The following is a 144,179-nucleotide window of genomic DNA, read 5'->3' on the forward strand; positions in this document are numbered from 1 at the left end:
TAGAAAGAATGCTTTGAGAGAGAGTTATGTCTCTTTCTTTTTAATTGTCTCCTTGTATTGAGACTAATAGTAGTGAGAAAGCCATGTGGGGAGCCCTGAAAAAAGGAGTGATCCATGGATTTTGTTGGATTTCTCTCCAAGGGATAGACCCCTAAAAGGAGAGATCCTTGGATTTTGTGGGATCTCCCTCCCTCCCTCTGGTGGTCGGTGTCTGACATGTGACAGACCAGCCTCCAAATGCCTTTTGTGATGGACGCTAGCAATTCCCTTTTAGGTTTTGTTGTTGTGAACGTAACGTGTTCCCTAAAGTTATGTTGTTTTTGACAGTCCATTTTCTACGGAAAAAAGTGCATTTTATTGGATGTTAGGATGGGAAAATTTTTTTTTATTGTTTTTGACATGCAACAGCTGTTTCGTGAAATGCCTTCTGCAATGGTCCCTAGCAAATCCCAACAAAATATAAAAGGTAACTTTGTATACAGGCGCCCTCAGTTCGGATGTAGGACACCCTCGATGTGGCTATACATATGTCTAGGTCACAATCCTAATAGTTCCTTACTCGTCGTTACCGACAACAGCTTACCGAATACCGGCCAAATGAGAAGATAAGGATGGGAAGTTGAAAATCCATGTTATATGTCCCACACAAGTTTTCACGTATTTACGAAACTTTACATAGAGATATCTAACGGGTAGCGTTTGTCCCCAGCTTTACTTTAATAACGGAATTAGATATCTTAAACTTGCTTGTGTCCAAAATACCCACTCCTCTTGGCCTTCTCTTCTCACTAAGTGGGCAACTCGGGTCGGGTCGAGGCCAACCCTAACCCTACCCGGGATTGCATTCTCTCAACCTTAACCCAACCCAACCCAAGCCTCAGGTTGAGGATGGTCAACCCTAACCCAACCCGCCTCCAAATCTGGTCGGGTTGGGTTCAGGTTGAGTCGGGTTCATCTTGGGCAAAATAGTAAAATACAAGAGAAAAAAGCATAATCGTTGAAAAACATGAGAAAACTAGAGGACAAAGGTCGGGTTGCGAAGGCCTCAACCCTAACCCAACACGAAATTAAATTGGATTGGCTTTGGTTATTTTGTAACGTAAGGTTACTTTGGTAATTCTCTAAGACAAGGATATTTTGGTCATTTTATGAGACAATGTATTGTGGTTATTTTCCTTGAGATGAGAGCATTTGATCATTTTCTCTGAGATATGAGTATTTTGGTCATTTTTCATATGCTAGGGTTTCTTCGGTTGCATTGGGTGACGTGGATGTCAGTACCTTTGTTATCGGGCAGTGATAAATCGACCCCCTCTCTCTCTCTCTCTCTCTCTCTCTCTCTCTCTCTCTCTCTCTCTCTCTCTCTCTCTCTCTCTCTCTCTCAGCACTGCCCTATATGGGGGTCGATTTATCACTGCCGGCCCATAACTTATCATTTGATAATACAGCTAGCATAAATAGCATGGAACGAACAACAAACATAAAGGATTGAAGATAGAAAACATAGTCGACGAGTGAATTAAAAGATAAAACTGATTCAAGATACGCTATCCATATGGCAACATGGTATCCGAGATATGATATTATTGAAGGGCTAGGTCAGATTATCCTACAATCAAACAACCCCGAAACTCCTTTAGAATCTATTAATCTCAACTACTAAAGTGCATAACACAATTGAGTCGTCTTTAACTTGCATAACATGGCCGAGTGATCAACTGAGTCAGAGCCATCAAGGGCGATTAGCTAAGTGATCGAGAAGAACAATGTTGGCGGTGAAGAAGATTTGATTATTCTCAAAGTCATTGTTGTCAGTTTTGGAGGAGGCATATTTATCACACATACAATACCCAATTCGAGTGTTTTTCTCACAATAGTGGAAGCTATCCAATTGAAAATTAATTTAGTGGATTTGCTAGCGTTCATTGCAGAAGGCATTTCGTAGATGGTCTGTTGCATCTGATAGCAACCACCTCGTGAATTCGTGAATGAAGACAAAATCTGCTGAAAAGTGAGCCCCTGTGGCTGCTGTCAGATGCAACAGACCATCTGCGAAATGCCTAGATGGACTAGCATATCCCTTAATTTAATACGAAAGAGATGTTTTTATGTCATTTCCTTGTCATTGGTAAATTAAAAACTTATAAATATATTCTAGAGATTCAAAAATGTAATCCCCCCCGTTGCACCTCAAAAGCGCAATAAAAAGGATAAATTGGGTTTTTGAAATGTTTCAACCCAAAAATATAGACATCATGCAATCAGACGTGTGCTTAGGGTGCTTTGCAAACCTTCAACCTCATAACAATTTTTCTCCTTAAATTTATTAGTAGTTTAAACAAAGTCTTTGGATGCTCCCCAACAACGAGACACCACACTCTTGTTTCTTTCATTTTTAAGTAAAAGCACTTTTTGAGTTTTGTTTTTTCAAATACAGTGGGACCCACATTATTCAATGATACAAGCAAGGGAAATGATATATTCATCCTCCCTCCTTTTCTTTTGTACTTTGGACAGCCCCGTCTAGTGTGAAAGAGCAGTCATAAATACAGTACAGCGGCTGTCCCAAGTAAAAAAGGGGATGAATTATATCACTTCCCAACTAACAAGTCATTGGTTGGGCCCAACTTAAATAGGCCGTGTAGATGGCACCTATTAAGTTGGAGTCGGACAAATGAATGATTTTGATCATGAAATACTGACGTAAAAGGGCTCTCCTATTGGCTACACATTACCATCATGCTTTAATAACGTTGAAAAGTCAAACATGACGTGTGGGCCACCACAGTTAAAAATCCTCATCATGTTATAGAATACTGACAAGTTATATGATGTGTGGCCGTGCAAATTAATTCATGATTTTTAAAAAGTAGGGTACGCCCCACTCCACATGTTGTTCCAAACTGTTCATTTGTTGGGCCATAATGTAAATAGATTGTGCCCCAAAAATCATTTTCATAGGATGATCCTAATCCTCCAGCCTATAGAGGTATTACCCCAAAAATCATTTACAGAATATTCTATAGATCGGAGGGTTAGGATCATAACCTATTTACATCGTGGCCCAACAAATGGACGGTCTGTATCATCGTACGGAGTGGGGTTAATAATCACGTGTTTGCACGGCCACCCATCATATAATTTCTCTAGAATACTGATATGAATGCTAAACTCAAGGCGCCCATTAAAAAAAGAGCCAATGGGGTTGCTCCCATCGAGTCCACATCTTCGAAGTCTTTGACTTTGCATCCATTATAAAATGCACTTTGGTTACCTCGCAGCCAATGGAGCGCCCTTTCAGCTGTTTTTTGCAAGGGCGCCCCTGAGTTTAGCATTCCTCTACTAAAATTTAGCACTTATATCTTTTGTTGTTGAATGTGAATCGTTGCTGAGATATTAAAAAAGTACGTGTTAGTGGATCTTGGGTCCACCCATAAAAATAAACGGTTCAAATCATTTCAACGGTGGGGCCCGCTATGCTGGGTACGGTCATAATTACCAAAGACAGTGTACCTAATTTCATGGGTGGGCAAAAAAGAGATTTCCTCTGTTCCACCAGTCTCCCCCTTACACGTCGCTCCACAAATATTTGACTACCCAATCAAGAAGATATTTGGTAGTTAGAAAAATCCAAGTTGTGGGTCCCACACAAAAGTTTCGACGTGTATTCGAAATTTGAAATTGGGATCTCTAACGGGTAGCGCTCGTCCGCATTCCTATTTTTAATAACCAAAATAGCCCTCGCTCGCCACGCGCCGATATACAAATATTAGGTCTCAAATGGCAAAGAAAACGTACAATAAAAGCGTAACGTTGATTACCTACCGTTTCCTTTTTTCTCTGTTCTCTTCTCGCCTTCCTCGTATACACTCAAATCAGTATATATGCACGCAAAAGTGGATTCTTGTGCAACAATACATACAAACAAACTTTCTCTTTACCCATAGCGGCGAGCATGTTATCTCTTTGATTAGGGTTTGAGGGAAGGAATTTCGTTCGTTATCTGTCTCTTTGATCTGCTTTATCTCTCTGATCTTCAATCATTTCTATTCTACACAGTCGGTTTCAGCAGCGGTATGATTTCTCTCTCTCTTTCTTTGATCTTTGTTTGTTTCTCTAATTTTCTTATTCTTTGATGCGAGTTTGTATGATAAATGAGAAATTTGCTCATTTATACGCACATAATACAAAAAATGGCCACAGTAGAATCTTTCAATCACCCACAAATCATAGGGACTTGGGTGTTCTTGTTATTTAGTTAGATGAGGAAAGGTAGAATGAGGGGAGCCCTTGCAAAAATGAGATGAAGGGGCTATCCCATTGGCTGCACATCACCAAACTCACTTCACTTTTACATTTTGGAGTGACGTGCAGCCAATGGGGGAGCCCTTTCATCTCATTTATGCTAGGGCTCCCTTCATTCTGGCATCCCTCAAGTAAGTTAGGTTACTTCGGTAATTTTCTGTGGTAGGGATAATTTGGTCCTTTAATGATATAATGTATTTTGATTATTTTTACATGACTTAAGAGCATTTTGACCATTTTCTTTATGATATGGGCATTTTGGTCACTAGTTAAGGAAGCATTAAAAGCTCTTTTTCACATTTTTTTTAGCTTTAAGCTTCTTAGCTGGCATTAACTACTATTAATTAGGGAATTCAATCTTTACCCCCTTGAAAATAGGCACCCAATTTATAATTGCTTTATTGTTTTTGGAAAATTGCATAACTTCAGCCGCTGGAAAATAAAGGGGTTCGGCGGTGCTAGTTTATTATAAAAAGACTCAAATAGTCAATGCCGGAAAATCGTCACTACTGGATGATGGTAGTCATTTCAGATAAGAAGTTTAGGATTATATGATGTAGATGATTTTTAGGTTGAATGAATGGGTTGGATGAAAATATAAAAAAATTCGTCACATAGACACCATATAATAACCCCCCTTACAATACATATTGCCCGAAATAGCAAATTCCTTACAATAGGTAGCTTTCCATGGGCAAGGGTGGGGCATGGAGTCTCACCGTTAAAGGATCTGAATCTTCCTTTTTACATGTACTTTGGATTTCTATGATTAGCAAACCTTGCCAGTTATACGATCCTAATTTTAGTAATTGTATATTTTATTTTTTAATCAAAACCGTTGCGTTCAGTAAAAAAAAATGTACACGTTATTAGATTTTATCATAGGATAATAATATTTTGGCCATATAGGATCCGAGATTCTGGCAACGTTTGTTTCAGATTATGACAACTGATTGTCAGCCCTAAACATATGATTTACCTCAAATTTAAATGCAATTTTTAGTCCAAAATTAGGTTTTGGGCTTACAATCGGTTCCCCTAATCTGAAATGAACGGAGCCTTTATATGGTGTAAGCCTGTATAGTCGAGTATTTTCAAAATGTATCTTATGGCTTACACCGTACGATGATCCAAACTGTACATTTGATGGGCCACAACGTGAATAGGTTGTGCTCACAATATATGCAGTTCCTCTATAGCTCGGAGGGCTAGGATCATCCTATAAAATTGATTTTTTGGGCACAACCTATTTACGTTGTGGGCCATCAAATGGACAGTTTGGATCATCCTGTGGTGCAAGCCATTACCGTACTTTTTGAAAAATACTGGATTCTACAGGCTTAAACTATATAAAATTCCATACAATCCAAAGCAAGATCTATCCAATGAACGGTTCAGATCATTCTACTGTCGCAGCAATCCAACGGTCATATTCGAATACGAAAAATAACCAAAGAGGGTATGCCTAATTTTAAGGGTAGGCAAAAAGTATCCCGTAATTAATTAAAATATCCCCCCCTCACGTGTCACGATCTCATTTACTCCAACTAAACCCACCGGTCTCCTTACTTGTCGTTACCAAAATGTTTGATTCCGAGAAGTTATAATTGGGAAGTAGAAAATCCAAGTCGTGGGTCCCACACCAAGTAGCGACGTGTATTTGAAATTTGAAATGGGGATCTCTAAGGTTGCGGTTGTCAGGCATTTTCTATTTTAATAACCCAAAAAAGCCCTCGCGTTGCCACGCGCCGACATCAATATTCGATCTTAAATGGCAAAGAAAACGTAAAGTAAGAAGAGCGTAACGTGGATTACTTACCGTTTCCTTTTTCTCTGTACACGGTTCACACTCGTTTACTTCTCTTCTCGCCTTCCTCTTATACACTCAAATCAGTATATATACACCCAAAGTGGATTCTTTTGCAATAATACACACATACAAACTCTCTTTTTACCAGTTGGGCCGAGCATGTTATCTTATCTCTTTGATTAGGGTTTGAGGGAAGGATTTTCATTCGTTATCTGTTCATCTTTCTTCAGATCTGCTTTATCTTTTTTGTATTCGAAGTTGAAGATCATCTCATCTTCAATCATTTCTTTTCTTAGGGTTTCTGGTTTGTTACTACTTACTATGCAATCGGTTTCAGTAGCGGTATCTCAGAGTATGATTTCTGTCTCTCTCTTTCTTTGATCTTTCTCTGTTTCTCTTATTTTCTTCTTCTTTGTTGCCAATTTTGTATGATAAATGAGAATTAGATCTTAAGTTTCTTCTTGAACGTTGAAATATTATCTATTTTTCATCCGATCCTGCAAAATATGAATTTCTCTTTAAGGAAATTATACAGAGAGTTTCAGTTGGTGAATTTAGTTCTGTTGTGCGTTAGGTTGATTTTTTTGTTTATAGTTTTTCTTGTGCGAAGATGTTTTCTCGAAGAAACAATGTTGGAGAAGTAAGGAAAAAGCGAATTTTGCAAGAAGTGGTACTGGATGATCTCTGTCTAGTTCATTTTTTTTTATATAAACGTTATTTATGATGGATGCTTCATATAAATTTTTTCATTTCTCGAAGATTTTTTCTCCTTTTCTTATGGCGTGAATACTCTATATAAAAGGTCAATTTCAAAAAAAAAAAAAAAAAATCTATATGAAAGGTAATTAGCTTCATGTCCAAATTTGTAATCAAAATTTTACTCTCACCAAAGCAGTGAATTTTCTGTTAGCTCTTTGAGTTAACTGCAAATTAGCATTCTAACTAATTGTCAGTGAGAAGCCAGGCTTCTAAAATCGATAGAAACCTGTACTTCTAAGAAAATGAAGTGTAGTAAAGAATCTAGACAACTTGGCAAACTTGTGTCTATGAAGGAAGATTGTGTCTATGAAGGAAGAGTTGGAGCGGGGAGCCGGGGACAAAGGAAATCAAAGGACATCATCTCTTGTTTGAGTCCCTTTGAATTAAAGGTTCGCATTAAGATAATCTTATGAGTTGTTTTAAAAAAAAAACAAAACAACAAAGATCATCTCATGAGTTGTTAGCAGGGGAATCGTTTTAAAATTTCCGATATCAATCCCTTTTAAAATTTTCTATAAAAGATTCATTAAACTTAATTTGATATTTCATTTTTGCTTCTGAGAAAGCAGGTTTTCAATTATAAATCTTAGTCTCAGATTCATTATGATTTATGAACAAGATATATTACCTCATAGAGGTCTACATAAGACTTCCGGCTAGAGAGAGTTTAACAAAAGAAAACCCATAAAACTCCATGGAGGATGGATTATGAGAAGTTTCATAATAAAGATCTCCTTTTCCAGTAAGATATAATCTTTTTAAAATTTGTTCTAAATAATCTCTTGGGAGACATTTTGGGAGAAGAATCACATGAATGCTTGCAACAGTCCATGAAAGACTCTTTCCTAAGTTTTCAGCAAATAGTCTTTCTTTACATGGACCCCTTCAACGATTCCTCAATAAAGAGATTTGGTATCGAATCAGTACTGCAATGTACTGCGATGTTGTATCGAATCGTCTCCATAAGGTGTTCCTAAAGTAGCTCAAAAACTTCATATAGCGATTTGAGGTAATTGTCTTTGGGTACACCATGCAATCGCACGACCTCCTCCTCGAAGAAGTGGCTACATAGGTTGCATCCAGTCTTCTTACATGGAACAAAGTGTGCCATTTTAAAGAACATGTGAACAATCACAAACACAACTATCCATACCTTGTCGAGTACCGGAAGACCCAACACAAAGTCCATAGACAAGTCCTCCAAAGGTGCCTCTAGTACCGATACCTAGGTATAAAGCATAGGTTTAGAACTCCCCTGCATCCGCGTCAACTCCCCCGACTTGACCCCCTTTTTATCTTGGCCACGTTCCCCGTTGCACCGCATCTGCGTTCCGCATTTTGCCCTACATAATCAATAAAAACTCTCCTGAGTTATGAATGTGACAACTGAGTACTCAGCCACATCAACCGTGTTCTTGGCCGCGTCCGTGCCGAATCGACAGGGATTTTTCTTGGCCTCATTCCGCGTCGCATCCACGTTTTTAAACACTGGTATATAGACAAATGTTTTATGATTGGCCATTGACTGCTTGGAAGATATGGCAGTTTTGTACTACCTTCTCAACATCTCTCTTCAACTGAGGCCAATAATACCTCTGTTCCGCAATTGTAATATTTTTGTCACAACCGAGATGCCCAGCTAAGCCTCCTCCATACAGCTCCTGAATTTTCGGTTCACGAACTGAATACTTGGCAATGCATAACTAATTTCCCTTAAAAGAAAACCATTATGTATATGCATTTCCCCTGTCGGAGAAATCAGACACCTAGTCCACATATCTATAAAATCATCATCTTCCGATAAAATTCATCATCTTCAGCGTATAGTTCCTTGAGATGTTTGTACGACGCAACCTCATTGTTCCTGGTGACTTCTAAGGAAGCCCTCCTGCTGAGCGCATCAGCCACCTTATTATGCAGATCATTGTGCTTTAACACAAACTTGAATTCCTGTAGAAACGGTATATGCATCGAGCATGCATACAATTCTTACTATTTTGGCTATTAAATATTAATATGCTTAAAAGCCTGGTGACTTGTATGAAGAATGAAATATCGCTGTATACGAACATGCTTCCAATGTTGTAAATGTCGCAGAGCTTGGATTACTACATGTAGCTCTAATTCATGATGCAAGACCAATGAAGGACTAATACTTCGCTCCGATACCAATTGATGCAAAATGATCTATAGAAGGGAGTATGTTTTATTGATTAGGCTCATGATTTAGTCGACTAGGGTGAGGAATAAGGTATGGGCAATGGGAGTAGGCTATGCAAGCTTTTGGGATCTGAATTTACTGGAAAGAGTACCTTCAAAAAAAAAATTACTTGAAAGAGTATACTGTTGTAGTAGGGATATGAGTGAAAATGATGGGTGACAGTTAGAGTTTTTTGATCTGAAAATATGTGATCAAATTAGAAAAATATTTCTCGTTGTTTAGGGTTAGTTTCGAGATGGGCTCGAGACTCTTTCCTGCAGGTTCCATAACAAAATGTATGAACTAAAGAGATCCTTCAAAAAGGAGTTTTTATATAACTATTCTTCTTAAAAAGTGGGTCATGAAAACCCTGTTGAAGGATATCTTTTTGAATCAAGCCTGTTCGCTCAGTGACGGGACGGCACTGAACAGACCACTATGGATTTAAAATTCCCTTCGGTAACCAGGCAATGATACCAAATTTCGTACGTTTGGAACTGGGACTGATGGAACTCTTTCCCTTGCCTTAAACTGACTAATAGGGGTGTTAATAGGGTGTGATAAAGGGCATGAGAGGGGGCTTCTTTTGAAGCTCCTGACCGAACCGTGAGTAGAAGTAGAGGAATGGGTATATTTAGAGAATGACCATAAGCAGAAAATGTTGGATGGTCCATTAAAGACCAGGGCTGCTCCCGACCCTAAGGCCAGGTTGAGAGAATCCAGAGGAGATAGATTCCTTTCAGAGGGGAATGGCGAATCCAAAGGTATCCCATCTGATGGCGTGGGATTCGGTATGTGAGCCGAAGTCGGAAGGAGAGCTGGGCCTATTAGATTAGTAAGTAGGGCTGGGCTGGAACTTTATAGAAAGTCGTAGTTTTCTCTCTTGAAATTGCTAATTTTTAGGGAACTTGTTGATGAATAATGAGAGGTGCTCCTTTTCTTTTAAAGGATTCAGTGGGAAGTACAAAGTCTCCACCAATTAATGAAGCCTTTCATTCAAAGAGGGAACTTTGATCTCTGTGTGTGTGTGTGTGTGTGTGTGTGTCTGTGGTTCTTTCTCACATAGATGCATTGTGAGCAATGGGCTCCTTTGAACGTTTCTCCCTATTTCCAGTCCGATTGATATTAAAGGGCACCTGCTTTGGCTGGGTGAAACTTTTAGGGTGACCTTAGGACCAGCTACTTAGTGTCCTCATGGGTCCTCGGTGATTTTTTTCAATAAAATTATTTCTTTCATTTGATAGGAGGGATGTAGATAGAATCAATCATTGGAACATAGATAATGTGTAAAATCTATCGATGGATATCTGAAGTAAGCTTACTCCGGGCAACATGATTCAAAACAGATTAAATAAGTTTAATATAATCCTGTCATGTGACAGATCACCCAAAATAGTCTTTTTATTTAAATTTATGTTATTCAGTCAATTTTCTGTATTGCTATTTCTAATTTATTAGTATATCATGATATCTTGTTTCAATGTTTAATTTTTTGAGATGCTAGTAGTATTTGTATGCTGCTTTCGGTTGTAAACATTATGTTTCTTCTTCTAAGATCTTATTACACATTTGTAGGTAAATAGGCATCTTATTTCCTCGAAAGGCATAGATGGCTACACTTGGGGACATAGGGCTAGCAGCAGCTATCAATATTCTCAGTGCATTTGCATTCTTTGTGGCATTTGCTATACTACGACTCCAACCATTCAATGATAGGGTATACTTTCCAAAATGGTATCTTAATGGTCTAAGAAGTAGTCCGTCGCATTCTGGAGCATTTGTGCGCAAGTTTGTCAATTTGGATTTCCGATCATATGTGCGGTTTCTAAACTGGATGCCAGAGGCATTGAAAATGCCAGAACCTGAGCTTATTGACCATGCAGGACTTGATTCTGCTGTTTATTTGCGGATCTACTTGCTTGGGTATGCAATAAATGACTCTCTTGTTATTTATTCATGTAATAACTAATAACCTATTCTATATGCATTTGTGAGATCTTTGTTTGTTACTTGTTATCTATGAAAGCTGCTTGTTTTGTCCTCAAGTATTTGTCATTATATCTTTTTAGGATGATTGTTGCTTTTCTTGTATGTAATATATGCATGAATGAACAGAGAAAGGTGCAAGAAATAAAGTTGAAAAAATCCAATAATTTTGCTTAGAACATGAAAAACTAAGAGAAAGTTGGGATATGATTGTAGTGGAAGAGAACTAAATGTAGAATTTTCTTCCCTTGACAATAATTTCCATAAGTCCATTAACTCCAAAATCTTTGTCAGTAAGCTTCCAAATTGGCATGGATAAATCTTCTTTGTTTGAGGCTATAAATTATGCAAATCATTGTTTTTGTCCCATACTGCACAAGGGAGGTGTATATGATACTTCATGGGGGGTTTTATCCTTGCTATATTCAGTTCCTTCATTCATAGATTACTGCAAGGCACTACAAAATGCCACGACCTTCCCATGGTAGACCTTTTGGGAAAAGCACAGCCAGGGGATACCTTTTGCTAAAATTGCCATGGTCAGCTTGCATACACTACAATTGGTTTATCCAGTTTCCTCTCACTCTCTCTCACACGTGTATGTGCCCAAAATTTGAGGAAGAGTCTAGTCTTATACTTCACAACTTTCCCTTCCATGATTAACTTGTACTATTGCTTGTGGTCCACATTAATTTTAGGAGGAATCACTAATAGAAACTAAGCAAAGCGATGCAATGCTATAACAATTGATATGTTTATAAAGTGTTTTGAACGATGTGCTAACATCCATAGTGGGCCCCACAAACCTTTGATCGCCCTGAAAATTGGCCATCATAGTTATAGTAATTTATGTAGATTTTTAATAATTTCTGTTGGGATATGTAATATGCGCCTAAGGGCATAATAGACTTTGTACTCTTTATTTCTTTAATATAAATATATGAATGAGCGGGAGATCTCCTCAACTCATTCATTCTTCTCAAACTCTTTCTCTCAACATGGTATCAGAGCCCTAGGGTTAGCGTGCCCTAAGGACCTCCATTGATGACCTCGCACCTTCTCCTCCACACCACCACCCACACATGCCCTAACCTCTCTCCAAGCCCCGAAACCCCCCCCCCCCCCCCTCTCTCTCTCTCGGCCCTCCCTCTCTCTCGCATCTCTCTTCTCCCTCTCCCTCTCCCTCTTACCCTCGCATATTTTTTTTTCTTTTTTGTCTCGTAGAAAATCCTAACCCTAGCCCTAACCCTAAACATCTCTAGTGCCCTAACACACTAGATTCTCACTTTGTTACTATTTTATCTTCTTCGCCGCTCCATATTTGTTACTCATGGATGCCCTCTGGTTCTGTGATTTAGTTATATGTCTTCCTTGGCAGCATTTAGAGTTTTTCGTCCTGCTTTAGTTTGCCCCGCCTCTCATCTATCTTTGTTTTCTGAGCCCAGTAGTAGTTAGGGTTGTCCTTTTCATTTGTGTTTGTCCTTATGGATCCAGTTATTGATAATCCATCTACAGGCATGACCCTTGAGATCCGTGCGAGACCATTCTTCTTCTACCTCCGGATGGTTCATTCCCACAGATGGCTATTGTCAGTAGACATGGCAAACGGGTGGGCCGGGCCGGGTTTCACCAGACCCGTACGGGTCCGGGTCAAACAGGCCGGGTAAAAAATGACCCGGAAATTTACGGGTCACTAATTGGTTGACCTGGAGCCCCCATCCGTACGGGCAGGGTGGACCCGCGGGTCACCCGTTTTTTTAATGATTTTTTGTTCTGTTTTTTAAGATTTTTGTTGTTTTTATAGGGATTTGCTAGCGACCTCCTTCGCCAAAGGCTACTTCGCGCCCATCCTTTGCAATTTCATGTGATCATGTGATGATAGCCATTTATGTTGACTTCTTGGCAGGTGCAAACTGCAAAGGATGGGCGGAAGTACTTTTCTGCAAAGGTGGTTACGGAAAAACTACAAAAAAATGCATCAAAATATGAAAACTACGGGAAAAGGCCAAAAACCGTTGTTTCACTTCTTCTCTACGGGCACCGCGGGTCCCCCCTGACCGCCTAGCTTTTTCGGGTCAGGTGGACCCGCGGGTCGTTTTCAAACGGGTCACAAATGAGTGACCCAGACCCGGAAAATACAGGCGGGCCGGGTCGACCTGCAGGTCCGGGTCACTTCATGCCATGTCTAATTGTCAGGTTGCATGGAATAGAAGTGGAAAGATATAAATCATAGCTTGCTAACCTCCTTCTATGAAAACTCAGAAAAGAACTCCTTTTGGAAAAAAAGGAAAATTCCCTCCAAAATCACCTAGATCTGAGATCTACATCTAAAAACTCTTTCAATTCAATTCCAAAAAAAAAACTACAAAGTGAGAGGGAAAGAGGCTATTTATAGAGCCTCATTAGAATGAAAATGTCCTAACTACCCCTAGTAAGAGCAACTGACTTAAAAGGACATAACTAGCTACAAAATTACAAGACTAGACCATACGTGAACAAAAGGGTAAAAGAAACATAAAGCTACACTTTGGAGCAATAAGAAGGGCTGATGTATCTTTGCTTGGGAATGGTCCTGCATCAAACTCCCCTTCTTGAAAGAACTCGTCCTCGAGTTTCCCATCAATCACATGTAGAAAACGTCCCCACCGGGATCAAAGACAAATATGACCCATGCTCTCTTCATGATACTCAACCCATAGTAGTCACACATCAATAAATCTCTCTGCATGTTAACAGTATGGCTGTAATAATAGTGGTAGAAGGCAGCATCACGGTGAATAATATGCATATAGATCAGCCCATGTAATGGGGTCGCCTGATACACTTCATAGAATTCATCTTGAAATGTTTCATCTACGTTGGACAACATCTCAAAGGCTTCAACTATATCTGCTTTAACCCCTCTTTCATCATGGCTGAACTCATTCAGTGTCATCCGCATGCTTAACCTCAATGCCATTTGTTTGGATAGAGTCGAACATAGAAGAGTTAACCTCATCCTCGTCTACATCAAAGAGAAACATAGCGATATCAGCCTCATATTCTTCATTTGTATCCCCGTCTTCATAATCAAAAGTATAACTGTCGATGTCAACATTAATCTCTTCATCAAAGTTATCATGAGTGTTATCCCCTTCATCAATGTCAACGAGGGAAACAACTTGGACATCCTTCTTTTGTTCCATGTGCACTTGATGCCCTATGCTGTCCTCTCTATCATTTTCTTCCACTTCTAGAATGACACCATCTTCATTATTGCACTCTTCTTGCATAGGTATGGTTTGCTTGTGTGAAGGATAGTCCATAGTGTCTTGGCTGTAATCATTACATCCATGATATGAAATGAAGGAACTAGAAGAAATCGAAGGACTAATTGGCTGCGATGATGGAAAAACAATTCGAGCACTTCTTGGTTTTGTATTCAATTTGTAGTGATAGTCAAAAGGTAAAAAATGCATTGCAATTTCCCTTTTCAATTCAATCCATGATTGAATAGGTGCTTCATCAAGTTCGTCTTCGTATCAAATATAGTCACCAATCCTTGGCCCGGTCCCTAAATTTTGCAACAACTATAGAGACTTGCTTCTTGGGAGCTACTTTTTTGGAATCAAACAAGTCATCAGTAATATATGTCCAATCAAGAATTTCCATGGCGTCCATACCCCAATTGAATTCTGGAATATCCACCATAGTGTATGAATCATGATGTCAGTCGATGTATGGATGAACAATAGGCCTTGGAGCTGCTCTCCTTGGTACATTCTTCTCATTACCAATACACTCCCCTTCTTGAAAAGTACGCTTATGCATGGAAAGGGACTGATTGTACCTCGCATCGAGCCAATCTCGCCTTTGACGCGTGATTTGTAGTTCAACATCTAACTTTCTTTGACCTTCCACAAGTTGTGGAAATAATTGCTCGTAATATGAATTCCTTGCTGCCATTTAGAAATCAACCTTCTAACATAGATTAGGCATCACAATCAATAATGCTGTTTGTATACACTTTGGGTTGCAGAAAGTGATCAATGTGGACAGAATTTTGTACATGCAATTGCTGGCTATCGATTGAGGATTCTCTTTGCTTATATTGATGTAGTATCACTTGTAGGAGATGGTTGCCACCCAAGCTCCAAGTGATATTCAATAATACATGGCTCTCTGGCTTATAGGAGTCCTCGTTAACAGATCGAGTGAGTGGCCTCAAAACAGAATTTAAGGCTTAAGATCAGAACTGTAGAGTTGAAGCAAGCTCAAAAGGTGCACTAAACTTACACTAGAGAGGAATTGGACCATGCAAAACAGAGAGATGTCAAGGCTGAACTAATGAAACTCCACTAATCACGCTTGGATAATCCCTTGGCTTCTTGGAGATAATACCTATGGATCCTAATGGGAAGCTTGTTCAAGAAGAAGGTGATTTGTTGGAAGATCCTGGCAGATATAGAAGGCTGGTTGGTAAGCTCATATATCTTACAGTTACTCGTCCAGACATATCTTATGCTGTAGGAGTAGTTAGTCGGTATATGAGCGCTCCACGTACCTCTGGCTGGGCTGCAGTAGTCCAAATTCTCAAGTACTTGAAAGGTGCTCTAGGAAAGGGTTTGTTGTTTAGAAGGCATGTTCATATGAAAATTAAAGGTTTCTCTGATGCGGATTTGGCTGGATCTCCAACAGATAGGAGATCAACCACTGGGTATGGTACCTTTGTAGGAGGTAACCTAGTGTCATGGAGAAGCAAGAAGCAAGATGTCATAGCTAAGTCTAGTGCAGAAGCAGAGTACAGAGCAATGGCACACACAAGTACTGAACTCATTTGGCTGCACTCACTTTTATCTGAGATTGGTATTGTTCCATCTCCTCCTTCGTAGTTGTACTGTGATAACAAAGCTGCGATACATATCGCTACTAATCCAGTCTTCCATGAGTGCACTAAATACATTAAGGTGGATTGTCATTTTATTCGTCAGAGAATCCATAAGGGAGAACTATGCACTATGTTTACTCGTTCAGTGGATCAGCTGGCTGATATGTTTACAGAGTCATTAAGGAAGGCAAAATTGAGTGATATATGTAACAAGCTAGGAATGTATGGGCATAATGGACTTTGTACTTTTATTTCTTTAATATAAATATACGAGTGAGGGGGAGATCTCCTCAACTCATTCATTCTTCTCAAACTCTTTCTCTCAACAATTTCCATTAAGTTTTGGGTAAAGTTTCAGTAGGTTTTGGTGGGCCATATATATGAAAAGTTTCAATAGTGTTTTACAGAGAAATTATATGGTGAATGTGCATGTAAATTAATATTGGCGGTACTATATAAGTACCATCCTTGATCTACACTTTATTTATTTAGGTTAATCTAAGGGTTGAAATGGATCCCGCATCAACCCTTTTCATCAACATGAGGTTCCTGCATGTAAAGTTCAAGCTTGAGATCACAATGGCTGAGATCTGGGACAAAATTGTGATGAGGATTGTTATGTTCAAGCACAAGAACAAAGTCAATACTTTGGAATAAAAGTAATGTTATCGCATTTATGATAAAATTTGTATAGAAATCACTACACAAGGATCCTGATGCAGGACGATTGAAGGTTGAACTAATATTCGCTAGGATACCAAATTTGATGTAGGACGATCTATAGAAGAGGTATATAACCCTTCCTCCCTAACCTACTACAATCCTACTCTTTCTATGTTCTTCTTATTCACTTCCAACGAGGTATAATTTTTCTTTCTACGTAATTCATGTTGAAAACCCTATTATGTTTCCTACACATTTTCTCTTTATTTTGTTTAGAACTTTTCGCTTCCTTCATCGCTTCTCGCATTTGCTTCCCTGTGTGGCAACTATTATTTTGACCCTTTTTTAAGTTCACTATTTATGAAATTGCTGTAGATTAGTAAATGAAATGTTCCCATACAAGAGAATGTTGTGCCTTCACTTTATTATTCATGTTTGCACAACCATTTCTACTTATGTTTATTCCAGTCTTTTCTTTGATTGAACATGTATTGCTGTTCTAAGGTTTCTTTTGGATTAATATGCTTTATGTTGTGAAGATATTAACTGTATGTTTATTTCTCATTAATGTTCATGATAAGTTTTTTTTAACGCACAGGCTTAAATCTTTCATGATACGTTTTTTATACGCGCAGACTTAAAATCTTTATTCCTATGACATTCTTTGCTTTTGCAATCCTGGTGCCGGTCAATTGGACTAATTCCACCCTGCAGCTCTCAAAAGTAACTTACAGTGACATTGATAAGCTTTCTATTTCAAATGTTCCGGCTAGTTCACAAAGGTGAGATTGCATCCTTCATCTATTAAGCACTTTTTTTTCATGGTATGTCAGTTCTTTGACATAGATAAAATTTCTATTTCAAATGTTCCAACAAGGCAGGAATTGTTGAAAATGCAGTTAGAGCATATATAAAACCACTTTAAATTTCATTGTTTTTGTTTATTACTTTAAACAATGAAATATTTATTCATGACAAATTCCTCAATTGTGCTATCTTGGTATAGTCAACTAAACTAATGGTGCTATAGTATGTCCAAATGTATGACACTCTAGAACGTCCAAATCCAACTTCCAATGACGTAGCTTAGCTTTGTATTTTTGAATGTTCCAATTGGATCACATAGTGAGGCATCATCGACATCCACACCTTTTATCTATTACAAATGGAAGTTTTGTATGCTGTTCTTTGAAATCGACGATCTTATATAGTCTATCTGCATTTTATCAAAACCCTTTCATGTCAATCTACCTAAGATTTGATTTTAAAAAAAATTGCATAAGGAATAAAATCAGCCTTTTTTTTGTTATGATAAGGAGTCCGCTATTATGAGATACATGGTTCTTAACTGAAGGGGTTATGATTTTCTACAGTTTGTGAGCTGATTAATCTTTTAGATGCTACACTTGTCATTTTATGACTTCATTTTTACCCTCTGTGGGAACTCAAAAATGGTACTCTTGTCATTCTCTGACTTCATTTTTACACTGTGGGAACTGGAATATGAGGCTAAGTCTCATACAACAATGAAGTTTGGAAGCCTTCTTTTAACAAATTTCTGGCCATGCCAACGAAACATTTCTACAAAGAATTGTTCGTTCTGGTTGACTTTATCAGAATTTGTCCGTCATTGTGTTCATAATGAAATTGTAGAGAAAGAGAGAAATACAAGGCGACACTTTGTTGTATGCAAATTGTGATGCGTTAAAACAGTCCAAGCTGTTCGAGACAGCCTGTTTGTCATATTATGAAAGTACGACTAAAAAGAGGCTTCTTAAAATGCATACGATTTGAATGTGAGAACAAGTGATTAGAATTACCTATGGAAGAGGGGTGTCAAGCGCTGCAGCTAAAACCCTAGATGTTATGGAAGAGGGGTTTCAAATGCTGCGACCAAACCCTTAGATTTTAACAAAGATGCTTGTTGCTGCCTTGAGAACATCTTAGGAATAGATGCTGGCACAGAAACACAACAAAGCATCCCCATGTCATTAATGTGTGATAATCTGGTGATGTGTGAGTGAGAAGTTGAAAGGGAGATGTTTAGTCAGGGACTCAAATGGTAGCCTGTTGTTCAAAGAAGTAGCACTGTGAAATGCTTTTGTCCATAGGTGTTGTGGGTTCAGAGTGAAAGAACATGGATAGACCAACCTGTGTATTGTTCTGATAGTTCCTCGCAACCACTGCACTTTGAGATGGAGTGTAAGGGCATGCGAACTTCTTCATGATGTGTTGCTTTGTGGTGATGCAAGAACTTCTACATGATGTGTTGCTTTGTGAAGGTCACGACTCAGGTGATGCAACGATTTTAAATTTCGGTTTCGGTCGCCACGGAAATGGAAACATTTCAGTTTTCGGTGGAAATCTTGTAAAATCACGGAAACAAATGGAGACGGAGGCATATGCAAATGATGGCTTTTTTTAATTTTTTAAAAAGCATATGTAAATAATGAATTGTTATTAATCTTTTAAAAAACATATGCAAATGATGAAATTTTAAAATGAAACTTTGGGAAATGCTAGAATAAGCACAAATACATACATAAAACAATCACATAAGAAAGAAAGCCATCCATAATGGCTTAATCACATAGAACACCAAGTGACATGCGTTGTCGTACATGTCTAGAACGGTAAAGTCAGTAAAGAAGTAACAAAGTAATGAAGTATAAGAAAGTACCATATGGAGGCGGAGGAAATGGAAACATTTCAGTTTTCGGTGGAAATCTTGTAAAATCACGGAAACATATGGAGGCGGGGAGGCATATGCAAATGATGGATTTTTTTAATTTTTTAAAAAGCATATGTAAATAATGAATTGTTATTAATCTGCAAATGATGAAATTTTAAAATGAAACTTTGGGAAATGCTAGAATAAGCACAAATACATACTTTAAAACAATCACATAAGAAAGAAAGCCATCCATAATGGCTTAATCACATAGAACACCAAGTGACATGTGTTGTCGTACATGTCTAGAACGGTAAAGTTAGTAAAGAAGTAACAACGTAATGAAGTATAAGAAAGTACCATGACCAGTCTGCCCTCTAAGGACCCCAATTCTATGTCAATACCACATAGAGTTACGAGGTATTATTGGTCTCATGCCAATCTGACATCCCATGCATAAGATACGGTTACTTTGCTATGCAGTTCAATGATGTTACCTACCAGATATCATTCTCTATATGAATGAAATGCAAATAATATCTTTCCATGCTTTTGTCATTCCGATCATTTCGGTCGAATTTTGGGAATTTGGGTCAAAATTTTGGAGAAAGAATGGCGTAAAAGGAAATCATGTAGATTTTGTTTTGATGGGGATGAAAATGAAAATATTTCTATCATTTCGGGGAAATTTAAAACCATGAACAAACCATTAGATTGGAGCTTTCATGTTCACAGATTCTTCACAAGAACATGAAGTCTAAAGCAGTAAAAAATGAAATTAAGAACTAAACTTAGAATTAGATAATAAAGTCTTATTGAAAGACCCAAAACTAACTAAACATTAGTAACATGAAATTTACCGGAGGAAGATTTGGTAAAAGAATTGGCATTGGCGATGGAAACAAAGGATACATCGCCTGTGGAATATAGGCAACTTATATACACTAGTTCAAGGTGTATTTAATTCATATGGGGTGACTTTGTAATCAATTTGTATGTATGTACAATTGTTTAAGTGTATATAACATGATTGAAATTTTCTTCAACGCTTTTCAGCTTATGTGCAATACATAAGGGGCATGTGTGTAATTTGTTTAAGTCATAATTATGAAAGGGAGAAGAGACAAGTTGTGAATGGTTACTTGAATCTTTTGCTCTCCATTTTTCGTTTGCAAGGTGTAGGCCTAATTGTCTCTCTTCTTCTTTCTTTATTTTTCTCTTTGTTTATGCAAATATTTGACATGGTAACCGAGTCAAGAAAATTCAAGCATTTAAGAACTTAAGAAGATCGTCAAAGGATCCAAACATCTGCTCATCTCTTTTTCTCTTATCTTTGTCTCCTCTTTTTTTTTTCTCTTTTTCTTATGCTCTGTCTTCTTCGCTATTCGAGTCGTGCACCAAGGTTTTCACCTTCTCCGCTATTGAAGTTGCGGAGGCCCTCCTCCACTTTCTTCTAAACCCTAGCCCCCCATCATTACCCTCTTCGAAACCTTGACCCCCCTAGATCCTATCCTTTGAAGCACCCATTCCCCATGTCATCTCTTTCAAGACCTTAATCCCTTAGATCCCTTTGTTTAAAACCTTAAACTCTTAGATCTGGTCATTAAAGACCCTAGCCACTTTGATCTACGGTTCGAAACACTATTTTCACACCCACTCAAAACCCTAATCCCATATATTTGCCCTAATCTCCTTTCATGAACTAAACCCTTAGATCCCTATATTCAAAACCTAGTATCTTTGATCTGCCCACTCGATACTCGCATCCCTTGATATCTCATTCAAAACCCTTCTCTGATCGATCTACCCGCTCGATACCCCAATGCTTAGATCCCTACTTTGGAATCCCGAATCTCATAGGTCTGTCCATTCCAACACCCTTAGATCCTCGATCTGAAACCATCTTTCATATGTCTATCTTTCCAAAACCCTAGCCTCCTAGATCTATCTTAATCCCATTGAAACTTTAATCTCCTACACTTGTCCTAACCCATTACATCCTTTCAAAACCCTCTTATCTTTCCATGATTTCTTGCCATTGCATGAATATTCCTTAGATCTACTCTAACCTCCTTAGTTACAGATATTCGTTTCCTATATACAATTTCTACATAATGCATGATTTATGTTGCAAACATAGCCTAAGTCATCGTCATTTAAGGACGTTCTTACTTTTTCGGTTGCAAGAAGTAAATATGTTCATTTTCAGCATTGCAGGTTTTGGGCGCATTTGGTAATGGCCTATCTCTTCTCATTTTGGACATGCTATGTGCTGCACAAAGAGTATGAGATAGTCGAATCAATGAGGTTGCATTTTCTTGCATCGGTGCGGCGCCGTCCAGATCAATTTACAGTAAGTAAGCTCATTGTTAATTTCAATGTTCTTTGTGTGCTTACATAGTTAGATATCCTATGAAATTTTCATAACATTATGATTCTGAACTAGTTTCTATGTTTAAGTTCGAAGAATTGTTGCCCTGAAGTAATTTTTTTAAGAGAAGGAACAAGCTTAACTACAATTTTTCAAAATGGCCAAAGAGCTTTCACAAACTTTCGAAAGTATTATTCACCTAGGTTTCCAAACATTGCTTTAATTGGAGATAGGGTGTAGTTATCAAAAGGATTGGGTGCAATTTAGACCCTTTGATCATAGTCAATAGATAGAAGTGTGAATCAATGTTAAAAACGCGGATATGGGTCAAAATGCAGCCAAGAAAAATCCTTGCCGACATGGCTGAATACTTGGTTGATGCGGTCATAACTCGGGAGAGTCAAAGGAAGACTTATTGACTATGTAGGGCAAACTGCGGAACGCGGCCAAGGGAAAAGGGAGTCCACGATGACGCGGGGAGTTTTAAAACTATGGTGTGATTATCAAAAGTTTGGGGTGTAAATCCAAAACTAAACTAGAAAATATGGAACTCTTAGCTTCAGGGAATTATTATCTTAAGGAAATAACTATTATGGAAATGCTTATTTTAGGAAATTCCTAGAAAGTGTTTCTATAAACTATCTTGATCATAATTTCAGAGGACATTGAATATGGTCGTCGATCCAGTCGCCACTCCGATCTCTAGATGATCTGGGACGATTGACCTTCGATTGAACGAGATGCACATGCATCAACTCCATTATGGGTGTCCTCAACTGGGTCCCATACTCCCATCCATATCTAATTTTTAATTAAATAATATAAATTCTTATCTGTGGGGCCGGGTGTTACAGGAAGACTAATTTTTAAAGATTCTACTGTAATTGTTTGCAGGATTTTCATGAGTTTTGATCCATGATTGTAGATTTGTAGTCAACCTATATTAAATTTATTTTTTCAGTAGATTTTTATCCTTTTGATTCGTTATACATTAAAAGGTTAGTTCTGAATCTTCTGATTTTCTGCAGTAACTTATCTTTTGTAGGATTCTAGATTTGAGGTATACTGTTGAAAATGTAATTAAGATCTAGCCATTGACTCTTGGATTTATTTTTGTTATACGTTACATTATAATTTGGTATCAGACCATCATTCATGGATTTGTCCTACATCACCATAGAACATTTTATGCAACCTTTGGTTCCTTATAGTTTCTATGATGCGTAATGAGGACCCTAATCAATTCTTTAATATGCAGTCCATTTTCCTGCCACATGGTAATCCGCTCTTCCATACATTTTAAGGAACCTTTTGGTCTCTTATACTTTTAGAAAGGACGTTGATACTTATTAAAAGGAATGCATTCCTATTGCCCATAAAAAAAAAGGAATGCATTCCTATTAGGATTTTTTTATATTGGATAATGCTTTATTTGCATTTATTCACCTCTAACTTGAATCTTTTCTTTGAAGCATTTATTCATGGTTTTAAATTTTGCCGAAATATTTTTCCGGCCAGAATATTTCGATCATGGCTGCTACCAAAATGAAATCTACTTGGATTTGGAAAAATACTAGATTTTGTCCAAAATTTTCTCATTATTGAAATGTCGATATTTCGACAGAAACCATGATAAAAATCAACCCCACTTGCAGAAATGAGAAGAAAATGAGTTCCTTTAAGATATTTCTTAAAAATGACACAAATAAATAAAAAATGACAAATGAGTTCCTGGATTTGGGTTGTGATTTCATACTGGAATGTTTCCGTGATTTTATAGGACTTCGGCCGAAATTTCATACTGAAACTGAAATGTTTTGGTTGTGCTGATGACTGATACCGAAACCAAAACAAAAAATTTAAAACCTTGCTTACAGTTTGGAGGATTATCTTTGATAATTATGCTAAACATATTCATTTTAAATAAGAACCATGGAAGTCAAATCTTACAGTTTCTATTTATAAATAGCTTTCTATTCAATGTATGCCAGAATATCTTCATGTCTCCTCTATTCTAAAAATCATTGTTTGATTGTCTCCTTTGCAGGTTCTTGTAAGAAATGTGCCTCCAGACCCTGATGAATCAGTTAGCGAGCTTGTTGAGCATTTTTTTCTAGTCAACCATCCTGATCACTACCTCACTCATCAGGTTGTATGCTACAATTTCTTTTTTAGAAAAGCTATATTTCTATGCCTTGAGTAATGAAGTATTTTCTATCAACGCATTTACATAGTCTTTTCATTCCGTTAGGTGATATTTTTTCCTGGTTTACATCAAATGAAAAGCTATTGCTTCATTCACTTGTCTATTAGAAAAAAATCATGTCGATACAAGTAGTCAATGCATTTTACCTCCTTGTAGTTGCCATATACTTTTCCATACTGTGAGTTATGTAAGTTCTTTATTCATCAGGTAAAGTAAATTTTTGTTTAAAATGAAAATAGGATACATCGATAAACCCTTTGAACATGGGAGGCAGACAAACAAAACTATAATTTCAGTTATAGTTCCAATCATACATGAAAATTGACATGGGAGGCAAACAAACAAAACTATAATTTCAGTTATAGTTCCAATCATACATGAAAATTGACATATGATTGGCTAGGTTCTCTGGCTATTACGTTCTTTGAATATTAGAAATCTTACTATATTTTTACGTGGGGAGGACAGACAAACTCCATTTTTGTTCAACTGTGCAATAAATGTCCAAGGTGAAGACAAATTTTGAAGCCATTGCATTGTTAAAATGTATCTCCTTTATTCTAAACACTGGGGTGTTATTTTCTAGAGGAATTAGAGATTGACTCAAAGTGTCATTAACTTAGCATTGATTGTATGAATTGGGACAGCTAGTCTCATATATGCGGAGATGATTAACCTAGAGTAGTCATATATCAGACTGCTAATTCCAGATTTATGTTCCTCACATCATTCCTCTCAATCAGATTGTTTCTACCATCAGCAAATGCACCCGTGCGCTCATAACTTGATGCAGATTTTAGGCCTAAATAAGAGGCATATTTGCCCTTTAGATTTTCTAAGAATTTATTTTCCATGTTATTTAGTTTTTAGGATTTTATTTTTCATTTTAGGCAGTTTATTCTGTTTAGAGTTCTTATTTTAATAGGCTTCTTTAAGAGTTCATGTTTTAGTAGGATTCTAGTTCTTAGGTTGTTTATTTGCCTATATATAGGCGTCTTTACAGCTTATTTTGTAACTTTAGATGATTGTTGATATTGAATAAAGATTCTTCTCCCTCAAATTCTGATTTCTTCTCTCCTCTCTCTAAATTCGTCTATTCTTCTGGTTATCTTCGTCTCTTCTTCTCCTATTCTTCTAATTCTATCCCCTTTCATCTATTTCTCTCTTCCCTTTCCTCAAATTTTCTTCACGGTGCTGCATCATAACTACAAATGAGGATATTTTAACCCCCCCTCCCTCTATCTTTCCTTGAAACACACACACTCATATATTTGATTCAAATATATATATATATATATATATATATATATATATATATCTTATCCATTTAAAATTAACAGTTTGATACTAATCTCCTTTAATTCCTCTTTTGTAAAAATATATGGAGCTTGATCATGAGTAGATTCTTGTGTTGTTCAAGAGCGCCTGAATGTTATTGAAGACCTTTTGAAAAGAAGTCGTTGGAATGTTCTATATAAATATTTGAAGAAATCATGTCTCCCCAAATTAAAATTGCTACTTCATAAGATAAAAAAAAAGAAACGGACAATTCAAGCCTAGGAGGAAACTAGATCTCAAATCGCCATAAAAGTTAGGCTTTGTTTAGGTTGATCTAAAGGCTAAAATTGATTCTATAACCTAGCAAAACGTGATTTGGCAAAAAAAAGAAGAAGGGGGGACAGGAAAAATTCGAGTTTAATGTAGTATTGGTTCAAAAAAACGCGCTTCGCCATTTACAAAAGATAGTGAGGGTAAAGTTGGAAACTTGGCCAAAGAATGCCATTTAAAACGTCTAAAACGATTTTTAAATGTTTTTTTTTCTTCCCGAAAATGCTATTTAAAACGGAGTTTTGCTAACTATGTTCTACACCGATTTTTAGGGACAATAAATATGAAGTTATGTACTTTTTTGGATTTTTAGGTGTTTTGGATTTTACCCTATGTTGATCATGATTTGATAAATCCTTTGTCAATTTATCTCTCTCAAGCATTGTTTGTGAAGATCTATTGTATTATTTGAGTGATTGTTCAATTCTTTAGCGTGTTCTCCACTTTTGGTGGATTCCTAGTGGTTTACTTGCATCACTATCCAACTAAGTTATGTGAGATTAAATGGGCGAATTAGCTTCTGTGGGCCCAATAAAAGTTTCCTTGGGTGCATGAGGAAATTGAAGTTTCTAAATGCTGATGGACCACCAACATTGGATCATAAGTGCAATGAGTGGCTGCATGAAAACTACCAAGTCATGACTATTGGATGACTAGTAGTGATGCCCCAATTCCAAAATTTTGTGTCAATACATTCAATCCCAGATTGATACACTTGAAAGAAAAAGAAATACATTATCCTCAAAACTTAGCCAAAACCACAATATTTAGATTATTGCAGGAAGTTTCTATTAGGGAACTAAATAATGGAGGAATTCCTAAAATTGATACTGTAGTGGCATCTCCATGCTATGCATATACTCAGTTATATTTATTGGTGCTAAAGCCTTGGTTTTTACTTATTTTTATTTCTGGTAACTATTAGGGATGGAGATATTTTTAGTTTTTTTCTTCATTCGGAGTGTTGTTTGGCATCTCCATGCTGTATATATACTGAGTTATATTTATTTGTATTAAAACCTTGATTTTCACTGGTTTTTAGTACTGGAAACTATTAGGGTTGGAGATATTTTGATCTCTTTTTCCTCATTCGAAGTGTTGTTTGTAGGTTGTGTACAATGCAAACAAACTTGCTAAGCTCGGCCAGGAGAAGAAAAAGATGCATAACTGGCTTGATTATTATCAACTTAAGCATTCTAGAAATCCATCTGAAAGGCCAACTCGGAAGGTACCATGTTGCTAATGGCTTTCACTATACCTTGTTAATCATTCTTTTCCCTTTGAAATTGTAATAAGTATAAACATTCTCTGTTTTCTTCTCTGAAATTCTACCTTCCAGTGCTTAGTTTTTTTCCTATTAAACAGACTGGCTTCCTTGGACTTTGGGGCAATGAAGTGGATTCTATTGAATATTACACTTCCGAGATTGATAGACTTGCAAAAGAAGTATGTACTTCTCTTTGACTCCTTGCTGTTTACACGTTTTTCAATTTTTTTTTGGTGGTAATTTTTGTGAAATTTTGGAAATGAATTCTTATTTTCATGCAATTTCCAAATAAGTCTACAAATTCTTTGGTACTGTTTGTTATAAATCTTTGATTATACAATGGTCTCATATTTCTGTCTTATTAATTAAAGGACAAAATAAGTAAATAACCCATGATTTACAATAAGACTTTGGAGTCTAAGAAATCTCTCTCTCTCTCAAAAAAAAAAAAAAAGTCCTAGAAGTCATAATGCATATTTATCGAGGTGATGGAAAAGCGGAAAAGTGCAAAGTACACTGCAAAATGCTAGGAAGATATGTCCTTCCCCATTCGCTCACAATTAGTGGTGTGCAGTGTGCGGAAACATCCCTACGTGGCTAATTTTTGCACAAAAGTGCCTTGATTCAACTTTTATTTGATATTTTGGATTTTATAATTTGATAAGTTTTATTTGTCCCAAGTCTATTAAACTCTAGGCAGATATGTCCTTCCTAAGTTGCTCACAGTTGGTGGTGTGCAGTGTGCGGAAACACCCTATGTGGCTAATTTTTGCACAAAAGTGCATAGAATCATGTTATATTTGATATTTTGGATTTTATAATGTGATAGGTTGTATTTGTCCCCCAAGTCTGTACCATTACAATTAGTTACCAGAAACATTGTATTTTGTATCTGTCCCAAGTCTGCACATGTTTGAAATTTACCTAGTGGCTCATCATTTCTTTTTCTTTCATAAATGTTTTGAGCATATTTACCGTAAACGATCTGGTAGAGTGGGAAACGCGTTTCCAAAACAGGTACGAAACGTCCACCTTTCTCGTTACAATCAAATGCATGAATCTTTCACTTGTGTTTTTGTCTCGTATTCCAAACGTTTCCCTCTCGTTTCACAAACGTTTCCCTCACATTTCACAAATATTTCCCTCACGTTTCCCTCGTGTTTCACAAACATTTCTCAATGCATTTCCCAAGACGTTTCTCTATCGTTTCCGTTTCTCGTTTCCCCTTTAATTTTTTCACGCATTGCACGTTTTGTTTCCCGTATTCGTTTCCCGACCTGGTAACTATGGTTATGAGGTTTTTCTACTTACACGAAGATGTGTTTTAGATATTTAGAATCCTGAAGATCACATATGATCTATGGAATGAGAATGATTAAGAGAACTTGTTGCTGAAAAGGCTACATTTTCAGTCTATAAGGAAAACCCAAGAGCTTCACAACTATAGAAGCAATTGGCCTGGTAGATGTTCTAATAGGTAGGACCTAGGGATAGATTGTGATGGAAAATACCTGTAAGTGGGAGATGTCCTTAGTTCCTAGGCTCTACCCTACCAAAGCCCGAAGTTACATAAGCATTACATTCTACTTTCAGTTCTCCCTCATGCATCCATATGCTCATTGCTCACACCCTAACCATTCCATGTACAATAATTGCTTTGTCATGAATTATGGTTTTCTTGCATTGGTAAACTAGACAAATGCTTTTGTAATTCTCTATTGTTGAGTTTATGCCATTTTGATGCATGATTCTGAAACTCATCAATTCATTAAATCCCCCATTCTAAAGCTCTTGGCCACCTGCAATTGGATCTAATTATTGGCTGCTCCAAGGGGCACCTGGTTCCATGTTGGGTCCTACTCTGTCTCAATTTGGTAGTTATTTCTATTATTATTGCTGTTTATTATGTCCTTTTGAGATATGATTCTCAAGCTCATCACTTTGTTATCCCCCCCCCAAGCTCTTGGGCAACCACAATTGGATCCAATTAGTGGCCGCTCCAAGGCACATCGGAATCGGTTCCAAGTTTTTTGATGCATGATTCTGAAACTCATCAATTCATTAAATCCCCCATTCTAAAGCTCTTGGCCACCTGCAATTGGATCTAATTATTGGCTGCTCCAAGGGGCACCTGGTTCCATGTTGGGTCCTACTCTGTCTCAATTTGGTAGTTATTTCTATTATTATTGCTGTTTATTATGTCCTTTTGAGACATGATTCTCAAGCTCATCACTTTGTTATCCCCCCCCCCCCCCAAGCTCTTGGGCAACCACAATTGGATCCAATTAGTGGCCGCTCCAAGGCACATCGGAATCGGTTCCAAGTTTTTAAAATTATGTTTCTGACGAGACAGAAACAGAAAAATTTCAGTTTCAGTCGGATATTTTAGTGGAAATCTTGTAAAGTCACAAAACATATGGAAATATGCAAATGATAGAATTATAAGATGTAACTTCAGGAGACGCTATAAGTAAGACAACCATCCATAACGGTTTAACAACCGAACACCTAGTAGTGACATGTGTTGCCGCACATGTCAAGATAATTCAATACATATCATATGGATGGTTTCACAACATCGAACACCTAGTGACATGTGTTGCCGTGAATGTCTAGATAATTCAATATATATCACATTTCTTATGTAATTAATATAAAATTTTAATTATATATATATATATATATATTACACGTACCATATTTTACTTGAAATTCATATAAATATAATTATGTAACAAATATTAATATAATATATCATTAATACACTCACGGTTTTGGTTTCAGTGTATGTTTCTGTTTCGGTATGCGTTTCGGTGGGGATGGAAACAGAAACATTTTGGTCGTTTCCTATCGTTTTCGGTACAAATTTAAAACCATGATCCAGTCCCTTATCTGTTTCTAGTTCGTACCAGGTCTAAAAGTCACCTCTCATCAGCTATAACATGTACTTTCGTATTATCTTTTATGTTTTCTACAGATGAAAGAAACATGATTAATAAATATTTTCTATATCGATAGAACTGGGCTACGCTGACAGTTGATAATGAGTGTCATTCTGGTGTGTGAACTTCTAGTTGTACAATCCATATTCATGGCATACCTTTGCCACTTGTGCGATTCCCATTCCATGGCTGGGTCAGAGTACAGAATTCCTCACAACTTTCCATAATTAGAGCAAGTCCTGTTCTTTACTTTTATAGAGATTTATTCCTCACAATCCATTTCATCTGTTTATTCAAGTACTGTGGAGTACTCGTGCTTATGGTAAGAAATAGCGTTATTTGGGTTCCAAACTTACAGTGATTTCATCTCTATGACAAGAGTGAGTTGGTCTTTTATTTTGCTTTATTGGTATGTGGAGAACCATTAAAAACAAAGAAAAAACATTTAGAGAATACGCGAGGAAGATACATCCAACTTCTCTCAAGTCATGTATCTCTTCAATAATGTGATCCTTGATTTTTTGGACGATACATAACAGTGCACATCTCTATTTATCTCTGTACTAGTTTGGATGGTTGCTTATCACAGGTTTTATGCATGCATATCAATTCCAATGATACTGCCTAATGGGAGTTCTTTTATGTTCAGGAGGCTTTAGAACGTGATTGGATAAAAAGCGACGCCAAGTCCATCATGCCAGTGGCTTTTGTTTCCTTCAAAACTCGGTGGGGGGCTGCTGTTTGTGCACAAACCCAGCAATCGAGAAATCCAACAATGTGGTTGACTGAATGGGCTCCAGAGCCTCGCAACGTATATTGGCAGAACCTGGCAATTCCATTTGTTTCACTCTCAGTTAGGAGGCTCATCATAGCTGTTGCATTCTTCTTTCTTACCTTTTTCTTCATGATCCCAATAGCATTTGTACAATCGCTTGCAAACATTGAGGAAATTGAAAAAAAAGTTCGATTCCTGAGGCCTATAATTCGAGTGTGAGTAATTCTACATCTAAGGCTTGTTGATTGTCATTTGGTGTTCTTTTTTCATTTCTTAATTTGTGAGGATTCTGAAATATATTTTCACATTCTTTGCTAATATGAAGTTATATTATGAATTCATGAAATCTGATTGAATTATTTGCATGCTATATCTGAAATTCTACATCTAAGGCTTCTTTGAATGCTTTATATGCCATTGCTAGCATCTTAGAAATGTAAATGTTGTCTTTCAATAGTACCATTGCTAGCATCTATGAAATAAGTACCATCGAAGTGTCCACCTAAAATCTCTCAATGAGCTAATTAGTTACTTTCCAAAAAAGAGAAATATAATTTGAAAGGGAGGGAAAATCCCAATCAATGAGCTAATTAGTTATTTCTAGTATTTTCCACCAATACCTATCAAGATACATTTTCACTTTAAGGAACCAACTTGCCTCTCATTGGCCCAAAGTTTCCAAGGAATTATCTCTTCCCTTAATCTACACGCCCAATCCCTTTGGGAGATTTGAGCTTACCCAAATAATCTCTCTCCAATCTACTTCAAATTAAGGCTTCTATTTTCTTCCTATAAAAAACGTGTGGGTGGCCCATCATTTTTCCTAAAATCTCTCACAGAAGTCCACCTACTCAAGATTGCTATCTTTCTAAGTTTTTTATCACTTTTCCCACATAACAAATCTGGAATTTTCGTCCAACACTAGTATTCCTAAAAAGTCTTAATAAAATTGAATAAAGAACATTTTAAACTTGTTGGAGAAATTTTACAATTAAGAATTAAACTAAGTAAAATTTTTAGCATCTTTGATGAAGTAAGAACCATCAATTTCCACGCCATCAGGATTTAGATAATTTAGGTGTGATCGACATTCAGATGATATGATCTTGCATTAATTCAAGCTTGATCGATGATCCGAGGAATTTGATGATTCATCTAACGGTCAATAGAGATCAGATTATGAATCTAATTTATATGGTCGTTGATCTAGATCAATTTGATCTCCCAACACAATTGAGGGGATCGGCCACTAGCTTGAGCTAACTGATTGACTTAAGGTTTCTAAAGACATCTGATCATGGTTCTGAGTCAACCCCAATATTGAAGAGATCAAATAAATCTGATTTTTCTTTTTGTGGAATAAATGGCCCTTGATAGACTAAGAAGACTTACCTTACTGACCCAAAGTGGGGTCTAGTATTACAGCTAAACCCGAAAAATTCAGTAAAAAATCTCATATCTTAGTCTCCCAAAAATATTCATCTAGTCAGACTGTCAGACACCGGTCAAGACAGGCATTTCAGCCAATAGAGATTTACTTCTAAGTACATGTTGGGTCCTTACATTATGGGACATATTTTAGCCTTGGATATCAAGTCAATGGAGAAACCTTAAAAAGTACAAATTGCAGGCGTATTAGAGAAGGGAAATTTTATCAGCTCTACTGTATTTTGATGAGGGCACTACTCACTTTATTAAAAGTACGTTATGCCTCACCATAGGATGATCCAAACCGTCCATTAGATGGGCCACAGCCTAAATAGGTTGTGCCCCAAAAATCATTTCCATAGGTTCATCCTAACGCTATGATCTGAATGTTAGAAGGTTGATCCTAACCCTCTATAGATCGGAGGGTTAGGATGAACCTATGGAAATGATTTTTGGGGCACAACCTATTTAGGCTGTGGCCGATCTAATGGACAGTTTGGATCATCCTATGGTGCGGGCCATACCGTACTTTTAATAAAGTGAGGAGTGCCCTCATCAAAATACAGTAGTGCTGATAACATTTCCCAAGAAATACTTTCTTTAGTGAAATATCAACATTATATTACTTGTGAGCTTCCGATGCATCAATGTGGATCTTATCTTACATTTAATGATAGTATGTCTTGTGAATGGTTTCTGAACTGTCCAATATCTTTCACTACTAATGTATGCTCACACTTTTCCGACTCATCATGCAGGAAATTAATCAAAGCATTCATTGCAGGCGTCCTTCCAGGAATTGCTTTGAAGATTTTCCTTATCTTTCTGCCGACCATATTGATGCTAATGTCTAAATTTGAAGGATTTATCTCCTTATCATCTCTAGAGAGAAGATCTGCAGCTAGATATTATCTTTTCCTACTCGTCAACGTATTTCTTGGGAGCATAATCACCGGAACTGCATTTGAACAGCTCAATACTTTTATTCACCAATCAGCAAATACGTATGTTCTCTAACTGATGCAGCTATTGGCTTGTAGATCAAAATAGCTTCACAATTTAAGGGAGCAAGTGTAAAGGTTTAACTGTGCCTCAAATACATGACATTTCCTTTTTATCAAAATGTGCAACATTTCTGAACTATACTTTGGAAATGTATGTAGCTCGTATATAACTATAATAAGCCCCTAAATGGGAGGTCATTTACTTTTCTGATAAAAGAAAGCTATTAATTTGTCTAGCCTAGCAATGCTAGTATTAGTCTAGTAGTTGGTTTGGAATTTATCATGTCAATGCAAACAAGTGTCAATCATTGCTATTCAATACAACATTAAAAAAAAAAATTCAAAACAAATGCAAACAATAAGTATATGCACAGTACTGTTCATGAGGTTAAGTTGGGCTTGGGGTTATATTGTATTTATTTGTTTATTTAAGTGGTGGAGGCCATCATTACACTTTGTAACTTGAATAACTTTAAAGATGGGGACCATCATTACACTTTATCTTTAGTTATAAAGTTGTGGGCCTATTACTTCAGGAAACATTTACTTAAGCCATCATTTTTTAACCTTGGAGGGATGAGATTGGATTAAAATAAAGCCTTTATTTTATTTGGAAGGCTTGGCTTTAACGTTTTGGGATGTAATTAATGTAGGGGTCTGATTGTAGAGGAGAGAGATTTAAGAAGAAAGAAAATTTTTGTGGGTTTTCTCCCTAACCTTCTTGATTAGCAGGAACCACCATTTCTTTGTGAATTTTGCCCGATCTTTTCCTTGTCTTTTGTGCATATTTCTCTTGTTATTTTTATTTACATCATATCTGTCCAGATATGTGTTTCTTGGCTGCATCAAATTGGTCTCAAAGCCTAATCGAGCTGCGGCTGCATGAGGGAGTCGACATGTTAGCTGTGTAAATCAAGACTGGCAAAAGGAAATGTAAGAGTTGCGAAGAACAATAATGAAATGTAAGAGTTGCAGAACTTACAGCGTAGGGATTGAATGTAAGCCTGGTTGGAGATTGCATAAGGAGACCGCAATGATGTAGATCCCATCGATCGTCTGGAAGGCAGCGATGGAGAGGATAGCTATGACTCTAGGGGAAAACCCTTTCATGAGCTTGTGTATCACGAGTATACTGAGTACTGAGGCTTTTAAGAATGGTTGATTAGGGCATTGGAATTGAGTTTCCTATGGTTTTCTGATAGAGATACTAGGTTTTAATGGAAGGATGCATGTAAGCCTGGTTGGAGATTGCATAAGGAGACCGCAATGATGTAGATCCCATCGATCGTCTGGAAGGCAGCGATGGAGAGGATAGCTATGACTCTAGGGGAAAACCCATTCATGAGCTTGTGTATCACGAGTATACTGAGTACTGAGGCTTTTAAGAATGGTTGATTAGGGCATTGGAATTGAGTTTCCTATGGTTTTCTGATAGAGATACTAGGTTTTAATGGAAGGATGCATGTAAAGGAATTTTTGGACTGGGGGGCTAGTCAAGAAAATTATGATGGCGAAAGAGCGGAAAGTGTTTGTGAAGGTTAAATTAAAAGAGGTTTCTCATTGTTGGTTGAAAATAGTGTTGGTTCAAGTAGGAAAACTGAAAATTGGCACGTGAGCACATGAGGTGAAATGCTTCTGTGGTTTTACAAGATTTCGACCGAAATTTCATACCGAAACCTATATGTTTCCGTTCCTCCGATGACCGAAACTGAAATTTAAAACCTTGGTCTAGCATATGTGATGGTTTCTAAGTGTGTAGGTTTCTAAGTGTGTATTTGTACTTATTCTAGCATTTCTTGAAGTTTCAACTTAAGATTCTGTCATCTGCACATGTTTCCATGTGTTTCCGTAATTTTACAAGACTTCCACCGAAATTTCTAACCAAAACTGAAATGTTTCCATTCCTGTGGTGACTGAAAGTGAAATTTAAAACTTTGAGTTTTGTTGAAGAGATATTGGATATGAAGGAGACGTGTTCAAGGCATAGCAACCAGTCAACCAGTACTGATGCTTTCTGATGAATTGGTTGGGCAAACTACCAAGCGAGAATGCTTAGATAAATGAAGATTAATTAATGTGGTTGAACAGTTTTACTTGTGGGCTAGGGTTGATGCAGGACCCGACCTTCACCTCACGAAGGTGGCTTGTATTGTTTAGGTGTTTATTTTTAAAATTCACTTTCACTTACGGGTTGTTTAGTTTTGTTTTTTGTTTTTAATTCTGTTTACAAGGATTATGTTGGGGACCATCATTACACTTTATAACTTAAATAACGTAAGTAAATCTTTAATTAAGTAATCTATATTTTTATTTAATTTGGAGGGCTGGGATTATAATAGAATAAACAATAAAGGGTTGAAATTAGTTTTTGGGTTTTGTGATTTAATCAAAGAAGCTGACTGATTGTAGAGAAGGGAGACTTGTGAAGAAAAGAAAAAAAAAATTTGTTTTGTCCCCCAAATGCCAGAGAAGGAGAAACCACCATTCTGTGCATGTTTTTATTGCTCTCTTGTTACTTTTATTTACTTGAGATCTGTCTAGATTTGTGTTCCTTGGCTGCATCAAACAATGTGTATAGAAATTGCTAATGTGTCAAAATATTAAATCTGGTCTCTGTCTCTAAAATTTGGAGTTTAACAAGATAAACAGCATTAGATGGGCATAAAGAAGGCCTTGAGACAGACTACATCCCGGAAAAAAAAACATATAGTGTTATAGATAATCAATATGAAATTAACTGTGCATGCAAGCTTTATTATTAATAAGTACTTATTGCAATTCTTCCATGTACTGCTATGGATGCAATATGAAATAACAACACTCTGGATAACTTATGAATTTAGATAAGTAACTTATATTTAACTTATATTTTACCATTGTCCTAAATATAGTCTTGCTTGTTTCCGTTTGCTTTCATCAATAATTTATCAAAACTTGTTTAGTTTTAGTTGTCTTCCTGCTTCCATTTTGAGATGACATATAGAAACTTCTTTGGGTAATTGTGCAGCATTCCAAAAACAATTGGCGTGTCTATTCCAATGAAAGCGACTTTCTTCATTACTTATATTATGGTTGATGGCTGGGCTGGAATTGCTGGGGAGATTTTAAGGTTGAAGCCATTGGTATTCTATCACTTGAAGAACTTTTTCTTGGTGAAGACTGAAAAAGATAGGGAAGAGGCAATGGATCCTGGAAGCATTGGTTTCGACTCATCTGAACCTCAAATACAATTGTATTTTTTACTTGGCCTTGTTTATGCTGTGGTGACCCCCATTCTACTGCCTTTCATAGTGATATTTTTTGGGTTGGCATTTGTTGTTTTCCGTCATCAGGTAAAACTCTTTCGAAAATCGTTCTTATATACTGTAGGTTTTGTGTTTCTCACTATGTTTATTGAATACTTCTATATCTTTTGCTCTGGGTTTGTAAATGGAGAGACATTGTGAGTTCTATTATTGTTTTTATGCTGCTGCATTGGATGCTTGGACGGTATATATTAGTTGCATCATGTGAATTCTTACTTCTGCTTTAAGAAGATGGGACCCATTGTTAATGTTAAATGAGTTTTATTTAGTTTTAGAGTGTTATTTAAGTCTTTTTTAAGTCACGGAGGGTAGTAGAGTCTTTTCACATCAAAATCAATTAAGTTATTAAAGTTAGGGTAGTAGAGTCAGTTCACATCAAAATCACTTAAGTTCTTAAAGTTACGAGTGTTATAAATATTACGAAAATTCTATGTGGAGAGCGCGAGAGTCTTCAAGTCATTAGAGGGTATTTTAGTCCAAAAGTATTAGTTTTTTTAAGGTTTAAGAACTTTCTAGTTCCCTTTTTCCTAATATATTGTAAAGCCTCATGGCACTTTTCTTGGGATGAAAATGATTTGTATCAACTGCACAATTTTTTTCCTTACATGTATTGTAGGGCCTTCAAGCCTTGCATTAGAGAAGGCTTGCATTAGCATACAGTATGTTAACGCTCTGCATGGGTTTGTTGCTAAGGAAAAATTGAAGATCCGAGACAATTGGCACATTCTGCTATGATCTGTAGCAGCTGTACATTGAAGTTCTTTTGCCGTGCATCACTTTATATTAAGTTGTAGATTGTGGAGACCTCTTGATTTGTTTCCAAAATTGTGTTCTTTTACCACTTCAATTTCTTCATGTGTTTGAGCTAGTTCCTTATTCAGTTCTTGAAAGCTATGCTGGATAGGAGGGAACCATTTTCATAATTATTTTTCATTTTTTTGTATTTTGGGCCTATAACATTAAGATATCACCCATGTACTTATGTTGTTGTCATTTATGTAAGGAAGCCCTTTCACATTATAGCTTTCCTCCATGCAACTGAAACTGAGATGCTTCCTGTTCTTCTTAATAGAGGTTTTTCTCTTGGTTTTTTTGCTTATGCATTCATTTACCTTAGATCTATTTTAACAATTGACATGGTTAATGAAATTATAATGATATATCACTGGATTCATTTTTGTGTTCTGCTGATAATTTATATCTTTAGTGGGACTGTTTTCGAATTTCTTCACTGTCCTTTCTGGAAATTGTGAAGGTAATTCGTGCCTTAATGTTCCATGTTTTGTTAGGTAAACCTTTATAATTCATTTTCTGATGGAATTTCTTGTATGGTACTCTAGATTATCAATGTTTACAATCAAGAATATGAGAGTGCTGCGGAATTCTGGCCAGATGTCCATGGGCGTATCATTACTGCAATGATTATCTCACAGCTGCTTTTACTAGGACTTTTAAGTACGAAAGAAGCTGCTGAATCAACTCCTTTGCTCATTGCCCTGCCAATATTGACCATATCGTTCCATCGGTTCTGCAAAAGCCGTTTTGAGCCTGCATTTGTTAAATATCCATTACAGGTTCGTTGGAAGTTGCAAGCATGGTTTTAAATTTTGTCCGAAATCCAAAATTTCGGATTTCGACATATATTTTGGTCGAAATTGGGTCCATTTCAGCCTCGGCAGAAATGACCGAAATTTTTTTAAAAAAAAAATCTTGTTCAGTAGGGACCGAAACCATAACTAAAATTTGAATACTTGGTTGCAAGGCCCTGACCATTGCTTTACTAGTTGAATTGATTATTATTTTTATTTTTTTTGGAACTTATGTTGCTTGGGCATTCATAACCAAAATTTCAGTCCTTGGTTGCAAGGCACTGACATTTCCTCTTTCTTTTTTCTTGTATTTTATTACATCTAAAGCCTTAAAAAGTAACGAGTAGGAATATGAAGGAATTTGCCATGCAGAGGTTGAAGAAGTGGCGAAGCAACCACTTGTATCATTCTTTGCTATTAAGGATTGACAAATAGTCATCAAAAGAAGTTATATACCATAGTCATATGAATTATGTTTTCATCTATGTTGATTTTATTCTTCTTTACTATCATTGAGGGAAAATCTGATCTTATTCTTCTTTATTGGTGGTTGTATGCATTCCAGGAAGCAATGATGAAAGATACACTGGAGCGTGCCAAGTATCCAAATCTTAAACTGAAAGAATACCTTCTTAAAGCATATATACACCCTGTGTTCAAGGAAGAAGATGATGATGAAGGTTTTCCAGTTAGCGATGACATTGAGATGGAGAGTTTGCTAGTGCCTACAAAACGACAGTCTCGTAAGAACACCCCATTGCCCAGCAAATACAGTGGTTCAACATCACCCTCCTCCTTGCCCGAGGTAGATCATGACCAACCGTAATTACTTTGCTTTTAGTTCATTGTAAAATTGTAGCCACTGTACATTTAGGTTGTTGAGAACAGTGGATATGTGAAGACATGAAATGGATTAATACTTCTCTCATTTATATAGACTTGAGTTTATGGTACTGGATCTTTGGCATCTACTGTAGAGATCTTCAAATTAGAGGAGATTTGTCTTTAGCTTTGTAAAAAATGGACACTTTTATTGTTTCTCTGGGCTTGTTTGAGGCCTCCCTTACAGCTGTTTGTGGACCTTATTTCCTTTATGGTTTGCATTGTTTTCTTTCTGTGAAGCCATTCTAAGGTTGTAACAGAAAGCACCTTCTAGGGTGATTTGAACTCTAAATTGTTACACTTTATCAGAGATCTTGATTGATGACTCCAAATGATCATTGGTCCACATCCATGTTCTTCTATTAAAGTGGGGATTGACCTTCAGCGATGTCATCGACATGGTGGACCCATTAGATGAAGGGTCCGGATCATGTTGATATTCTCATATTGTGGATTTGGATCCGGTCTAGAGCTTGCTTCTATGAGAAATTGAGTTCAGGGCTTCAGGCTAGAGCCTTTTTGTAAAATATAATTTTGTTGTCGCACGGAAAAAGGAAGCTCGCGATTAGGATTATGCTTGAAATCTAAAAAGTTATTGATTTTTGACATGAGGGTTATGCTTGAAATCTATAAAGTAATGATTTTTGACATGAGGGCATCTTACACATGTCTGTTCTGAATAGGACCAAGGCCATGAGGGCCGTCTCATGGTCAATCCATCTTAATTTTACATAGATCTACCCAGTGCCCCGGGACACCAAAAATTTGTGAAAATGACCAAATCCGCAGTCATTTTCACTTTGATCTTTGAAATTATGTAACGTGTAGGGACTTCACTATAATTTCTAGGTGCAAGAGGATTTTGTGACGATAAAGAAATTTCTAGGTGTAGGGACTTCACTATGTCATGTTGGACCCCCTCCGATATAATGAGTTAACCCTGACCCATGTCATAGGGTTACTGACCAATTTCAACAATACCCCTCTAGTGAAGGTAGATGCATGGATGATGTATCATGATAGTTTAAACCATGATTTTAGGGGTAAATTCACCTCTTTTTCTTCCCTGGGCCACCCCACTAGTGTATTTATGACTACTTTTTACACTAGAAGTGGTGGCGTAGGGAAGCAAAGGAGGTAAATATACCATTTTCCCTTGCATAATTAGAATTGTTCATTTGGTGAGTTGTCTGAGTCGTGGTTGATCAACTCCTTTGCTCATACGAGCCTGTGGAATGGGATTATGACAAGTAGATGGAATTGTAACTCAAGTCTCATAAGGTATGTGCGGGTAATAGGAGGAGTAGCAGGTCACAAGGTGTAAGGGTGTCAATATACCCAGATGATCCAATGAATCCAAAAGGGTCCGAACTTAATTGGACAAGACTTTGGTACTCCAATTGGATTGTTATGCCACGGTTCAAATTCATATCCTAAGGTCTAAAATTTTGCTATATTTGACCCATATAGCCACAAAACCCATTGGAGTGTTCTAGATCTGATTGGATGTTGATATTGTATGAAATACCCTTCATAATGTAAATGAAAGAGTATTTATGAAAGGTATTTTAACGGATACAATTCCTAGTCAAAACTATTTCCCCTAACCAGTCAAGCATTAACATAATCTATAGGCCTAGATGCTTGCATGCAGTTGAGACTTGAGATTACTTCCATTATTTACAAGTATTATTTTACTTATTTAGAATTTAGGGAAAATTCTCAAAAAAATATGATTTTAATCTGAAATTCTCAAAAAAGGTTAAGTTGGCTAATTTCTCAAAAAGGGGTGAAACGCATCCCAATGAGCGTAATTGGACAAAAATGCCCTTGTGTTGGTTTTCCCTCTAAAAAAGTAAGCAGCAAATCACAATGCATTTCACCTAACATTTTGACCTTTTTACCTTCTTCTTCCCCATGCCAAAATCAAACTCCATTGTCTTTGTAAAAAACCCAAACGAAATTTCATTTCAGAGAGGTGAAACTCCCCTCTCCTAAAATGTAGATTTTATTGGATCTTTTATTTTTTCTTTGGTTATCAAACCTAAGCTTCTCAAGTAGGTCCATTGTGATACATTTGCATAGGTTTAACATGTTCCTTACAATGCTATGGTGTATTGTCATCATCTTATTTATTTGTTAGGGATTGCATTAGTTATTGTCATCATCCTCTTTACAATGCTGTGGTGTATTGTTTAGATGGCCTAATGCTTGGATGTATGGTGTATTGTCACTCGGATGTTATGGTGGTTCATAGTTTAGATGGCCTAATACTTGCGAGAATGACTGTATTTATAGGGTTTTAAACACTCAGAAGCACTAATTATACCTATGAACCACTATTTACCATTATGTAGTGGTTCCAAGCTATAAATAGTGGTTTCAAGGTATAAATAGTGGTTCTATAATAGAAATATTGCTTCACACAATCTAATAGTACTTCATTGGGTGTCAATGTTGCAATGAATTTATGAACAATGAGTTAAATAGTTTTCTAAAGACTCGGATGTTATGGTGGTTCATAGTTTAGATGGCCTAATACTTGTGAGAATGACTGTATTTATAGGGTTTTAAACACTAAAAAACACTCATTATACCTAGAAACCACTAATTATACATAGGAACCACTAATTATACCTAATAACCACTATTTACCATTATGTAGTGGTTCCAAGGTATAAATATTGTTTCACACAATCTAATAGTGCTTCATTGGTTGTCAATGTTGCAATGAATTTATGACCAATGGGTTAAATAGTTTTCTAAACACTCGAATATTATTGTGGTTCATAGTTTAGATGGCATAATACTTGTGAGAATGACTTTGTTTATATGGTTTTAAACACTCAAAAGTACTCATTATACCTAGGAACCACTAATTATACTTAGGAACCACTAATTACGTACGAACCACTATTTATCATTATGTAGTGGTTCCAAGCTATAAATAGTGGCTCCAAGGTATAAATAGTGGTTCCAGAGTAGAAATATTGCCTAACACAATCTAATAGTACTTCATTGGGTGTCAATGTTGCAATGAATTTATGAATAATGGGTTAAATAGTTTTCTAAACACTCGGATGTTATGGTGGTTCATAGTTTAGATTGCCCAATACTTGTGAGAATGACTGTATTTATAGGGTTTTAAACACTCAGAAGCACTCATTATACCGAGGAACCACTAATTATACCTAGAAACCACTATTTACCATTATGTAGTGGTTCCAAGCTATAAATAGTGATTCCAAGGTATAAATAGTGGTTCCAGAGTAGAAATATTACTTAACACAATCTAATAGTACTTCATTGGGTGTAAATATTGCAATGAATTTATGAACACCTGTATGACATAATGGTGGAAAGGTCAACCTTTTCACATGTTTTACACCTGTCTGACGGAATGGTGGAAAGGTCGACCTGTAATTGGTCTTCCTACCTGTTTGGTTAAATGCTGAAAAGGTCGACCTGTAGGTCGACCTATAAGGCAAATTCCCACCTGTTTGTATATATGCTATAAAGGTCGACCTATTATGGCAAATTCACACCTGTTTGAGAAGAATGTAAAAAACTCGACCTTCAGGTGTGACCCGTACAATACCATTTGCATTGTATTTCATTAGATCACCTTGTGGAAATGATTTTTTAGGAACAACCTAATTGCATTGTGGCTTATCTAATGGACGGTTTGGATCATCCTATGCTGTGATCCATACAATACTTTTTTGAATATGGGTTTACACCATATAAAAACTCTTTCTCATGAAGAAACAATATAGGTCTTCACTACCACTAAGTCAAAAGCCAAAAGTACTTATGTAGTTGAACACAATTTGTAGAAGGGCAGTGAAAAATACATCTCGTATTGTTCAAAATGGACTATACAGCCCACACCATAGGATAATCCAAACCGCCCAATTGATGGGCCACAACATAAATAGGTTCTGCCCCAAAAATTATTTCCATAGATGATCCCAACCGTCCAATCTATAGAAGTTTCCATAATCTAAGTCCCTCTTTAGATCGGATGGTTAGAATCATCCTATGGAAATGAGTTTTGGGGCACAACCTATTTATGTTGTGGCCCATCAATTAGGCGGTTTGGATAATCCTATGGTACGGGCTGTATAGTCTATTTTGAAAAATATGGGTTGAATTCATCCTAGAAGAGGCAAGATTTTCAACACTTGCATGGGGAAGAAGAATCTAAAAAAAAGGTAAATAGGGTTTGTGAAATGCATTGGGATCCGTTTCTCAAAAAGGTGGAGGGAAAAGCAACTCAAGGGCATTCTTGTCTTTAAGCATGCCTTGGGATGCATTTCACCCCTTTTTGAGAATTTAGTGAACTCAACACTTTTTTGATATTTTCAGTTAAACAATCACATTTTTTTGAGAATTTTCCCTAGAATTTAATCTTAGTCGTATATAAGAGATTGATTGGATTGAATAATCCACGTAAACACACTAGTAATGTTTAGCTTAGGATAGTAACTAATTTCAAAGATTGTAGAAAACAAAAAATATTCAAACCAAAAATCTCTAAATGTAAGTCATCCATCAAGTGCATAAATATAGTAAAAAAATCTAGTTATATGAATGTTCTAAATAATTGAAAATAATTATATCAATGTACTAAAAAATAATAATTTATCATGTTAATCAAGGGATATTTAAATAATTCAAAGCACACCTATAAGAGTGACCCGACCCAACTCATGACACATGACTTGTAAACCCGACCCATGTTATTTTCTGTGGGGTCGATGTGGGTCAAGTAAAGCCCAACCCCAGTTGAAACCTCACCTAGGACCCACCCAATAGATGATCCGATACCAAATACATCGTGAACCAATGATTGAGAGAAGATGTTAAAAAAAAAACACTTCGAAAACTGAAGATAACGCTTGTGACAATCATCTCTGCGTAGCGACCGGATCGGGATGAGATTTATTCTGGATTTGGAGAAGCACTCCAAACAGGAACTCTCTCTCTCTCTCTCTCTCTCTCTCTTTCTATCCTACTTTTGGAGGCACCAGTAAAAACAGGATAAGAGAAGAAGTAGAAAAAAAAGAAGGAAAGATTTAACTGCTGCTCTGGTCTTGGTGTCGGTGAGGGCGATTTGATGTGATGGATAATACTTTTATTGTTATTCCCTCTCTATCCCCACTTTAACACTTCTCTCCCTCTTCCATCCTTTGTCAATTCCTAAAATTCTCTCTGAAACCCTATTCTCAGCTTCTCACAACAATCATCATTCTGCACCTGTTCAAAGACCTTCATTTAGGAGAGAATTAGAGAGAGTATTCGAGAGATGGCTCTTTCAGAGCCTAGTTGTAATCCGGCCTTATTGAAGAGGGTAGTGGGTATGTTAGCCTTGTGTTTGGCTGGATACATAGTGGGACCACCTCTATACTGGCACTTGGCTGAGGGTTTGGCCGCGGTGGGCCGCGCCTCCTCTGCGTGCCCTCCTTGTGTCTGTGACTGCGCTTCTCAATCTCTCCTCTCCATTCCCTCAGGTAATTTAATTCACTAACAATTCATCATTATATTCTTCTTTCTTTTATTTTTTTTCGTCTTATTTGATTATGAATGAGATCTGTTTTTAGCTCTAAATTGGGTTTAAATCTGTGATTTCATTGGATTTTGCATTGATGGATGATCCAAAATTACATTTTGTTGTGATCTTCGATTGGTTTGAATCTAATTGGGATGGAATGATTTCTATTTTGATTTTTAAGTTGGGAATGGGATGTGATAGAAAAAGAAACCTATTTCGCTTGAAACTAATTAATATTTTGTGGTCTTGATGAAAGCCTGAGTCAGAATCTGGCAACCAGATTTGATCTGTACTCTTTTTGTTTGATTCAGGAATAAAAATTGAAAGATCGCAACATCGATCCAAACCAACCCCCACAACTCCATTGTGAATTTGTCACTTTCCAATGATTTTACATGAATCTGAAATGACCTATGGATAAAATTGAAAGATCAAAGTATCCTATTGAAAGTAAGTCAGTTTTCTGAGAAGGATTGGCTGATTTTGTCGCATAACTAGGCCCCTTAAGTCATGTGTTGACCTTGCTGAGTTGACATAACTGAGTTGTTGAGTTGGCGTAGCTTGATGATGATAGCCGTACTTCATGTTTTATTTTTGTTGCTAGATGGGTATGAATAGTATGCATTCCAGGATCGCAACAATTGTTCCATACTTTTAATATATATATATATATATATATATATATATATATATATATATATATATACATATGAGGAAAGTGTTTCTAGTCCGGCCGACTAGAGATCATTCTCTAGTCCGCCGACCAAAAACACATGGGTCCCACATATTTGGGTGATGCAAAGCATTCATTTGATGGGGCCTGACATAGAGACGGTGTCCACAAGAAATTAGCTTCATAGGATCATCCCAACCCTATGATTTGTGGAGCTTAAAATGGACGGCTATAAACCGCCACAAATCTGTCCATTTTTTAACTCCACAAATCGAAGGGTTAAGAAGATCCTATGAAGCTGAATTTTTGTGGACATCCTATCTATGATGAGGCCTATCAAATGAATGCTTTAGATCACCACAAAATCTGGTTGCCAGATCCTATGAAGCTAATTTCTTGTGGACACCGTCTCTATGTCAGGCCCCATCAAATGAATGCTTTGCATCACCCAAATATGTGGGACCCATGTGTTTTTGGTCGGCGGACTAGAGAATGATCTCTAGTCGGCCGGACTAGAAACACTTTCCTCATATATATATATATATATATGAGGAAACTGTTGGTGAGCTAGCTTGCCCAATCACATGGGTCCCACATTTTGGGGAGTGATCCAAACCATTCATTTGCAAGGCCTTATCATAGATAGGGGGTGTACCAAAAATCAGCTCCATAGGATCATCCTAACCCCTCCATTTGTGGAGGACAAAGATGGGAGGGGTTAGGATGATCCTATGGAGCTGATTTTTGGTACACCCCCCATCTATGTAAAGGACTTTCAAATGAATGGTTTGGATCATCCTAACAAAGTAGGCCCCCATGTGATTGGGCAAGCTAGCTCACCATAAGTTTGGTGAGCTTAAGCTCACCAATAGTTTCCTCTATATATATATATATATATATATATATATATATGGAGGCTAGATGTTTTGTATGTCTTAAAATATTGAGAAAAAGATGGATGAAAAAATTTCGGTGTTAGTTCGAGGATGTGGATTTCTTTCAGCGGCAAACAAGAAAAGTTTGATGGAGGAAAAGTTTGGTATGTTGTTAGGGAGGGCAAGCCTTGGCACAACGGTAAGGTTGCTCCATTGTGACCTGGTGGTCACGGGTTCGAGTCACAGAAACAGCCTCTCTGCAAAGCAGGGGTAAGGCTGCGTACATCTAGCCCACCCTAGACCCCACAATGGCGGGAGCCTTGTGCACTGGGCCGCCCTTTTTTTTAGGGTATTCGTATAAGAGCCTCATTATTAATATGGACTGCCGAAATTTTGCATGTTCATGGACTCTATGCATCAAGTCATAGTATCAACTATCAAGTAATGTAACCATTGGAAAAAATAGGTGATAGAAAATGATAAGATGGACTGTTGTCTAGGCAAGGTTGTCTGTCAGATATTCCCCCCTTATTAAAGGACCTGAACTGGCCTTCCCTGACTCTGCATTAGAGAGCCACTTCCATCAAAATACCAAATAATGTGTGTGTTACCAAACAATGAAAGTTGATAGGTATGGAGCATTTACATTTGAGTTCCGTTCAGCTGGATAACTGATGAGGGAAGGTTACTTTTGCCCATCTTTATCAGACTAGTTCTAGGGAAGACTGAGAAACCTTGGGCTTGGGTAATGACTATTTCAAGCTTTCTGGTAATCCAATAGTTTAGGCCCCTAAAAGTTAACAAAAGTTTTAGTTGGAGATCCTTGAATGGATAGTTAATTATGAGAGCACAGCTTGAAACATAAGCATCCAATGCCTGATTTTGCAGTTGGTTAAGGCTTCCGAGGTGAACTGTATCTGTTAAAGTTCTTTTTTGTGAGATTATGGGCTCCAAATAATTAGTACCTGTTGAAAACATATGTGGGACCTCCACCATCTTTTATTTGTTTACATGACTGATTTTGAGGGAAACGATTCTTGTTGGCGATGAACACAATATAAAATTGCAACTATGCCTGTATGCATTTTTTGAGAAAGATGTTAGAATAAACTTTACTCCTATTGTTTTAGTTCCCATGGGGGCAATAGGTTTGGTATTTTTTCTTCCAAGTTATTTAATGATGATAGTGACAGCTACTCTTAATTCTCTACTTGTTTTATAGAACATGCATAACTGTTCAGCTGGAAATGAGTGCTTGGAGAATTCTAATTTCTTGGAATCCCGTTGAAAATTTCAATGGAGAGAAATAGTAGAGTTTTTCCTGTTATACCGAGCTTTAGACTGTGATCGGGGATATAATTTTGGAGGTCTCATAATGAGATATGTTTCCACTGTGGTTCTCAGAGGCGATTATTTACCCTTATATTGGAGCGGTGTCTGCCTGAATTTCAACCTGACAAACAGGGTTAGTGCGGTGTTGCCGTTTTGATACTTCTCATTTGTCATAGTTGGGAAGATTTCTTAGATATATTGGGAAGCTAACATTTTAGAGGGTTGTTGCTCTATTAGAACCTGGCTGGTTATGCCAGAGGTATACATCTTTATTTGGTTCGATTCTTGCTTGAACTTTTTGTTGTTTTGTTAAGAAATTTATTTTTCATCTGTTTAGCGATGAAAGGTTTATGGGTATCACCTGCTATGGATGCGAGTACTTCATTGTATTAGCATTTAGCATTTAGAAAAATATTTACTCTATTTCGTTGATAAGCAAAACTTTATATCACTTAAAGCTCATTTTGGTAGATCTGCTCACTTAAGAACTTCTTTTCTGAGAAGTCACCCTTAATGCACCAAAACCAGACATACCTGCTCAATGGAAAAGTTGTGGGTTAGAAATACTCACACCATATATTAAGGGAATGCATCATTTTGCACAACAATTCTGGAAATTTTAAATGATATTAAATGTTGGCCATGTACAGATAAGCTCGCATACCAAATGTCGTTCAAATTCCAGTACATTATTTCATGTTGATTAATGATGGCATGAAGTCAGTTGTACATGCAACAATATCAAAGTTAACAGTCCATTCGTTTCCTTTTGTTTGTTAACAATGGTCCATACATGCCATAATCTTCTCTTGTACATGAGCCTTGAAATACTGATAAGAAATCCTTCACTATAAAAGTAAAAATTGAAAAAAAGGAAAGGCTTCAATACTATGTGAAGAGTTGTGATAGCTATCGGCAAGTTTGGTTTAGTACCTAAGGTGAACAAGAGCAAAATGATCACAGGAGTTGGAATCAGCTAGAATATCTTTTCTTGGAAGCACTCATGTGGTAGGTCTATTGGCAAGTGAAGAATGCACTAGTTGATGTGGGTGCCACGGGTATCATTGGTGTCTTTAGGAACGACAAAAGGATGCTTCAAAAGTTTTATCCGGCATGTTTGGTATCCAGAATTTAATAAAGCAGGAGTGCCTTGATGTACGATGATAGGGAAACTTACTTACAACGCAACCTTCAAGCAAAATAATTCACAAAATTAATGGATCTCTGATTTCATGCGCTTTCTAAAAATATATCTCAATCCACCCTTCTCAAAGGTCTTGTAGTTTTCTCTTTTCACCTTCAGTTTTATCTAATAATTTACCAAACTGTATTTTATTGGTGCAATTGAGTATCAGAACTACGTCGAGTTTGTTGATCAAGCAAATCCCATTTAGATGAAAAATGGCTCCAAAATTTGCTGAGATGCGTCCCAAAAGTCCTAAAGCTGAGAAGGAATTAATTGATCACAGGAGTCACAATCAGGTAGAATCTCCTTTCGGAAGCACTCATGTGATAGGTCTATTCACTGATCATTAAACAGTTAAGTCTACTGAAAACCAGGGCTTTGACCCATGGTTTCTGTTAGGCTAGGGTTTCTGTTAGGCTAGATGTGACAACAGATTACAGCTTCACATTCTATCTAAGCTCCATTTACACGATTAAATATCTTAAACTTAATTGAGTTACCTTAATTGATCTATTTAGGCTTTTGTACATTACAACAACTAATTTGTTTGTCACAACTTTGGTTTACTGCTAGCAAGAATATTGATCTCACAGTTTGTAAATAAGGTGATCCCATATATAATAATAATAGGCTCCAAAATTTGCTTCTATATAAGTTGCAAAGAAATTATTCACATATTTGTAGATTTTTGCACAACAGCATACTTGCCAAACTAAATAATATTCTGGAGTTGCTAGCTCTTAATTCAAACAAATTTTTTTTATATATTTTTAAATTTCTCGTCTCCTGTCCACATTTGCACTTGTCATTACTTGGAGATTCATCAATGAATATGCAGAATGGCATATGTTGATCAAATAACAATTCTTTTATTCTTACTTTTCTTTCTTTTTCTTTTCCGTTGTTGAGATCCAATCATATGCTTATTCTGATATCTTTGTCTTCTTTTTTCTGCAGGATTAAGCAATGCTTCGTTTGCGGGTCAGTTTTCCTTTTTCTAATTATATGTAGATGTGGTGTAATGTTTGTTATTTTAACATAAATACCATAGTACTGTCACTATTTTCTTGACATTAAGGTTATCACTTATCGCAATGAAGTTCAGGCACATATATGGGATACGAAATTCAAGCAGAAGTTAGATTTGTTCCCAGTATTGCCTATTGGCTTTATCTTTCAAAAAAGAATAAAAGTATATCATGGTAGTTCTCTTCACAAATTTTATATTCAGGTATTAGACAAGATGGCAAGTTTTCTATATATTATTTATGAAACTAAGTACTCTCAACATTTTCTTAAGATTGAGGTTTTAATTTCTTACCACAATTATCCAGGCACACACTGACACACAAATAGTAGTTGGCTATAATATCAACACCTTCTCATTGTCATGGAAGGACTGGCTAATCAATCTGTGTGTTTCTAACTACATTGCTTTATGCACTATGGACTCTAACCTCTTCTATCCTTCTGCCGTTCAGGATTTGATGTAATTATAACTAGTCAATAAGCCCCTTATCCATCATTAATATTTTAAATGTACTGAGTCTACTGGCGTGCTAGTCAGGAGACAATGCTTAGAACCTCTTGCACTCCTGTGCTTGAGTGGAGGGCCTGTCTTGTTATGCATAGTTACCGTCGGGTGCATGGCATGAAGAAATATCATTTGTCACCCCTTTCAATTTAGCTATCGTACTTTTTTTATTGGTAGTGTTGAATATGTGCTATTGTAATTTTTGTGTATGACTCTTTTAGATGCTTTTTTAAATAAAATTTATTATTAGTTCCATCTTCTAAGCCAGATCTAGTTAAGTTTTATGATATTTTATTTGTGTCTTTTCTCTTATCTCCTGGTATTGAATACCTATATTCATGTGCCATATACTTCTAGAAAATGTCGATTCATATCTTCAGGTGGTGTCTGTATTTGTAGTCGTATCTGGATATTAGAGTATAATATTACATGATTTGTTAAATAGAATTATGTGCAAAATTGGATAGATAGGCCAAGGCATATTGAACTGTATACAGGAAGAAGACTGCTAGGGACTTTCGCACAAATGCAATTTTGCATGGTGATTTTACTCATGGAACACCATGTGCATGGACCAAATCTTTCTGTATCATAATTGATATGGTGATTTCCATATGCAAAACCACTGAGCGAAATTGCAGGGTGCAAAAGTGGATGCAATTATGTAATTATACCAAATCCAAATCATTAGCTAAAAGGTAAATCAGTTTTTTTTATTGCCATGTTGAGATTTTGTCTAGCACCTGTTCATTATGGATACCCAATAAAATCGTATACATACAGAAATACACACACATGTGTGGACTAATATCTAAATTGTAAGAGAGCAAATCTGTTCCATTATGGGTTCCATTGCGTACATTAAAAATGCCAGAAAACCCCACCATGACCATGTCAGTAGAGCCATTCACAATTGTTGGTACCCTATAGCCTTTGGTAATCGGGAACAGATCCACGCTTATGTGTGTATGCTAATGTGTTTGAATGTCTTCATGTGGGACCATAGTTTAAAATTTCCACCTAAACTGACACGAAACGACCGAAATGTTTCTGTTTCCATCCCCACCAAAATTTATATGAATTGCATGCGAAATGTGTTGCATGTATAATGTATAATTTTTTTATATGAATCACATGTGAAATTTAGTATGTATTAAATTATCAGACATGTGCGACAATGCATGTCACTAGGTGTTCGATGATTTTAAACCATCATGGATGGTTGTCTTGCTTATGTGATGTTTGATGTTTCTAAGTGTGTACTTGTGCTTATTCTAGCATTTCCTGAAGTTTCATCTTTAAATTCCATCATTTTACATTTTTCCATATGTTTCTGTGATATTACAAGATTTCCACCCAAATTTCCAACCGAAACCGAAACGTTTCCATTTCCTTGGTGACTGAAACCAAAACCAAGGCCAAACTTTACAACGTTGTGCGGGACATGCATGTGTGTGCGGGTATGCACATATTCCACGTGTTCCGTTGAAAGTTCTATATTTCTATTTCTTTTCCCTTGCCAACACTTGCCAATACTTTCATGCTTCCCATCAAAACAGGATAGTTGATAGAGAATCTGATGTGTTTTTAAAAAGAAAAAGAAAATGAAAACAGGCTATGGCTAGTATTTCTTGCATCATATTCCATGCTGGGACTTCCAAAAGAAACAATTTTTGTGACTGGAAACTTTTAAGTGTTAGGCGATTTTAGTGAGGGATCCACTACGTGGTCTCTTTCCATTTGTCTTTCACTCACACATACATGCGGGCAATCAAACTAGCCACAGTTTCGATGCATTGAAGAATCTGTTCTCAGCTGCGTGCATGACACTGATACATGCAAGTACTATTGTCAAGCTCGGAAAATCCTAAAAATAGGATACATGTGTTCAGAAGTATATTTTTAATTATTTTAGAAATGTAATATCTTTATATAATAATAGGCTTGTAATGGTTATATAATGAGAACTTTAGTAGGGTACGTGAATGTAATGCATTGTTTCTATGGAAAATAGACATGTCTGACACAAGTACACTGATCATCTAGAAGAATCCATGCTACGTAGGTTCTTAGTCGGGTCTTTGTCCTACTGTATTTTTTTGGTTCCTGGGTAACTCATGAGTTAGGGTTATGGGTAGTAGAGTGCACAAATTAAAGAGTTGTAATTCTTTGTTTTTTGGTAGTTTTTGAAACTATATCTTTGTTAGGGTTTTCGGTTTGTTAGTTATGGTTTTAAGCATTTCCTGATTTGTTTTTTTGCAATTGATGTTCATGTTAAGGTATTATTTATTGAAATAGTTCTGATATTGTATGGCATTTCGTGTTTGGCCGTTGCTTTGTTCTGAGGAAGAAGGGTTTGGTCGTTGCTTTGTTAGTTTAGATATTTTGCTAATTTAAATAAACTGGAATTAGATTCAGTTTCTTCCTTAAATTTCTTTTGATTTTATCCTTTCTTATTTTCCATATATTTTATGTTCTCTTATTATCATACGTGTCCTTCTGGGTGGATTTGTGGAGCCCTGTGTCTGACACATGAGGACCCTATGAAGGTACTCTTGTCACATGCAACATAGTAGTGCTCTTACATGTCGGTTAGGGTTTCTTGAGTATGGATGAGTTCGTGTCTATGTGGATGTGCACAAGCATGTGTTTCTGTGTGCATGTGTATACCTAAGTTTGGAAGTTGATTTTTTGCTTAAAACCATGGAATTATGTGAGCAGACTTGTATGTTTGTGCTAGCACAGGTATACACATGTGTTTGAATTCATGTTTCCTGTGCATTTCTGTAACGACCCGATTTCCGTCGAGCCGCTACAAGCAAAAGAAAAACCCGCTGAAAAATACCATAATTTTTTTTTTTTTATAAACTAAATTATTACATTTTTAAACTTGCCACAACCGCAAATCTTATTCAAATTTGAAACCCAAGTAAAAGTCGTAGTCTGAAATTAAACATAAGTCTTGCAAAATAAAATAAAATTTAAAGACAATGACATAGCACGTCATCGGAACCCAAGAACCAAACTCCACTACGCTCTCCTCTCCCCTTTCTCCTTCTAGGTCTCCTCATCAGCAAAGGCAGCATTCCCAATACTTTCGTTTCCTGTGGTTTAAACAACGTAAGCAAGATTTTCCAGTAACTAAGCTCAAGTACATCAAACAATAATGGTGAGAGGTAATGTAGAAGATCCCATGAAGAATATGCTGTTAAATGAAATATGAAACTATAAAGAAATAATATAAACCATAATGAAATAATTAAAGGAACTCACATCTTTAATGTATAAACTCTATAAATGACAATTCTATAAATGACATGCGACGGCTACACCCCGGGCTCATCTGGCATTTTCCCTTCTTTGTTTTATTCTTTCATTTATTTCCGTCCAGGTACCCTGCCTCACGACTTATCCACTACCCCCGTCTAAAGGTAGTGGCGGTTTTGGACTTTTGATTACGGATGACAGACATCATGTCAAGCCGCCTTAGGGATTATTTTCCCTTCGGTAAGATTATCAACACAAGGCTGCGCACTCTGATCGTGTTGACTTTTGACCATTTTGGTCCAAGGACGACACAACGGCCTCCCTTATATCCCCAACTATATGCCCATGACAAAGCAGAATAAAGCATAAAGTAATCCATTTTTTTGATATGCCCATGACAAAGCAGAATAAAGCATAAAGTAATCCATTTTTTTGACTTTTGATAAACATCATGCAAAGCTAACTAGAATCAATCCAACATTAACAAGCCCATATTGAGAGATATACAAGAATAGTATACTGTCACTTGCCTTACACTTTTGCCGGATGAGAGAACCCACGAAGTCCTAAATAAGGATAAAGGATCACTCAACCTGAAAGTGAGACCAACACCCGATCACACTTGATTCACACCATATTACTATATCTAGCTTATAGAGGTTTTGGGGTGTTAAATATTCTTTCATTTTGGGGTTTTAAGTCATTGCTGAAATTTCAGATTCAATGAGTTAAATTTCATATTTAATGAGTTCATAAAAGTGCTGAAATTTTCGTTTTAAAAGGGTTCATAAGTGCTGAATTTTTTTTTTGTTTTAAAAGGGTTCATAAATGTGCTGAAATTTCAGTTTAAGTTGCTGAAATTTCAGTTTTAAAATGGTTTATAAGTTGCTGAAATTTCAGTTTTAAAATGGTTTATAAGTTGCTGAAATTTCAGTTTAAAAGGTAAGTTTAAGTTGCTGAAATTTCAATTTTAAAAGGGTTTATAAGTTGCTGAAATTTCAGTTTTAAAATGGTTTATAAGTTGCTGAAATTTCAGTTTAAAATGCTGAAATTTCAGTTTAAAAGGTAATATCTTCGTTTTAAAAGGATTCATGAAGTTGCTGAAATTTCAGTTTTAAAAGAGTTTATAAGTTGCTGAAATTTCAGTTTTAAAAGATAATATCTTAACGTTTTAAATCTTGATCAAAGGTAATATCCTAACGTTTTAAATCTTGATCAAAGGGTACAACACTATGATCCATTTTTTTAGGTTAAGCAATATAGGGTACTTACTTGGAGTGGATTGAAGTTGGAATGGTTGGATCACCCACCTTCTTCACTTCTCCTCCTCTCCTTCTTCTTCTATTTCTCACTTTTTCTTTGCAAGGGAGAAATGAGCACACATTCTATTTGAAAGGAAAAAGAATGGCCAACTCAATTGGTTTCTTTCTTCCTCTTCTTTTTTTTTTATATTTTTATTTTGATGGTTAGATTCCTCCTCTTAGGTGTCATTTTTATATTTGTTGCAATAATAGGTAGTTGTTGAGTTTTTGTTTAATAGGTAGTTGTTGGTTGTTGAGTTTTGTTTAATATGTAGTTGTTGGTTGTTGAGTTTTGTTTAATATGTAGTTGTTGGTTGTTGAGTTTTGTTTAATATGTAGTTGTTGGTTGTTGAGTTTTGTTTAATAGTTAGTTGTTGGTTGTTGAGTTTTGTTTAATTTTTATATTTGTTGCTAAAACAAGGACCCTTGATTCTTAGATCATTAGATCCAAGATGGATTGATGATCTAGGCCATTGATTTGACAATAAGGATAAAAATTTAGATTTTACAAAAATCATAAGGGAGATTGAAAAAGGTGGTCTTTACATTCTACCCCCCTTGTAAAGGAATTTCGTCCCCGAAATTCAACTCCCACAAGTATAGATTTAAAATCCTAGAGGTAAAACTGGAAAAATCCTTTTATCTACAAGCATAACTTGCAAAAGACAAAGACAAATCAATCTACTCTAAAATTTATTTTATTTTATTACCTTAGAAGAGTTCCGGAAATTTTTTCTGAACTTCCGACTCACGCTCCCAAGTAGCCTCTTCGACGCCGTGGTGACGCCAAAGCACTTTGACTAAGGGAATTGTCTTGTTCCTTAGGACTCTCTCCTTGTGCTCCAAAATGCGCACTGGCCCCTCGGAAAAGGACCAATCTCCCTGCAGCTCTACTTCGTCATCCACAAGAATGTGAGAAGGGTCGGGATGGTATAAGCGAAGCATGGACACATGAAATACATTATGCATCCGATCAAGGTTTGGAGGCAACTCCAGCTCATATGCTCGAGTTCCGACTCGCTTAGAGATACGATAAGGTCCGATGTAACGAGGGCTTAATTTTCCTTTTCTTCCGAATCTCATCACTGCCTTGAAAGGTGAGATCTTTACAAACACTTTATCTCCCACAGCGAACTCGAGCTCTCTACGCCGCTGATCAGCATAGCTTTTCTGCCTACTCTGTGCTACCTTCAATCTGTCTCTGATTAAAGTCACCATCTCTGCAGCCTCTTGTACAATTTTTGGCCCAAGCAAGTGCTTCTCTCCGGCTTCTACCCAACACAACGGGGTTCTGCAAGGACGACCATACAATGCTTCGAAGGGGGCCATCTGAATGCTCTGCTGATAACTATTGTTATAGGTGAACTCAGCCAAGGGCAAGTGCTGCTCCCAGTCTCCTCCAAAATCAAGAATGCAGGCTCTCAATAGATCTTCTATAATCTGATTTACCCTCTCCGTCTGGCCATCAGTTTGAGGGTGATAGGCAGTGCTAAAGTTCAACTTCGAACCCAAGGCCCCATGCAATTTACGCCAAAAGTTGGAGGTAAATCTGGTGTCTCTATCTGATACAATAGATGAAGGCACACCATGCAATCTGATGATTTGCTCAACATAAACCTCTGCCATCTTGTCCAAAGTCCAAGTCTTCTTCATGGGAATGAAGTGTGCGGACTTGGTAAGACGGTCTACTATCACCCAGATGCTATCAAATCCACGCTTAGATCTTGGCAATCCCATGACAAAATCCATGGACAGACTGTCCCACTTCCATTCAGGGATTTCCAAAGGTTCAAGAGTACCCCCAGGTTTCTGGTGCTCGATTTTAACCTTCTGACAAGTCAAGCATTTAGAAACATAATCAGCCACATCTCTTTTCATTCCACTCCACCAGAAGTTCCTCTTCAAGTCTTGATACATCTTAGTGCTACCCGGATGGATGGTGTAGCGAGACTTATGAGCCTCATCTAAGATGCTCTTCCTGAGATCTTCCTTAGCCGGTACACAAATCCGACCTTTAAGATAAAGACAATCATCTGGTCGAATAGATAATTCTGGCCTGGAATCTATAACAGTCCGCAACTGAATAATCTCAGTATCAGCAACTTGAGCTGATCTGATCGACTCTAACAAGTCCGACTGTACTCGTAAGTTGGCTATGAACGAACTTTCACCAATCTCACAAGTCCCCAGTGATAGATCCCTAAATTGTTCCAGAAGTCTCCATTCCTCCATCATCAAGCAAGCCATTGAAGTACGACCCTGCCTGCTAAGGGCATCTGCCACAACATTGGCCTTCCCAGGATGGTAGCTCAAGTTGAAATCATAATCTTTCAGGAACTCGAGCCACCTCCTCTGGCGCATGTTTAATTCCTTCTGATCAAAGAGGTACTTGAGGCTTTTGTGATCTGTGAATATTTCAAATTTTACCCCATACAAATAATGCCGCCAGATTTTGAGCGCAAATACCACCGCTGCTAGCTCCAAATCATGAGTGGGATAGTTTACTTCATGCCTCTTCAATTGACGTGACCCATAGGCGATCACCCTACCTGTCTGCATGAGTACACAACCCAATCCCTTGATGGAAGCATCACTGTACACAACATACTCCCCTCCTTCAGAAGGAAGAATGAGAACTGGCGCAGAAGTTAACTTCTTCAACTCCTGAAAACTTTGCTCACATTCATCATTCCAGACAAACTTTGCATTTTTTCTAGTCAACTTTGTCAAGGGACCCGCCAATGTAGAGAAACCTTCCACAAACCTTCTGTAATACCCTGCCAAGCCCAAGAAGCTCCTGATCTCAGTCGCATTGGTGGGTTGCTTCCACAATGTAACTGCCTCAATTTTTGCTGGGTCGACTGAGATACCATCTTTAGAGACCACGTGACCTAAAAATGTCACGCTCTCTAACCAAAATTCGCACTTGGAGAACTTGGCAAACAATTGATTATGTCTTAAAGTCTCAAGTACTTGCCTCAAATGATTTACATGATCATCCCTGGACTTCGAATAGATGAGGATATCATCAATAAATACTACTACGAACAGATCTAAGAAGGGCTTGAAGATTCTGTTCATCACATCCATGAATATTGCCGGGGCATTTGTCAACCCAAACGACATCACTACAAATTCAAAATGGCCATAACGGGTCCTGAATGCAGTCTTAGGAATGTCATCATCCCTGACTCGCAGTTGATGATACCCTGATCTGAGGTCAATCTTGGAAAAGTAGCAGGCTCCTTGCAGCTGGTCAAAGAGATCGTCAATCCTCGGTAAGGGATATCGATTCTTAATGGTGACTTTGTTCAGCTGTCGATAATCAATACATAGACGGAGGCTACCATCCTTCTTCTTAACAAATAAAACAGGAGCACCCCACGGCGAAGAACTTGGCCTGATGAATCCCTTCTCAAGTAATTCAGACAATTGCTCCTTCAGTTCCTTTAGCTCAGCAGGGGCCATCCTATATGGTGCCTTGGATATAGGCTTGGTCCCTAACTCGAGGTCGATGGTGAAGTCAACCTCTCTGTGGGGAGGTAGATCAGTGAGGTCCTCGGGAAAGACATCGAGAAACTCCCTCACTACAGGAATATGTGCCGCTGAAAGTTCAAGTTTATCATCTTCTTTTTTTACATAAGCGAGATAGCATTCGCAACCCTTGCTTATCAATTTCTGAGCCTTGAGCGCTGCAATTATTCTGATCTTCTTAGGGCATTTCACACCCTCAAATACAAACTCCTCCTCTCCAGGAATACTAAATTTGACCAACTTATGGAAGCAATCAACACTGGCGTGATAAGATGCCAGCCAATCCATGCCGAGAATGACCTTGAAGTCATTCATATCCAATAAGACAAGGTCTCCCAGAAGCTCCCTATCCCTTATCTTAATTACACAACCCTTACATACTAAATCTGTAACTACTACATCCCCTATAGGCGTAACAACTCTTAAAGAATTCAGCAAAGGTACAGGGATTAGATTTAATTCTTGAGCAAAGACAGGAGATATGAAGGATAGAGTAGAGCCAGAATCAATCAAAATATGAGCAGGCACATGGTTAATAAAGAGCTGACCTTCGATAACCGCATCTGAAGCCTCTGCATCCTGCTGGCTTAGGGCAAAGACTCGATTCACTGGTGTCTGAGGTGCATTTCTTCCCTGGTTCTGGGTACGGTTCTGGTTTTCCCTCCACAGGATTTGCTGCTGTGCAAGTGGGGGTCGAGGCTGATTCTGCTGCTGCTGCGGATTTCCCATTGTCTTGCCATTCTGATTCACATAGGGCGGCACAAATTTCTGATCCCTCCCTGTTGTTCTAAACTCCTGGCGCTTGATCCTAGGACAATTTCTCTGCTTGTGCGAAGGATCTCCGCAATTAAAACAAACATTCATAGTCCTCCAGCACTGACCACTATGAGCTTTTTCACAAATAGGGCATACTGCTCTAGATGGAGTACCACTATCTGTCCTTTGCTTCTTAGGGGGAGGCATCTGACTTCTATTTGCAGAAAACTGAACTCGCGTCGCCTGCACTAACTTTTCACTGCGCTCTGCAACTTCAGCCATCTCACAGGCTTCTACCAAAGTCTGAGGTCTCAGATTGATGATGTTCGCCATGATAGAAGGGCGAAGACCATCGATAAATTTCCTTACCTTGTCTTCCTCGGTAGCGGCGTACCCGGGTGCATACCTCGACAATTGTCTAAATTTGGCCCCATACTGGGCCACAGTCAATACTCCCTGACTCAACGACGCAAACTTAGATGCCAATGCGTTCTTCACATGAGCTGGGAAATACTGATTATTAAATCGTACCTTGAATTGAGCCCATGACTCATCCTTCGCTGCAGGATAACTTTGCTCAACCGATCCCCACCATACACCAGCGTCAGCTTTCAGCAAGAAGGTGGCAAGACGAATCCTCTGAGCATTGGAGCAATCCATGACGGCGAAGATACGCTCAACTTCTACTATCCAATGGTCCGCCGCCAAGGGATCCCCTGCCCCGGAGAATTCAGGAGGGTGATAATCCCTAAACTGCCGATGAAGTAAGGAGGAGTCTACTACTGCCCTCAGCTCCTGACCTGCTACTGCCCTCATCTCCTGACGTCCTGCAAGTGACGCCGCAATGTTCTGAAGCGCAGCCTGATTGGCTTCCTGAGCCTGTGCTAAGGCAACTTGATTGGCGGCTTGCGTCTGAGCCTGTCCTCTCAAGAGCTCTGCAATCATAACCAACGGGTCCTGACCTTGACCTTCCTCATTCTGGTCATTTGCTGAGCTAGCATTCCCTCTTCTATGGTATGTCTTGTTTGGTTGCATCTGTAAGATGAACAAACCAAATTAATTGTATACATAAACAAGGAGTATTCCTTGTAAGCTTCTTGCTAATAGCATAGTATTTTAGACTCTTATATCTTGTCCTACTACCCCTTTCCTAGACGTACCCAAACTCACAACCCAAGTTTTTCGAAAACCTAGGGCTCTGATACCAAAACTGTAACGACCCGATTTCCGTCGAGCCGCTACAAGCAAAAGAAAAACCCGCTGAAAAATACCATAATTTTTTTTTTTTTATAAACTAAATTATTACATTTTTAAACTTGCCACAACCGCAAATCTTATTCAAATTTGAAACCCAAGTAAAAGTCGTAGTCTGAAATTAAACATAAGTCTTGCAAAATAAAATAAAATTTAAAGACAATGACATAGCACGTCATCGGAACCCAAGAACCAAACTCCACTACGCTCTCCTCTCCCCTTTCTCCTTCTAGGTCTCCTCATCAGCAAAGGCAGCATTCCCAATACTTTCGTTTCCTGTGGTTTAAACAACGTAAGCAAGATTTTCCAGTAACTAAGCTCAAGTACATCAAACAATAATGGTGAGAGGTAATGTAGAAGATCCCATGAAGAATATGCTGTTAAATGAAATATGAAACTATAAAGAAATAATATAAACCATAATGAAATAATTAAAGGAACTCACATCTTTAATGTATAAACTCTATAAATGACAATTCTATAAATGACATGCGACGGCTACACCCCGGGCTCATCTGGCATTTTCCCTTCTTTGTTTTATTCTTTCATTTATTTCCGTCCAGGTACCCTGCCTCACGACTTATCCACTACCCCCGTCTAAAGGTAGTGGCGGTTTTGGACTTTTGATTACGGATGACAGACATCATGTCAAGCCGCCTTAGGGATTATTTTCCCTTCGGTAAGATTATCAACACAAGGCTGCGCACTCTGATCGTGTTGACTTTTGACCATTTTGGTCCAAGGACGACACAACGGCCTCCCTTATATCCCCAACTATATGCCCATGACAAAGCAGAATAAAGCATAAAGTAATCCATTTTTTTGATATGCCCATGACAAAGCAGAATAAAGCATAAAGTAATCCATTTTTTTGACTTTTGATAAACATCATGCAAAGCTAACTAGAATCAATCCAACATTAACAAGCCCATATTGAGAGATATACAAGAATAGTATACTGTCACTTGCCTTACACTTTTGCCGGATGAGAGAACCCACGAAGTCCTAAATAAGGATAAAGGATCACTCAACCTGAAAGTGAGACCAACACCCGATCACACTTGATTCACACCATATTACTATATCTAGCTTATAGAGGTTTTGGGGTGTTAAATATTCTTTCATTTTGGGGTTTTAAGTCATTGCTGAAATTTCAGATTCAATGAGTTAAATTTCATATTTAATGAGTTCATAAAAGTGCTGAAATTTTCGTTTTAAAAGGGTTCATAAGTGCTGAATTTTTTTTTTGTTTTAAAAGGGTTCATAAATGTGCTGAAATTTCAGTTTAAGTTGCTGAAATTTCAGTTTTAAAATGGTTTATAAGTTGCTGAAATTTCAGTTTTAAAATGGTTTATAAGTTGCTGAAATTTCAGTTTAAAAGGTAAGTTTAAGTTGCTGAAATTTCAATTTTAAAAGGGTTTATAAGTTGCTGAAATTTCAGTTTTAAAATGGTTTATAAGTTGCTGAAATTTCAGTTTAAAATGCTGAAATTTCAGTTTAAAAGGTAATATCTTCGTTTTAAAAGGATTCATGAAGTTGCTGAAATTTCAGTTTTAAAAGAGTTTATAAGTTGCTGAAATTTCAGTTTTAAAAGATAATATCTTAACGTTTTAAATCTTGATCAAAGGTAATATCCTAACGTTTTAAATCTTGATCAAAGGGTACAACACTATGATCCATTTTTTTAGGTTAAGCAATATAGGGTACTTACTTGGAGTGGATTGAAGTTGGAATGGTTGGATCACCCACCTTCTTCACTTCTCCTCCTCTCCTTCTTCTTCTATTTCTCACTTTTTCTTTGCAAGGGAGAAATGAGCACACATTCTATTTGAAAGGAAAAAGAATGGCCAACTCAATTGGTTTCTTTCTTCCTCTTCTTTTTTTTTTATATTTTTATTTTGATGGTTAGATTCCTCCTCTTAGGTGTCATTTTTATATTTGTTGCAATAATAGGTAGTTGTTGAGTTTTTGTTTAATAGGTAGTTGTTGGTTGTTGAGTTTTGTTTAATATGTAGTTGTTGGTTGTTGAGTTTTGTTTAATATGTAGTTGTTGGTTGTTGAGTTTTGTTTAATATGTAGTTGTTGGTTGTTGAGTTTTGTTTAATAGTTAGTTGTTGGTTGTTGAGTTTTGTTTAATTTTTATATTTGTTGCTAAAACAAGGACCCTTGATTCTTAGATCATTAGATCCAAGATGGATTGATGATCTAGGCCATTGATTTGACAATAAGGATAAAAATTTAGATTTTACAAAAATCATAAGGGAGATTGAAAAAGGTGGTCTTTACAATTTCTGTGTTTTTTGACTACATTTCTAGGATAAGGATATGAATGTCTGACACATTATGAGGTCCTATATTCCAAAATCTTACCATATGCTTATGGTAAGGATTTTGTGATTATTTGGCCAAAAGAAGAGCGTGGAAATATCATTTCTCTTTACATAACGTACCCACACAAACACCCGCCATGCCTGAAATACTATAGAATCAACCGAAGAGACCAACTGGATCCAATAAAAAAGAATTTTTTTTATCTATATCTATATTGTACACACAATTCCAACCCTGATCCCGAGCTAACCTCCTGCCAAAACTTGTCCCTAATCTGAAAAATCGGTCACCAAGCTTCCAACCTTGCCATCTACCAACCATTCTAGATTCCCACCCTTCCCCATATTTCCAGCAATTCCTGTCCACCGTAATACTAATCTTTATTCTCCAAACCTCCACGGCCACTTGCCTAGGAGTCCTGAAACCTTATTTCGGAGACAAACCTTCCTCCTTTTTCAGTTTCTTACACACTGAACCTTCATGTCATGTCTACGAATTTCTGCCACACTAGGCATCGAGCATGTAATATGAACTTATCAAGGAGGTGTGTTCCAATCTCATAACATGTATTTCAATTTTCAAATGTAGCCACAGTAGGCATAGAAACATTTGGCCTGGTTGTAGCCCATTACTGGGTGGCTGATTGAGTGATATCTTATTTGCATGCATCCTTCCAATTCTTCGCTGGTTGTTATCATCTCAGTTGATCTACTTAAAATATCACTATGGTTGTAATGCAAGAAATAATACTTCAGCAAAACAAAAGAGATAAAGAGAAAGTGTTAAAGATTTGGAATTTCCTAAAATACTTGTATTTGGTACCTGTCATATTTTGAATATTTTGCCTCATACCTGAATTATTTGCATCAAAATAGCTTTGGATCAATTACCAATGGGGGACAAAATTTAGGTGGAGTTATCAACAGGACCCATACTGTTCAAAAATTATCAACGAGGGACAAAAGAGGTCTTGTCATTAAAAGCTGGACGAAAATGCCCTTTTCATAAGCAACACGTTTTGCTTTTCCACTTTTCCCTCTTCTCTCTTCTTTCCCTCTTTTTTTTTTACTTTTTCATTTTCAACTTTGTTTTTTTACCTTACCAATCATCTTCTTCATCATTTAGCCACCATTGGAGGGGGAAACTTGAAAATTTGAAACGTGAGTTCATTCCCATCTATCTCTCAATATCTAGGTTTTGTTTTTCATTTGTTTTAGTGTTTTACATTTCTCCTTCTCCCTTTCAATGGAGGATGACGAAGATGAATCGTAGGGTAGAAAGAAAAAAATGTGAAAATGAACGAGTGAAAAAAAAAAAACAGGAAGTAAAAACGTGTTCGTAAGGGACTTGATAAGCCCATTCGGAATTTGGTAACCCCATTTTGATACTGGATAACCCCAACCCCAGAGACTTGAAAACCCCCTTCCAAACTCCAGTACCCTTGGGCAATTTTAAGGGACTTGATAAGCCCATTCGTAAATTGGTAACCCCATTTTGATACTAGATGACCCCAATCCCAAATACTTGAAAACCCCCTTCCAAAACTCTAGTACCCTCCGCCAATTTTCAGAGACTTGATAAGTCCATTTGGAAATTGGTAACCCCATTTCTATACTTGATAACCCCAATCCCAGAGACTTGAAAACCCCCTTCCAAAACTCCAATACCCTCGGCCAATTTTTAAGAACTTGATAAGCCCATTCAGAAATTGGTAGCCCCATTTTTTATACTAGATAACCTCAATCCCAGAGACTTGAAAACCCCCTTCCAAAACTCTTACCCTTGGCCAATTTTCAGGGACTTGATCACCCCATTTGGAAATTGGTAACCCCAGTCTTAGAGACTTGAAAACCCCCTTCCAAAACTCCAGTACCCTTAGCCAATTTTCAAGCACTTGATAAGCCCATTCGAAAATTGGCAACCCTACTTTTGAGAGTTACTAACCCCTTCCAGAGAGTTGATAAACCCCTTCTGCTACAAAACCCCCTGCCTATAGCAACTCTTCTAATGGCATTACAATTATGCTCACGATAGAAATAACAAAAGAAATGGATGTTTTCATTAAATGTGCTTCATGTATTACATCCCAATTTGTGTATTACAAACAAAAAAAAATTAAGTAAATCAAAAAAATGTGTAGCCATCCATTCATGTATTACATCAACTTTTTCTTATACAACCACTTGTCTTCCAAAAAAGTGAGTAAAGCCATCCATGCATTATCTCCATAACTCACCCTAAAATACAAATTGCTTAACCCTAAACAAGATAAATCAGAAATAGAGGAATGAAAAATAGTGCAAAACCCTTAAAAAAAAGAAAAACAAAACCTAAATACGAAGAGATAGATGGTAAGAACTCAACATTCAAGTTTTTAAGATTTGCCAGCAATAAGGGTGGATGAATAAGGAGGAAGATGACTAGTAGGGTGAAAAATAAAAAATGTGATAATGGAAAAGTAAAAGAAGAGGGAAGAAGGAAAAAACAAGTTGTAAATGCCAAATGGCATTTTCGTCCAGCTTTTACTAACAAGACCTCTTTTGTCCCTCGTTGATAATTTTTGAAAAGAATGGGTCCTGTTGATAATTTTGCCTAATGTTTGTCCCCCATTGGTAATTGTTCCAATAGCTTTCCCCGATGGATGTATGGAACCTATGTATTATTTTCATCAGAATAGCTTTTCCCCAATGGATTTTTGGAACCTCTAGTAAATCTTGTACGGATGTTGAACTCCTCAGTGCATAGAAACTCAGTCCAAGTGTAAGACTAGATATAATCATTGAAAAGCCTCTCGACAGCTCCATGTGAAACAATTTTAGCTTCCTTCCAAAGGATTCTACAATTTTCCAAAGCTCTGTTTATATTGGCATTAAAATTTTTGGAAGGATGTCACTGTGATAGCATGATATGGGTGTATTTAGTATTTACTGCTTTTTACATCCGATATATGGCATTTTCTTGTTGTATTTAGTAATTACATTCCTTGATGAGTCCTAAATTTGCTCAAATGCACAGATGTTATCAAATTCCTTGACCATCATATCTACGATGTTCCTTGCAGATTGCGGGAAACACGACGAACAGGAGAACGAAGAAATGGAGAGTAATTTTACAGATCTCCTATCGGAGGAACTGAAGTTACGGGAGGCCGAAGCTTTGGAAAATCAACGCCGTGCTGACATGGCATTGCTGGAGGCCAAGAAAATGGCGTCTCAGTATCAGAAAGAGGCAGATAAATGCAATTCAGGAATGGAAACTTGCGAAGAGGCGAGAGAAAAGGCTGAAGCCGCATTGCTAGCTCAGAAGAGGCTGTCTACAATGTGGGAGATGAGGGCCCGACAACGTGGATGGAAAGAAAAGTCTCGATCTTGAGAGAGATCTATAGGCACTGTAAGGATCACCCTCCATGCAATACATACAAATGGCATTCTTAGTTCTGTACCGCCCATTCTAAAGTAATTTAACAGAGCATGGTGATGAAAAATATTATTGGGGCCGCGAAGAGGAAGAGGTGGTTGACATGAATGTTTGTGCATATGTGTTGGTAGTTTCGTTTATCCGGTTGTTTAAGACCGTTGGATTTGGACCATCTCCCGGCTGAGCGATCTGATTCATCTGTTTATCTGGAAATTTTAATACATCTTATTGGTAGATAGGAGCTTCAGTTTCACCATTGTCTTCCCTGCTTCAGCTTGTGGAATGTAACAATTCCATGTGATTCAATGAAATGCTTCCATGATAATGTCACTCTCTTTCATTAAATACTTTTTTTCTGTTTGGTTGTTCATTCCTTTTTTATGGGTACAGTAACAACATTTACCAGTTAATTTGGAAATGCAAGTAATAGAGAGGAATGTCATTATTAAAATAAGGGAGTGCCAATATGATTTACCTGTTTTCTTGCAATTTTTTTTTTATGGGTTATTTTTTTTCAATTTTCAACTAGCATGAAGATCTCATGTTGGTGAACAAGGTGCTCACCATTGATCTGATGGGGCCATCTTGGGCAACCTAGTGGGTCTAGGTCTAATGCTCAACGGGGAAATCATTGGCAAGATCGATCTGTGGCGAAATCAATGGCTGAAAAACATCTTTAGAATGTCTTTTCATCATGCTTGATCAAAGGTCTAAAAAGCTGGGTCTCGCATTCCATACCATTATTTTTCCTATTTAATTATGCCCCGTTGTCATTTCCGCCCTAATTTTTTCGTTCAAAAATTTATTTATTTATTTTTGAATAAAATGCTAGAATTGTTAAGGAATAGGAATCGGCAAAATACGGCGATTCCTATTCCAAATCCCATGGAAATGGAATGCAAAAAGAAATTAAAATAAAAAATTTAATTAAAAATCCAAATAAAATTTTCATTCCAGCTGAGGTGGAATCAGAATACCACCTCTTTGGGTGGGAAACAGATTTCATCATTATTTCTGCCCTCCCAATGAGAGGAGGGAATGATGATGTATAATGTTGGCAACCAAACATGGAATCTGCATTCATTGGAACTGAAGTTGATTGGCAAATGAACTTGCAATTAATGCCGACATGTAGCTCTCATGGCCAACCCCTCTATTTAAATCTTTCCCACAAACAAACCCAACTCCATTTCCATATCACTCTCTACCTACAAACCCATTACTCCTGGGGTGAGTGCCAGTGGAACCCTTCAAATTATTTCTCATTTTAATCGTTTTTGGGAACAGATTTGAAAAGTTGAGACTTTTTTATGCGGGAAATAAAATTGGGATTTGCCGGGCAATTTTGTGGAAAGCCATTTCGCGCCTGACCTTTGCATGTGAGAACAGCCACCTTCTCACATCCAAAAGTCAGCCGCAAAATGGCTTTCCGGGAAATTGGCTAGCAAGTCCCAAGGAAATTTGTTGTTCAAATTAGGAGAGTATTACAGGAGAAAGAAGGTCTGGTAATTCTGTATTAAGGAACTTTGTTTAGAGCTCTGCAACCACAACGCCATTCAACCTGTGCTGGTCCTATTTATTAAACGTTTTTTCGGTTCAATTTTGAAAAGTTGAGAAATTTTACATTGGACAAAAAACAAACCCAGTATTGAGAGAAAATTTTGTAGTAAAACTTTTTTATTTATTAAGGAAGATGGGTTTTATTGATTTTATTGGCGTTCATATATGGATTACTATTTACTAACGAACAACCATATAAAGAACAACCCTGAAAAGACCCCTGTTTTGGACATTGGTGCATTGAAGAAAATCAAATAAGGTGAAACAAAAATAGTTCCAGGAATTAAGAGGTCTTTGCCTGGAAGAGTTGAGATTGTTGATGGTTAGAAACTCAAGGTTGATTAGGTGGTTTTGGCTACTGGCTATAGTAGCAATGTGCTGCGTGCCTAGTTGGGCCCACTTAGGTAAAATAAATTAGTTTGTCTTCTTTTTTTGGTATTTTCTCTCTAGTAAAGGATAAGTGTCTTAGAGGTAAGATTGATCTAGATTGGCTCGGGTAGGAGTTTTAGAGGAATTGGTAAGTGGGTTTTTTATTTACAAAAAAATAGAGCAATGATAGAATGAAGGGCGCCCTTGCAAAACTAGTTTCAAAGGCGCCCTCATTGGTCAATTTCACCAGAAGTGCATTTAAGATTGAGCCGTAAAAAGAGCATGGATCCAGAAAATGTGGCAACCATGTTAGACTTTGTGGAAATCAACTAATGGGGGCGCCCTTGAATCTGATTTTTGCAAGAGCGCCCTTCATTTTATCATTCCTATTACATATAACAGAAATTTATCTTAGAAATTGTGTTTTTGCACAAAGAGGACTGACCCTTCCCTTGAAGTAGGTCAAGAGGTTGATCCTCCATCTAAGAAGATCAATTTCGTTACAAATCGAATCAGGCTCATAACACAATGTTCCTTCATATGTGAGCTCAGTTTCTCCTTATTCATTTATTTTAGAATGATGAACAAGAGTATGTATTTTACTTTTATTTTCTCTTGTTTCCTGATTTTGGTTTATATTGGGTTATTCTTTTCTATAGTAGTTCAATTTGCTCTCTGTTGGTTTGATAAATCAGAAAAGTATAGAAATGAAAAAGGAGTTTCCTAATAAAACATGAGAACAGTAGATGTGAGGTGCCTTAGGACTAAAACCATGTGCTCACTTTGACATAAGCTATCAATAAAATTAAAGTTCCTCTTCACTTGTTGAATTCTAAAAAAGCCTCGTTGTCCATTTGATAGACCTTGAATCTCAAGAAATCTCCCTTTTAATGATAGCCAACCATGCACTACGTATCTATTATGATTCGGCCACAAAAAGAAAAGGCTTAAAAGGGTACGTTCGAGAGTAGAATTGCTCTCGAGTCTCCAGTGCTAATGCTGTAAGGCGAGGTCTCATTGTGGTAAAAACAAAGCTTATTTAGGATTTGCATGATTGGCAAGATTTTTGGTCCATAGGAGATCTAGAGTAAGGGATAACTTATCAAATGGACGTTCAGATCAATTAACGGTGGGACCCTAGTGGAGACACCTCATTGTATTGCAATTAGCCGGTGACATACCAAAGCATTCCTCCTCGCAAGTCGCAACATAACAACACTACTTCCAAAATTTGGACGGAGAAAGGAGCATAACATTCAATCAAGACCTCTGATCTTGTATATCATCAAGCGATGATGACCCACGTGGTTTGTTAGAAAAGAGACCCAAAGGGGACCAATGGAACTCACCCGTTCAATAGTGGGACCCATCAGAACATTCCCTTTCCCTCTATCCACAGAGGCCTTTCCATCTACCCATATGAATAAAAATGAACCACTATACATCTACATAATAAAAAAACCTGTTTCTCATCTCAGCCAAAATAAAAAATAAAAAAATCACCAGTAATGAATCCCCTCAGGAATCTACACCAAACTGGAGTAGCATCCTTCCTCAACTATATCATGTAGGCGTCGAGATTTTGAGCACATATATAGCTTGATCAGGTGTGGTCTATCGTGCCAACATTGCAGCTTGATCAGGTGCGGTCTATCGTGCCAACATTGCTGACTTGTCGATGTATGAGCGAGCTTGAGTACTCAATCCCGCTCTCCGAGGATGACACTTGAGATGATGAGGATGACAAGTCCGGTCCCGCTGAAGTTTCTCTTTGTGATTGGCTCCTGAAACTCGAAGTTTCTCTTTGTGATTGGCCCCTGAAACTCTGGGAGCCGAGAGATGGCGGGTCCAGTCTGGAAGGTTCGGGGTTCTGATCCATCTGACCCTCATCAGCAAGTCGCTTTAGAAGGTTCATGGCCGTCTGACCCGCATCAGCAAGTCGCTTTAGTACGTTCATGACCGTGGGACCCGCATCAGCAAGTAGCTTTAGAAGGTTCATGACCGTTGGTATAATCTTTGATAACAATGAAAGGATCCCTGAGAGCTGCATTCAAGACCAGCATAGATGAAACTAATGGGAAGGGTAAGACCAGAAATTTAAGCTACTCCGAGGATCACCGACCTCAAATAATGTCACCATTTAAAACAAAAAACATATAAAAGCTTCAAAAAAGTAAGAAAAGCAATATACCATCCAATATATGTAGGCTACTGATATTGGCACTGCCATGTTTTGCTGATTGAACTAACTCACCTTGTCATTTCTTTGTTAATTGGCTTTTGAGAGCTTTTTGGGAATTGTAATAACCTTTGATAGGTGGTTAAACATTAAAAGACAAGTAATTTAGTTCAATTATTAAAACATGGCAGTGCACAAATCAGTAGCCTATGTGTTTTATCTGTAAAAATAAAAAATGATTTCATTTAAATTACATTTATGCAAGAATATAGCCAACTAATGTGAAGTAACTTAAAAATGAGCTTGCATTGACAGACACCATTCCCAAATAAACCAATTTGAAATGTCCATTTCATTATAGAGAACTGACATTCCACTCCTTTTACCATTTTTTTTCTTTTAGTTCCATTGTGCGCGCACAAACAGATATATATGGCTTTTCTAGATGGTTGGGACTTGGGACCATTGGTTAGTAGTCCTATAATTGCAAGATATGGTTCATAAATATCATGTGCTCCATTATCATGATAACAACTATAATGGTTAGTTTTCTACTTTTGTATTGTGGTATGTAATATAGTATATTTTATATATTTAATACGTTGCCCATTCAACGAGTTTATTTCAAATTACTGATTACAACTTAGAATTTTGTTACTCACAGCACCATGGCGGAACTCCCCTCCAATGTGAAGCTGAATCCATAGGGCTCTGAATAAGACACAAATAATAAAAAGCGCCATGAGGTACAGAGGACTCCTGCATACCAACAGAGGAAACACATGTTAGTCAGAGATAATTAAAAAAAATATAAACATAAAAACACAAAAAAATAAAAAGTGAGCAGACAGAAACAAAACATAAACACTGTAAGCAAACTCAAGGAGCAAACTGAAATGAAATAAAATGCTAGGCAACTTGGTTATTGGTGATTACTTGAGTAGAAGATTCAGTATAAGCATAAACTCATTAAACCCTAGGACAACCATTACAAGAATCACCCATGGAGAAGGTAACCCGTTGTTACCACGCCTGTGTGCTTCCTGAACAAAACAAATAGTATGTGGCATTATCAGATATGAATGTTCTGAAATAATGTAAAAATTACAAAGGGAAACATTCTTTACATAATCAAAATAACAAGAAAAGAGACATACGAACACATCAAGAAATTATGCAAGCATAGAATTCATATGAATAGTGCCAACTATGTCATGAATAGTCTCGTGAACAATGTTAAGAATACTGAATAGGGCATGGGAGTGACGCAGGCCCTCTTTTATTCTAATTCACTCAAGTGGCTTACGTGAAACTTAAAAAAATTACCTAATAACTCTATAACTTAATATCTTATCAAAGACTCATTTAAATAGGATGATGGCGCCACTCCGTGTGTCAGAATTTGTCTTGTGAATAGTCCCAACTCCTCTCATCTTTGGTGCATGCCTTTGGTCCATTTCTGGGTCAGAAACAACCCCTGCTTTGGTTCTCCTTGCATGGGTTTCAACGACCTGTGGATGCTCTGACTTTTTTTGAAAAATATTACATTGATTAAATAAGATATATTACAAATGCACATTGAGAGGCAAAGAATGCTCCCAAAACAATAGGTCTCAAGAAGCACCAAAAGAAAACATTGATTAAATATTAATTAAATAAGAAATATTCTAAATGCAGATCAAGATGCAAAGAATACACCAAAAACAATGAGTCTCTAGAAGCACCCAACATGGCAAGATTACCGGCCAAATCATTAGCACTTCTAGGAATAAGCAAAAATGAGAACCCATTCCAAATATAGAGTTTTAATCTCATCAATGAATTTGGCTAATCTCCACGGTACCCTTTCCAAACATAAAGTTTTAATCTCATCAATGAATTTGGATAATCTCCACAGTCTGTCGCTCGCTAATCCCCTTGGCCCATAACCTAGTATTGAAAGTTGCTTTCCACATCCAAATTCCCCTCCAACTAGTTAATGAAGATGATAGATAACCGATGAAGAGCATGGACCATGGCCTCAGAAGAATCAGTGTGCCCAATCGGACCAGCAAAAGTGTAGATGATGTTACCCAAGAGATCCCTGAATACGCCACCAATACCTGCTATGCTTGGGTTGACAAGGGAGCAACCGTCAACATTGCGTTTGAGTATGTTCCTTGAAGGGGGTTTTCACCTAGCTACCACTTTCTCTTAGGGGACCATACCAGACAGTACCATATCCCAATTTCCGATAATACCATCCGCCGAATAGCCCAATAAGTAACTGTGATGCAAAGCCGAAGATGTCACTGTGAATCTAATTTTCATTTCAGTGTTGCTTTTGTTGCTTTTGTCTTGCTTGTTCGCTTTTGTCTCTTGGTTTGTTTTTGGAGACCTACTCGGTCTCTTCTTTTGCCTTTGGGCTTTTATTTTATAGGTCATTGCTCGAAAAAAGAAAAAAAGTGAGCAAATCAGCTCTGCTCCAAAACAGCTTTCATCCAATAGTTAGACAAATAGCAACTGAAGATTATAATCATTCAAAAAAAAAAAAAAGCAACCGAAGATTATGCAAGCAGTAAAATGAATTCCATGCATCATCAAAAGTTGGAAAAAAAATCTCTAGAACCCAATGTAATTTATTACATGTCATTGTGATAAAGTCATGAAACAAGTAAAATCCATAAAGAATGTGGGAGGAAGATAAGAAGGAGAAACAAAATGTACAGTAGTAGAAGGTACCTGTACAGATATAGCTTGGGTGACCGTATACTCAGTTTCTTTTTGGAGCTGCGTCCACAAAGATTTACATTGTACAGGCGAAATCAATGTATTTTTTGGAGGAACCTGGTCGACAAACAACAACATCAGTGCTGGATGCATCTTCTCACATAATAAAGAAAGAAAGCATCATCTATAATACCTCTTCCCATGTGCTAGAAGCAAGTGCATCTGTAGAATGTCTCGTAAGAGCAACAGCGTTGGTTCCATCTGTAAGGGAAGAAAAGAGTACATTCTCAATTTGATCTGGTTTCTCATCCAAACGTATGGCAGCCATTACAGATAGAAGTTTCAGGGCCTGCAACACAAAGGTAGGAACTTAGCAAAACCCCATGTTTCATACAGAAAAGGAGATTTTCGGGAAACACTGAAAAGGTATGTTCGCAATTTTCAACATACCACAATACGAGCATCCTTTGTGATTGCTCGAATGTCTTCTTTCCCAGTCCAGACCCTTGGCATCGAATCATTGTCATGTCTAAACACTGTTGAAAACCTGAAAATAATTCAAATGTGACAACAAGCTTTCAGTAAAAAGAGAAAAAAAGTAGGGAAACAAACACCACCAGGGGATCATAAGTGCTACCTATCCGTCATACGATTCAGAACCTTCCCGGCTTCTTCTCTTGACTTTTTTTCCACCACATTTCTTGCAAAGTCAACAAGATTTCCCACCATTTTGTCAAAAGTTGTTTGGTCCAATTCAAAACCTGCAAGGGCAGTCGAAAATCCTGATACAGCAACCTCCGTCTCACGTTTAAGAAGTCTTCTTATGGATCCCCACGTATCTTGTCCAGCAGCATCAAATAGGGACTCAACAGGTTCAGCAAGTGCTTCAGTAAGTTGTTTCTGTAGGACAATAAGATAACCTCGAGTTGTTAGTATATACAAAATTGCAATATATTACCAATAAAAGAATCGAGCGTGATGTGTTTTTAACAACTTATTCTTCAATTATTCTTTTCATCCTGACCCAGATGGAAATAGTCAAAGAAAACATAGCAGATTTATGAGACATAAATGTTACAAGCATGGATTTAAATTTCGGTTTCGGCCGAAATCAGGTAATAAAAAAAGTATTATTTTATTAATTCCCAACTTTCGGCCGAAATTTCGGTAATTTCAGCCAAAATTTCGGAATAATGCAATATTTTTTTAAAAATCAATTTTTCCTTGCGAAATTTCGGTCCCAACCGAAATCCAAAATTTCGGACGAAATTTAAAACCATGGTTACATGAAATTAAGGCTAAGTGTAGCACCTCATAATTAGCCACTAATTCAGACAACTTCGCACTACGGACAGATGCTGCATGTGCTTCAATATCACGACGAAGCTTGTCACAGGCTTTTGACGCATCCCAGTCAGCCTGACGTATGGCCACATCTGGAGGTAATAACTCATTAAATGGCGGTGGTCTAATCATTTAATGTTGGCAAGCATACAAAAAAAACACTAATAAATGCAAAGTGTCTAGATTAGAAGGTTAAACAACATTAAAGAATGGACATGACAAGAAAATTGGAGCGAGCATTTTACAATTTTTTTTTTGAATGGTAACTGATTTCATTAAAAAGGGAAAGACCGAGAAAGTCCTCCCCCCCCCCCCCCCCACACACACACCCCACTAAACAAGCATAACACAAAAGAATGAAAAAATACAAAAAAAGGAAATTAAGGAAGCAGAAAGTCAAAAAGCTCCAAAGCCTGCTTCACATCACCATCTTTAGCCAACTTGTCAACTACTTCATTAGCTGATCTTCTTACATTTTGATATGCCATAGAGCACCCAACCGTAATATCCTTTATTTCATCGAAAAAACGAAGAAATCTCTAAGGAGGAACCAACGAACCCTTAAGCCACCTAATGACATTTAACGAGTCTCCTTCCACAATAGTGCTCGCCAACCTCTCACTCCATAGGAGCAACATGCCTTGATATGCTGCTCTAACTTCAGCTTCGTTCGAACCAGCTACACCGATAGGCCCGGAATAAGCCTGCAAAACTTCACCAGAGGAATTCCTCAAAACACCCTCGATCCCAGCTAGACTGGGGTTACCCAAGCTTGACCCATCAAAATTCAACTTGGAAAAGCCAACAGGTGGATTGACCCACTTCTGTAAAAATACAGAATCGGGTACCTGACTGTTGCAAACCACTCTCCACCCCTCCCACAAGTCGTAAGCCGATACAAATTTGAAAATTGGCAGCGCCCTTGCCCATGAAATCGATAATGCAACTACCTTAATATATAGATAGTAAGAAGAATTTGCACGACCTTCGAAAATCCTATTATTTCTTTCCATCCATAGAACCCACATCGTGGCCAATAAAGAAATCGACCACAAAACCTTCTCTTTTTTCCTCCATGGAATAAAAGACCAACCTTCAAAGAGATCCTTAATGTTGGAAGGAAACACCCAAGCAATACCAAATCTCGACAGAACCCCTCCCCAAACCTCTCGAGCTACTTTGCAATGAATAAATAAATGATCCACCGACTCCCCAGCTTCTATACACAAGGTGCAATGATCAACTATAAGCATATTCCTAGCCTTCAAAAAGTCCATTGTTTGTATACGACCTCGAATCGCCGTCCACCCAAAGAAGCAAATACTTGGAGGGACCTTTATCTTCCACAATTTTGCGACAGAATGATCTTTCTGGAACGGATTCAGGCCCTTGTAGAAAGATTTTACCCAAAAGAAACCGGAAGAATCCCAAACCCATAACCTTTTGTCCACCCCTGAAGAGCTAATGTAAGTATCTTCCAAGACCTGAAGTAACGAAACCATCGAGGGCAATTCCCTGTCAAAAAAGCTTTTGCGAAATAGAGGCTTCCAAATGACTTTACTGTCCCTTTTCTCAAAACAATCTTTAACTAAAGCTTGCTTATCAGCGGCCACAACATATAGATCAGGATATAAATCTTTTAAAGGAATGACGGAACACCATAACATATTCCAAAAGGAAATCCTATCCCCCGAATAAACTCTATATCTGAGTCCACGATCAAAACTGGAACTCAAACGCATAATATCCCTCCACAAAGTTACCCCCGGTTTACTGAAACAATTTAGAGATCTTCAATTTCCTAAATCTGCCCCATATTTACCACATAACTTTCGCCCACAATTGTGACTGCTCCTCGCCAAACCTCCACAACCATTTCCCCAAAAGAGAAACATTAACCTGTTTTATCTTTCTAATCCCTAGACCCCCTCCTTTCACAGGTTTACAAACATTTTCCCAAGAGACCAAAGAGAGACTCCTCTTTTCCTTCAATCCTCCCAATAAAAACCTCCTCTAGATCAATTCGATACGCTTCACAACGCTAATAGGGCACATAAATAAAGATAATTGGTAAATAGGAATATTAGACAAAACAACCTTAATCAATGTCAATCTTTCCCCTCTTTTGATACGAAATTCCTTTTCTAGGTATCTAGTCTCCTTTCAATTCTTTCCACAATGGGAGCCCAAGAAACTATTTTAGGTCTCCCACCTCCCAAAGGGAGCCCATGATAAGAAGGAAAACTATCCAAAAGGCAGCCCATAAGATTTGCCAGATTCTTTGCTTCATCCTCTCCCACATCACTGCATATAACCTAGACTTTGAATTTTTTTATCTTTGACCAGTAACGATTTCATAGCATCTCAGCACCGCCTTAAGATTCAAAATGTGCGATACCTGGGGGGAACTAAATAATAGAGTATCGTCCGCGAATTGCAGATGCGACACCTCAACCCCATTCTGGCCACATTTTATCCCCTTAACTAGCCCCATGGACTTGCCTTTCTCCATTAAAAGACTCAAAGCTTCAGCTACAATTAAAAACAGGAAAGGAGATAACGGATCCCTTGCCGCAAACCTCTCGACGATCTGAAAAATCCTTTTGGAGAACCATTAATAAGAATGGAAAACCAAGCCGACGATAAGCAACTTTTTATCCACCCCCGCCACCTGTTCCCGAACCCCATTTTCCCAAGGAAATAATCCAAACAATGCCATTCCATTCTATCATAAGCTTTTTCCATGTCTAGTTTGCAAACAACACCTTCAGTACCCGTCTTTACCATCCGATCCACCGTTTCATTTGCCACCAAAGAACAATCCAAGATCTCCCTGGCTCACAAAAGCACACTGATTTACCAAAATAATAAGAGGAAGAACCACTTTCATCCTGACTGCCAATATCTTTGACAGGACTTTATAAAGGCAACCAACTAGACTTATAGGCCTAAAATCCGAGATCTTCACCGCACCTTTAATTTTTGGCAACAGAGCGATGAACGACGCACCAGTGCCTCTATCCAACACCATTCCTTCAAAGAATTCCTTGAAAAACAATAATTTCTCACAAGCAATTTTCCCTCTGTGTATCCTTTAGTTTCGAGATTTGGGCAAAGCAAAGAGAAATACATGATACATGACTCAACTCAACTCAACTAAGCCTTTGTCCCAAACTAGTTGGAGTCGGCTAATGAATACTTTAGAAAATTTTCATGGAGAAGGTGAAAGAATCTACCCGGCAAATACATGATACATGACTGAATCAGAAAATTAAGTATCCATTACACCCCAAAAATTCCCATTGAAGAACTCAACGCTAATGGAATTAAGCAAGTGTGGATAGAGAAAAAAGTAGACCTATGGGGGTAAAACATAGATGGTTACATGTCAGATGCCACCAGTTATTTCACCCCTAACCAAGAAAGCTGCAGATAAAAATCTCGATCAAATGATAGTCCCAAGTTAAGTCCACAGATTCCATATAACTCGGTTTGCCACATAGTTGCTAGAGTAGGAAGTGAGTGTGAGAAACGAGGGGTTTTACAAAATGGAAAATGCAGGAAGCGAGAGGAAACGTGTGAGAAGCTGCATTGAAAGTCAACATGAAGCATGTAATAAGTCTCACCGGAAGAGAACAAGAAGTGTATAGAAAGAGTAGGGTTAGGGAGGAAGGGCTAACGTAGGCCTGGCGTACGATATGGCTATCGTGCACGGTTAGGGGCGCACAATAGATATAGGTCCTCAAGCGGGATTTTTGAAAATCGGATTTGCCAGCTGGAATGTGGTGGAGAAGTCTGTGCGGCATGGCGGCTTGACTTGGTGGGGCCCTACAATTATGGCACTTTTGTTGGATTCGATAAGTTAGGCTATTGGGTAATGTAATGGGGAATAGAATGGGTAGTATACAACAGATATTTCTACTGTATGTAGAGGGTGGTATTGTTGTAGCCTGTTAGGGGACAGCTTGTCCCTTTTTTGGTACTCTTTGGAATAATAAATGTCAATTTTCAAAAAATGTAGGCAAGGATTACTAGTGAGAAGCCAGGTGCATACGTTGTCTCCTGTATTGAATTTGGAACAATCAACATCAATGAAGAAGTTTTAGTCCCGCCCTAAAAATTGGGTTGGACACCATATTTTCAACATAAACATCAATATTGCCTAAGAAGTAGTATGTAAGGCATTAAGAAAGACAATATCATCAAAATAAAAGGCATCAAGCAAGACAAATCATATAAAGCGTACCTGAACACCCTTTGTCAAACTCAAGCATACATGATAGAGTACAGTCACGAACAGATGCAGCAAAGCCTGTACCTTTCTTCAGCGATAGTTCTAATCCGTTCTTAAAACTATCAAGAGTCTTAGAACGGAGATGCCCCAGCATGGCTTGATATGCTGGATGGACAAGCTGCAAAAGAAAAAAAGAAAAAAAGAAAAAAAAGAGCATAAAATAGGATCAAGGGCGACCCAGTGCACGAGGCTCCCGCCATTGCGAGTTCTGGGGAGAGCATAAAATAGGATCAGTAGTTTATTATTCAAATCATTTATATCCTTCTCTAATGGAGTTACTGCTTAGAACACTAAATTTGGAGTGTGTTCATTACACAAGTTAGCCTTCTCAATTTGTTTACCATGGAAGCTAGAAGACTATCAAAAGGGGTCTCCTTCACAAACTTTCTGATCTCCTCTCCAAACATCCTCTCTCACATCATATGCTTGTGTCTTGATTTGCATTCACATCATTTTGTATATATTGGCACTTGGAAAACACTTTGAAAATGGGATTCCGTTTGGAAAATAAAAAGGGGACTGAATGACCGTTGGTTTGACCCGTGTAAATGTGTATTTGCTTTTATGGGGATTTGAGCTCCCTCCAATTTGCCTTTAGTGGACTTGGCTCAAATGGTTGAAGCCCATTTTTTTCCCCAAAATGGAATCCCATTTTTCTAGCAGTGCTCTTGGCACTGTCCCTTTTTTTCTTTTTTTTTAAAGAACATTTATAGTTTATACTTCATCAATTCAAAAATGGTGTAGCAATAGTTAGTGTAAGGGTAAAAGGATGTGCAAAAGTAGGAGTCAGAGTGATGATCAATATTCAGCCCCAAAGGGCTCAATATCCATAATCTCTTTCCACAAAGTTGAATATGAAGTCACTATATGTGTTACTAGGGTTGATTTCAGCATAAAAGTGATGAGGATCGGGTCCCGGCCAAAGTCTTGAAGGGACCTGCTCCAGCAGTAGTGTAGGGACACAAATGTAATAAGCCTTAATTGGCATTACTCGTAATTTCTTCATTTAGTAGTGTATATTTGTATGTAGGGTACACTTGTAATATTTGAGAGTGCGAGGGACCTTATAGGAAGGAATTAAATGTAATATTTGGGAGGAAAACCTCTATAAATAAGAGAGGGCTAAACTCATTTAGGCCTTTTTTATTTGAAAACCTTGGAAAGATAGAAAACTTGTGGAAGGGGGAGAATTTCTCAGTTATCTTACAAGAAGAGAGCTGTGATGGAAGTTAGAGAGGGAAATCCGGCCTTGTAAGGCCTTCTTTTACTTCTTCTCAGATTGCGATCGCAACTGAGCTTAGTTTTATTTATTGCTGTATTTCATTTTCAGATTCAATAAAATTTCCATCTTCATCTACTAACAATAAAATTTGAAAATGGAAATAAAAAGCATATTCACGATTTTTTCATCTTCATTTTTCCATCTTCATCTACCAAAATTTTGAATGGGAGCCTTAGAAGTTTTTTTCCATTAAGATGAAGATGGAAACGATCGATCCTACTCGGGAAGTTTTCCACTAAGATGAAGATGGATTAACCTCAAGGACCTTTTTTTCCCGAGTAGGTTTATCAAAAGGCCGAATGGATGAGGGCCTTTTGATAAACCTACTCGAGTGGATTAATTTTTTTTTCCATTAAGATGAAGATGGATTAACTTGGGAGCCTTAGTAGATGAAGATGGAAATTTTATTGTTTCATCTTCATCTATTTCCATTTTTTCATCTTCATTTTCTGCTCAATCCAATCGCCACGATCCATTTCATTGCTTCTACTAACAAAAAACTTGTTGCAATCCAACTGTTTTTCCCAATAAAGATAGTTTTCAAAGGAATTTTTTTAATTCTTTTTATAGAATCTCAACCAGATTCTTCAGTGTGTTCTTCGTTAGTTTCGATTTCTCCACCTGTTTTCGATTGTTTAGCATCATCTTCACTTTTATAGTTTTCTTTCTTTAAATACACAGCATATTGGTCATTTTTCATCATTGAATCAAGCTTTTGAAGGAATTTCGGAATCCTACATTAATTACAACGTATGGTTAAATTTTGTTCTTCGACAAACCATATTTTCTACCAATTTCGTTCTAATTTGCTTTGAACTTTGTGGTCTTGCTCAATTTGAAGGAATTTAAGAATCCTCCATTAATTCCAGTGTCTGCTTAAATTTTGTTCTTCAACAAACCCTATTTTCTACCAATTTTATTCTGATTTTCTTCAAATTTCGTGGTCTTGCTGCTTCAATCGAGTTTCTACTAGTTTCTTGTCCTTTGTTTGTCTTTGCATTCTTTGTTACTCACAGCTTACCATTCGTTTTCCATTTACAAGGCCAGAAGTTCGAAATTTTTGCTGGATCGATTTTCTACCATAATTCGACCACTGTTTAGAATCAATTGGAGCTTCACTTTGAAGAAACTAGCAGAGTTTCTAGTTCTGCACGAAAATTAGTTGCTAGAGTTATTCGTCATTGGATCAAATCCCTCAACTTTAGTGTCAAAATTTGATTTCTTGAAGGACGGAGCTTGCTGACCTATAAGATCTGTTGGAATCTAGGTGAAACGAGGGTAGCACTGACATGTTCAAAACCGAGTACTTTTGAATGGAAGCATTAGAAGTTGTAGCCAACACATTAGTGTGTGTTTTCTTGCAATCTAGCAGTTTCTGATCAGCACAGATTCAGTCCATTGTTCCGTTTGGGGTAAAACCACTATCTCTGAATAGAAATTATGCTTTTGGAAACCTACTGGAATTGAGTTCAATGGCGGAAACTTGTATGTAACTGAGGTTGGCAGCAGTTAGCCTTGATAGTTGGCACACGCCTTGATCCGCACTATGGCTCCACCATATGTGCCCTATTTTGACCTATGGTGATTATGAGGCCACTTGTGTACGATGGATAGATGCTCTTGGGGAGTCTCATTATTATTACGGCTGGAACCACCAGGAGACTATATGGCAATTTGAAGCTTTTGCATTTCAATAGATGCCTAACAAATATTTCAATGTAGAAAAAAACGTTCCACTTCCACATTTAAAAACACAGTAGGATGTGTAATGTGACAAACAATTCCATTTTCCAAGTAGTTGAATATCATATTAAACTAGCTAAATTAGGAAATTCCAAGTTCTCTGCCACGATTCAGTCATAAAATAGCATTTTGAAGATTTCTCATTTCAATGAAGGCCTAAAAAATATTTCAATATAGAAAAAATTGTTCCACATTTAACAACACAATAGGATGCCTTAAAACATAACTAAGAAAAGGGTACATAGCCTTACATGTAATGCCTTAGACTCCAATTGTTGGCGCTTTGCAGCCCTCACACCCTCATCGAAGTAGATAGCCTCCATGTCATACCTAGTAAAAAATGGAAGGTAAAACAATGATACAGTTTCCAAACTGCCAAATCCAGCTGATTCAAATAACACATTCAGTCTTAACAATTATACAAGAAAAATGAACACACCAAAATATAGAACTATTAATTGATAACACATGGTATATCATTATCATGTAAAATGGGAAATTGAGCACATAAAGATTTTTAGTCAGTTGCACTTGTAGGTTGGATAAAGTTGAATCTCAATAGCGACACACAGCGGCAAAAGGTTCACGATCTGTGATAGTTGCTTCTGCTGGCCCAATGGGTATAGGCAAGCTATAGAGGCAGAATTCAGGAGCTGAAATCGAATAGGATTAAAGCAATGTTACCGGGAACACAGTTCGTTTCGGTATGCGGTACGGATATGGGTACAATGATTAGTCTGATACGCGGTACGATGGTAGTACGCCATACTTATTTATTGAAAAAGAATGTTCCAGTTCCAAATCAAAATATATAAAATTTGAAGATCTCAAAATATCACTAAATAAAGTATCAGCATATATTGCATACTCAATCTTAAAAGAAACCAAACAAAAAACAAACACCTAGTTCTGAAAACTAATAAGCTAGTGTGCTGTTATCTTTCCCTTATCCACCAAAGTATCCCCTCTTGCAAAGCTTGATATGAGAGTTTGTTGTAGTCTGGGATGACAAGGACACCATTTTTAGCAATCCGGATCGCGAACGTATCGCATTTGGGGTCGTGCAACCCAGATCGTGAGACAATAGGGGTGGTAGCAACCCTGGTAACATTGGATTAAAGCACTAGAGAAATTGGGGTATACTAAGATCTGGTTTGAGGCATCTGAGTTCTATTGTTAAGGTGTTTGAAGGCATCCATTCCTCCCAGGCACTTCATGCAATCCAAACAGGACCTTATGGAAATAAAGCATGAGTATAAAAATGCAGCAGAAGTTCTCTTACTCTGACAGATAAGCATCTAAAATGGAGCTAAGTTTTTTCCCAAAGCCTGATACTGGACCAGATTGAACACCTTCCTCCAGTTCCAACCAACCCTAAAAGTGCATCCAAAAAGTTCATCAGCCATAGGGACAGTTTGCAATCAGACCACAAATGACGCAATAAGCAAATAGATGCTTGCGTACCTCATCGGAGGTCAAACGACTGAGCTTTTCATTAGCAATCTCGTCACATCGAACAGTCGCAACCATTACCTAAATAATGACAACAAATGATATAAAAGTGTCATGCCCATAAGAGGCAATTCCTGCATTCCAAACTCTCCTCGCCAAGATTTAGCGTTTGATTGTTCTTTGTAAGTCATGTAAAATGAATGTTATAGAGGGCTAGGGGGGACACCTTGTCCTGTCCACCCCTATCTATGGTTTCTTCCAATCAATAAAGTCACCTTAATAAAAAAAAAAGAAATAAATAAATATCAAGCACCTTGTGAGCAGGAAGGTCAAGATCCTTATTCTCTCGTATAACTTTCCATATCTGTTGGGCACTGAAAGAAAATGCGGAAGCCGGAACAACACCCCTTCTATCACCAGCAAGCCGTCCTGGGGCAATAGAATGGAAAAAACGCTGCCTTAGTTGTGCAACCTGTATAAGACATAACATAAGGGTGTCATTATCAAAAATTAAATTATTGATGTGAGACCACTTATTGCTTGATGAATTCAAATACAACACATGGAATATATATAAGTTCATATGAAATCCACCACCATACATATTTCATAACTCAAACAAAGCTGATAGCCAATCCAAATCTAAAGGATTGACAATTGACCATTATACTTGGTGGACTACCTGCTCTTTAAATTGCTCTTCCTTCTCTTCATAGCTGGACAAAGCTGTTACCTCCACCTTCAAGACAAACAATGGTGCATCAGAGAGGAACATATAAAAACTTTTCTAACAATAACTTATAACTCACATTAAAAAATTCGCTGAGTGGAGTATCGATGTGGGCTTTCGGCTTAGAAACAGCATCCCAAATCTGCAGAGATGGGGATCATGAAAATACAGAAAAATAGAAGAGTAAGGCGGAAAGTAGAAAAACAAAATACTAGAAAATGTAGAAAAAGTACCTTTTGAATATCTTCTCTTAGGACAGGTTCTAAATGCTCTAGAGGAGTCTGTATGGAAAACAAGTGACATTAAATACTCAAAACACACTGAGAGCATTTTGTACAAAATCTATAATTTAAAATTGCAAACCTTTGTTTTGTCGCGAATAACAAATAGTAAAATTGTTTTGCGAGGACTGAATAAACGCATCATGACCTTCCATAAAGAAAAATCCAGATCATCAGAATAAACATTGCAACCAAGAGGCTTTTCCATTTCGAAAAGAAAACTATAAATAAGAACCTGGAAAACAGTCTTTAGAAGAGGCTTGTTTGCAGCCTGCTCCCGACCAATATCGTGACACCACCTAGACGAATCATTTTAAATGGTAAAAAACATCAACTGATACGTACTCCAACCATAACCAACAAAATAGAGTTTTATCTTGCAGGATTTTTTTTAATGGTTTTTTTCTTGCAGATAAAATTGAAATACACTAAAATAAAGGACTCACATGTTTATCAGTAAAATGTCTGCAGTTGCCAAAGCAAAAAGGGCACTCTGCTTCTCAAATGTCGTGTCATCCTGATGTTGAAAAGGATAAGACATTGTAGATGAAAATTACAAATGCACAAATTTTCACTTCCATCAAAAAAGAAATCATTCAAAACAACACTAAGCCATATTTCAAATATATAGAATACACAATGAAGCTGCATAATCCTACTCAAAATTATTTCTATATAGCACACTACAAAAAGTATCAAAGTTGCATGAAACATAAGTTTGCAGTTTGAGGGACGAAAGTGAAAGAAAAGCTGCAATATGCTAAGCAACACCCTTACAGGAATAACTCCTTTTGTGGTGCTTATGGGCTCTCTAAGCCACCTTGGATTTTGGCAATGGACATCAAGTCCTCTAGCATCTTTTAGGCACTTTCTAGAAAAGGAGTTATGTGGCTTCTGACTGGTTATTCTTGTCAGAAATGGAGAAAGATTTCGTTAAGTCTTCCGGAGAAGACTAGGTGTAAAGTAAGATGGACTCTACCCCAAAATAATACCTTAATGAATTTTGGCGGCAGCTCTATTGGTCACCTGAGCCTGGCGGCATAGGAGGTGTGTTGAGGAATGATAATAGAGATGGTGACGAGCTTGGGACTAGTAGCATTGTTAGAAAGATTCCCTTCAGTTAGCGAAGTTACAATTGTTGGCTGTAGAGAGTTGAGTAAACTGGTCTGATGCAACTTACCGGTGATAGTCGCTGCATCACCCGCTATGGAAACCAAAACGTCTGGTGCGTCCTCCTCTACTCCTTTTGGCTATCAAAGAGGAACTCTTAAGGGCTGATGAAACCGCTTGTCACCACGACATCAACGTCGAATGTCTTCTGTGTTGGAGAATGAAGGAGCGAGTTAGTTCCATGTTGAGTTTTGGTCCTGCTCCTACAGAAGTCACCATACGTAGTAAACGGGGGCAAGCTTTGGGCATGAACAGAATCAAGAGCCCCTGACTTCGCTAAGTTATAGAGACCCAACTATGGGGAATTCACTACTAAAAGATCCCGCCAAGTGTCCTCCTCCTTCCACCGCCGCTTTCCGACCCACGGGAGTATACAATGACACCTTCCGGACACTAATGCCCGATAACTCCTTTTGTGGTGCTTATGGGCTCTCTAAGCCACCTTGGATTTTGGCAATGGACATCAAGTACTCCGACATCTTTTAAGCACTTTCTAGAAAGGAGTTATGGGGCTTCTGGCTGGTGATTTGTTTCAGAAATGGAGAAAGATTTCGTTAAGTCTTCCGGAGAAGACTAGGTTTAAAGTAAGATGGACTCTGCCCCAAATTAATACCTTAATGAATTTTGACGGTAACTCTATTGGTCACCTGAGCCTGGCGGCATAGGAGGTGTGTTGAGGAATGATAATGGAGATGGTGTTTTTCCAGAGCTATTTCTTTGTGAATTCGAATGAAGAGGAAATGCTATACTCACTAGCCTTCGACGGACTTGTGAGGTGATCAGATCACTTAAGCATTGTGATCGAGTATGGGCCCTCGTACATAAGCAAATTACATCTTGGAGATTCTTGAGTTGGGAAGGGAGGTCAATCCTATGTTGAATCATATCACTAGAATTGCTAATGATATGTCGGATTTTTTGTGTATTTAGGTGGACTTCCCTCTATTAGAGTGGCTTGTGTATGGTCATTCTTCTTTCGTTTGTGTTTTCTTTTCCTTCTTCTTGTGTTTTATCTCCCTGTATGGAAACATAAACTATCATTAGTTTATCTAGCGTACACTTCTTTGTCTTGCTTTCCCTATTAAAGTAATATGGTAATACTTAGGGGTGGACAAGGTTCAGGTCCAACCCGAAGAACAGAACCGAACCGGCTTATTTGGTTCAGTTCTGGTTCCAAAAATTTTGAACCGTTGGTTTTCGGTTCTGTTCTGGGTTTGGGGACCTAGGACCCAAAACCGAACTGAACCGAAGATATATATATATATATATTGTGTGTGTGTGTATCAAACGGGATTTGCTAGCCTCCTTCGCAGAAGCACCTTCGTGCTCCGTCCTTTGCAAGTGATGACAGCCATGCTAGATGAATTAAATGAATAAAGCAAAAGTCAACATATGCAGCTGTCATCACTTGCAAAGGATGGAGCGTGAAGGTGCTTCTACGAAGGAGGCTAGCAAATCCCAAATCAAATTTTAGATTTTCAAACTTAAGCAAATATGGGCCATTGGATCGAGCGAGGCTGGAAGGGAGTGTTAAAACTAATAGTCTTTTTTTTATTTTCATTAAAAAATAAGAGAAAAAGGGGGATTGAATTTGGAAGAAAAGGGGGCTGAAAAAAATAAAAAAGTTGGGTAAACCCAAAACCGAATCAAACCAATCCGATCAACATCGGTTCTAGTTCGGTTCCAGGGTTCCATGGTTCGTTTCTGGTTCCCAAAACGAACCAACCCGAACCATGTCCACCCCTAGTAATACTACAAACCTAATACAAAATGTGGTTCCTAAAGGAAAATACACCACCAAATCCATTAACAACCAGAACTCCACTAGAAACAGCAAATAAAATTAAAGAAGTTTGCTTTCTCCGATCAAAATCTCAAAAAAAATATATCAGTTGACTCACCTCCCCTCTTTCCCTCCCATCAGTGCCCTCTAAATCCATGGCAATTGTGCAAGGTTCAATACCGACACACTTTGCTATCCAGATCCCTTTGGTAGTTTGGCTCCTGTACCAGAAAAAAAGAACATTTAACAGTCATGTTCCTCATATTGCAGTGAATGCCGACAAACAAAAATGAAAAATAAATGTATGTGTGTTCCATACATAGGACATAAGAGGTTTACCTTCGCCTAAAAGTATCCATCTCCCTGAAATTGGTATGGAAAAGATGGTTCAATAGGGTGCTCTTCCCTGCTCAAATAAATAGCTCAAATAAATAGCAGCAATTTTCAAAGTGAAAATACGCAAATAATTGAAACATTAACTGCTACTGCTGCACTTATGACAATGCTCTTTAAGATATACTTACCAAAAAAATGCTCTTTTAGATATACCAAAATCATAGGAAAAATATAAAGTATGACACACACGTCCATTAGAAGATTCAAAACCATTGGGTGGTATTGACAAAAAGTTCATGCTAAAATTAAAGCGAGGAATCCAACTAAAGAATCCACACATCAATGAAGCTGTAACAAAATATGCAATTTCTATTGTCAAAAGAATATGTAATGCTGTGAAAGAAGAAAAGGACCAAGAAGAAGAGAAAAGTGTCACACCCGTTTTTCTTAAGTCCATTTTTGTAGCCTAATTGCAAAAACTAAGCTAATGAAGAAACCACTAACATAATGTTTTGTGTGCTCAAAAGATAAGCAAGCAACACCTCACGAATAGTCTATAGCTGTGGAAGAATATGAGTGTGAAATATGAAATAAAAATTCGCAATCCTGCTATGATTCTTGGATCCTTCAAAAAACCGGAGTATCCGGGAATTGAAAAGGAAACTCACATATGGAGAATACACCTCAGATACTCCTAACCATTACTTATTTTCCTTTCTTTTTCTTTCATGTCACGGATAAGGCCCGGCCATGGCACTTTTATTGATCAATTCTTGCTTAGGATGTATAAGGCCCGATCATATTCGTAGTCCCTCCTTGGCGTTTTGCTCATCTCTTTGATGAGATCCATGATAAAATTGAAGGATCGTCGGTTATATTCATGCACATAAGGAGATCAACTAATAGTGTGGCAGACCACCTGGCCAGGGGTAGAGTAGATAAGCAAGGCTTGGAGTTGTTTGATTTTTTGCCTCCATGATCTAAGGCCTCTATTGTATTGCTTTTATATTCTCTTTTCATCTGTGTTCCTTCTTGTAATTTTGGGACTGACCTTCTAGGTCGCCCCTTTTATGAATGAAATATACTACCATTCAAAAAATAAGGTATATGGCTCAGTCAGGCACTTCGACAACTTGGCCCCTTCCACCTAACCTTGTCCCTCAGGTACCACATTGCCCCAAAACTGCTGAAATCGTTGCCTTCTCTTCATCTCTACCTCGAGTTATCAGCCAATTCATTGGTTTGATGTCATTCAATCCTCTGATTTTGCACCAACACCAGCTCCTCCTTTGAGTAAACCACTATGCAACCCACTATAGTGGTGGTTTCCTCTTAACTCCACCAAAATAATAGGGTAGAGCAACCTGACTTAGCTCTTTCAAGCAATCCTACAATTACTCTTTAGCTTCTCCAAGCTTTAGATTGGTCTACCAAAACAACACTCTTGCCCGACTTCAGCTCTAAACCACTCAATCTTTGCATATTTTCTCAACGTCAACTCCACTTTGGCACTCATCATTTTATAAATCATTAAGCATTGCTTGCCGCTAGGACAGGCCAAAAGAACCATCCCAATGGCCCCAACAAGTCTCCCCACAAGGATCCTCAACTCTCATGCTTAGCCTTGCCTCCCTCTTCACCCAAGCGCGGACCTACAAGCTTAAACACACCAACAATCCCTAATGGTCTTTTTGGGTACCCACTGGCCACTCGAGTCTTCGAGGAGCTTCACCACACAGCAGACTTTCCTGGATCCATCGAAGCTCTCACACTACTGGCCACACAAGTCATCCAACACTCAGATTGAAAAGCGCTTTCGATCTTCTCCCGCACTAGTACCTCAAATTAGAAAGACGCACATGAGCTCACCACAATGTCCCATACCAACACAACTAATTCGCATGCACACCCCACCAAGGTTCCATCCCATGCACTTGTACCTTGGGGGTTGAGGCAACCAACCAATTTAGCCAGAAGCGCCCATCAACATCCATCCATCTAGCTGGTGCAACGCTCCCCAGTCTTTGAGACTAGCATGACCCTTTATGGCACCAAGGCTTGCCTGTGCGCCTCTCATGGGAAGCCAACCGACTTCCCTGCGACACTATAGCTGAAACGTCGCCATTTTGAGTCTCGACTAAAGGTAGAGCGGTCATACTTATTTCACTTAAACAAGAACTTGATTTAATTTTAGCAGTTCTTTCCAAACTCCATATATACAAATAAAGAGCATCTCTTGGATAGACCTCGTGACCTGTGTTCTTCGTAATAAGAGAGACATTTGATGATAAGCTTGTGCTTGTTTGGAGGGATCGTCATAAATTATTGAAGTGTGTTGGATATCTATGTGTGTTTCTATGTATGTATGCCATAAGGGCATAGTAGTCTTTTCTTCTTTCCCATCTTATATATACTTGAGTGAAGGGGAGAGATCCTAACTCATTCTATTCTCTCATTTTGGTTCTTCTCCAATATGGTATCAGAGCCTTAGGGTTTTTGTGCCCTAGGGACCAAATTGGAGATTCTTCTCCTTCTTCTTCTTCTCCACTCTCTCCACCCAACCCTATGACCTAAACCCATTTCCCATTCTTCTTCTTCTTCCCTCTTCTTCTCTTTTTTTTTTTCCTCTTTTCTTCTTCTCCTTCCTCCACTCGCTCCCCTGCGCGCCCCCTGGTTGCCCCACCTGCATCCCACTGCTACCCCTTCTTCTTCCTCTCGCCCCCCTGCGCGCCCCTGGGTGCCCCCTCTGCACCCCCCTGGCTGCCCCTTCTTCTCTCTATGCGCCCCCCCTGGTTGCCCCCCTCTCTTTCTTCTTCTTCTTCTACCTCCTCCACTCCCGCCCCCCCACCTGCTGTCCATCTTTCTCCACTCCCTCTTTTCTCTAAACCCTAAACCATATTCATTACCTTATCTAACTCCAACCCCATACCCCTCCAACACTCAATCCTTCTATTTCCCTCTGTATCTATGACCTAAATCCCCACCTTCTTTCTATCCCTCGTCTTCGCGGCTCCGTTTGACTCGGTATTGGCCAGACCACTTTTCCCTCTTTGATGCTACATGTGGCTTGTCTTTCTATGCCTCTTCTCATTCTCTTTTGTCGTCGGAGCCGCGCTCGTCTGATGGAGTCGCCCTTGTGACTTCTCTTTGTCTCTTCTATTTCATCTCCTTTCGAGCCGTCGTGGGCATTTTCTCTTCCAATGGATCCATCGAATACTTCGGATCCTCCTCTCTCACCCTCCCTTACTAACAGTGTGACTGATCCTCCCGGGGCTTCTTCTCCTTTGAGCTACCATCCCACAATGTACTCTCCCTCTGTTGAGCAGTTCTTTCCCCAGATGACTTCGGAGTGCCATGACGGCTCCAATTATCTTAGCTGGAGGAGGGCTGTTGAGACCTATCTTCTCGCTCGCGGCAGTGTCTCTCATTGAGCGGGGTCCTCCACCCTCCTCAGATCCATCCTATGACCGGTGGCGTCAGGATGATGCGATGGTTCGCACGTTACTATGGCAGAGCATGGCTTCTCATATTTCTCGGCCAATGATGGACTTTGTAACTGCCAAGGACATTTGGGAGCATGCTGCTCTCATGTTCTATGGGGTTGATAACCTCACTCGCATCTGTGCGACCTACTCTGAGTGGATTCGTCTTGAACGTCGCGACTTATCCCTCTCCGACCATTACAGCCGGTTTATCTCTCTATGCCAACAGCTCGATGTATTTATGCCCCTCACTTCAGATCTGTCGGTTCTAGCTCGTCAGCTGGATCAGCTTAGGGCTATACACTACCTTGAGCCATTGGGCCCGGACTTCTTACCATTCCGTCAGCAGATGATTGGCTCAGGGGCCATCCCCTCTCTCCCAGATATTTACTCTCGTGCTCAGCAGTGTGCCCCGGGAGGCTCCTCCACTATGCATCCTTCAGAGGGTTCCGCTTTTGCTTCTTATGATACTGGGACTTCTTCCGGTCGTGGCACTGGTTCTTTTGGCCGTGCTCGCGGCTCCTTTGGCCGTGGTCGTGGTCGTGTGATGGGTGGTGGCCGTGGTACAGGTGGTCGTGGTAGGCCATATTGCACTTACTGTCAGAGGGATGGTCACCGTGTTGATACTTGTTTCGTGCTTCATCCATAGCTCTGTCATTCCCGCGCTGCCCACCTCTCTGCTGCGTCCCCTACTAATGGCACATTCCAATCTTCTGCTTCAGATATTCCAGACGAGCCTTTTGAGTTCACCAAAGCTGATTATGAGGAGCTTCAGCGTCTCTGCCTTAGCAACCACCCTCCATCCGCCGGGGTTGCCCAGTCAAGTAGTGCACCTGCTTCCCTTCTCACTAGCTCCAGCTCCTGGATCATTGATTCTGGGGCATCCAACCATGTGACGGGTAACTCTCAATCCCTTACATCATTTCAGTCATTTCCTTCTCATTCTCGTTTTGTTACTCTGGATGATGGCACCAAAGTCCCCATTTCTGATACTGGTTCTCTGTCACCCCATGAGGGTCTAACCCTATCATCTGTCTTGTATGTTCCCACCTCTCCTTTTAATTTGTTATCAGTCAGCCAGCTTGCTAAATCTTGGCATTGCTCTGTCTCATTTTTTCCTTCATATTGTGTTCTTCAGGATCTCTCGACTAGGAAGACAATTGGAACGGGTCGTGAGCTGGGCGGCCTCTATCACCTCCGGTGCTATCCCTCTCCCACCATTTTGCACAACTCTATTGATGCCTATCAATGGCATTGTCGTCTTGGTCATCCATCTCTTCAGCGCCTCAGGCAGACCGCCATTGTCTCCTCTAGCCTTCAGCCATTTCAGTGCGAGTCGTGTGAACTCGGGAAACACCATCGTGTGTCGTTCCCTTCTAGGCCTGATAGTAGAGTTTTGAGACCTTTTGGGTTGGTTCATTCAGATGTATGGGGTCCCTCGAGGACCAAGTCATTTTTTGGATATACATACTTTATTGTCTTTGTGGATGATTTTAGTCGAATGACATGGGTTTACTTACTTAAAAATCGTTCTGAAGTGTTTACTGCTTTCCGCACCTTTTATGCTGAAATTACTACTCAATATGATTGTCCCCTAAGTGTTTACGAACAGATAATGAGTAACAACTGGAAATTTTTGGAGTTTTATTTAAAATATTTTCACCCCAAAAGTTTATGATTCGGAGTGTATTAAATTAACCTAGTTAATATGTTTCATAAAAAGGGTTTCAAGGGGTATTTTTGGCACTCTATAAAAAGTCAATGGAGGCTTTAATTTTCGATTTTTGGTGGGACCCTACAATTTAGCCTGTAACTCATATTCTCTCATAACCGACCCTCTTGATTTTGATTTAAAATTTGATATTTGCACCCCAAGTTTTAATTAAAGTGGGTGTGGCAAGATTGCCCAAACAAGATTATCACACTAGGCAATTGTGTGAGGGGCATTCTTGGCATACAATTTTGGGACGTGTTCCCATCTTTAGCAAGAAATCTAAAAATTTCAGCCGTGGGTATCACTTCCAAAAATTTTGGCCCTACTCCCATTTTGGGTGAGATTACAATTAATTCTTCCCTAGTTGGGGCGCCACTTGTGGGCCCATATTTTATATACATATATTATATGTCTATACTCATACATCATAAGTGGAGAACCGGCTTCCTTTTTAAGAAAACCTCTGTACGTTTCTCCTTAGAAGGAAAACGTAGAGTATTAACAAAATTAGAGAGCCATTTGCTTTACAAAGTGGAATTTTGGGGAAACTTACTTCAAATTTAATATATAAAGAAAGAAAGAAGTGGGGACGTGTGCACTTATGCCACCCCATACTTCCTTAAAATATTTTATGTGCCACCTTCAATCTTGCAATCAAAGATTTTCTTTTGTTAACCTTTTAATTTTCCTTGGTGGATCAATTGGAAGCATGGTAAGTAAAAATAGAAATCTTATGTAAATAGGGATTTCTTGGGTAGGAAATCCAATTTCATAAATTAAGAAGTCCTCCTCTCTTTCTCTCCCTCTTATGAACGTGTATTGCATCCTTTTCGATTCCCAACAAATTTTTGGAGAGAGAGAGAAAGGTGTTCAGCCATTCAAAGAAAGAAGAGGAGAAGAGAATTCAAGGGACGTTAATTTGATTCAATTTTCATCTTCATCTGTGCCAAGCATAGAGCAAGTAAGTATCATCAACATCCCTATAAGATTGTTAGTTCTTTCGAAATGGCTCAAACAAATGGTTTTAATAATCGAATTTATGAAGAAAATAATACACAGAAATAAAGTTTAACATCAAGATGAACATATGCAAGATAGAAATATAATTATGTCGCTGAAATTATAGTTATGGGTGAATGTCAGTACTAGTTAAAAAAGAAATTTTTTATGTGAGAAATTGTGTGTGATGAAATTAATATCGGACTACTGTATTATATCTATATCTATTTAATTAATAACTAAGTATTCAAAAGAAATTGTGTTTATGCCTTATACCATTATACCTTAGTTACTTAAAGAAATTTCGTCAAGACAGTACTTGACTTGAAGTAAAGGATTGTTAATAAAAAAAAGGTTGGTAAGGTATAATACCTTAAAAGACATAAGTGGATTTCATTTTATCTAATTAATTTCATGTCAATGGTACTAATATATTAGATAAATAGAATTTCAAAGTTTTCTTTATGACAGTATTGTTGTGTAAGAAGTAGGTACATGGAAATTTGAAAGTTTTTCATCTCAATATCATGTTATATTAAGTTTATGAAAATCATGATATTTTCTTAAGTATGCTGTATGTTATCAAGTATGAGATTTCAAACAAATTTTATATTACATTAAGATTAGTACTACCACTTAATTTTTGTAAACGTATGTGAGTCCAATAATTTAAAAGTTTAAATCAGTACTTTCATCTTAGATATAAGTAAGACCTCTTACAGATAAGTTTGGAAAAATAAATAAAACGGGGGGGGGGGGGGGGAATAACTATGTATAAGTAGGGGATGAACCTCACCTTGGGATAAAACTTAACATTCAAATGGAAAGCTTAGTTGTTTGTAATTCTATGATTTCAGGACTTGTTTCCATCTGATCCTTGTTAGAGGTACTTCGAATTTTTCAAGTTCAGGCATCAAGGCAAATTTTGGTTACTCACTTAATAATGTTTTTAATGTTGATGTGGTTTTATTATTCTATTTTCCATAATAATGAAATGAATAATTTAGCATGTGTAATAAGAGTGGATTGTTCTAGCCATGTTATTCCGATTTCAATTATTTAATGCTTTGAATTGGATAATGATTGGAAAATTGAGATATGGATTGTAAAAGAAAGGCTTTATTGGAAAATAATTGTACACATATTTAGGATTGGGAATAATGGGAGGGAGGACTAAGGAGAACCCTTAGATCCAACCTTGGGCGGAAAGCCAAAAGCCAACCAGTCCGAGAGCGTACGACAGCTGGTGGGCGATGCATTGGGAGGAACCCTTGTGGTGAACCAATCGAAATCCTAAAGTGGATCGCGTTCCATTAGGGAACGGAGGGTCCTTGATGGTCAATGATCACCGGCCAGGCTAGAAAGCCACCGCAGTACATGAGGAGAAAATCAATGGGAACTGCCGCATGATCATTGGGGAAAAGGAGAGATCATTTAAAGTTTCACACGTGCATTGCATTTTACAATTATTTGTTTTAGTTATAAGTTGATAATAAGACTGCTACAGTTCATGTTTTATTATTGTTCCATTGTTGTAGAAAATATTATGGTGAAATGCATGTCGCTTAATTTCATTATTCAGAGAGTTTCCTTTACTTGCTTCTAACCCTCATATCCTACAGGAATGGTAGATGAAGAGGAGGGAGCTTTTGCGAATGAAGACATTTGATGAGACCAATGCGGGCATTTGGGGTGCTAGAGTCATAGAGTGCGGATTGACATCATGGTCACTTCCGTGGTTTTGGTTTATTTGGATTTAGGATTTACTATTTTGGTTATTTAGACTTTGAGTTTAATTATGTTAGTGGGTCTCAAATTTTGGAGACATTTTTTTTATTGTTAGTTGTTCGCGAGAATAATGATGATGGGAAGGTTTTAATTTATTTAGTTTTAATTAATCGCTTCCGCTATTTGTCATCTGTTAAAAAAAAAAAAAAAAAAGTTTCAGTGGTTTTGGTAGCGACCTCAGGCAATGGAAGCCGGGTCATTACATAATGCTAGAGAGTATTTTTCCTCTTCGAGTGGGTTTCAGGACTTCTAAGCCACTCATGGCATTCTACACCAATCCTCATGTGCATACACCTCTCAACAAAATGGTGTTGCTGAGAGGAAGTTGCACTACCTTCTGGACATGACACGTACTCTTCTTGTTCAGATGCATGTTCTTAAGGTATATCGGAGTGATGTCATTCTTACGTCATGCTTCCTCACAAACCGTCTTCCTTCGTCAGCCTTAAGCAATCAATCCCCATTTTCGGTCCTTCACCCTCACGATGAACCATTTCCTCTTACCCCTCGCGTGTTTAGCTATATGTGTTTTGTCCACAAGCTGGGCCCAGGTGTGGACAGACTAGACCCCCGGGCTGAACGGTGTGTATTTCTGGGTTACTCCCGCACCAAGAAAGGATACAGGTGTTACAGTCCTAGCCTTCGTCGGTGCTTTGTTTCTGCCGATGTTACCTTCTTCGAGTTTGTTCCGTATTTTGCGAGTCCTCCTCCTCCACAGGTCCCTTCGGTTCCTCTTCCTCTCCTAGTGCTTCCCAATGTGGTACCCTCTCTTCCTGCCCCCATGCAGGCTCCTCTGTCTCCACTCCTCTTCCGCAGGTTCTCGGCCCCGTTAGGATCTACCAGCGCAGATCTCGCCCTCAGTTGTCTCCAGCTCTGCCTGCGCCAATCTCATCCCAACCAAATATCACAGCACCTACTTCACAGGTATTGCCGCCTTCTGGCCCTCCACTAGATTCTCCCATTGCATCTCGTACACGCTCACGTACTACTGCTCACCCTCTATCGTCTTATGTCTCTTATGACCATTTCTCACATGCATTTCGTGGCTTTGTAGCTTCATTGTCCCCTGGCTGGCGGGCTGCTATGGACGATGAGATGAGCGCCCTTCAGGCGAATCAGACTTGGGCTCTTGTTCCCCCTCCTCCTGTAGTTCACCCAGTTGGATGCCGATGGATCTATGCCATCAAATATCTTCCTGACGGCACAGTTGAGCGCCTCAAAGCGCGCTTGGTTGCTAAAGGACAAACTCAGACTTATGGGATTGATTACACTGACACCTTTCCCATGTTGCCAAAATACCTTCTCTACGTGTCCTTATCTCATTGGCAGTCAACTATGGGTGGCCTCTTCACCAACTTGATGTCAAAAATGCTTTTCTCCATGGCACTTTGGTTGAGGAGGTGTATATGGAGCAACCTCCAGGGTATGTTGCTCAGGTGGAGTTGACCACCTCTGTCTGCCGTCTTCACAAGTCCCTATATGGCCTCAAACAATCCTCTCGTGCTTGGTTTGGCAAGTTCAGTGATTCTCTCATAGGATATGGTATGAAGCAATGTGAGGTGGACCACTCTGTCTTTAACCTCAAATCTGATGCTGGATATGTCATTCTCATAGTCTATGTAGATGACATTATCATTACAGGAAAAGACTCTTGTGGCATTCAACTATTGAAGAGTTTTCTTCAGAAGCAGTTCTCTACGAAGGATCTTGGTCGCCTTCGATACTTCTTAGGGATTGAGGTATTGTACTCTGGTACAAATGTTTCCCTATCTCAGCGAAAATATGTGTTGGACCCTCTGGATGAGACTAGATCCTTGGGGATCAAACCTGCTAGTACTCCCATGGAACCAAATAAAAAGCTCCTTCCAGAAGAGGGAGACTTATTAGAGGATCCTGGCAAATATAGGAGACTTGTTGGAAAGCTCATATATCTTACTGTCACTCGTCCTGATATTTCCTATGATGTAGGAGTGGTCAGCCAATTCATGAGTGACCCTTTTACCTCTCACTGGGCAGCTGTAGTGCATATCCTTTGTTACTTGAAAAGTGCTCCACGAAAAGGGCTACTTTTCAAGAAACATACTCACATGAAGATAGAGGCCTTTTGTGATGCTGATTGGGCTGGCTATCCGGCTGACAGACGATCCACTACTGGATATTGCACCTTTGTTGGGGGAAACATTGTGTCATAGCGTAGCAAGAAACAAAATGTTGTATCTAAGTCAAGTGTTGAAGCAGAATACAGGGCTATGTCTCATACTTGTAGTGAGCTCATTTGGCTACGTTCTCTACTATCTGAGATTGGGTTTCCTCCATCTTCTCCTGCAGAGTTGTATTGTGACAACAAGGCGACTATCTATATTGCGAACAATCCTGTGTTTCATGAGCGCACCAAGCATATTGAGGTGGACTGCCACTTCATTAGACACAGGATCCAGCAGGGCGTCTTACGCACTATTTTCACTCGATCGGCCGACCAACTAGCGGACACCTTCACCAAACCATTGAGCAAAGCTAAATTTATTGATATTTGTAACAAGCTAGGAATGTGTAATATATACATTCCAGCTCGAGGGGGAGTGTTGGATATCTATGTGTGTTTCTATGTATGTATGACATAAGGGCATAGTAGTCTTTTCCTCTTTCCCATCTTATATATACTTGAGTGAAGGGGAGAGACCCTAACTCATTCTATTCTCTCATTTTGGTTCTTCTGCAACAAAGTGTATCGTTCACTGCCACTCCTTATTTATTTCATATTTATTATTTACTATATCGTTTACAGTCACTATTTATTTATGTCTCCATTATTTACACCTTTTTTTAGTGGTAATCCCCATTATTTACTACCTATTTACTGTTTACTATTTATTTCATTTGATATATAGCTCGGAGACATGGAACAAAAATTTATTTTTTTGCATCAAGATTTCAAGGGGCTCATTCAAGACTCACTCGAACTATTACTCAAGAGAAAATGATAGATTTGGTTTCCAGTCATGGGGATCATGCAGGCAAAGTAGAGATTTTCGTGTTTGTGGATCACTTGGATAAATGCAGGAGCTCATGAAAATATGGTATCCTATAGGTTTTTTTTTTTTTTTGGAATGATTAGGGTGTCCTATAGTTGTAGTTGATATTGATAATACACAATCTGTACAGGAGGCAGTTGCTTAGTCATAAAAGAACTTGACAGAGAGATATATCAAATACGAATTGCATTTACATGATTTCCAATGAGATCATCCAGATGAGGAGACGAGAATGAATGCACCAAAATGATTTAACAAAGGAGTTCCCCAGGGAACGAACTCTGGGAAGGTGGAGTACAAATGAATATTAGAAGTAGTAGGAATGAACGGATACATTTCAATCATTAAAAAAGAAAAAGAAATATTATTTGGGATGCAGGTTGGGGAATTGGGGTTGAAGAATAAACTCCCACTCATAACCTGACTCCATATCCACGAATAGCATGTATGGGACTCACAAATGTTTGAATTTTTTATTTTTTTATTTTTTTTAATGGTACGCATAAATGTTTGAATAAGACAAGATAAGAACCCTAATGCAAAAGGGAAATGACTATGATAGCAGCTTACTTGGGACTCTTTCTGCATGGGTTTTTTTTCTGTTAATTGGGAACCATACAAGTCACACTTCTGAATTAAGAGAAAATCATGAATCAAGCATTTGACGTGCTATATCATAAAATTCACCCAAACCAACCAAACAAGTAAAAGAAGAAGTTAGCGTCCAGCCAATGAATAATAGTAAAATAAATCACACAATTCCAGTCTTGAATTCATAATCCCCAATCTAAGAAGCACTTGTCTAGTAAACACACAGTTCGTAATTTTCTAACTATGGTGTTTACAATGGTTTGAAAGAAATCTCTCTCATAAACGCACACCATTCCGAATTCTGCAAACTCCAACAAGAGAATTAGGGTTTTTTCAAGCTCCATTCAACAAAACTACCACAACAATTCGTTACAATGTTAAAAAAACAGAAAAAAGCATAGAGAGGTGACATTGAATCAATTGGAAGTGAGAGGGGATAGACAAGAGATTCACATACCACTGCTTTGAGGGCCCATGATCGCGACCACAGCATAAGAAAGGCCACATTCCGCGAGCTTAACAGTTTTCATGAAACTTTCCAGACCCGAAACGTTGAATGTTCCATCCCCGTCGATCAGTTGCTTCGAACAGGAATCTTCCCCCATATCTGATCAAGATAGATTCTGAGAAAGAAAAAGGAAACTGTAAGAAGAATTTTTTTCTCTGAACCGAATCGGATTACATGGCGAAAATTTCAAAATCACCCCTTCAGAATCTGAATATGTTTCTAGGGTTTTGTAGATGAACAGAGAAATAAAATGAAAATCAGGGAGGGAGATTCCTACCCTGAAGGTTTTAGTTTCCAGAAGAGATGAGAATACGGAGAAGGAAGTCGAAAAGAGGTAAAAACGGGGGAGACTCAGATTTTTAAAGAGCTGTTGAGCGGTGGGGCGGATGGAACGCTTGTTTAGTGTGCGTATTACGCACGGTGCGTGCATTAATAATTTTAAATGCCACAACTTTGGTCAGGCGTGCTGAGCGCGACCCCGACAGGTTCAACCCGTTTTTGGCTCAAGTTGGGTTAGGTTTGGGAAAGATGACCCGATTTAATTTCAGGTTGGGTTAGGGTTGAGGCCTTGAGCAACTCAACCTGATCAAACCTGGCCTCTGTACTCCGATTTTATCGTGATTTCTTTTGGTTATGTTATTTTTTTGTATTTTTCTGTTTGGCCCTAGGTTAACCCCATCCCAACCCAAATCAACATGATTGTATTTGGGAAAAGGTTAGACATGTTAGCTTAGGATTGAGAGATTTAGAGGCGGGTTGGGTTAAGATTGACCATTGTCAAACCGAGGCTTGGGTTGGGTCGGGTTAGGGTTGAGGGAGTGTTATCTCGGGTTCGGGTTGGGTCGGGTTAGGTAATTTGGGTTGGCCTCAACCCAATGCAACAATGGTTTTAAATTTCGACCAAAATCCGAAATTTTGGATTTCAGTGGAGACCGAAAGCGAAATCTATAATATCCGAAACATTTAGGGCCCGTTTGGATGCCTCATATTTTGTATTTGGATTTGGAATTGAGTTTTGAATAGATCTGCCAGCTCATGTTTGGAAGACAGAGAGGAAAGGGGGTATTTCCTACTGCAAGGAAGAGGTTGAGGAGCAAAGAGGGTGAAGGAAACTCCCAGATCTGTGAATTTCCAATTACTTATTTCCACAGCATATTTGGAAATTTGATTTTTTTTCACTCTCAGTAACTAATTTGGAAATTCAAGGATTTGATTTGGACCCAAATCACAACACAAAAAGCGATGCAAATGTGACAAATCCAAATTAAAATCTTCTCGGCATCCAAACGGGCCCTTTTGGATATCCCTTGGATTTGGATTTGGAGGTGAATTTGGATTTCCAAAATCCATGGATTTGAAATTAAGAATTTTAAAATTCACAAATTTATAAATAATGCCATTTGAATGACCACGTATAGATTTGGATTTCAAATCTAAATTATTATTATTCTTTGTTTGGATGCTCTTTGGATTTGAATTTGAAATCTAACAAAATCAAAAAGCCCTAAAATACTTGATATTGGGGCATTTCAGCCATTTTCCATGATCCAGGGGTATTCTAGTCATTTTAACCTATATGGGGGTATTTTGATCATTTTTTATGTCATAAGGATGTTTTAGTCATTTTCCATGACTCAGGGTATTTGGTTATTTTCACCCGGTATAAGTGTATTTCGGTCATTTTGCATGGCTCGGGGGTATTCTAGTCATTTTACCTAATATGGCATATTTTTATGATTTTTATCTCATGAGGGTATTTTAGTCATTTTTCATGAGCCATAGGTCATTTTTACTTGATATAGGGGTATTTCGATAATTTTTCATGATCTTAGGGTATTTTAGTCATTTTACCCTATATAAGGTTAATTTGATCATTTTAATGTCATAAGAGTATTTTAGTCATTTTGCACGACTCGGGGGTATTTTGTCATTTTTACATGGTATAGGAGTATTTATAGTCATTTTACCTAATATGGCGTATTTTAATCTCATAATGGTATTTTTAGTCATTTTTATGAGCCATGAGTCATTTTTACTTGATCTAGGGGTATTTTAGTCATTTTGCACGACTCGGAGGTATTTTGCCATTTTTACCTGGTATATGGGTATTTCGGTCATTTTGCCTGACTCGGGGTTTTCTAGTCATTTTACTTAATACGATGTATTTTGATCAGTTTTTAATGTCATGTAGGTACTTAAGTCATTTAACACTTTTTTGGTATATTTTCGTCATTTTAACCTCTTACGAGTGAGATTTAGATTTATAAATAACCTCTTGCAGAAAATATTTATAAATCCAAAAAATTACATTAACATGAGGAATTTGTAAATCTTGTGGATTTCACTCAAATCCAAATCCAGATGTCATAAAGGCTTGCCAAATTCCGAATTTGGATTTAAAAATCCAAATCCAAGGGGTTGGATACCTTCCATTTTGTATTTGGATTTGGAATTGAGTTTTGAATACAAATTGAATAGATCCGGCAGCTCATGTAGAGGGAGAAAGAGAGGGAAGGGGATGTAGAGGGAGAAAGAGAGGGAAGGGGATACTTCCTAGTGGAGGGGAGAGGTTGAGGAGCAGAGTGGGTGAAGGAAACTCCCTATGGATTTTCAATTTCTTATTTCCATAGCAAACTTAGAAATCTGATTTTGTTCACTGTCAGCTGCTGAATTAGAAATCCAAGAATTTGATCCGATCCAAATTACAATACAAAAAGGGCTGCATATGTGAGAAAACCAAATCAAAATCTTCTCGGCATCCAAACGGCCCTTACTTTATTTGATTTCGTTCGAAATTTCGAAATTTTGGCCAAACAAATTTCATGAGGACCGAAACTCATTATGAAACCAAAATTTAAAACCATGGATGCAACACGACCTGAGCTGCACCCCTTCAATGAGATATAATTGTTGACTGTTTCCAATGAACTAACTAAAATACCCCATTTTCATGTGGGCCCAAACAATTCAATAATCCAAAAGATTCATCTAGTGATCCTGATCTTGATTCTTGAATGGCCATGAACCAAAAATCTCTCCCAATGCGCACTTCCAACAACTTTTATGTGTTCACAATTTTCCAGCCGTCCAATGTAAAATTTTGTTCACAAATTAGAGGGTTAAGATCATCCAATGATACAGATAAATTCATAGATAGAATTATAGGTGGGCCTTACTATACAATAAAAACTCAACAAGGAAAGGGTTTCTCAACCGGGAGTCGAAGTGCATTCCGAATCAAACACGAAGTCTAATTAAACCATTGTACGCCATACGCTGACCCATTCGGTTTCCACGATTTTTCAACCGGACCAGATCGTCATCACCCACGCAAACCCTCTTCTCTTTCTTCGAGAAGGGTCTTTCGAATTCTGACCAGAAACTTCGTTTTTCTTTGTAAATTCCCCCCTACGAAAGAAAAAGAAATTCGTTCCACATCCCCACCTTGCATCTATATATCTCCACGCAGTTCAATTCGACTTTATTCGGTTTTAGAATCGGAAAATAAGAGGATGGATTTCGAACTTAGGGTCGCGAGGGAGAAGCTTGAGAGGGAGCAGAAAGAGAGGAAGAACAAGGCCAGGCTCAAACTCGAGAAGGAGAAGAAGGCTCGGAGCGAGGCCATGCGCCAGAGAGAAGCCCTTGAAGCTGCTCAGAGAATTCGAAGGATCGATGCAGCCGAGGCCCAGCTCAAGGTTTTTTTTTTTTCTTCTTATAATATGTTTTCCCGTATTTTAATATGATTTTAGGGTTCTTATTCGAATTTTGCAGCTTTTCTTTGCTTGAATCTGTACCCATGGAATGGTGTCTCGTTGTTGATAGATCTCAAAGTACTAAACACCTATATGATTATTGGGAATTGCAATTGTTGGGCTGTGATGGTTTTTGTTAGGTTAGCTTTTCTGTTGATTATTTTTCACCTTGAAGGTTGAAATCTTCCATCATATGGTGATGCATAGGTTTTTTTTTTTTTTTTTTGAATGGTAATGCATAGGGTTTTGTGTATTGTCGAAAAGTGTCGGTTGGATTTGTCCAACGTTTGTAATCTACTTCGTTAATTTTGATCGAATCTTACCCGTTTTAGCAATAATTGATCTTTTCCTATTGCAATTTTTAGGATAATTTAAATTAACAACATGAGAAGTAGCAAAGGTTTTTAGTGGGGCATCTGTGTACATTTTGGACCTTTTGGTTAGCTTGTGTGACTATTGCTTCTTCTTTTCACAGGATAATGTTAGATCGCATTGCATCTTTACTAACTTCAATTCCTACTAGTAGGCGTTGTCATTGCCAATGCTGCCGATCTCTTGCCTTTCTCATCATCTGCCTCTGCTTGAATTCAATGGAACAATGCTAAACGTCCACAAATTGAGTATTCAGTTTAACCATGTTCACACTCTCCAGAATTCTCGGATCTCAACTTAGACAAGGCTTGAAGTCCATCCTCTTCCATTATCCATACCTCCTTGAGCTTCAACTTGTCGAACACTTTTCTGTTCATATATAGAATTTCTTTATTCTTAGCCGTTGAGAAATGGTGTCCGTATTCGTCAGTGGGATCACATTGTTATGAGATCTCATTCTCTAAGAATGTCGATCTTCACCTCAATTTTACTTGTCTCATTTATCACATTGTCATTTCATTTCCTAAATGCATAACAGTGAGCTTTTTCCATGTCCTTGACATTAAATTGTTTTTTTCTCTATGCGGAATGAACTGCACCTTGCTATTTGATTTTATTGTTTTAAGAAATTGGGATTTCACTGTCTTACAGATGAACAATAGATGATCCGTCGCCAATGTTTTAGATCAATGTTTAAAACTCCTCGCGACAATCATCAATTCACCTGAGTTGGCTAGGTTTTACCTTGGCCGATTTTGTGTCCGAGTCCGAGTCCGAATTTTGTTCTTCCAAATCAATCAAGAACTCCTTTGACTCAACTGTAGTATTGAAAAGTTGACTGCGTCAATCATGGACTCGCCGTAGTCGACTCTTTTAATCCTTTTTTACCTCGGCCAAGTTTTGTCCAGGCCTTGAGTTTTTGAACATTGATTTAAATGTTCCTAATAGGAATTCTACGACTATTAATTAGGTAATGGACAAAGTATCTGCATCATTTGCATGTGCCTGTATTCTTCAATTTTCATTTTGAGTCACAAATTACTGCCAATTTTTCGTCGAAATGTCGGGACAAATTTGTTAAATAAAACAGTAGAGTATGTTCGTTGGCTTTGGTTCTCCATGACTGTTGACGTATAATTTGTTGCTGAATTGATTAAACTTTTCTTGCTTCCTAACTTCAGCATACACATCTCTTGAAGTTAATTTTATCTTTGTTATTGTGATAGGTACTTTTTGAAAATTCTAACTTTAATCGGAAGAAAGCTCGAGGTTCAGAATAGACCCAACTGAATCATTGACCTCTCACCAACTTGCTTGAGTGCATGAAAGATCATTAAAAAATTGGAAAAAATGAATTAAGTAATGATAAAAATATAATAAATAAGATAAATTAGGGAGGCAAAACGGGCTTATATTTCTTGATTTTTGTACTTGGTTAAGTGGCTTGATTAGGGATCATTTTCTCTAAAGTTGTCAATTATGCTCCGTTTGCTTTTGTGTTTATGTTTTCCATAGGTAAGCTGGGTTGAACATGCGACCTCAAGGTTGAAAACCAAAGCCTAACCAATTAAGCTAGAGGCTCAACCTTGCTTTTTGTGTTTATGTTGTATTAGAATTTTTTATGTTCCGGATGTTATTGACTTATTTTTAAATCCGACTCAAACTTATGTAGTAATGTGAATCTCCAATACAGTAGTATCTGTGGCTAAATTTAAAGAATTATGAATATGCCATTAATGACATACGCCATGACTCTATCTAACTCTATGTATTATATCTAACATCCCCTCTCAAGTCGAATTGTTTCTTTGAACATGTACAAATTCTCACTCAAACATCAATGATGATCATTTGAAAGGCCTTGGTGGAGATAACTGCTATTTGATCTTTGCTTGACATGAGAAGGGGTCCTATTTCACCACTTTCCACTTTTTCTCTAAAAAGTGAAAATCACTGGGTTTTGTGATAGTCGTACTGCACTCTGATTATCACAGTATAACTTTGCTTGTCCTCATGAATGCACATGAATCTCCTGAAGTAACCGTCTTATCCAAATCAATGGAGAGGATAAAGGAGAATAGTTGAAACTAGGATTTTGAGATGGGGAAGAACCGAAGAACTGAAGAAATATCTTTGTTGGGTGAATGGAGATGTCTTTGAACCTTGATCAACTTGGCTCTGATACTATGCTAAATCTGCCTCAAACCTATATAGTCAAAAAGTGGGAGGAGGACAAGAGGCAGAATTTCATGGGGTTTCATTGCATTCGTACTTAATGTGAATCTCCAATACAATACTACACAAATACGTATGTATATGTATATATACATATATGTCTGTGTGTATATATATATATTCAGGATTTGCTAGCAATTTCATCGGTTTAACTTTTTATTTTTTGCTTACGTAATGGTTTTTGAGTGTGTATTTTACTGAGTCGGTATTTTACTGCGCACTTCCTAAATATTCATTATTTGCATGTGTTTCCACACATTTCCTTGATTTTACTGGATTTCTACCAAAATTTCTATTCAAAACCGACATGCTTCTATTTCTGTCATGGCCAAAATGTATACCGAAACCAAAAAGATGAAACCTTGACCTGCTTGCCTTCGTCACATTTGAAATGGTTTGAGTTTTGTCTTTCTCCTTGACCACACATACTTAAGATGAATTGTGTTTCTTGCTACTGGAAGCTTTTGTGCATGAATTAACGCTCGTACTTGAGTCGGTGCAGGCTGCGTTCCTGTGCAACTCCCAACTGTCATATTGGGCAGCAGTAGAAATATCAATCACCGACATCTACAATGATGCCTTATTGCTGGACGACTTCAACCTATGGATTCCTTCTAGCGAAAAATGCCGTTCTTCACGGTGTGAGGTTTGCCTTCGTCTATCATCACATGTGCCAGATCGGCGTTTGCCCTAGTTCTCATCGATGACTCTAGCCGCTTGTCCCTAGTATCCCAAGACCCTTTCATAATCATAGATGGAATGTGTCCTGTCGCCTCACAAACTGTCTAGGAGAACGAGGTGGGTGTCTAAGCCTTGGCCACTTTCACCCCCGTCATGCCATTTGTGCCCGATGCATGCTTATCATTTTCATAAGGTTTCATGCCAAAGGGATTAGGGAATCCATGATTCAGAGTAACGGGGTACACCTTGTCCTGGTAACTCACGGAAACCTCAATGGGTTTTCCTGTTCCTTCGCCTCAACCCATAACCATGTTCTGTCTGTTACGGTTTCAGTATACGTTTTGGTGAGGATGGAAATGTTCATTTCGGTTGTTTCATGTCGTTTTCAGTGAAGATTTAAAACCATGGAGAAGACCAATGGGGTCTAGCAAGGGATGGGTAGGCCACACATTTTCAGCCATCTTGCCATCATGAGAGGCCAATCTTTGGAGTTTTCCTCACAGCTCCGTAGAGCTAAATACATTTTTCCAACACGCCTTGGGCTTTTAGATTTCAGGGACTCTGCTTCATCCTAAGATTTGCATTGTAGGAAAAGAAGCCCTTTGTTCATTGAGGATATAATTACCTCCATTTTCCAAACCCTCTTGATCCATTCCATGAAGTATTTGAAGTTTGGAACTTGGGTCGAGAATTTTTTTGACCAGTCATGACCTTAAGACGGAAGCACTTGTCCTATCGTTAACAAGTTCATAATTCAGGAGAGGGGAGATGGCTGGGTTGGTGGTCTGCCCTCTGAGGACCTCAATTGAGGTTTTTGGTGTGGGAAAGGAGAGGGGATAGCCTCGACAATAGAAGTCTCCAATTCCCAGGACAGTATCTCGGAGGTATCACATTCTTCCTGCTGAAAGGAATGCACGACAAGGAGGGAAATCAAGCCACAAAGAACCAGTTGTCACGGAAAGGAAGTGAATCATCAATCCCAAACTAGATGGGCAAGTGGGTCATGCTCCTGCTTAATGGAGGAGTATTATTTAGATATTCTCTTTAATCGAGCTACTGGATTTTTCACTTCCGCTGTTAAAGACAAGACACATACCTATCACTTCCATATGGCCGAGCATTGTATTGGTAACTATGATATTATTAGTCAATAGTACGTTTTTTTCTTCACATTTCATGTTGTTTACTAAAAATAGCCTCTAAAACATGGTAGTCAAACGGTAAATTGATAAATTTCATAAATTATTGACTCAATATTAGGTGGCTATCTAACTTAGATTTTTATGCCATTCTTCAATATAATTCTTAGGTTAATCTTGTCAAATATGCCTCAAACGTTTGTAGTTTAAGAAAGAGAGAAGAATAAAGACAGGAAGACGAGAGGGCAGATTTCGTGGGGTTTGATCGTATTCTCATGATCATGTCAATCTCGTATATGATGACTTATATTTGACTGAATGTAAATATTACTAATCTGCCATGAATGACATGCACCATAACTCCATGTAACTCTTATCTTGTTTCTAACGAATATTTTACTTATAAGTTTTGTCATTTTGTGTTTGAGGGAGATAAATTCATTAATGCAGAGGGTAATTATAAAAATAAATGGACATTGTCTATATGAAATTGCAAGAGAAAATTTTTCTAATTCTTGTTCACCTTTCCTCTGTCAGTGTTCTGAATGAAAGCAGTTACATATCCTTTTTGGTTTTTGTCCTCAGGCAAATCAAGAAATGGAAGAAAGTTTGCTTGTTGGAGGAGGAGTCGTGTTCTATCGAATTCTTGAAGCCGTGCCTTATCAGGGATACGGGGATAAGATCAAATTGCCAACTTCTTGCTTCACCGAACTGTCTGATCAAGGAGCTTTAGATAAAGGCCCCATGTACTTCCGATTATCAAAACTTCAGCAAGGGGATGTTTCAGATACAGAGCCCACTAAGCAACAAAACCACGAAACAACTCATTCAGGTGTTCTCGAATTTACAGCATCCGAAGGTTCTGTCGAGCTTCCACCTCATGTCTGGAGCAACTTATTCCCTATCACAAGTCAGCGGTCCCCTTTAATCGAGGTGCGCTATGTTAGATTGCCAAAGGGGATGTATGCGAAGCTACAACCAGATGGGATTGGTTTCTCGGATATACCTAACCACAAGGCTGTTCTTGAAACAAGCCTTCGCCAGCATGCTACTCTTTCTCAAGGTGATATAATCACCGTCAATCATGGGGATCTGAATTATAAGTTGCGGGTTCTTGAGCTAAAGCCGTCATCTAGCATTTCTGTGCTGGAGACAGACATCGAAGTCGATATAGTTGCGCCCGATTCCTCTGCAGAGATGACTAATCAGAATGTACTGATCCCACTTGTGCTAGGAAAAGTGGAATCAGGGACTGTCGAGGAAGGGAAGTACAACTATTACAAGTTCTCAATCGACATTGATATTGGCACAAAAATAGCATTTGAGGATATGAATATTGAGGTCAAGATAGGGGTGGATACAAATGATGGGGATGTCGATCTTTATGTATCCAGACATCCAGTCATATTCCCAAATCAGCACCAACATGAATGGTCTTCCCATGACGTGGGTTCAAAGGTTCTGATCCTTAGCCCTAAGGATCAAAGCCAGGTTGCAGGTATCTACAGCATTGGTGTCTACGGATTCAAGGGACTGACGAAATACCACATCTCGGTGGCTATTGAGGATAATAGTAGTCGTAGGGTGGGAGAACAATCTGTTTCTTCCTCATCTGCGGTGGATGCAAATAGTCTTGAGTGTCGGAACTGCAAACATTATATACCAAGCAGGACCATCTCACTACATGAAGCATATTGTAGCAGACACAATGTCGTCTGTCAACATAATGGTTGTGGGGTCGTTCTTAGAAAGGAAGAGGCGGGGAATCACGTACATTGTCCTAAATGCAGTCGAGCTTTCCAACAAGGTGAGATGGAGAAACACATGAAAGTATTCCATGAGCCACTCCTTTGTCCTTGTGGAGTAATGTTAGAGAAGGAAGACATGGTAAGCAATAGCATCCCTTCAATTTTATCTTAAAAGTCTTCTTTATGCTATTCATATATATGTGAGCCACTATTTATCTATTTGCGGGGATTTTGCAAGTAAAATCCCTTTGGGCAGGGGTGCAACTTGGGCCTGGTCGGGTTCAGCTTTTGCTAAAAAATAAATTGGAATCAACCTGAACCTGAAATGATTTTATGGTAAAGAGTAATGCTAGGGAAACTGGTTTTTCATACGAGCAGGAGACTGAACAAATGGGTTGTTGCCACCACATCACAAGAGACATACAACCAGTCCTTTGGTTTAAGAAAATCACCAAAAAGGTGATTTTTTTTGGCACACATGGCATATTCTTGTTGGTTTCTCCCATCGGTCTTACTCTCTGTTACCATATCATTGTCCTATGGTAAAAGCTCAACATGAATTCCCAAATATCGACCCAAGTTGCACCACTACTTTTGGGTTAAAATTTTGAGATCCGCATCAGCTTGTGTTTTAATTATGATGCGAGTCAATGGTCACTGCTCTGATCCAATTTCTCTCAAGGGGTTGTAACAATGCCATCTGCATTGGGCTTTTTTTTTTTTTTTTTTTTGCTTCTGTAGATCCTTGTCTTCACATAGCTGCTCTCATCTTTATCAAAAAATCATGGGTATGACCGGTTATTTTGTGTATTATTGCAGAAATTGTTTCAACTGTGATTTTCCTTTGATGACAGGTACAACACCAGTCCTCTGTCTGTCCGCTGCGCCTAGTTACTTGTCGATTCTGCGGGGACATGGTTCAAGCTGGGAGTTCATCATCGGATGCACGGGATCGACTGAGAGGACTTTCAGAGCACGAGAGCGTGTGTGGCTCTAGAACAGCTCCATGTGATTCATGTGGCCGTTCCATCATGCTTAAGGAGATGGACATACATTCAGTTGCCGTGCATCAGAAGAGCTGAATCCGTCATCTTTGGAGCGTCATTTGTTGTTGGAGAATGACTGTGATCTGATTTATCGTCTCTTTATCCACTTGGAAGGCGATAAAAGGTGTTTATATGAAGTCCTTGGATCTTATGCTGTGATCTTTTTTCTGGGTGTTTGGGGCGTGTTTGGGTGAGATTTTTATTGGGTCTTGAACTTTTTTCTCTCTTGAACTTCTGCCTGTCACAGCAGAATTCAGATTATGTGGATATTTGTACTGTTGGAGAGATTGTGAGAATGTATGAAAAATGATACTGGAATCCCTTTGCTCCTATGTCATTGTTCTTGAAAGAGAGGATATTTTTGAAGCCCAGTAGGTAAGGTGATTTGAATCAATAGAAATATTGAAAATTTCACTCTTAAAAAAAAAATATTTAAAAATTCATCATCTAACCAGCGCATTTTTTCTCTATTTTTGGGGACTTTTCATGCTGACTTTTGCACGAAATGTTCCTAGCAAATCTCTTTTGGGGTCCATTATCATGGACACGGCCTAAATTTCGCACTTATTCAAAGATCGGATCTATCTATTTCAATCGTCTACGACACATGCCACCTACAGGTGGACCATTACTACAATCAAGTTGATCCAATATGGACGCACCTCGTGGCAAAAGTTGAGTGATCAACGTGCTTGAATGTGAGCCACTGGCTAGATTGCTTCTAAAGTGTCTATCTCTACATTATCAGGTGTGACTTTAGCCTTGTTGGGCCCATCTAAAACCCACCACGGCTAAAGTCACACCTGATAGGGACACTGCTATGTAAATATCGAACATCAAGCATGAAGATGCTAGAAGGTTCCTTTGTCCCATAAATTAGGCAAAAGGGCGTGCCTTCTTCATACCAAAACATAGCGAAAACTAATAAAGTGAAATGATAGCGAAAACTAATAAAGTGAAATGATATCAGCAAAACCATGCTTTAATAATTGCACAAACGCAGCTTGTCTTTTCCTTTTTAATTGGTTTGTTGGAGCTTTTAGGGAACTGTAATAACCCTTGACTGCTCTTTAAAAAAATAAAAGACAAGGTGTTAGTGCAACTATCAAAACGTGGTTGTGCTGATATCATTTCCCTTATCAATATATCATTATATTTAAAACCAGGGATTTGCCCGGGACCATCGCAGAAGGCATTTCGCGGAACGGCTCTTGCATGAGAGTGCAGCCACCTCAGATGAATTAAATGAATAAATACAAAATCTGAGCCTCTGTGGTTGCGCTCTCATGCAACAGCCATTCTGCGAAATGCCTTATGTGGTGGTGACTAGCAAATCCCTTAAAACCATGGTTGTGTTGTGTGTGACCATTGCCCATGTATGTCTAAACCGCCAATTAGTTGGATAATAAAGACTACCTGACCCGGTGCGAATATCCTCCAATCTAATGGAGGGGCCACTTGGTGGTTATTCCAAATAATTCTTAGGGCCCATATAGCATACGATGAAAACTGAAAGGGGCCACCCTAACCCTTTAATTCGTAGGGACTGCTCAATATATAAACCTCTATAATTGGAGAGTTTGGATTTTGCAAAGTATTTGAGACACTAGTTTCTGTTTTTGCAGTAACCAGAATACTAGAGACAAAATGTAGAAAGCCTTTGGAAAACATTAGAAATTTGTATTCTCAGTGTATTTTTGAATCCTATTGCAATTGATGGATGGTCCTTTTTTTTGCCTACTAATGCATTTTCTATTAGAATTGTACCGCTAGATATCACATGAGTTACAATCTGATTGCTAGATCAAGCCTGAATAAGCCCTTACGGTACATAAGATCCATAAGAGGGACCCGACCACTTACCTTGGAAACAAGATACCAAAAACCAAGTCTCCGTTCACATAGTCTCTCGTAACTCTCTTCTCTCAACCATATCTTTTAATTTTTCTAATTCCTTGGAGAAGCACAACAAAATTGTCATCCTTATTTTCAATCAAATATTAGCCTAATACTTAAAAAAGAAAAAGGGGAAAATCAAAGAAGAAGAAAAGGAGGGATTGTTACATGATACTTGTGCATCCTCTTCGCTGAAACAATACAAGCAGCAAAAGATATAGTTGAGACTGCCCGTTTAGGAAAGTGATATACTCCCCCCCCTTTTTTTACTTGGGACAGCCACTCTAGTGTATTTAATTATTTATGACTACTCTTTTACACTAATTAGGGATGCACACGGTTCGGTTTAGGGAGGTTTTTTGAACCGAACTGATCCCATTGGTTTGGAGAAAATCCAAACATCAGTTTGGAGAAAATTCAAATTGTATACCCAAACCAAACCGAACCGATTTTGACCAGTTTGGTTTGGTTTAGTTCACGATTTATCCAGTTTTTGGTTCAGCTTTAATACAGATCAAAATCCAGTAGTTAAATAAGTTTATACTCTTTCTGCAATTTGCAACTTTCCACCTCTAACCCTAGCTCCAAAAAAAATCCTCCCTCAAATGAGGCTTTTATGTTGCATTTTTATCTAGGGTTGATACCCATAGGGTGACTACAATGATAGAATTACCCCTAGAGGTGCCTAGACTACCCAAAATGGTAAAAATGCCTTCTAATAAGAAGACAAAAGAAAGAAGGAGCAATTTTGAGTTAAGAGGGGCAGCCTAAAATGGGCATCTATAGGGGGTGGCCAAAATAGGGTGTCTACAGTTTCTCATCAGTCTCAACTATGTTACATATAAAAAGTCTCAACTTTTTATATGAAACATAACTTGTCTCTTAGAAGGGAGGGCTCTAGATGACTCTTTCATTGCCCTTGCAAAAAAGAACTATTGTCTGAAGATATGCATATCTAAAAGACTGGGCAAGACTTATAAATAAAAGAGGAAAGTGCTACTTGGACTGAGCAAGTCACCTAAGGATGGGCTTGGGCTAATGCCTTCATCACCATTACAATGCGTAAGGCTACAAATATCCAAAGGTACCTAAAAAGTTAAAAAATCCCTACTTTAAGAAGAGGAAACAAGAGGGGAGAGGGTACTACTACGACCTAATGAGTCCCTCTAAAGACGGGCTTGGGCTAATGCGTCCCTCTAAAGACAAGCTTGGGCTAATGCCTTCATCGTCCTAGGCTAAGCATGAATCAAGTATCAAAAGTATGCATTTACATTTTAGTGGAAGCTGAAACTTTGCATTGAAAATTACACTATCCAAATGGCAAAAATAACAAAAGTGGTACACATCAAAGTTGTAGGGGACACATCAGGAAACATTTGATTAGTTATGTACTTTGGCCGGTTTTCGCTGGAAGGGACCAAAAAATGACCATCTCCAGGCAAATTTTAGATTTCAATTCTGCAGTTTTCCTTTCAAAAGTTCTGATTTAATTTTGCAAAACACAGGATCAAAAATATATTTTCAAGAAAAGTATTCAACTATAAAGTTTTAGAAAATTGATCAAATAAACTTTTCTCCGTTGACAATTTCGGCTGGATCTTGCCGAAAGTGGCCGGAAAACGGCCATTTCCGCTCAAGTCCAAATCTGAAAATGTAGTGTTTTTGACTAACATCTTAAAAGTAGCATAATGTTTTCATTTTTCATCGTTATGAGGTCCGAAAGATGTCAAATCGAAGATCTAGGAAAGATATGCAACTTCCGTGTGTATCACTTTCGCTAGATCTAACCGGATTTTAGTAAAATATTAAAAATAAAATCTGGACAACATGTAATTCAACACAATTTCATGACATTTCACATCAAAACTTCATTCAAACATAAGATCTATTGGATTTTGATATAAATATATGATAATACATGCTGATTAGGCTTAGATCTAACCATGTCAGTTTCAGTTTTGAAGATCTTTAAGGAGTTCTCATAAAAAATGCACAGATTCACCATTTTTCAAGCCTTTTCTTGAAATTTCACATTAAAAGGCATCCAAACATTAGATCTATGCGAATTTTATTCAAATTTATGATGAAACATGTTATTTAAACCTATGTCTACCAATTTTATCATCAGATTTTAAATCTTACAAAGATTTTCATAAAAATACACATATATTCACCATTTTGCACTGAATTTTGAGCTGGAATTTTGAAACGACCATAATTTCTTCGTTTCTTAGCCAAATTTTTGCTGTGAGGTATCAAATCGAAGATCTCGACTAGTACAACACCTTTGGGTAATTTTTTTTTTACAAATTCAAGCTAAAATTGATGAAAAATGGCCAAAACTAGGCTGTACAAAACCTAGTTTTGTCATTTTCCCTCAATTTTCAACTAAAAACTCAAAAACTAAGGTGAATTACTCAATATCTTGATATAAACTGACATTTTAAAGATATTTAGGTAGATTTTGACCCTAGGATGTTAGACCTAACATTTTTTATGCATTTTCTCTTTAGATTTTTCATTTTATGCTAGATTTTCAAAAGAAACTCTAAAAAAACTCAAAATCTACTAACCTTGTGCTCTTCTTTTGGATCTCTTCTTGAAAGATTCTTCTCCTCCTCCTCCTTTCTCTCTCTAGATCTCCTTCTTTCTCTCTCTAGATCTCATTATTTCTCTCTCTAAATCTCTTTATTTCTCTAGAATTCTCTCACTCTCTCTCTAGAAAGCTCTCTCCATCTCTCTCTAAAATTAGATCAAGAACCCTAAATTTTTTTTGAAATGAGAGCCAAAATGCTCTATTTATAAAGTTTTCCCTTAATTTTTGTCCCCCATTAGTTTATAGGACATTCCATTTTAAAATTTTTTGCTTTGATTTTGGTTGCAAAATGGTGATCTAGAGGAAAAAATATATGTGAAAAATTAACATAATCTTATCGCCTTCAATTACCCTTAGACACTCCCTCCTATGTATTTTACACTTGATTTTGATGAAAATGGGTGGTCTCGGAAAGAAATTAGGTCAAAAATTAGAGTGGGATAATTCACCCCCTTTAAATGTAGCTTACATCCTAAGCTAAGTTTTCTTAGTGTAATTACCTAAATCACCCCCTTTCTACTCTAGTGTAAAAGCTACATAGGTTAATGGCTAATACACTCCCCTATTTACAATATGCTTCTAACTACACTCGTCTTATTTGATATTTTTCATCCGATTTCACCGAACTTTTACAGGGACCCAGCTGAGACCCTAATCTACCTTAGGGAGAAATTCAAGACCATAATTCACTAATTTGGAAGATTTTTAATAGAACTGACAGGTCAAGGGTTCGGTCAAAATGGGGTGTCTACTTTTTTATTTGAAAACCTTGGAAAGATAGAAAACTTGTAGAAGGGGGAGATTTTCTCAATTATCTTACAAGAAGAAAGCAATGATGTTAGAGAGGGAAATCCGGCTTTGTAAGGCCTTCTTTCACTTCTTCTCAGTCTGTGATCGCAACCGAGCTTAGTTTTATTTCTTGCTGTATTTCATTAACATTAAGTGAAGGTGCGTAGCTTCTTTGAATGTCCCGCTGATTTACTACTACTGAAACAACGAAATTTCACGGTTGAACTACCGGAATAGCCTAGAAATCTGATCCCTAAGTAATTCATTTTTTAATTATATATTATAGGTGGGCCCTATGATAAAATAAAAACAGAACAAGGAAAGGGTTTCTCAACCGGGAGTCGAAGTGCATTCCCATTCCGAACCAAAAACACGAAGTCTAATTAAAACCATTTGGACCAATTACCAATGGGGGACAAACATTAGGCAGAATTATCAACTGGACCCAGGCTTTTCAGAAATTACCAATGGGGGACAAAATCTGTCTTGTCAGTAAAAGCTGGACGAAAATACCCTTTGGCATATAAAACATGTTTTGACTTTGAAAGGGAGTTTTCAAGTCTCTACGATTGGGGTTATTAGGTATCAAAATGGGGTTACCAATTTCAGAATGGGCTTATCAAGTCCCTTGAAAACCCCTTTCCAAAACTCTAGTGCCCTCTGCCAATTTTTAAGGACTTGATATGCCCATTCGGAAATTGGTAACCCCATTTTGATACTTGATAACCCCAATCCTAGAGATTTGAAAACCCCATTCCAAAACTCCTATACCCTCGGCCAATTTTCAAGGACTTGATAAGCCCATTCAGAAATTGGTAACCCCATTTTTATACTAGATAACCCCAATCCCAGAGACTTGAAAACCCCCTTCCAAAACTCTAATATCCTTGGTCAATTTTCAAGGACTTGATCACCCCATTCGGAAATTAGTAACCCCATTTTTTATACTAGATAACCCCATTCCTAAAGACTTGAAAACCCTCTTCCAAAACTCCAGAACTCTCGGCCAATTTTCAGGGACTTGATAAGCCCATTCTGAAATTGGTAACCCCATTTTGATACCTAATAACCCCAATCGTAGAGACTTGAAAACCCCCTTTCAAAGTCAAAACGTGTTTTATATGCCAAAGGGTATTTTCGTCCAGCTTTTACTGACAAGACAGATTTTGTCCCCCATTGGTAATTTCTGAAAAGCCTGGGTCCAGTTGATAATTCTGCCTAATGTTTGTCTCCCATTGGTAATTGGTCCAAACCATTTTACGCTATATGCTGACCCATTCGGTCTCCACGATTTTTCCACCCAGATCGTCATCACCCACGCAAACCCTCTTAATTTTCTCCTCTCTCTTTCTTCGAGAAGGGTCTTTTGAATTCTGACCAGAAACTTCGTTTTTCTTTGTAAATTCCCCCCTACGAAAGAAGAGAAATTCGTTCCACATCCCCACCTTGTATCTGTATATATCTCCACGCAATTCAATTCAGACTTTATTCGGTTTTAGAATCGGAAAATACGAGGATGGATTTCGAACTTAGGGTCGCGAGGGAGAAGCTTGAGAGGGAGCAGAAAGAGAGGAAGAACAAGGCCAGGCTCAAACTCGAGAAGGAGAAGAAGGCTCGGACCGAGGCCATGCGCCAGAGAGAAGCCCTTGAAGCTGCTCAGGGAATTCGAAGGATCGATGCAGCCGAGGCCGAGCTCAAGGTTTTTTTTTTTCATATATTATATTTCCCCGTATTTTAATATGATTCTTGGGTTCGAATTCGAATTTTGCAGCTTTTCTTTGCTTGAATCTGTACCAATGGAATGGTGTCTCGTTGTTGATAGATCTCTAAGTACTAAACACCTATATGATTATTGGGAATTGCAATTGTTGGGCTGTGATGGGCTTTTAAAGGTTAGCTTTTCTGTTGATTATTTTTCACCTTGAAGGTTGAAATCTTCATCATATGGTGATGCATAGGGTTTTTTTTTTTTTTTTTTTTTTTGAATGGTAATGTTTTGTGTATTGTCGAAAAGTGTCGGTTGGATTTGTTCAACGTTTGTAATCTACTTTGCTAATTTTGATCGAATCTTACCCGTTTTAGCAATAATTGATCTTTTCCTATTGCAATTTTTAGGATAATTTAAACTAACAAAATGAGAAGTAACAAAGTTTTTTAGTGGGTCATCTGTGTACATTTTGGACCTTTTGGTTAGCTTGTGTGACTATTGCTTCTTCTTTTCACAGGATAATGTTAGATCACATTGCATCTTTACTAACTTCAATTCCTACTAGTAGGCGTTGTCATTGCCAATGCTGCCGATCTCTTGCCTTTCTCATCATCTGCCTCTGCTTGAATGCAATGGAACAATGCTAAGGGCCGTTTGGATGCCGAGAAGATATTGATTTGGATTTCTCACATTTGCAGCCCTTTTTGCACTGTATTTTGGATCGGATCAAATTCTTGAATTTCTAATTCAGCAGCTGACAGTAAAAAAAATCAGATTTCTAAGTTTGCTGTGGAAATAAGAAATTAGAAATCCACAGATCTGGGTGTTTCCTTCACCCTCTTTGCTCCTCAACCTCTCCCCTCCACTAGGAAGTACCCCCTTCCCTCTCTGTCTCCCTCTACATGAGCTGCCGGATCTATTCAGTTTGTATTCAAAACTCAATTCCAAATCCAAATACAAAATGGGAGGTATCCAAACGGGCCCTAAACGTCCACAAATTGAGTATTCAGTTTAACCATGTTCACACTCTCCAGAATTCTCGGATCTTAACTTAGACAAGGCTTGAAGTCCATCCTCTTCCATTATCCATACCTCCTTGAGCTTCAACTTGTCGAACACTTTGCTGTTCATATATATAATTTCTTTATTCTTAGCCGTCGAGAAATGGAGTCCGTATTCGTCAGTGGGATCACATTCTTATGAGATCTCATTCTCTAAGAATGTCAATCTTCACCTCAATTTTACTTGCCTCATTTATCACATTGTCATTTCATTTCCTAAATGCATAACAGTGAGCTTTTTCCATGTCCTTGACATTAAATTGTTTTTTTCTCTATGCGGAATGAACTTCACCTTGCTATTTGATTTTATTGTTTTAAGAAATTGGGATTTCACTGTCTTACAGACGAACAATAGATGATCCGTCGCCAATGTTTTAGATCAATGTTTAAAACTCCTCGCGACAATCATCAATTCACCTGAGTTGGCTAGGTTTTACCTTGGCCGAGTCCGAGTCCGAGTCCGAGTCCGAGTTTTGTTCTTCGAAATCAATCAAGAACTCCTTTGACTCAACTGTAGTATTGAAAAGTTGACTGCATCAATCATGGATTCGCCCTAGTCGACTCTTTTAATCCTTTTTTACCTCGGCCAAGTTTTGTCCAGGCCTTGAGTCTTTGAACATTGATTTAAATGTTCCTAATAGGAATTCTACGACTATTAATTAGGTAATGGACAAAGTATCTGCATCATTTGCATGTGCCTGTATTCTTCAATTTTCATTTTGAGTCACAAATTACTGCCAATTTTTCGTCGAAATGTCGAGACAAATTTGTTAAATAAAACAGTAGAGTATGTTCGTTGGCTTTGGTTCTCCATGACTGTTGACGTATAATTTGTTGCTGAATTGATTAAACTTTTCTTGCTTCCTAACTTCAGCATACACATCTCTTGAAGTTAATTTTATCTTTGTTATTGTGATAGGTACTGTTTGAAAATTCTAACTTTAATCGGAAGCAAGCTCGAGGTTCAGAATAGACCCAACTGAATCATTGACCTCTCACCAACTTGCTCGAGTGCATGAAAGATCATTAAAAACATTGGAAAAAGTGAATTAAGTAATTATAAAAATATAATAAATAAGATAAATTAGGGAGGCAAAAGGGGCCTATATTACTTGATTTTTGTGCTTGGTCAAGTGGACTTGATTAGGGATCATTTTTCTCTAAAGTTGTCAATTATGCTCCGTTTGCTTTTGTGTTTATGTTTTCCATAGGTAAGCTGGATTGAACATGCGACCTCAAGGTTGAAAACCAAAGCCTTAACCAATTAAGCTAGAGGCTCAACCTTGCCTTTTGTGTTTATGTTTTATTAGGATTTTTTATGTTCCGGACGTTATTGACTTTTTGTTAAATCCGACTCATTGTTAAATCCGACTCAAACTTATGTAGTAATGTGAATCTCCAATACAGTAGTATCTGTGGCTAAATTTAAAGAATTATGAATATGCCATTAATGACATACGCCATGACTCTATCTAACTCTATGTATTATATCTAACATCCCCTCTCAAGTCGAATTGTTTCTTTGAACATGTACAAATTCTCACTCAAACATCAATGATGATCATTTGAAAGGCCTTGGTGGAGATAACTGCTATTTGATCTTTGCTTGACATGAGAAGGGGTCCCATTTCACCACTTTCCATTTTTTCTCTAAAAAGTGAAAATCACTGGGTTTTGTGATAGTCGTACTGCACTCTGATTATCACAGTGTAGCTTTGCTTGTCCTCATGAATGCACATGAATCTCCTGAAGTAACCATCTTATCCAAATCAATGGAGAGGATAAAGGAGAATAGTTGAAACTAGGATTTTGAGATGGGGAAGAACTGAAGAAATATCTTTGTTGGGTGAATGGAGATGTCTTTGAACCTTGATCAACTTGGCTCTGATACTATGCTAAATCTGCCTCAAACCTATATAGTCAAAAAGTGGGAGGAGGACAAGAGGCAGAATTTCATGGGGTTTCATTGCATTCGTACTTAATGTGAATCTCCAATACAATACTACACAAATACGTATGTATATGTATATATACATATATGTGTGTGTGTCAGTGTTTAAAAACGCGGATTTGACGCGGAACGCGGCCAGGAAAAATCCTTGTCGACTCAACGCGGACGCGGCCAAGAATGCGGTTGACGAGGTTGACGCGGTCATAACTTGGGAGAGTCGAAGGAGTTTAATGACTATGTAGGGCAAAACGCGGAATGCGGATGTGGTGCAATGCGGAATGCGGCCAAGGCAAAAAGGAGTCGACTCGGGGGAGTTCCTTGTCGAGTCAAGGAGTTTTTGAACACTGGTGTGTGTGTATATATATATATATTCAGGATTTGCTAGCAATTTCATCGGTTTAACTTTTTATTTTTTGCTTACGTAATGGTTTTTGAGTGTGTATTTTACTGAGTCGGTATTTTACTGAGCACTTCCTAAATATTCATTATTTGCATGTGTTTCCACACATTTCCTTGATTTTACTGGATTTCTACCAAAATTTCTATTCAAAACCGACATGTTTCTATTTCTGTCATGGCCAAAATGTATACCGAAACTGAAAAGATGAAGCCTTGACCTGCTTGCCTTCGTCACATTTGAAATGGTTTGAGTTTCGTCTTTCTCCTTGACCACACCTACTGAAGATAAATTGTGTTTCTTGCTACTGGAAGCTTCTGTGCATGAACTAGTGCTCGTACTTGAGTCGGTGCAGGCTGTGTTCCCGTACAACTCCCAACTGTCATATTGGGCAGCGGTCGAAATATCAATCACCGACATCTACAATGATGCCTTATTGCTGGCCGACTTCAACCTATGGATTCCTTCTAGCGAAAAATGCCGTTCTTCACGGTGTGAGTTTGGCCTTCGTCTATCATCACATGTGCCAGATTGGCGTTAGCCCTAGTTCTCATCGAGGACTCTAGCCGCTTGTCCCTAGTATCCCAAGACCCTTTCATAATCATAGATGGAATGTGTCCTGTCGCCTCACAAACTGTCTAGGAGAACGAGGTGGGTATCTAAGACTTGGCCATTTTCACCCCCGTCATGCCATTTGTGCCCGTTGCATGCTGAACTGATATCATTTTCGTAAGGTTTCATGCCAAAGGGATTAGGGAATCCATGACTCAGAGTAACGGGGTACACCTTGTCCTGGTAACTCACGGAAACCCCAATGGGTTTTCCTGTTCCTTCGCCTCAACCCATAACCATGTTCTTTCTGTTACGGTTTCAGTATATGTTTTGGTGAGGATGGAAATGTTCATTTCGGTTGTTTCATGTCGTTTTCGGTGAAGATTTAAAACCATGGAGAAGACCAATGGGGTCTAGCAAGGGATAGGGAGGCCATATATTTTCAGCTATCTTGCCATCATGAGAGGCCAATCTTTGGAGTTTTCCTCACAGCTCCATAGAGCTAAATACATTTTTCCAACACGCCTTGGGCTTTTAGATTTCAAGGACTCTGCTTCATCCTAAGATTTGCAATGTAGGAAAAGAAGCCCTTTGTTCATTGAGGATATAATTACCTCCATTTTCCAAACCCTCTTGATCCATTCCATGAAGTATTTGAAGTTTGGAACTCGGGTCGAGAATTTTTTTGACCAGTCATGACGTAAGACGGAATCACTTGTCCTATCGTTAACAAGTTCATAATTCAGGAGAGGGGAGATGGCTGGGTTGGTGGTCTGCCCTCTGAGGACCTCAATTGAGGTTTTTGGAGTGGGAGAGGAGAGGGGATAGCCTCTACAATAGAAGTCTCCAATTCCCAGGACAGTATCTTGGAGGTATCACATTCTTCCTGCTGAAAGGAATGCACGACAAGGAGGGAAATCAAGCCACAAAGAACCAGTTGTCACGGAAAGGAAGTGAATCATCAATCCCAAAGTAGATGGGCAAGTGGGTAATGCTCCTGCTTAATGGTGGAGTATTATTTAGATATTCTCTTTAATCCAGCTACTGGATTTTTCACTTCCGCTGTTAAAGACAAGACACATACCTATCGCTTCCATATGGCCGAGCATTGTATTGGTAACTATGATATTATAAGTCAATAGTACGTTTTTTTCTTCACATTTCATGTTGTTTACTAAAAATAGCCTCTAAAACATGGTAGTCAAACAGTAAATTGATAAATTTCATAAATTATTTACTCAATATTAGGTGGCTATCTGACTTAGATTTTTATGCCATTCTTCAATATAATTCATAGGTTAATCTTGTCAAATATGCCTCAAACGTATGTAGTTTAAGAAAGAGAGAAGAATCAAGACAGGAAGAGGAGAGGCAGATTTCGTGGGGTTTGATCGTATTCTCATGATGATGTCAATCTCGTATATGATGACTTATATTTGACTGAATGTAAATATTACTAATCTGCCATGAATGACATGCACCATAACTCCATGTAACTCTATCTTGTTTCTAATGAATATTTTACTTATAAGTTTTGTCATTTTTTGTTTGAGGGAGATAAATTCATTAATGCAGAGGGTAATTATAAAAATAAATGGACATTGTCTATGAAATTGCAAGAAATTTTTTTTCTAATTCTTGTTCACCTTTCCTCTGTCAGTGTACTGAATGAAAGCACTTACATAACCTTTTTGGTTTTTGTCCTCAGGCAAATCAAGAAATGGAAGAAAGTTTGCTTGTTGGAGTCGTTGTCGTGTTCTATCGAATTCTTGAAGCCGTGCCTTATCAGGGATACGGGGATAAGATCAAATTGCCACCTTCTTGCTTCACCGAACTGTCTGATCAAGGAGCTTTGGATAAAGGCCCCTTGTACTTCCTATTATCAAAACTTCAGCAAGGGGATGTTTCAGATACAGCGCCCACTAAGCAACAAAACCACGAAACAACTCATTCAGGTGTTCTCGAATTTACAGCATCCAAAGGTTCTGTCGAGCTTCCACCTCATGTCTGGAGCAACTTATTCAAAAAAAGTGATGTGTAATTCTCTTAGAATTTTCAAATAATTCAAAAAATCCTTTCATTCTCTCTTCTCCTATCTACTACAACTAGTAAAAATCCCCGTGCGATGCAAGGCCGAGAAAGAATTGTACAGACCACATCATAGGTTGATCCAAACCGTCCATGTAATGGAACACAACATAAATAGATTGTGCCCGTTAAATCATTTACATAGGCTGATCCCAGCCCTCCAATCTATAGAGGTTTCCATAATTGTTGTTCATCTTAAGGTGCTCGGAATTCGTCAATATTTTTACAGGTGTCCTGTATTCGTAATATCAAACTTTCCGTAACTGGACCCTCACATAGTGAATACGGAAAAGTAGTTTTTTTCGTCATCGTTAGGGGTGCAACTCAGGTGGGGTTGGGTCGGGTTGAGGCCAACCCAACCCAACCCGAGGAACCCTTATTTTCCAACCCAACCCGACCCAACCTGGCTGGGTTCAACCTGACCCAACCCGATTTGCAATTTCCTCAACCCGATTTCCAATTCGGGTCGGGTCGGGTTGTCCCAATTTGATATGGTACCAATTGTTGACCACCTCAACTGAAGCCGGGTTGTTTTGGATTTTGAGAACCAATAGTGAGTCACCATTAATCAGTTTTTAACTCACAATCGGTTCTTAACATCCAAAACAAATAGGGACTAACAATTAACAAAGGGAAATGTTATCCGCACTACTATATTTTGATGATCACACTCCTCACTTAATTAAAGTATGGTCTGGCCCTTACCATAGGATTATCCAAACCGTCCATTGTGAACTATGGAGATTATTTCAATGTTAAAAAAAGATAAACACATAAATAGAACTTCTTCAGATGGAACCCAAATTCGAGTTTCGGGTCGGGTTGCCCAACAGCCCAACCCTACACAACCCGATCTTCAATTCGGGTTGATTTTTCGCAACCCAACCCAACCCAATTTGCGAAAAAGCTTAACCCAACCCAAATTCGGGTTGAACCCGACCCGCGTGGGAAGGTCAACGATAGTTTCAAATTATATATAGTGCTAATGTCCTCACTACCATATTTTATAATGGCACTACTGATCGTATTTTGATGATTGCACTCCTCACTTTATTAAAATGTATGGTTTGGCCCGTACCATAGGATGATCCAGACCGTCCATTAGATGGGCCACTGCCTAAATAGGTTATGCCCCAAAAATAATTTCCATAGGTTGATCCGAACCCTCCGATTTATAGAGGGTTATAGGTTGATCCAAACCGTCCATGTAAAGGAACACAACATCAATCGGTTGTGCCCGTAACATCATTTCCATAGGTTGATCCTAGCCCTCCAATCGATAGAGGTTTTCATCATTGTTGTTCCTCTTCAGGTGTCCGGAATCCGTCAATATTTTGCAAGTGTCCTGCATGAGTAATATAAAGTAGTTTTTTCGTCATTTTCATATGTCTATACCTCTTCTTGGTAGTTTTTTGCCGTAATTGTCATAGATAGGTACCCGTGTTGGTAATTTTCGTATGTAATTGACGATTCTAGCCTCAAATAATTTCTCATAGATATAGAAGTTTTATAGCAGCAAAGATGTTAGTGGTAAAAGAGTAATGATGACGTGTAAATCTGAGATAAAAAGAAAAGAAATTTCTTTTTCCTCCCGCTATATTGTAGTAGATATAGCGGGAGGAAAAAAAATTTCTTTTCTTTTTATTTGAGATTTACACGTCAACATTAACCTTTTACCATTAAACCTCCTGTTGCTATCTAGCAACTATATCTATGAGAAATTATTTGAGGGTAAAATCGTCTTATGCATACGAAAAGTACCGACACGGGGTACCTGTCTATGACAATTATTGAAAAAAATACCAACAAGGGGTGTAGACATGTGACAATAACGAAAAAACTACTTTATATTACGCATTCTGGACAACTTGCAAAATATTGACGGATTCCGAGCACCAGAAGAGGAACAACAATTATGGAAACCTCTATCGATTGGAGGGCTAGGATCAGCCTATGGAAATGATTTTACGGGCACAACCAATTTGATGTTGTGTTCCATCACATAGACGGTTTGGATCAACCTATAACCCTCTATAGATTGGAGGGCTAGGATCAACCTATGAAAATTATTTTTGGGGCACAACCTATTTAGGCAGTGGCCCATCTAATGGACGGTTTGGATCATCGTACGGGCCATACCGTACATTTTAATAAAGTAAGGAGTGCGATCATCAAAATACGGTTTGGATCAACCTATGATGTGGTCCGTACAGTTCTTTCTCGGCCCATGCATCGCACGGTTTTTTTTACTAGTATAGTATATATATATATATATATATATATATATATATATACACACACACATAAAACTTATACACACATAAAACTCATGATATATTTAGGGAAATGTCTTCAGCACTACTATATTTTGATGAGGGCACTCCTCACTTTATTAAAAGTACCGTATGGACCGCACCGTAGGATGATCCAAACCGTCCATTAGATGGGCCACAGCCTAAGTAGGTTGTGCCCTAAAAATCATGTCCATAGGTTGATCGTAACCCTCCGATCTGAATGTTAGAGGGCCGATCCCAACCCTCTATAGATCGTGTTAGAATGTAGTGGATCGATCTAGAAAGATCTGACCGTTGGATCACGGTAGTGGTAGGTTGGGAAGTTATTTAGTTATCTATTTTGAATTCAAACACATGTAGTTATAGTTAGTTAAGCACGTGTTCTCCATGGTAACTACTTGTAAAGCCCTCTATGAATATATGCAATGGACATCCAAATTGTAATGGTTTTTCCCTTTATTTCCATATATTTTCATGGTATAAGAACCACTGATCTTGCCCTGATCTCAACACAAGTGATTCGTTTTCCGGCGGATGGCTAATCTTGCCATCCGCCAGGCCATGGTGAAACATCCTTGCTTTGGTAAAACATCCTTCATTTTTTTCAAAACATAATCTATACAACCCTTCGCTGAAACCACCATGCAAATCCCTGTTGTGTCCTATTCTATGCTTCGGAGCCACCCACAAATCCATACTGTTTGTGCCTTTTCTCCTTCCTCCTCCAAGAATTTTCATTCTCCAGTTCTCTTATTTCCCCGCCAACAAGCGATTTCGGGGCGTGAGAGGGTTCTCATGGTTGAAACCCAAACCTTTGTGGCTGCATTATCCGCCTCTGTAGATCCAGATCGTGCCGTTGGTGCTCTCGCCGCAGTTGAGCAAATCGCTCAAATCACAAACACAAAGTGATGCTTCTTTTTGTGGCTATGATCGCCCTCACTGTTGCCCCGATTTTGTTTCGTACAGAGAAGAGAAGAAAGAAGAAATAAAGCCTGCCCTTTTTCTTTTCTTTTCTTTTTGTGCAAAGAAGGAATTTAACTTGTTCTCTCAGTTTGCAAAAAGGTAGAATATGGTGAAAAATGTACCCCTTCAGTTTCCTCCAAAACACCTTTTCTTATGTCTTTACAAAATAACAAATCCTAAAGTTGATAAAGACAACTCCCTTCTACTCTAATTTCGTTGATTTTTATCTTACCTCTAGTGACAGATCCCTCTTCTCGTCCTATCCGTGCAAGCAACACCCCTATCTTTGATCTTTACACCCTCTCACTTTCTCTTATGTGAAAGAACATACTTCCAAAAAACTTGAGATACATTATAAAAAAAATATCCGTGCAAGGTCTATTTTCCATCAAATAGTCATGTCTCTCCAAGGTCGCCGATATTTGCTGTCATTCTTCTAAGGATCTAGTCATCACTTCTCCCCTTTCATTCTTACCTTTTTTGATATCTTTCTTCTTCCTCTCTCCCTCTTATTTTTCTGAATTCTCTTTTCTTCATCCTATTTCGGTTGAGGTACCTAATTTATGGTGCGTGCCCGAAATATTCTCTCTTCCCAGTTGGGGTGCCTCGGTCACGAGGTGCGTGCCTAAGAGATTCATTCAAAATTCCATGTGGATCGGTGTTGAAAACCGACGGCCCACTGAAGGCCCACAAATGCCTAATATGTCTAGGCCCATTGTGACATCTTTCCATGAGGATCGGTATCCAAAACGACCCATGAAGACTCGCCCATGGAGGTTCGAGTTCCGACAAGCCTATTAAGGCTCTTGGCTACTTATCTTGCAAGTGACATTTTCTTCGGCAACCGGCATCATTGATCATATCCAGTGGACATTCGACAAAGGCTTCAACCACTAACATCAGAAGACTTTCATCAGCAGCTGTGTGCATCAATTGGTGGATTTTAATTTTGAGGGATATTTTATTGTAATCAAAAGTATGCCGATTTTCAATCCACATACGTTTGAGGGGGCATGTTAGAATGTAGTGGATTGATCTAGAAAGATCTGACCATTGGTTCATGGTAGTGGTAAGTTAGGAAGTTATTTAGTTATCTATTTTGAATTCAAACACATGTAGTTATAATTAGTCAAGCACATGTTCTCCATGGTAACTACTTGTAAAGCCCTCTATAAATATATGCAAAGGGCATCCAAATTGCATTGGGTTTTTCCTTTTATTTCCATATATTTTCAGATCGGAGGGTTAGATCAACCTATGGAAATAATTTTTGGGGTACAAGGCTGTGGCCCATCTAATGGACGGTTTGGATCATCCTATGGTGCGGGCCATACCTTAGTTTTAATAAAGTGAGGAGTGCCCTCATAAAAATACAGTAGAGCGAATAACATTTCCCTCTCCCTCTCTCTCTCTCTCTCTCTCTCTCTATATATATATATATATATATATATATATATGAGGAAAGTGTCTCTAGTCTCTCCCCTAGATAAGCTTATCTACTCATCCCTTTAAAAAAACACAGTGGGCCCACGCTGTTTGGATGATCCAAAGCATTCATTTGATAGGTCCTAACATAGATAGGGTGTGCCCAAAAAATCAGCACCAAAGGGTCATCTTAGAACTTCGTTTTGTGGGGCCTTGTGGTACCCAGAATGGACACATATAAACGTCCACGTTTATATGCGTCCATTTTGGACACGGTGTGCCCTACAAAATGAAGTTCTAGGATGACCCTTTGGTGCTGATTTTTTGGGCACACCCTATCTATTTTAGGACCTATCAAATGAATGCTTTGGATCATCCAAACAACGTGGGCCCACTGTGTTTTTTTAAAGGGAGGAGTAGATAAGCTTATCTAGGGGAGAGACTAGAGACACTTTCCTCTATATATATATATATATGAGTTAAGTGAAGCTACACATACGTGTAGCTAACTTAGCTACACCGACGGCTTAAAATACAGTGGGCCCACATTATTTGGGTGATCGAAACCATTCATTTGATAGGACCTCACATTGATAGGGTGTGCCCAAAAAATTAGCTCCATTGAATGATCTCAACCCTTCAAACTGTGGAGGCAAAAATGGACAGATTTGTGAAGGTTTTTACACGTCCATTTTTACCTCCACAAATCGTAGGGTTGGGATGATCCTATGGAGTTGATTTTTTGGGCACACCCTATCTATGTAAGGGCCCATCAAATGAATGGTTTGCATCACCCAAACAATGTGGGGCCCACTGTATTTTAAGCCGTCGGTGTAGCTAAGTTAGCTACACGTATGTGTAGCTACACTTTTCTCTCTCTCTCTCTCTCTCTCTCTCTCTCTCTATATATATATATATATATATATATATATATATATATATATATATATATGAGGAAAGTGTTTCTACTCGGTCCCCTAGATAAGCTTATCTACTCCTCCCTTTAAAAAAATACAGTGGGCCCACGTTGTTTGGATGATCCAAAGCATTCATTTGATAGGTCTTAACATAGATAGGGTGTGCCCAAAAAATCAGCACCAAAGGGTCATCCTAGCCCTTCGTTTTGTTGGGCACACCGTGTCCAAAATGGACGCATATAAACGTGGACGTTTATATGTGTCCATTCTGGGCACCACAAGGCACTACAAAACGAAGGGCTAGGATGACCCTTTGGTGCTGATTTTTTGGGCACACCCTATCTATGTTAAGACCTATCAAATGAATGCTTTGGATCATCCAAACAGCGTGTGCCCACTGTATTTTTTTAAAGGGAGGAGTAGATAAGCTTATCTAGGGGACCGAGTAGAAACACTTTCCTCTATATATATATATATGAGGAAAATGATTGTGAGCTTGAAGCTCATATAGCTTATATGAGCTTGAGGGCCCAAACATATGTGGACCCACATTGTTAGGATGATCCAAAGCATTCATTTGAAAGGCCCTTAAATAGATATGGTGTGTACAAAAAATTAGCTCCATAGGATCATCCTAACCCATCCACAATGGACAGACACCGTTTGCCACAAATTTGCCCATTTTTGCCCTCCGCTTTTGGAGGGGTTAGGATGATCCAATGGAGCTGATTTTTGGTACACACCCTATCTATGATGGGGCCTTGCAAATGAATGGTTTGGATCACCACAAAAAATGTGGGACCCATGTGTTTGGGCCCTCGAGCTCATATAAGCTATATGAGCTTCAAGCTCACAATCATTTTCCTATATATATATATATATATATGAGAATAGAGTTCCTGAGGTTAACCTCATATAAGCTTATATGAGGTGGCGCTCACAAAATATAAGGCGCCCACTTTGTTTGGATGATCCAAACCATTCATTTGCAAGGCCCCATCATAGATAAGGTGTGTACCAAAAATCAGCTCCATTGGATCATCATAACCCCTCCAAAAGTGGAGGAAAAAATGGGCAGATTTGTGAGCAAAAAGTGTCTATCCATTTTGCCCTCCACTTTTGGATGGGTTAGGATGATCCAATGGAGCTGATTTTTTGTACACACCCTATCTATGATGGGGCCTTTCAAATGAATGCTTTGGATCATCCTAACAATGTGGGCCCCTTATGTTTTGTGAGCGCCACCTCATATAAGCTATATGAGGTTAACCTCAGGAACTCTTTTCTCATATATATATATATATATATATATATATATATATATATAGAGAGAGAGAGAGAGAGAGAGAGAGAGAGAGAGAGAGAGAGAGAGAGAGGATTTGGTAGACTTATTTGGAAATTGCACGAAGAAGATAAGAATTCATTTCAAAAAATTTACCACCAAAAAGAAATTGAAAAACACGTAAACAGCGAGGAGTCAAAGAGAAGTACATACTTCTTTTGCCAGTCTATCAATCACGGAAGTGTAATATTCAGTAGAATCCACTTTATCGCCCCAAAATCCAAGGAAACCAGTCTGTTTAATAGGAAAAAACCTAAGCACTAGACGGTCGAATTTCAGAGAAGAAAACAGAGAACATTTATACTTTTTTTTTTTGGATAGGTAAGCTGGGGTTAGGCAGGACCCCGACCAGATATATTAATAAAAACAACAAAAGAGATTACATGAAGCTCGAGAACAAACCCCTGAACATGTAGGGGAAAACAAAGGAAAATACACGCTAAAACAAACATAAGGCCCCACTAGAAAACAGACCCAAAGATAAGGGAAAACAAAAACAACAACACCATACAACTGAACTCATGAAAAGAAATCAGCGCTCTAATCACAGAGAGATTGATCAGCCTAATCACAAGCTCCTCCCAAGGGATAGTTTGGAGAGGGAAGGAATGCCACAGGTTGGAGGGGAGAGGAAGGCAAGGAAGGGCGACTTGCCTTTAGAACGTTTATACTTATTACAATTTCAAAGGAAAAAGAATGATTAACAAGGTATAGTGAAACCCATTACCTCGAGTGCAAAGGCAGAAGGGAGCTTGATTGCAAGACCCACCCGTCGAGCAGGGATGAAAGTCGGCCTTAGTGATCCGACAGTGCTGAGTGGAAGGGCCGTCGCTCAGCGGATAAAAGTTACTCTAGGGATAACAGGCTGATCTTCCCAAAGAGTTCACATCGACGGGAAGGTTTGACACCTCGATGTCGGCTCTTTGCCACTTGGGGAACATGGTACCCTTTCAAATGGATTTCTAGAATGCTTAAGTTGATAGTAATCAAGCCAGTTATGCATCTTTTTCTTCTCCTGGCCGAGCTTAGCAAGTTTGTTTGCATTGTATACAACCTACAAACAAAACTTCGAATGAGGAAAAAAAGTTCAAAATAAAAATCAGTGAAAATCAAGGCTTTAACACAAATAAATATAACTCCGTATATATGCATCATGGAAATGCCAAAAAACACTCCGAATGAGGAAAAAAAGCTAAAAATATCTCCATCCCTAATAGTTACAGGGAATAAAAATTGGTGAAAATCAAGGCTTTAACACAAATAAATATAAGAGAGTATATATACAGCATGGATATGCCATGACAGTATCATTTTTAGGAATTCCTCCATTTTTTAGTTCCCTAATAGAAACTTCCTGTAATAATCTAAATGTTGTGGTTTTGGGAGGCTTTATAAGCCACTATTAGGGTGATTATTCGGTTAAAACCGAACTGAAAAACCGAATAGTTGAAGCCGAATATATTTTGGTTATTAAAAAATGGAACCGAAACTGAAACCGAATAGGGGAGGAACTGAAACCGAAAACCGAAATCCATTTTTCGGTTAAAACCAAAAAACCGAAATCACTGAAAATCAGCAGATTCTCTGGTTTTTCGGTTTTTGATTTTCGGTTTCGGTTTTCGTTCTAATCCGTTTTAGTTTCAGCAATAAAACATACGTTGATCACAAAGCCACAAAGGGAGACAAATCACAAACCTTTCTCTTCCATTTCTTGGCCCCTTCATCAGCAACCCTCAGAACCTCAGAATGCAGAGGAAAGAAACCAAAAAATTCTCATTTAGGGAATCCCCAACAAACCCAATTGGCCAATTCTCTTATTCCTCATAAAACCTAGAAATCGGACCGGATCGATTCGGGGAGAAACACATTTTTCGGGAACCCATCTCCACGAATTGATATTTTCCGTGTTCTCTCTTGTTTTTCAAGCAATTCCAAGTATTTCTTTGAAATGAGCAGTCTTCTGTGTAGAAGGGTTTGTAAAACCGAAACTGTGTATATATCATTTCCCTTTTTCAAAACCGATGTTATAGAAAAAGCTAATAAAAAATTATGAAGAATAATTTTGGTGGAAAGATACCTGTACAGGTATCAGGTGGGTAAGTGGGTAGATAGTGCTTCTCATATTATGAAGCTTATCTATTGATACATACACCCCTTTTTATCTTTAAAAAAAGCTAACAAAAATTATAAGGGAAAATGACTAAGAAAAAGGGCTTTCTACTGACTATGACGTGACAAGGGGGTGTTTTCTAAATCACCAATCAAGAGTGCATATGACTAAAATGCCCTTGATTCTCTCTCTCTTTCTCTCTCTCCTATCAAATCACCTTTCTTGCAATGATTACCTTTACAATACAAATCTGAAAACCCACCTTTTTCCCTCTTCTTCTTCTTCCTTCCAGCTACCCATAAAAAAACGTATGTATGAAAAACCCAAAAACCTCCATTTTTTAAACTCAAAAACCTCTATTGTTAGATGGCAAAAGCTCCATTCTATTGTACAAAACCTCATTTTTAGATGCCAAACTCTTCCTTGCACTGCACAACGCCTCCATTTGCAACAACTATTGCAAAAAAACTTATTGGATTCCGAAATCACAAAAAGCTTCACTACAAACCACCATTCTATTGCACAAAGCCTCCATTCGAAGGAAATGTGTGTATTTCTAGCCATCTCCATTCTCTTTCCATTATAAGGCATATTTACAAACTTGAATGAAGGTTCTCCACGTTAAACTACTGTCTTCCATTGCATAAAGCCTTCAATCACAATTTAATTAAATTTAAATTACTTTAAACACTTTATAATCATTGTTACTTTACTGTAAACCACTAATTTCTTAAGTTAAACCGCTATTTCACTACGATAAACCATTATTGAAGGCCACTAAGTGGTGTTTATAAGTGGTTTATATAGCTTCTATAGTTAAGAATCCTCAGTAGTGGTTTATAATCCTCAGTAGTAGTTTATGTAGGTTTACCAGTGGTTTATAGTGTTTATAAGTGGTTTATATGGCTTAACAGTGGTTTAGAGTGTTTACAAGTGGTTTATATAAGGTGAACAGTGGTTTATAAAAGCCTAGCAGTGGTTTAGAGTATTTATAATTGGTTTATATATGATTACCAGTGGTTTAGAGTCTTTGTAAGTGCTTTATACAGGGTAAGCAGTAGTTTATAGTGTTTATAAGTGGTATATATAGGGTAAACAGTGGTTTAGAGTATTTACAAGTGGTTTATATAGGGTAAATAGTGATTTAGAGTGTTTATAAGTGGTTTATATATGCGTAGCAGTGGTTTAGAGGGTTTATAAATGTATAATATATGATAAACAATGGTTTATACTGTTTATAAGTGGTTTAAATAAGACTAGCAGTGGTTTAGAGTGTTTATAAGTGGTTTATATAGGCTTAACAGTGGTTTAGAGTGTTTTTAAGTTGTTGATACAGTGTAAGCGGTGGTTTATAGTGTTTGTAAGTGGTTTATATAGGTGTAAGTAGTGATTTAGAGTATTTACAAGTAGTTTATATAAGGCAAACAGTGGTTTAGAGTATTTGTAAGTGGTTTATATAGGTTTAGTAGTAGTTTAGAGTGTTTATAAGTTGTTTATACAGTGTAAGCAGTGGTTTATACTGTTTGTAAGTGGTTTATATAGGGGTAAGCAGTAGTTTAAAGTATTTACAAGTGGTTTATATAGCGTAAACATTGGTTTAGAGTGTTTGTAAGCGGTTTATATAGGTTTAGCAGTGGTTTAAAGTGTTTATAAGTTGTTTATACAGTGTAAGCAGTGGTTTATAGTGTTTGTAAGTGGTTTATATATGGGTAAGCAGTAGTTTAGAGTATTTACAAGTGGTTTATATAGCGTAAATAGTGGTTTAGAAGTGGTTTTAGAGTGTTGTGGACCCCGATCCGAGGACGAGTGCAGCGAGGGAACTAGTCCCCACACCATCCTCTGGATCATCCACGTGTGAAGGAGAGCTCTACCAAGGAACTCTCAAAACGGATGCCACCCTCATAGCATAGCACGAGTGGCGATATAAAAAGAAAGAGATATGTCTCGATCCGGAGCCAAGACTCGAAACCAAGACATACCTGAAATAAACTCAGAGTCGCCATCCATGGATATGCCATGGAACCCTAAAATCAAATCCTCTGTGCAATGGATAACCAGAAATATATATGGGTTCGTGCCTGGTTACGAATGGGGAAGGTCTGAGAGCACCCCCGATTCGTCCGAGTGCAAGCACTTGGTCTCTTATGCCATTTATTATTAACTCTAAAGAAGTTTGGGTAAAAATCATATGAAATGGGAACAATCCTCAGGAATCGTCTACCTAAGCATGCATTTCCTGAGGATAAAATAATAAGCACACATAAAATGAGATGAAAGATGTGTCACCTAAGCATAGCTAGGTTATGAGTGACATGCCTAAAAGGTGTCTAAGTTCTGATGTGCAAACACATGCAAGCTATAGCTAAAGGTATAGGATCAGTACAAGAAAGTAAGAAAACACATCAAAACATATGATGACTACACAACAAATCCTAAGACTCTAAATTATTAGCCCGAGTCCTCGGATGATCTGGTATTCATCCAAAGAAGCCTACGTATCCCCGCCTCCACGAGAATCAAGGCAACGTAGTTCTTCGCGCCTATTCTAAGCTATGATGCCTAAGACACCTAACCCTCTATCCTAGACTCGATCTAAAAGACCGGACTAGTTATTAAAGTTTCTTGTACGATTATTTAAATTCCAGTGAATTGTGGATTTTTAGGACACCCTATATGCCCTAACTAAATGCATGTTAGCCCTAGGCTAATGCAAGTGGCTCCTACAACCTGTGTGTAACTAGGCTGTATTTCCTAAGGAAAACCAAAGGTGGACTAGCGTATCCTACTCTAGTCATCATTCGGCGATGTGGATCGCCAACTGACCGGACGGAGGCGCTCCTATAACTCTAGGACAGACCCATAACTCTAAAACAAGCACACAACAAACAAACAATCAAACAACCTATCAAAAGAAAAATCCTAACTCTAAAACTCTCTATCTAGGAGAAACTCCTAACTCTAGAGGAAGATCTTTTGAAAACAAGATTTCAAAGGTTTTTGAAGAAGGTTTAAAACATTTATTTACAAAAAAGTTTGGCTGGACTTGGGATGTAAATCCCAAGCTGCACTACGTACCTCGGAAGAGGATCAAGCCAACGTAGTTCGAAACGAACTTTCAAACTAACAAACACTTACAGCAAATCAACTATTTTTTATGTTTTAAGTTTCTAATGTTTTCGAGATTTTTAATGATTTCAATGCTTATGGATTTTAAAATTTCTGATGTTTTCACCCTTTTGGCCAAAGACCGGAGGGAATATACAAAGCAAAACCCTAGGGCCAAACCGTAGGGTGAATAAGAGAAACTATGCTCTAATAATACCATTATAAGAGCAAATGAGTCAAAGACTCTCTAATAACAGCACAAAGGAAGCAACCGAGTCAAAGACTCTCTAATAAGAGTAACTGAAGGATAAATGAGTCAAAGACTCTCTAATAAAAGCAACTAAATGATAAATGAGTCAAAGACTCCAATAACACTGCAAATGAGTCAAAGACTCTCTAAAAGAAAAGGAACACGAGTCAAAGACTCTAATAACACCAGCTAAGGATAAATGAGTCAAAGACTCTCTAAAAGAAACGGAAACATGAGTCAAAGACTCCCAAAAATAACAACTAAAAGATAAGTGAGTCAAAGACTCTCTGAAAGAAATGGAAACACGAGTCAAAGACTCCTACAAACACCAACTAAAGGATAAATGAGTCAAAGACTCTCTAAAAGAAACGGAGCGCGAGTCAAAGACTCCAAAACAACCAACTAAAGGATAAATGAGTCCAAGACTCTTTAAAAGAAATGGAAACATGAGTCAAAGACTCCAATAACACTGAGTAAAGGATAAACGAATCAAAGACTCTCTAAAAGAGAAAGAAACACGAGTCAAAGACTCCACTAATGCTAATTAAAGGATAAATGAGTCAAAGACTCTCTAATAACACTACATTAAAGACAAATGAGTCAAAAACTCTCCTATAACACCACCTAAAAGGCAAATGAGTCAAAGACTCTCTAATAACACCATCTAAAGGATGAATGAGTCAAAGACTCTCTAATCAAGGGCTAACTCCTATGCGAATGAACTATCGAATAAGGAGAAGCTCACAAGCAAAAGGAAAAAGAGACCTTGTGCATATTTGGCAAAGGTAAAACACCCAGCCGGGCCGGACAGCTACCTAGCCCTAGGGTGCAATAAATGTGCAACCCAATACCCATAAGGGTAAGGGTATGAAGCCAAGCCGAGTAGGGTGTTCTCCCAAAACCAAACGACGCACAAAGAGGAGGTTTAGCAAGAGAATGAGACCGGGCGGGTCTCCTAAACACACACAAAGATGGGCTCTAAACAACCTTATCATTGCCCTCAAGGGGTAAGCAAGGCTAAGACAACTAATTGACCAGATTGGTCTCTAGTTAACAGAGGAACAAGTTGAGGTGCAACCTCAGAGAGGATTCTACAAATGAGGCCAAGCAGGCCTTCTAAAGGCTAATCATTTATCAGAATCAAAGCAACCTCCCTGAGGTTAAGCTAAAAAAGAGGCTTGCCTCCAAAGGAGGATCGCCTAACGAGACAGAGTATGTCTTCTAGTACAGGTTCTAGTATCTAAAGAAGTCTAAAAGAAATCTAGAAGACTGTGTTAGTCTAATCAAAATAGAGAAGAAAAAGGCTACCAGGTAATCTCAAATTTCCATTCAATTATTATAAAAACAAATCAAGAATTAGCAAAGTATGATTTACAGCTAAAGAGTGCACAATCTGTAGCAATCATAAAATGATAAACAACATTAATTAGTCCAGACCAGCCGCTGGATAGCCTAATAAAGTAAAAAACAATATCGAACACTTCAAAGCCAACCACAAACCATGCCCCAATATGGGGGTGAAATCAGATGATGCTAAAGTAATCATCTGATATCACAAATACACATAATAATATTTCTAATCCCGCCTTGAGATCAGACAGTACTCATGTCGATGATATCGAACAGAGTAGTCATCTGATCTCCTTCTTTCCTAAAACAATTTATTTAAATAAAAGACAAGTTTAAGAATCTCAAGAGAATCTCACCTGAGTAGTCCATTCATTAACATCTTCAAACCCTAACTCAAAGCTTAGTATAAAAGACAAGCATTAAATCTTCAATATATTCAAGTGTATTCAATGATATTTCCAATTTATACAAATTTTAGTGCATAACAACTTGTGCAGATCCAAATGTAAACTAGGGGTAGATTTGTGCCGATTTTGGTACCAAACAGTGCTGATACGTGCCGAACAGGGAAGTTGATATGTGAACTGATTTTAATGCCAAACAGGGAGTTGATATATCAAGAAGAGTATAAGGGCTGTTTGTATCAAGGGGGTGTGAGGGCTATTCAACATGGTGGGATTAGTGTCAGTTAACACAAGCATGGAAAATCATTCTATATGTTGACCCAAACCCAAACTACTGTACCAAATGAGATTTAAACATCATATCCCACACATATTAGACTGTAAACATGATAAATTCAACTAGAAATTTAATCTGAGTCTAAATCCTAGTACTCAAAATGAGCTGAAATCTGAGAAATCCAAATCCACAATTAAAATCCAATTCTAAATCTCACATCCATATGAGCGGCCAATGCAAATGTGACAAGCTGAATTTTAACACACCAGACATGAGCTGAAATACATGAGAGAATATAACAATGGGATGTTACAGATTTTACCTGAGTGGCGCAGATTTACCTTGCCGACAATGAAGATCGGAATTGTGAGATGGCAGAAGTAATGCTCGACGAAGATGAGTGTCACCGACAAGATTTTTCGAGAAGGAGACCCGAACCTCTCTGTCTGTGAATCTCCCTATTTCTGAGTGCTCAGCTCTCTTCTCGGAGTTGTAGCCGGAGAAGAAGGAGTTGCCGGAGAGGAGGTTACCGGAGATGGAAGAAGGAGATGGCCGGAGCGATGGATCTGCTGGAGATCCGATGCATCTGATCGGAAAATCCGATCGGAGACGAGAGAAACTCGAATCTCTTTCTCCCTACTGTTTCAAATTACGGAAAACCTAATTGAAACAAATCCTTAAATTTCAGATCTTAGATCTGAGGGTTCCCTCTTTGATTACCTTCATCTCTCAGACTCTCTCTATCCCAGATCTAGTGGTGAAAGAAAATAGGAATCGAGCCTCAAAATTGAAGAAGAGAATAATGGAGTGATGGTGAGGGTTTGCCGATTGGCCGGAGCTCCGGTCAAGCCGCCGGAGAAGAAGATCAACGCTTCCTCTCTGAATCTGTCCAGATCTAAGGTTTCATGGATAGGGTTTGAGGAAAAAGAAGTTCGGTTAGGGTTTCTATATATTAAAAAAAATCCAGATCTGATGAGATTTAAAAAACAAAGAAAACAAAGAGTAAATCTAAAAATAAAAATAAAAAATGCAGATCTCTAGTTTAGAGATGGAAGAAATGGAAATAGAGAAAGAGATCTCAGATTTGAGCTTGCTGGAGACGGCAATCCGACCGGAATTCCGTTGGAATCTCACTGGAGAAGATGATCTCTCTCTCTCTCTCTCTCTCTGCATTTTCTAAATTTCTACGAGAAAAAACCCCTAATCTCTCTTTTTTTCTCTCTCACAACTTCCGATCGGAAGTAGGGTCTCAGGCAAACGGTCGGAGAAGAGATCGGAAATGTAAACGGTCGGGAAATGGACGGAAAATGGTTGGAGATTGTACAAGTCTCGGTTAGGGTTTTCAGATGGAGAAGAAAGTGGTTGATCCAGATAGAGATGTAGGGATGATGAGGATGGAAATCAAAAGGAGTTAAGGGTAGAGGAGATTGAGAAGTAGACTATATGCTAACCGGAAATCGGAGCTCCGGCTATCTGGCCGGAGGAGGAGATCCAAACCCTCTGTAATCTCCTCTCTTCACGAAAATCAATTCCTCTCACTTTTCTCCCCAATTCCTCGACTCTCTCAATCTCTTTTTCGATCTGCGATGCTGGGATCCGGTGGAAGGTATGGATCGGGACACGACCAGGATCCTATCGGATTTTAGCAGGAGAACATGGCCGGAGATGATTGAAGAGGAAAAAATGAATAGTGATCGGAGGCAGAGTTTTGACCGGAGGCTTGCAATTTTCGTCGGAAATTAATCAGAATCCGGTGATGATCGCACCGGAGAAGAAGAAAAAAGAAGCTAGGGTTTCATGAATTTCTCTCTTCAACTCTCTCTCTCTCTGCAAGTCTCGGATTTCTCTCTCTCTGTTGGAAACGAAATGATGGGGGATCGTCAGATCTGGTTTGGGGTTTGGGAATAGAGAAGAAGAGGGTCTGAGATGGGATGGGGTTCTAGTATTGGGGTTCGGTGAAGGGGTTTGGGATTATATCTCCGGCGGAACCGCCGGAGAAGATGATCGGAGTTAGGGTTTAAGATGGGAAAATGGTAGGGATAGAAGGTCAGATCTGATTTTTTAGTGGGATGAGAATGAGGATGATAGAGATGAGGAGGATACAGTAGCAGGGGTAAGGCCGGATCTATGGCCGGAGTTAATGGGGGTGGGGGTCGGGCGCTCCTCCTCCTTTCCTTCTCTCAAACCCCATCTCTGTATTCTATTTCCTCTCTTCTTCCTCCTTCCTTTTTTTCTAAACGAACCCATGGGACCTTATAAGCTGCTGAGATGATAAATTTGCCCCTCTTTATTTCTAGAGACAGCCCCCCTCTTCAATACAACACCCCCCTTTTGCATAATAAAGATCACTAACTTCTTTGCCCTGACTTTTGTACAATAAGCACCCATCTTGGATAACCCATACCCCTTTTCTGCTTACTAAAACATTAATACATTATTTTTTTTACTCTAAACAGGCATCAGTTAGATAATGCACTCCCCTTCTTGACTAATTCAGCTTCCTTCTAGGTTCACACCACGCTTACTATCTTGGTTTGTTGGCTAGGCGAACACGCTCAGATCTCGACGAAATTTTTCAGGGACTTATGGGAGACCTTAAGCTACCCTGGGGTTCAGTTTGGGACCCCAGCTCACTGATTGGATAGGGCTCCGCACAAACATTACGAACTTGAGTCCGGTCAAAATGGGGTGTCTACAAGTGTTTATAAGTTGTTTATTTAGGATTACCAATGGTTTTGGGTTTTTGGGTAAAAAAGAGAGTTTTGGAGGAAGAAGATGATGGATTATGGTTAGATTTGGAGGGATTTTGGGGGAAAATGGTCAATGGAGTTAGGGTTTGGAAAGGGTTTGAGAGAAGGGAAAAAGAATGAAAAATAAAAGGGAAAATTGTAAAAAAATCACACGTTCCAGGGCTTTAAACGCACCTGGAACAGTTCTCGGAGTTTCGAGAACTTTTTTTTTCTAACTGTAATGTTTGCTACGGAATTCCCAGAGAAAAGCTCAGACTTTCGAGCAAAATTTTTTTTTTTACTGTGTCGTTTACTGCGGAATTCCAAGAGGAAATCTTGGAGTTTCGAGATTTTTTTTTTCTCGAAAATTTGCCGGTGAGATTTGCAGAGGGAGGGGGAGAGAGAGAGAGAAAGAGAGTTGGCGGAAAATTTCCGCCGGCAAGGAGTATTTGCAGCGAGAGAGAGAGAGTTGCCGGAAAACTTCTGCCGGCAAGGGGTATTTGCAGCGAGAGAGAGAGAGAGAGAGAGAGAGAGAGAGAGAGAGAGAGAGAGAGAGAGAGAATGTTAAAAAAAGAGAGTAAAACTCTAACGTTTTTTACTATGAGGGCCTTTTTGTCCCAAATCCATCCAAACCGGTCAACATCACTTCACATTTGTAATTTAGAAAAGACTCCCCTTGCAAGGTCATAATCAGTAGAAAGCCCTTTTTTTTAGTCATTTTCCCAAATTATAAAGAATAATTTTAGTGGAAAGATACCCGTACAGGTGTCAGGTGGGTAGATAATGCTTCTCATATTATGAAGCTTATCTATTGATACATACACCCCTTTTTATCTTTTAAAAAAGCTAACAAAAATTATAAAGAATAATTTTGGTGGAAAGATACTCGTACAGGTGTCAGGTGGGTAGGTGGGTAGATAATGCTTCTCATATTATGAAGCTTATCAATTGATACATACACCCATTTTTATCTTTAAAAAAAGCTAATAAAAATTATAAAGAATTGTAGACACCCCATTTTGACCGGGCCCTAAAGTCCCTAAGGTAGAGTCGAGATTTCGGAATCGAATAAGCTCTAGGGAGAGTGGACCCAAAAATGAGAAGAAAGCTTGAGTTTTGACCAGCTTATTGCGTGTTTGTGGGTATAAATTCCCCAAGAGGTTGTTAGTGTTCTCAAGGATACCCCTGCAAAACCGCATGGCAATCGAGCGAAAAATGCAAAATAAGACAAGCTGAATGTGTGCAACAATCAAAGCTGGGGTGAATTATCAAATCTTGGGTGTGCAAATATCACCCTCCTTTTACTATAAAAGGCAAAAGATTTTATAGGGATTTGCTATCTTTAGAAGGGTGTTTCAGTAATTCCCATGTAGCTTTTGCTTTAAGCAATCCCTAATAACCCTTGGATCGAATCAGAGGGCTAGGATGTTGTATAGAAAAGAGAATCTTTCTCTTCATTTTACCCATTTTTCTCCCGAGCCACCCCCTTACAGATTAAAGAGAGTACTCATGAATACACTAAAAGGGGCTGTCCAAAGGAAAGAGAGAAATTGAATACATCATTTTTTGGGTCCTTTGCTAACCTGGACCACCCCATTTCGATGGAAGAATGTAGTGAAATACACTTGAGGGCTGTCCAGAAGAAGAGAGGAAGGCAAATATATCACTTTTTATTCTCCCCTGCTCTGTACTTGGACCACCCCTGTAAAAAAAAAAGTAGAGTATTTATAAATATACTTGAGGACCTTGAGAGGGGCTGTCCCGGGAGCAAGGAGGGGTGCTAAATTTACTATTTTTGCTTGTTCTGCAAGCAATCGAATTTGGGCTTTAAAAAGGGGGCGTCTTCCCCTTCATTTTTTTAGACCTAGAGACAAAGAGAGGAAGCAGCAGAGAAGAGGCTTGAGCTCCATCGGCCACCATTTTCTCCGGCCAATTTTCTCAGCCGCGGCCGCACCTCGCTAGTAGCCACCATCTCCGACCATCTCAACCTCTCCTCCATCTTCTCCGGGCACTCTACTAGCCACCGGCCAACCACCATTTTTCCGGCACGCCTCCGCCTTTGCCCTCATTTCTTCTTACTCTTGAAACCCATCCCTCCACCATCATCCTCCCCATTTCATTGATCGACAGAGGAGAGAGACAGTAGGGAAAGAGAGAGAGATCCGGCTGCAACTTGTCTTCCCCAACTTCAACTTCGGCCGGCACCACCACCGCCGCCATTATCTCCTCCACTGATCATCTCCATCACCACCATAAGCCACCAACCCCCATCATCCCTGCAAAATCCGGCTCCCAAATCCCAAACCCCAACCGCCATTATTTCCGGCCACCTCCAACCCAAGTCAACCACCATCAACCACCTCTACACCACCTCCTCTACACCTCCATCAGCCCTCATCGCCAACATTAGCCTTCTCATTTCCCCTGTTTACTTCAACCCTAAACCCATCTCCGACATCATCTTCTCCGGCCATCCCGCCGAACCCGTTTTCTTTGCAAATTGCCGATATTGTTCACCACCAAGATCATCTCAATTTCTTCAATTGCTATACCTCGGAGTCGCCATCATATCGGATAGTCTCTGGATCTGATTGCCGTCATTTGCTATTTTGACGAACCCATCAATCGGCAATCGCCTTCCTTCAACACAGGTAATGTCTCATTTCTCATATGCTATTTGGAACTGTTAAAAAAAAACCACTAAAAATAGCATGGGGTTGGTCTGTATGTTTGTTTTTATCACCATTAGTGCTTCAAAATAACTACTCATCCATAGGGTTTTGAATGTTTTGGAAGAGACTAATTTTGAGATATTTCCTCTTATTTCTACATTGCCTGGAATGCTCCATTCAGAGTCCAAATCGTATGTTATATTGTCGAAGATCCCTACTTGCTCCATTCAGAGTCCAAATCGTATGTTATATTGTCGAAGATCCCTACTGTTGAATCAATTGAAATGAAAGTGTTTCTTTCTTAGAAGGTCGTTTGTGTGTAAATAATCTCCAAATGCATGTATAATGTGTGCATACATAGTGTTCGTTAGATGGCCCCAAAGGATTTGGGCATAATGTCTTGTTTTTTTTGAGCCATGATTCCATCTAAGTTTTGGGATTTTCGATGTGTATGTCTGAACCATATCAAGATAGGAGAAAACACAGGATTTGTTTTCTAGGTTCTGTTTTTCATGATTTTGGTCCTTAGGCACATATTTGAAAATTACAAGGCCAGAATTTGGCCTCCCTCTATAGCTTTACTTTGACCTTGGTTCTCGGTGTAGACATCCAATTTTACTTGCTAGGTTTGCACTTTCTCACTCAATAGGTTCTCCATTTTTTCTTTCCTTGTTATCTGTCATTGGAAAAGATATTAGCATAGCAGCATCTTGTTAATTGGATAATTCCTTTGGGTCATTTGGTTTATCTGTAACCCACTGTTATGACTCAAGTACAAGGCTTACTCTTTGATTTTTGAGGTCCCCTTTCCTTGCATTATCACAACCGGATATGAGGTATTATTAAGAGGAGGGAAGTGTTATCAGAATAATCATATTTTGGTACTTGCATAAGCCCAGTTACGTTTCCTTCTTCAATTGCATCAAGAGAGCCTCTTTTGGGAAATGTAATACATTTTAACTGTTCTTTCAACACCAAAGACAAGAGGGGTTAGAGAAGCATAAAAAATATGGTTGTGCCGATATTATCTCTTCTATCTGAGCTTTGTTGCAAACGTTTGAAAATAGTAGAGAGTTCCAACATGGTTTAATCTCTTAACGCATATTTCTCGCATGTCTGGCATCATCATCTCAATTCAGAAAAGATGAGAATGTGGCTTTATGTTTTGTGTTGATTTCACCTTCATGTTGTGGTCTTACATTTGTCTCTAACTAATAAGGAGAAGAGGTATTTTGTGAATTCTTTTGTTTCTTTGCTTATTTAGAAAGCAAACTGTATCTTCTAACCAATTGCTTTCAGGCTTGCAAATACTTAATTTCTCTATGATGGTCT

At 38.3% G+C, this 144,179-nt stretch overlaps 5 protein-coding genes across 7 annotated transcripts; 4 read left to right on the forward strand and 1 right to left on the reverse strand.

The window, feature by feature from the left end:
- The first annotated feature begins 3,926 nt into the window (after positions 1-3,926).
- On the forward strand, positions 3,927-38,794 carry LOC143859995 (hyperosmolality-gated Ca2+ permeable channel 1.2-like). 3 transcript variants are annotated; one of them, XM_077370498.1, is made up of 12 exons: positions 3,927-4,074; positions 10,650-10,997; positions 17,226-17,372; positions 21,479-21,614; positions 23,680-23,781; positions 26,555-26,674; positions 26,812-26,892; positions 30,305-30,645; positions 32,617-32,862; positions 35,870-36,194; positions 37,508-37,741; positions 38,322-38,794. In XM_077370498.1, exons 2-12 carry the CDS (start codon positions 10,684-10,686, stop codon positions 38,580-38,582), a joined length of 2,307 nt encoding a protein of 768 aa, XP_077226613.1. In that variant the 5' UTR covers positions 3,927-4,074; positions 10,650-10,683; the 3' UTR covers positions 38,583-38,794. The 3 variants fall into 3 exon arrangements, with proteins under 3 accessions (XP_077226613.1, XP_077226612.1, XP_077226614.1); XM_077370497.1 differs by lacking the exon at positions 3,927-4,074 and adding an exon at positions 6,252-6,467; XM_077370499.1 differs by lacking the exons at positions 3,927-4,074; positions 10,650-10,997 and having other exon boundaries at positions 17,261-17,372; positions 21,471-21,614.
- A 4,851-nt stretch (positions 38,795-43,645) lies between these two features.
- On the forward strand, positions 43,646-66,022 carry LOC143860990 (uncharacterized). The gene is made up of 3 exons (XM_077371863.1): positions 43,646-44,151; positions 49,216-49,239; positions 65,297-66,022. The coding sequence occupies exons 1-3, from the start codon at positions 43,947-43,949 to the stop codon at positions 65,605-65,607; spliced, it is 540 nt and encodes a 179-aa protein (XP_077227978.1). The 5' UTR covers positions 43,646-43,946; the 3' UTR covers positions 65,608-66,022.
- Positions 66,023-68,836: 2,814 nt separating this feature from the next.
- On the reverse strand, positions 68,837-99,414 carry LOC143860531 (protein ROOT HAIR DEFECTIVE 3-like). Its single transcript, XM_077371213.1, has 23 exons — positions 99,276-99,414; positions 98,948-99,113; positions 86,888-86,954; positions 86,667-86,769; positions 84,042-84,112; positions 83,831-83,894; positions 83,678-83,743; positions 83,548-83,595; positions 83,394-83,456; positions 83,267-83,323; positions 82,898-83,056; positions 82,597-82,665; positions 82,415-82,506; positions 81,384-81,462; positions 78,060-78,225; positions 73,781-73,905; positions 73,107-73,369; positions 72,920-73,016; positions 72,663-72,818; positions 72,482-72,586; positions 70,697-70,803; positions 70,423-70,519; positions 68,837-69,625 (listed from the first exon to the last, which is right to left on the reverse strand). The coding sequence occupies exons 2-23, from the start codon at positions 99,093-99,095 to the stop codon at positions 69,221-69,223; spliced, it is 2,607 nt and encodes an 868-aa protein (XP_077227328.1). The 5' UTR covers positions 99,096-99,113; positions 99,276-99,414; the 3' UTR covers positions 68,837-69,220.
- A 2,824-nt stretch (positions 99,415-102,238) lies between these two features.
- Positions 102,239-110,322, forward strand: LOC143860710 (uncharacterized). The gene is made up of 3 exons (XM_077371502.1): positions 102,239-102,693; positions 107,763-109,064; positions 109,780-110,322. Exons 1-3 carry the CDS (start codon positions 102,511-102,513, stop codon positions 110,005-110,007), a joined length of 1,713 nt encoding a protein of 570 aa, XP_077227617.1. The 5' UTR covers positions 102,239-102,510; the 3' UTR covers positions 110,008-110,322.
- Positions 110,323-116,563: 6,241 nt separating this feature from the next.
- On the forward strand, positions 116,564-122,962 carry LOC143861214 (uncharacterized). The gene is made up of 2 exons (XM_077372150.1): positions 116,564-116,951; positions 122,630-122,962. The coding sequence occupies exons 1-2, from the start codon at positions 116,769-116,771 to the stop codon at positions 122,960-122,962; spliced, it is 516 nt and encodes a 171-aa protein (XP_077228265.1). The 5' UTR covers positions 116,564-116,768.
- The last annotated feature ends 21,217 nt before the right edge of the window (positions 122,963-144,179 follow it).

Source organism: Tasmannia lanceolata, unplaced genomic scaffold (assembly GCF_043159265.1).
Source record: "Tasmannia lanceolata isolate RefF3 unplaced genomic scaffold, GAP_Taslan_0.1 ptg000037l, whole genome shotgun sequence".
Taxonomy (NCBI): Eukaryota; Viridiplantae; Streptophyta; class Magnoliopsida; order Canellales; family Winteraceae; genus Tasmannia; species Tasmannia lanceolata.

Bases quoted from the DNA above. Each gene is read 5' to 3' on its own strand.
- LOC143859995 (XM_077370498.1), top strand. From the start codon at position 10,684: ATGGCTACACTTGGGGACATAGGGCTAGCAGCAGCTATCAATATTCTC. The intron at 36,195-37,507 runs GTAAAACTCTTT...ATGGTACTCTAG, and splicing joins TTGTTGTTTTCCGTCATCAG to ATTATCAATGTTTACAATCA. The intron at 37,742-38,321 runs GTTCGTTGGAAG...TATGCATTCCAG, and splicing joins TTGTTAAATATCCATTACAG to GAAGCAATGATGAAAGATAC.
- LOC143860990 (XM_077371863.1), top strand. From the start codon at position 43,947: ATGGCTCTTTCAGAGCCTAGTTGTAATCCGGCCTTATTGAAGAGGGTA. The intron at 44,152-49,215 runs GTAATTTAATTC...TTTTTTCTGCAG, and splicing joins TCTCCTCTCCATTCCCTCAG to GATTAAGCAATGCTTCGTTT. The intron at 49,240-65,296 runs GTCAGTTTTCCT...TGTTCCTTGCAG, and splicing joins AAGCAATGCTTCGTTTGCGG to ATTGCGGGAAACACGACGAA.
- LOC143860531 (XM_077371213.1), bottom strand. From the start codon at position 99,095: ATGGGGGAAGATTCCTGTTCGAAGCAACTGATCGACGGGGATGGAACA. The intron at 82,666-82,897 runs GTGCTTGATATT...GTCATTATTTAG, and splicing joins TTGACCTTCCTGCTCACAAG to GTAATGGTTGCGACTGTTCG. The intron at 70,520-70,696 runs GTAATCACCAAT...GTTGGTATGCAG, and splicing joins ATACTGAATCTTCTACTCAA to GAGTCCTCTGTACCTCATGG.
- LOC143860710 (XM_077371502.1), top strand. From the start codon at position 102,511: ATGGATTTCGAACTTAGGGTCGCGAGGGAGAAGCTTGAGAGGGAGCAG. The intron at 102,694-107,762 runs GTTTTTTTTTTT...TTTTGTCCTCAG, and splicing joins CAGCCGAGGCCCAGCTCAAG to GCAAATCAAGAAATGGAAGA. The intron at 109,065-109,779 runs GTAAGCAATAGC...CTTTGATGACAG, and splicing joins TGTTAGAGAAGGAAGACATG to GTACAACACCAGTCCTCTGT.
- LOC143861214 (XM_077372150.1), top strand. From the start codon at position 116,769: ATGGATTTCGAACTTAGGGTCGCGAGGGAGAAGCTTGAGAGGGAGCAG. The intron at 116,952-122,629 runs GTTTTTTTTTTT...TTTTGTCCTCAG, and splicing joins CAGCCGAGGCCGAGCTCAAG to GCAAATCAAGAAATGGAAGA.